The following is a 144179-nucleotide window of genomic DNA, read 5'->3' on the forward strand; positions in this document are numbered from 1 at the left end:
GTTTATAAAAAAAATTGAGTGTCAGCGCCTATTAGCTGAATCATCATAATTCGGAGTCTTTTTGTCACCTTGTTTCTCATACTTCACCTGCCTGCCTCAACGGTCGCCGCTATTTACTAAAGTAGAGCAGAAAATCGGATTTGAAATTCGAGCGTGCGCAGTTAAGTAATTTAATTATGCAGTTGTTATTAATTTTTGTTACAATCCTTCTTCTAGAGGCAAACTTTTGTTGCTAAGGGCCTGTTGAACTACTTTTCAGACATACCTCCTTAAGAATTTTGCGGAATAGAAATTACGGTCGACTCCATGTCATGTGTTCACGCAAGTGAGGAAAGTTATCTGATCGCCATTCACTTGGGGGTGGCCAGAAACGACTTTTTTTACACATGGCCTCCGGCCTTAAACCAAGTAAGAACATCCGTTCGAGGGCGAGCTAAAGTGAGAAGACGAAATATCCCCTACACAAGGTTGTGCGTTGGGTTTGGGACCCGCCACTTAAAAAACGCCCCCAATGAAAAGATACCAATTGCTCAAGTCGAGAATATCAGGCAGGTTCTGGAATCCACTTCCGAGTGAATATCAAACAAAATTCGTTTTCAATCCGGCATTTGGTGTTCTGTGTTTCACTTTCACAATTTCAATTCCACACTTTTTCTAAAATGAATTCCGAGTGAATACGCATGTTCTGGAAAACGAATTCACAAGAAAAAATTCGGTTAGCATTCACATCAGTTTCAATTTGCGGATTTGGTGTATAAAAGAAATGTAAGTAATTAAAAATTAAAAATATTGTAGTTTTAACACGTACTTTAACAACTTTTAAAGGGGCAAACACAAGAATGCAACCCAAGAAGCAATCCTTCTTCAATTTATGGAGAAGCACAGCAATATCGCCCGAGGATTTGTCAAAGGCGACAAAATAAAAGTAGACGCGCTATGGAGAGATTTAGTGGCAGATTTAAATAAAAATGGTCCCCCCCAAAAAGATGTATCTTGCTGGAAAAAGGTTAACAAACAAATAAAACTTATCAAAGTAATTTAAATTGTAAATATTTTTACAGGTTTGGATGGACTGGAAGGCCTTTATCAGAAAGAAAGTGGCGCATAATACTTCCGAGGCCAGAGCAACCGGGGGAGGACCGTTCAATAAGCATGTCCTTACTCCGACAGAAGACGCGATTGCCCAATTATACGGCATATATACAGTGGTAGAAGGCGTGCCCAATACGCAGAGCTTTGGTGTTCCATCAGAGCGGAATGACTCAGCTTCTGACACTCCCGATGATGAAGAGCCTCTTCACTCCACTAGCAATGTCGCCGCTGCGGGGCGGTCTCGCAGGCGGGAACCCGCTGTAGCTGACTGCATGACAAACATCAGCGAACAAACAAACGTCATGAAAGCTGTAGTGGATGGGTTGAAAGAAATTTTGGAGGAAACCAAAAACAAAAACACAAATTTATTTACACTTTGCGAGGCTGTTAAAGAACTTACTGTGACCTTAAAAGAAGGAAACATTGAAAGTATGCGTCATCATTACCAGATGGAAAAGTTACGGCAAGAGACAATGAGCTAAAGCTGAAAGAAATTGAAATTGCCGAGTTTAAAGTGTTTGCGGAACAAAATTACTGTAACAAACAGCCGTAGAAAGAATATACGAGTATAGATATGTACATAAACAAGCTTTTGTTTGCTTTGAATTCATTTTATTTTAGTTTTTGAATTTTTGGAATAAATAGACGCTTATTTTAACGCATAAATTTATATGCCTGTACATTTATTGTTTTGATTTATGTTTTTTTAACTTTGTGAGTGAAGGCGATTCGCGATTTCTTCTCTAATGATTGCAGCTTCACTGTCATGTATGGCATCGTTTACTATTTCAAAACCCGCAAGTTCATTTTCTTCGGGAACAAGATCTGCAACAACTAATTCTTGCACTTTGTAATGTTTGCAAACATTATGCAAAGCGCAGCAAACATTCGTTATTTGCGCCACCTTTTGTGGCTGGTATTGAAGACACCGAGCTAAGCACCTAAACCGGCTTTTTAAAACGCCAATTGTTCTCTCTACAACATTGCGTGCCGAAGAATGCCTTTGATTAAATATGTAGTGAGGTGTCCCAATTTCGGGATCTCTGAATGGAGTGAACAAATAAGGTTGAAGAGCATACCCAGCATCACCCAAAAGCCAAGAGCCACGTATGCCATTTTCGCAGCAGGATTGAAAATATGAACGAGCACTACTTACACTCCAAATAAGGGCATCATGACTCGAGCCAGGTCGGCGAGCATCAACTGCCTTTATTGTCATATTATAATCACATATCTATAAAAAAAATAACCAAAATATAAGAAATAATTAAATAATAAATATGTACACAGTGCGTACATAGAAATAATTAAGTATGTATGTTTTTACAATCATGGCATTGATGCTAAAAAATCCCTTTCTGTTGTAAAATAGGTTGGGGTCCTTATGCGGCTTTGTAATTCGTATGTGGGTACCGTCGATGCAACCAATAACACCGGGAATACCAAAGTTTTGATGGAAATGTATTTTTGATTGATTCTGCTCTTCTGTTGTCATAATTAAGTTGATCCACCTTGGGCAAATATATTTTTCCAAAATGTTCAACACACGTTTTATGACTTTTACAACTGTGCTCCGATTTATTGCTATGCAAACATCCTTTCCCACTGCCTTTTGGAAGCCACCTTCCGCCAAAAACCTCAGTGTAGCTGCCAGTTGTAGTTGCGCAGGAATTGATGAGCCCTCTATATATGTGGAGCAACAACGTTCACCAATTCAAGAAACGCATCCTTGTTGACGCGATAGTTCGACACGAAACTATTAAATTTTTTATTAACAAAACACTTTACAAATAGTAACTACATACTTACACTTGTTCAGGTACATCCAATGGGTTGCAATGGTCCCGTAGTATCCTCCTACTGTAAACTTCTTCTGTATTCCTTTCATTTTCACGTAAAATAACCGCCAATATTGCTAATGCACTCATTTTTCTTGAAAGATTGTTTTTTATTTTGGGTAAATTGACAGCTATCAGCTGTTAAGTTCATTTTTGCGGTGAATCAAAAACGAGTTCTCAAATGAACAAAAAGTTCGGATCTCAGAACACCAAATCCAAATTCACTCGGATTGAGGTTTATTTTCAAATTCACTTTCACCCGGATTCCAGAACCTGCCTGAGTATTGCCAGATATGAGCTCTGTAGCGCTTTATACTTCTACATAGCCGCGAAATTCAAAAGACAAAAAGGATATTAGATGCTGTGTCTTAAGAAAAATGATCTGACAATTTTGAGGACGTAATGGAAGCCATGGCTGTCTCACTGTCTCTATAAAACGTTCGCAGTTTCTAAGATATCGATCTGAAAATTTGGCACTTTCTCCCCAAGAAGCTGCTTATACATATGTCAGAGCCGCAGAAATCGGACAACTATAGCACATAGCTGTTTTTTCTTGTTTTTTTTTATTATTATCAAAAAATAAGCATTTTATGCAGTGGTTTGAATATGGTTTAGTAATAATCGTTAGTACTTAAATATACCACATATCTGCAGAACTAAAAATGCCTTAGTTTTGCTCATTACTGTATGTTCATTTGTTTATATTTACAGAGTCGCAATGAGCAAGCAAATAACAGCATCACTGTTGAATGAATAATTTTATTTGCCATTATATATGATTTTAATGACGCCGTTGGCGTTGTCAGCGCGTTAAGCCCATTTTGGTAAAGTAAAAAGGAAGCGAGCGGAAAAATTGCTCAAAGTCTAAGAAATAAGCAAACGCTGCGTCGCGCAACCAACGAATTCACGCTAACTTGTTGCCAAAAATACTGTGCGCACGCGCCACTCCACTGTCACTACAAAGCGAATATTTATTGAGTATGCACATACATATTTACATAATGTATTTTAGCCAGTGAGTGTGTGTGTGTTAAATGTTTGTAATTACTTGCTGACTGTTTGACTTGCCCGACGCTTGACAGACAGGGTCGTTACTTAGCGGCGCGCCTCATCGCGACTGCGCACTCAACGCCGACCGACCGCTTTGGTCCTCATCACGTCATTACAATTTGGTGAAAAATGAGTAAAAGAGTTATTTTGGTATTTTGTGGTGTTATTTTAGTTGATTTTCGGTACATTCCGCAATTATATGTGATTAACGTTTGCTCAAATCGACATACTCGCAAATATGTACTATATACATAGGTATGTATTTATGTCAATTAGGGGCATAACACTTAAGTGCGAATGTTTGAAATTGAGTGAGTGTGTCGATGTGTATGCACTCGTATGTTCAAGGTCAAATCGGCAGTATTATCAGTTAGCTTATTTTAGGTATGTATGTACATATGTAGTTTTAATTTTTATACTTTATTTTTTTTCAAACTTTATTAATTAGTAAGTCGTACCCCTAATGGCAAATCAGAAACTGTTTGCCGACTAAGAGTCTTATGCTATGTGAGGAGTGAGCGTGTGTGTGCTGAATTCGCGATTTGTGAGTACGCGCGTCGCGTTGAATTACCGCCAAAAAAGTGACTGATGTTGCGAGATGCAGCACTGTGGGACCATTCGGAAAAAATTGTGATTAATATTAAACTAATAAAACAAAAGTGAAGTTTAGAAATTTAACAAATTGAAGAAACTTTCTTTAGAGATAAGAAACTATTCATTTTCAATAAGCTAACAGTCTACTTATTTATTTATTTATTGACAAATTTATATACTATATATACCAAAGTGGTGGCGCCTAGTAATTAAAACAAAACAAGAAAACACGTTAACTTCGGCTGCACCGAAGCTAATATACCCTTCACAGGTGCATTTCTTTTAGTAACTATGTGTTCGGTTTGTATGGAAGCTATATGCTATAGTAATCCGATCTGAACAATTTTTTCGGAGATTACATTGTTGCCTTAGAAAATAATCTATACCAAATTTGGTGAAGATACATTGTCAAATGTGAAAGTTTTCCATACAAAAACTTGATTCCGATCGTTCAGTTTATATGGTAGCTATATGTTATAGTGGTCCGATATCGGGCGTTCCGACAAATGAGCAGCTTCTTGAAGAGAAAATGACGTCTGCAAAATTGCAAAAGGATATCTTAAAAACTGAGGGACTAGTTCGTATATATACAGACGGACGGACGGATGGACTTACAGACAAGACAGATGGACATGGTTGAATCGACTCAGCTCAACATACTGATCATTTATATATGTATATACTTTATAGGGTCTCCGACGCTTCTTTCTGGGTGTTACAAACATCGTGACAAACTTAATATACCCTGTTCAGGGTACAAATATAAATTATAACGAAATATTCCAAAATGCACGGGTATCTAAAAATAAATAATTATAATACTAATAATTGCAAAAAAGCGAAAGTGACACATCTGAAACGATTAACGAAGTCGTGAGCACCGTATATGCATATATGTATGTATGTATGTATGTATAAATAGTCACACTCGTATAAAAGTATTTTGCTTTAGATATAAAATAAATACATTAAGATAGTCACGATCAGGTCAATATTTTATTTTTCTTAACTTTTTTATTGCTTAAAGAAGCTTAAATATTTATTTTTCATATTCGACACAAGAACCCCATAAGTCGAAATACACACAATATAATATAAGTAAATGCGAAGTTTGAAATCGATTGCATACATTTGATGTCAAGTTAGCTTATACATACATACTTACATAAGTATCACCTACAGAAACATGTCGCGCGAAAATGTTTGTCTTGACTCTCCAGGTGCTCGGAGACAACTGACCAGCCGCTCGTTCGTTAGCTAGGAACATCCTCTACTGAATCCTGTCGATGCGCGCATGACGCGGCGGAAGAAAATCAGTCCTTTTGCTTTGCGGACAAACCCTGTATGTACCAAACTAAAAATATACATTCATATTTCACCGGATAAAAAAATTATTACTTCGAATGTGCGAATTGGGTCGAATCGACTTGAAATGGAGTCTCCTTAAGTTGAACTTAAATAAGATTTTCTATTGGGTATATCCATATTCGTGCGCTTATTTATGTACAATGTGTATTGTATTATTAACATGTTTGCCCATCTGAAGCCGTAACTATTCCATTCTTTCTGCCAATTAATCTAAAAAGAATTGCGTCAGCTTGGCCGCCAAGAATTAATCTTGTAGATTTTTGATACCCTGTTCTCATGTGAACCGTATTCGATCGAAATAAACGGCAGTCAGAAGAGTCAATGTCTCTAAGGCGGGTGTGGCAAAACTTCCCAGTCGCTATTTTCAAAATAGTTTTTAAGAGGTCTTGCAACTTGAGATCGAACGTTTTCATGATAGAAAATTATTACCTTGTGTCTAGTCGCAATTTCAAGGCGTTGTCTCTAGTGCTCAACATTAATAGATCACTTGGTTGAAGCTTATAATAAAGTATGCCTTTCTGATCGCATGAAATACAGAGCATTACTTGGTGGTCATGGATGTTCAGCTTAGCGGTTAATTTGGCTGGTTGTCCAGGTTGATTTGATTGATGACTTCTTTTTATAGCTTTCAGACAGCATTTCTGGCATGAAAATTAGTCGTTTAACGTTTCTTGTTTTCAATTCATATGGCATCCAATTTCCTTGTTTTCGAATGTACACGGCTGCTTTTAAACATTTTGAAATGATTGATTTAGTGACTCCCACAGGTTTTGCGAGCTCATGTTGTGTCTTCATTGAGTTGTGCTTCAAACTCTTCATCACGAAACTATTTTGGCCGTCTAGGACTCGCTACGACTTTCAAATTCACCACTCTCGTTCGCTTAGCTATGGCATTTTCAACATTAACTTTCACCAAAAGAGATGATTTTCGGCTTTTTGGAGGGCCGGTAAGTCTACCATGAATTTGTTCTTCCTGGACAAACCGACAACGCCAAGTTTTACGTGGAAGTCTCCAAGAGACTCAAATGAAGGGTCAATTGGGGATCCAAGCAGTATGCTCGGCTCTCAAGACTATTCCGGAGAATGTCTTCCCTGACGCCTTCAATGCTTGGCAGCACTATATCGGCGCTGAAGGAGCCAATTCTGAAAGTTTTTAAAGAATTGTAACGATTGGTTCAATAACTTTTTTTAAATCGACTCAGTTCTATTACTTTCCGGACAAACCCTGTATATTGTATCATTATGCTAAAATTTAATCGAGATACCATTTAAAGCCATTACAAGCAACAATTCATTTATTTAAACTATTGTCATTATAACCCTTATATTCTATCTGGCAGAATGAGCTCTATTGTTGCTATTTAGATTTAATCAAGATCCTCTATTTTTAATAAAGTTAAGACGGCCATGAACAATAAGCAATGAACGTAATGTAGTGAATTGTTTGAGAAAAAAGAATGAGAACTCCGGGCCCGGGAGTCCCCAAAATCCTCCGCTCTCTCTCCTTCACTGAGTATAAGTAACTCGAGCTTTAAATTGTTAGTAAAATTTTGAGCAAATAAGTCTATTCTTCCGAGTAAGTTTAGTCCAAATTGTGCTTTTATGTGTGATAATTTTCGACCCGCTGATTACTTTGTAACTCCACTTATTTCTATTATCGAAAAGTATTCCATATTTATACATATATATGTCAGAATACTGAAGTCCGTTTCCGTTTAATTGAAATTTAATCAAATTAAAGAAATATTCAACGTAAATTAATAATCACTAAGATTACTAAGAGCTTGATAACCGCAATTTAATTGAAAATAAAATTAAACAAGAAAGTATGGTTATACGAGTATATGTACATATGTACTTATATACTTGTATGCAATATACTATTGAATTTGGGCTGTGCATCAGTGAAATCAATCGAGTCAGCCTGGTGGACGGCATATTAAGAAACGGTTCTCAAGCGTGGAAAGACAAAAAATCGGCTGGCAAGGTTATGGCATCCGTCTTGCAATGCTTCGAAAAAATGTCTGTATATCTCAAGTTTTAATAGACCTTTTTATCAACAAATCAGTTATGCCGCAATTTTTTTATGCCAGATCTTTTGCAATTTTAAATTGCCTGTCAAGATACCCTCTCCAAAAGTTAGCAGGTATGAAAAAAATGTTATAGCTACCCATAGATGTATTGAATAACCCAATTTATTACTTAAGAACGAACAACTCTGTCCACGTTATGAAAACTTGTCTACAGATGTCGCCTTTTACTTTGGCATCGTTTTGTTTATTGCCGTTTACGCCAATTTAAGGTTTGAATACTGGATACTGCGATGGTAGCGCAATCTATCGGTCAAACATTCCAAAATTAGCAATTGATTACAAATGAAAAATTAATTTAAAAAAACATTTCCCAGTGGACCAAATTGTGATTCTAAACCATTCTTGAATCTCCTTGAACACACACAAAAAATTTCATCAAAATCGGTCAAGCCGTTTAGGAGCAGTTCAATTACAAACACACGGTCAGAGAGATATGAGAGAAAGAGATATACGGATAAAGTTTAACAATGGTATTTCAGCAAAAAAAAAGTAAAATAAGGTGTAACTGACCGGATCTTTATAATTTCAACTTTTACGGTGACAGAGATTTATATTTAAGTTTTTCACGCATACGATCCCCGTGATAAATAATAAGACTAATTAAATGTTAGTTGGAGTTAATCAATAATAGGGAATTTCTCGATATATTATGCTTAACCGATAACTGTTAATTAGTTACGGTATTTCATTAGGTCGATTAATACCAGTAGGAACTTTCCTTCCGGAATCTCACTTCTAAGATAGAAGAAAATAGTGCCTGCGGGCTATAAGAGTGTTATCCGGGCTCTAGACCAGCCAAAGCAATAATTTCTGAATTTCGCACAGGCCATATGAGAACCAACGAGGAGGAACCCTGCGACAGAGACATTTAGTGTGAAACGGTTTACATTTTACCACATCTATACTTCGACACAATTTTCAATAAATTTGTTTCCATTAAAAACTGGGTCTTCTATTATTAGTTAAGTTAATAAAAAAAATAAACAAGAAAAAAAAAGTTATCTTCGAAACTTGCAACAACCAGGAAAGGTCGGAGATCGTATAAAGTATGAATACTTTTTTATGTGAAAAGAATATTATCCAAAGCAAAGGTACAATCTCCGAACAAATACATACATATAATCTTATGATCAAAATTCAGAGAAAGATGTTTTTAATTAAAAATGCACCTTAAAGCGTATTATATCAATGTGAGTAATAATATCAATTTCTTTGTACATAATTCATTTTATTATCTTTAAATATTTATTTTTTGTGTGTTTAATTTGCCATGAGTAGCTGTTTAAAGTCCTTGTCTGCGAAGACGCTCAAATATGCCACACATGTATACTCAGTGATAAGATTAAAAGTGGCATTGCGGTGAGCGCGTAATTTCACCACAACCGTTTAGCTGTCCGACGACAAATTCAAACACACCGTCAATCGTCAACGTTCCCCGTCGACTGGCGTCTGAGCGCGCCAGCCACACTCGGCGAGTCACAAGCGAAGGTAAACTGCCGCGAGTGGCCGGCGTCGGCGTAGTGTCTTCTTCATGCAGTCGCTGGCGTCGCCGACGTCAATATTCGTGCGCGGCATATCGTTTTTAGGCGCTCATACGGCAGTATGATATGTATGCGAGTGTAAACAGGTGTGTTTGTGTACATATGTTTGCAGTGGTATACTCATACATTTATTAAAAAAAAACAGATTTTTATTTACACACGTATGTACATACATATGTATGTATGTATGCAGCTACTATATAAAAATAAATACGTTTGTATTGGTTTTGTTATTGTTATTGCCGGCTGTTTTTTGTCGTTTGCTGGCATGTTTGTTGTTTAGCCATAAGCATGCTTGGAATTTAAAAATCAACACCAATTTGAAAATAGCTAAAATCGTCGCTTTGAGAGACAAAACCACTGAATAAAACATCGATTCCTTACTGTGGTATTCCCGACATTTTTACGCTTACAAATACATGCATAACAAACTTACTAGCCTACATGCGGATATACATACATAAGTACATATGTACGTAAATATGTACATATATATTTTTATGCATATTTAAAACGCCTAAAAACATTTGAACATTTGATATACATTTTATCGGTTACGCTGAATTGAGTTACTAACTTTGCTGCGCTCGCATAAATTAATTAAATTTAATGACACTCATTAAATGTTTATGTTTTTCAGCAACATGCATATCCATATAAGTATGCATATAAATATATGTATGTACATACATATGTATATACTAACTAATAGGATTGTTATTTTAAACGCAGTAGTTCTTTTCGCATCTAAATCGCATTCTTGTGTGTTGTTTTGAGGTATATTATACTCTTATAATATGTATGTAGCTTTGTTCACCTAACGGTCGGATTATATATGCAGCCCCCTCCTTATTTGCGAAGAACTCGGACAGCCACTTTTCACAAGCCTCTTTTGAGTTCAACTTTACACCAACAAGGGCGTTCGCCATGGACAGGAACAGGTGGTAATCACTTGGCGCTATGTCCGGGCTATATGGTGGATGCGATAAAACCTCCCATCCGAGCTCCCGTAGCTTCTGACGAGTCATCAACGAAGTGTGTGGTCTGGCGTTGTCCTGGTGGAACACTACACCCTTCCTGTTGGCCAATTCTGGACGCTTCTGGTCGATCGCCTGCTTCAAGCGGTCCAGTTGTTCGCAGTAGATGGTAGAATTAAGCGTCTGGCCATATGGGAGCAGCTCATAGTGGATGATTCCCTTCCAATCCCACCAAACACACAGCAAAACTTTGCTGGCTGTCAATCCCGGCTTGGTCACTGTTTGGGACGATTCACCGGCCTTTAACCAAGACAGTTTTCGCTTAATATTGTCGTATGTGATCCATTTTTCGTCGCCAGTCACCATCCGCTTCAAAAATGGGTCGAGTTCGTTCCGTTTCAGCAGCATATCGCAGGCGTTGATTCGGTCCAGAAGGTTTTTTGCGTCAAATCATGCGGCACCCAAACATCAAGCTTTTTTTGTATATCCAGCCTTCTGCAAATGGTTTATAATGGTTTGCTGACTAACTTCCATCTTCTGGGGGATGTCACGAGATGCCACATGCCGGTCGAACTCAATGTTTTCCATGATTTGATCGGTATTCATCGTCACAGGTCTTCCGCCTGGCTTATCAATGGTGTTTTCACCCGCTCTGAATCGTCGAAAACATTCCTCCAAAGTTCGAAGTGATAGAGTATCATCCCCAATACACCATTAATTTCACGGAACGTTTTCTTAGCGGATTTTCCTTTAACGAAGGAAAACTTTAGAATATATCGAATTTCGGCGTGAGTGAACTCCATGTTTACACGTCTATAACTGTTGAACGCAATATCCAAACTTGTCATGCATAGCGTCGTTTTGTAGGTTATGTTAAGACCTTTCAGAGATGTATATTATTGCCAGATACGAGCTCTGTAGCGTTTAAATATAGCCTCGAAATTCAAAAGACAAAAATGCGGAAGGGTGATGAAAGGAGTTGAAATCCGAGTGAATGTGTGTTTGTCCGTCCGTCTGTACAAGCGATAACTTGAGTTAAAGTTAAGATATCTTGATAAAACATGGTACATGTGACAAAAAAAAACGTGGCCCGCCACATAATAGGCTTAATTTACATAACTCCTAAGCCACTAATGCTACAAGATTCAAATTCACCTACATCATATATTATATAGGGTTTTTCAATAGGGCTCTACAAAAGTAGACCAATAGGGTCAGTAAATGACACCATATTTTTTCCTGCTCTTTTGACATTTCTCTTTAGTAAGGTTTGGCATTTCATCATGGAAAGATATAATTCAATTTTGCGAAAAGATCTTGGTCTACATCTTTACAAGATCAAATTGACGCAATAACTGAAGGCGTCGTCCTATGTTCGTGAATGGGGCTGAACAAGAACTTGAAAATGTCTTCGTCTATAAGCGAAATCCCGAAAGAATTACGGTTTGGTGGGATTTATTGGCCGGCGGCGTCATTGGACTGTACTTCTTCCTTGCTGATCAAGACCGGCACGTTACTGTGAATGGGAATCACTGCCCCTCAATGATAACCGAATATTTGTGATCCAAATTGGATGATATCGACTTGGACGGTATGTGCTTCCAACAGAACGGCGTCACAAGCCACACAGCGAATGTCGCAATCGATTTATTGAAAACCAAGTTTGGTGAACGAAATGGTATCAGTCAATTGGCCGCCTCGGTCTTGCGATTTGACGACGTTAGACTATTTCCTGCGGGGCTGTGTCAAGCCAACGGCGATTGATGAACTTCATATGAATATATGAAAAAAAATCTCGAAAATTGGGTTCAGGGTCTGGACTTCTGCATGCGTGCCCGTGCAAAAGAAATCGAGTTCCATATATAATGGCATATATTGTATTTTCACAGGAATAAAGAATTTCTTCATATCCAAACAAACTTTGTACACTCTTGTGAAAAGAAACCCTATATTATAAGGCACAACTGCGAAGGTGTAAAAATGGAGTGAATGGGTGAAATGGATGATAACCCACTCACTCATCATGAAACGGTACGGTTAAAAACTAATAAATCTGGGATCTCAATACTAAAATACATAAAGACATTACCCTGAGTTGATATGGAAGGGCTTTAAAGGAGCCGGGGTCAAGACGGACAATAATAGTGCACCGCCGATATGTAGCATACCAATGACATTCCTATGTTACAGTGTGAAGAAAGGCAAAATCGAGGACCACAGCCACACCTACTTCCCATAAAACAAAATTTTAAATTCAATTTTGATTCTTTTACTTTCCTGTATACAAATCAGAAACGAATTAAAATAACGAGATAAAACTTGTGTATGAATAAGCCTTATGTACCTGAGGGTACATTTAACCGATGAAAGTTGCAAGAGTATGAAATATTCGGTCATACCCGAACTTAGCCCTTCCATATATTTTTTTTAATAACTTAATAAAAATAAGAAAAAAACATTAACTTTGTATATTGAGTTGCCAAGAGCAAACAGCAAACATGAGACCCTACAAAATAAGAGTTGAGTCGAGTTAGCCATGTCTGTATGTTTGTGTATAACCAAAGTAGTCCTCCAGTTTTTGAGATATCTTTCTGAAATGTTTCTCCTACAGAAGCTGCTAATATATCGGAATCAAAGATAACGAACCACTTTTGCATATACATAGCTGCTATACAAACTGAACGATCGCAAGTTCAAGTTCTTTTAAGAAACCTATTAAACTTTGGTGCAAGCGAAGTTAATGTTAACGATCTAAAAAACATGTTCGGAGATTGTAGTGATACTACGAATATTAATCTATGCAAAATTTCGTGAAAATAGCTTGCAAAATAAGAAAGTTTTCACACAGAAACTTGATTTTGTTCGATCCGTTTTTATAAGAATAGTGGCATAACGATTTGTGCGATCTGAATAATTTCTGCGGAGTTTGTAACATTGTCTCGAACAACAATCCACGCCATTTTTCGTGGAGATACTCGTATTTTGTGAAATAAAAAAAATTAAACAAGGACCTAGGTGATCGATCAGTTTGTATGGTAGTTATATCTTACAGTGGTCCGATATCCGAAATATTTCGTGTCATCAAACAAACAGTCGTCGCACTCGCGACTTGGCTCTCACGTCACTGTTGACAGTCATAACTTTGAAGTCGGAGATAATTTCGTCTATCTGGTAACCAGTAAAAACACCATCAACAATGTCAGCATGGAAATGCAGCGCAGAATAACTCTTGCCAACAGGTGCTACTTCGGACAGAGTAGGCAATTGAGAAGTAAAGTCCTCTCTCGGCGAACAAAAACCAAACTCTATAAGTCACTCATTATTCCCGTCCTGCTATATGGTGCGGAGGCATGGACGATGACAACAACTGATGAGTCGACGTTGTGAGTTTTCGAGAGAAAAGTTCTGCGAAAGATTTGTGGTCCTTTGGAAAGAAGAAGTCCCGATATCGGCGATATCGGCTTGTCAAATATATTATTGAAATTCGAAAAGAAATTTCTCCTGTATTGATCCTTGCAAGTTGCGAAAGTATAAAAAGTCTGGTTACTTCGACATGAAGATATTCCCCCGGCTAAAACTTGTTAATAAACGTGATATTGGTACCAACATATTATTAAAATAGATACATAAATGCAGGTAATAGACGAAGAAATTGTAAAAAATTTTAATTTTGACAAAATGGGGCTTCCCAAAAGATTTCGCGTATGCGAAACAAGAAATATATTTTATAGGACATTAAAAAATAATAATTAGTATCAAAAATCTTATTCATTTGAAAATTGCCTGACAAATATATTTTAGAAGATTAGTTCAAAATTCATGTTTCATGTTGATCGGCTCAGCTGTTTCCGAGAAATTTTCGTCAATGACGCTGAATATTTCGTTTTGAAACAAACGTGTTTTAAGTTTTGGGAGCCGATTACACCAAGGTTCACCAAAGTTCTTACAAATACAGACGAATATTTTCATCCAATGTTAACCAGTGAGCTTGAAGTTCTTCTAATGGTCATACAGGCAGATGCTCTCAGCAGTTTTGATTCCAAATTGTTTTATGCTTTGAAAAAGATTATCATCAAATTTGATATGAGTATAGTACAAAATTAACCAGGGAAACGAAGATCTCTATATTAGGGTTAATGAAGAAGTACTGATAAAATTTTCTTCGATTGTAGGATACGATCACGTTATTTGCAAGGAAATTTAGACCGAGTAACATCGCTTTCTGATGAGAGTATAATCAATGAGTGAAAAATCATCGCGCTACATTTCTAAGGGAGGTTTTAAGGGTATTTCAGAAAATATGTTTTTGCCGAAGTTACTTGCTATATGTCTATTATCATGTTTGCTTGAAATTTTAAGGTCTCTGTAACTTTCTTAATTATTTTATCTAAGTAATTTCGCATTTTGGCGAAATAGCATACATATAAGCAAGTCGTTCTTTCTCTGGTTTTAACTCTTATTTTATTATATCTAACTAGCCTGGTACTAGCCTTCGTATTTTCGATGTTTTGTTTCTCTGAATGTCTTGGCTGTTGCCTTATAGTTCGTACAGTTAATCATTTCATGTGATAATTTTTGGTGTCAATATTTATTCGCTTTACAATTTCCTCAGATAAATGTATAGCTATTTAGTGCTATAAATGATTGCACAATCAATTTTACTCTTCAGACACAACCGAAGTCTGTTAACCTTTTGTGAATGGGTCTAATAATGATAAATTAATTTGAAAAGAGGTTTCCTACTCACTTAACAACATGAAATATGGTAATGGTATATAACTGTCTTTTAAGCTCTCTCACCGAAGAGCCCATAGTATTCAGGTTAAAATCTTTATACTTATATATGATTATTGTATTTTCATTAGTCTATATGCTTTTAAAGTTTATGTACATATATATTTTGTTACTTCTAACTTTACTTTTATACTGGTGTACGTACCATATGTATGTAGTTGACATATTAACTTTTACCGGTTTTATGGGCCCTTCTGTTGATCAACAGTTTAGTCAGGTAAACTTTCATTTCTTCTGCAAAAGTGATAAGGATTGAATACAAATGAGTTTCATGTTTCCTTTTAATTTGGTAGGAAATACTTTATATTATTTATATGTGTCAAAATGGGCAGAATAATGGGGAGAATTAATTTCCTTTTCTTTTAACTTCATCTGTCCGTGGAAAGGATATCTTGTTGAAATTCAATATACGTTGTAGTTGTTATAACCTCTGAAGAGGTTGGCATTGCAAATGGGCAAGCTCGGACCACTGACATGCCCATTAAACGATGTTACTTTAATATATGACACGTGACGTTTTTAATGTTTCCATCATTTTTGGCATGCTATTTATGAGATTATTTGAATTATTTGGACTTATATTTTGCCATGCCAGGAGGGTTAGCTCTCACAATTCATTACAGTCTTTTGAGCTTCATTTTCGGCAAAATTTGCCTTTTTAAATGGCTCAAAAGTGCTCATTGTGGTACAAATGTTTGGACTCGGGCGACCACTTGACCAGTTTGATTTCTCTACCCCAAAACCACGATTTGGTTATTTTTGCAGTATGTTTCGGATCGTTATCCTATCTCCTTGCCCACGTTCGAGGCCTATTATATCCAGACTTGGTAGATATGAGTCTTCCAAAATATCAATATAATCTGTGGCACGCATTGTACCATAGATCTGCCAAAGTACACCCACCTCATTTAAGAGAAGACATTTCCAAGCCATCAGTGATCATCCACTTCTGAACCTCAATATTCGACATACAAGGTCTGTTGCAAAAGAAATAGGACTGTTAAAAAAACAACAAAAAATTAATATTTTTCAAAAGTTTTATTTTTTATTCAAAGTAGTTTCCTTGTGCTTCGATACAGCGTTTAGCCCGGTCAATTAGCATTTCAAATGAATGTTTAAGGTCATTTTTCGGAATGCTCTTGAGAATATCGGTCGTCCTTTCATGGGCTAATGAAGTTTTCCAAATGGGTAAAAATCACAGGGTACCAGATCAGGTGAGTAGGGTGAGTGATTTAATGGTTAATATGGAGTTTTTGTCAAAAAATCAGTGACAAGCGTCGACCGATGACTCGGCGCATTATCGTGCAACAGGCGCCAGGACCCTGCCTCACGATATTGTGGTCGAGCACGACGAATGCGTGGCAAAAGTCGCTTTATAATACCAAGGTAAAACACAGCATTAATCGTTTGGCCAAGTGGGACGAACTCTCGGTATATAATACCCTCGGAATCGTAAAAACAAATTAGCATTGTCTTTATTTTTGACTTCTGAAAACGACCGACTTCTGATCGCCACAGAGGTCCTCACTACCTTCTTGGAATCGCTTAAACCACTCATGCACATTACTACGGGATAGGCACTAATCACCATAAACTTTTTTCATCGTGTGAAATGTTTCAGTAAACGTTTTCCCAAGTTTAAAAAAAAATTAATATTTGCTCTTTGAATTTTACGACCGATGACCAAAAGCTGCTGTCACTTTTTGATCGATAACATCGATTGTAGTTATCCAATTGTCTTAAAATTTTTACGAAATGTCAACAAGAAAGAGATCAAACTTTTTATTTCATATACCCACCAATAGGTGGCACCATCAGAAACAGTTATATTTAAAAAAGTTCTGTTTCATTTGCGACAGACCTTGTACATATGTTCCGATCCTGCACACCAATCCGTTTGTCAGTCAATGTCCATGGGAGCCCATCTGATCTTATTCTATTAATTTTGGTTTTATCAGAACAAGTAACTTTGTTTCAATGATTATTTGAGTTATCCCAATGATTACAGTACATGCTTTGCTTGTAACAGTACATATTTGTGACATCCGGTTGACTTTGTTCCATATGATTGGTGATTGTATGTGAGGTACCTTAATAATAATAGTTAATGGATAATATCGGATCGATACTAACCCAACTCCCTTACACTACTTAAAGGTTTACAACGAAAAACATATTACTAAACTGTTGTCAAATTTATGAATTGACAAGCGAACATAAATTAGGCGTATTCGTGAATCGTTTTGATTTATCACCTTTATAAGACTTTTATTACTTTACCTGAGACTCCTGAGATATTAAAATTTTTCTTGTAATGAAGATAGGTTATACACAAAAATTTAACAGTAATAAGTGAGCCTAAAAATATGCTTTAAAATGTTGTGCAGCCGTAACGGTATAACTAAATATTGAGCTGCAATATAAAATTTACAAAAATAACTAATTATTTTTAGTAGTTCAAACGTTGGTATGTAAATAAAATTATGCCAAAAATATAAAATATGAAGGTTTTGGTACTTAAATCTATGTCCTTTGCTTGTTTTCTTGTCATGTCTAGACTTTTCAATAATATTTTTTTTATTTAATAAATTTTGTGTTTTGATACCCTAAACGGTTATATCAAGTGTCCCATGACCCTATAAAATAAATACATACATATGTATATATGTAAATGTTCAACATGAAAAGCTGAGTCGCTAAACCATGCCCGCCTCTCCGTGTATACGCAAACTATTCTAATAATTATTTACATATCGATCTGAAATTTCGCACAGGTCCTTTTCTCATAAAAAAGAAAACATAAGCTGCCATACAATTTGAACTATCAAAATCAACTATATCGTATAGCTACCAAACAAACCGATCAAACACAAATTCTTGTATGAAAGCTTTTTACATTCTTGCAACCTATTGCTACAGAGTATAATAGTTTTTTCATCTAATGCTTGCATGTATCACCTAAAACTAAGCGAGATAGATATAGAGTTATGTATATAAAAGATCAGGATGATGAGAAAAGTTGAAATCCGGTTTGAATAGATATACGCAAAGACTTTTTCGACTACCCATAACAATAAGGGGTAAAGTCAGCCGGACGTTTCAAAATCGTAAATACCAGTTATATGGAGGCTAAGGAAAGTTTTCACCCGATTTCATCAATTTTAAGGCCAAAGATCCATTATTCTCTCATTTTCATTGAGATAACTGACATATGGCCGATATAAGCGTTATAAAGTAAACCGATAATTCGAAAATCTTTATGTTAGGTATATGGAGGCTAAGGGAAATATTAATCCGATTCAATCCATTTTTGGCACAATATTAAATTATTATCTACGCGAATTTGTTTGTTACAACTTTAATGGCGTAGGAGATATATACATTAAACCAATTAGAGGGCGGGCCCACGCCAGTATTTTCAAAATTCTAAGCCCCATCCTAGCTATTGCTCTACCTTGTAAAAAATTACATTTTTCTACCTTAATTTAGTGCTTAGTTATGGCATTTTATAGGTTTTCGATTAATAGTGTTTTGTGGGAATAATCCGATTACACCCATTTTCAAACGCGGCTTTTTGGTCAAGGAACACGTGTACCAAGTTTCATTAAGATATCACAATTTTTACTAAAAATTCAATTTGTCTCTGTATCGATTAGATTTAGGTGATACAAAAAACCCAGGTGAACAAAACTATTACACTCTACAGCATCATGTTGCAAGAGTGTAAAAGTGTTGCGAAAGGATTCAACATTCATTGTTGGAGGGAATCGTGGATGGATTACAATCTTATTTGGTACTTTCTCTCATTTTTAATGATATTGCTATATTTTAGATAAGAAAAAATGCTTCTTCAGCCTAACACTTGTTAGAATGACGAAAATGGTTATAAGCAGCATAAGGGAGTTTTATATATTTTTTGCCAATATTATATACAATTAACATGCCACGGACTAATAAAATTCCCCCCGGGTTTCATTAAGCGACCTCGGATACAATCATATGGAGTAAAGTCAGCCGAATATCCAAAAATCCTGGTATTAGTTTTGATAATTGGGAGCTAAGTTAAGTTTTGAGATAATTTTGATATTGCTATATATATTACTGTGGATAAAAAATAATAAGACTTTTGAATTTAATTTTCGCGCGAAAACCCATTCGTCGAAATATCTGTGACAAATCTCACATCAAAATTATCAATAGTGCTTAGTATATAAGCTTGTCTTTCTGAAGTATATAAAGTGCATTCGGCGATTTTTATGATTAGTGAAATTATTCAACAAAGAAGTTTCATTAAATTTTGGGTGCGGAATCAAATATCTGGTGGCGAAACGTTAAGAATATTGGAAAAGGCCTTCGGTGATCATTGTTTTTCAGCAGCAAGTATTTTTGATTGGTACAAATTATTTAAAGAGGATCGAGAACGCGGTGACGACGTCCATGTCCAGGACGGCTATCTACATCAACTGATATAATTCGTAAGTTTTGCGGCAAACTTGCAGCCAGTATCGCACCGCAACCACCGCATTCGCCTGATTTAGCTCCGTGTAACTTCTGGCTATTCTGCAAACTCAAACGACCGCTCCGGTGAAATCGTTTTGAGTCAATTGAAGATATTAAAATGAATCTCTAATCGCATTGAAGACTATTCCGGAAATTGATTTTAACAACTGTTTCGAGGATTGGAAAAAACGTGTATGGTGTATAAAGTCAGCCGTTAGTTGGAAAATTGTTATATTAAGTAAAACAAGAAAAAACGTTAACTTCGGCGGCACCGAAGCTAATATTCCCTTCGCAGGTGCATTTCTTTTAGTAATTATGTGTTCACTTTATATGGAAGCTATTTGCTATAGTTAACCGATCTGACCAATTTCTTCGGAGATTACATTGTTGCTTTAGAAAATAATCTGTACCAAATTTGGTGAAGATACATTGTCAAATGTGAAAGTTTTCCATACAAGAACTTGATTCCGATCGTTCAGTTTGTATGGTAGCTATATGTTATAGTGGTCCGATATCGGCCGTTCCGACAAATGAGCAGCTTCTTGAAGAGAAAATGACGTTTGCAAAATTTCAAAAGGATATCTAAAAAACTGAGGGACTAGTTCGTATATATGTATACAGACGGACGGACGGACGGACGGACAGACAGACAGACAGACGGACATGGTTAAATCGACTCAGCTCAACATACTGATCATTTAAGTATACATATACTTTATAGGGTCTCCGACGCTTCCTTCTGGATGTTACAAACTTCGTGGCAAACTTAATATACCCTGTTCAGGGTATAATTAGGTAATGGAGGCTAAGGGAAGTATTGTAATAGTATTGGTCTGATTAACCCTTTTTGACATCTCTTCTTCTTCATTTATATATATATTTCACAGATTGACCGATATTTTCGGTAAAAAAGTCAAATATAGACACTGGTGTCCAATAACCTAGGGGTTTAAACAGTTTTGGTTCGTTTTAAACAATTTTTGGCCATAAGGTGGCACAAATTTAAAGGCACTATTCGTACAATGTTTTACTCCACTGTATTAACTGATGCTTTATTCATATACTGAAATCTGAAAGAATCAGGTGGAGTTTAAAACTGTGTTATATGGAAAGTAGGTCTGATTTTAATCCGATTTCCCCATATTAAAATAATGTTATGCACCGAAATTGATTGAAATCGTTGGAGGATGTCTGAGATATGTGATTTCACTTAAAAGTGGTCCATTGTCCGATTTGGACACCGGCTCTTATAAAATATTTTTGGATGTAAAATGTCCTGCATGTAAAATTTAATGTTTTAGTAGTTTGCCGTTATGTGGGAAGTGGGCGAGGTTATCAACCCGTTTCACTTATTTTCAGACTGTAGTTTTTTTTTAAGATTTTCTGTGGCAGGTTGTTAGGAAAACTTTTTTATTTGATTTATTAAGGTTTTTGTTCGCTATGATGGGCACAATAGACCAATGGTCGCAGTGTACGCAGTGTACTTCCTCTCACAACTATCTATCTACTCGTTATGAGAGGTTTCCATAAATCGTTCTCTTTTCTTAAGGGACAAATTCCTTTGTCAGAATTAAACCTATTTTGGACTCAAGTTCGGTGCACGTTTAACAACATGATATGTTCATAATTTGAGGTTAATTATCGGATATCAGTATTAAATATGGTTTGAAGGAAACAAAAGTTATTTTGGCTAACAAAACTTAAATTTAACTTGGTTTATTGAGTGTATAATAAAAAAATTCAATCGACTACAAAGAAATTAACAAGTATGTAACAGAGAATGAGCGCAAAAAGCAGCAAGCTCTTACGGGTAAGGCCCTTTACCGTCACGGGAATCGACTGGGGGCGCCAAGTAACTGTCATGTGGTTGTACTGGTAATTCAGTACCTACTGTATCAATTGCTTTCTGCTCTGCAGCCGAGGAGGATGATGCTGAAACTGCCGAAGATTCTGTTAGCGAAATGTCATTGCTAAGTGGCAACTCTGCTAGCTTAGAAACGGGTGCGACAGAGGAAGCTGGCGCGCTCAGGGTGATTGTACGCGCGGCTTTGATGGCATATGGCACACGATTAACGACGGCATTGAACCCACTAGGCCCATCCACCGTGTAAGTAACGGTGCGCTGGAAACCATCTGGATCGACCACACTGTACGAGCCTTGCACGAAGTAGCCATCACGGGCTTCAGCATGGGACTTAATGTCACCGGTCTCGTCATCATGCACATTGTAGCTGTAATCGTATTTGGCGGGTGGATTGTATTCCTCCACTGGTGCTGCGGTAGGTGCGGCGCGGTGGTGAGCTTGTGAGTTGAAGGATGTCTCAAGTTTGGTGAAAGTAGCATCAGATTCCGAGGCCGAAGCAGAAGCCGACGATGATGACGTGAGACCGGCAAAGTTTTGTGGGCTGTAGTCGTAGCCAGCCGGTGTGGGTACGGAGTTAGGGAGCTGCTTTTGGGCTGCGCCGTTGTTGAAATCATAGTTGCTCTGTCTCGCTGACTGCCCTTGTTGGTTCTCTGGTTGTTGTTGAGCTGCGTTGTTGTTATAATTATTCGGGTTGTAATTATAACCATTGGAATTTGGTTGTTGCTGCTGTTGTTGTTGTTGTGATGGCGCTGGCGCATTACCATTAAAGGCGTTGAGGGCTGCCAATGGCGCATTGTAACTGTTGGCCGGCTGCTTGACATTATCGTTGTAGCTATTTATATTATACACGCCGTTGTTTTGGTTGTTATTGCTATTGTTGCCATTATATAGATCGGGATTGTAGTTGAATTCAGCGGTAACGATTCCCTGCGTTGCTGCTGCTACGCAAATTAGGAGCACAAACTGTAACGGTAATGGAAAAGAGTTAGGAATCCTTATGAAATCGCTTGAAATTTGTGTTACCTTGAAAGCCATATTTGTTCAATATATCCACTGAATGAATTACGGTTATTACAAACTGAGCGCTGACAACTCGCTCTGATTGGATGCTGTGTGTAACTGTGATCTTCCAACGAAGCACGTGAAGTATTTATAATGCAAGGGTGGCCAATAATGAAGTGGGGAATTTTCGGTCGGTCAACCAAATAAAAATAACAACAATAATAACATTAACAATGAAAACAATAACAATATATCACCGGCTACTTACATTGAGCATTGTTCAACAGCAAAGAGCCTATGCGACAAAAAATTGGTTTAGTCATTGTATTACAACAATTTACTAATGTACTCCAAATATTGGTTGTTTGCTTGTAACATCAATACCAAAACTTTAGTAAAAAGAAAGAAATGCATAACCAAAATGTGTCGAAAAATCAAGTGTGCATGATAGTTACTTATGGCCCCTGCAGCTTACGTATCAATTATTTTAGGGCATTTCTTACACTTTCGGTTTCTAGTTAGTGTGAAGTTATTATGTATGAACATATGTATGTATGTACGTATGAGCTTTTGTCTATGTACCAACGTGTACTATAAATACACTAGTCAGCGTTACGCGTTTTCTTGCAGCCTATTATAAAAAAGGTGACATAGTAGAAAAAATGCTATTGAAATAATATGGGCCTTCAAATTTCCCATAAAAGAGTAAGCAAAATTCAAAGTTCGGATTTATCTATTATCAATATATATGTAAATACAACAAAGTTATTCTGAAGAGGAACCAAAATGCCACAGAAAGAGCGTCTAGTTAGTGAAGATTTTGACCTTGACTTTTCGAACACAGGAACAACTAGAGACTTAAACGGCTCAGTTGACGATAAAACATTTTCTAAAAGCAACGAGCTGAACTTCGACGCGCGGGAAGAACTGCTTCAAGATATGATTTGCATCCAACAGTTTTGGCATCTTCTTAACTGATATTATGTATCATAGACTCACTTACTTTCATGATTGGATTTTGATTCAAGTTCGCGATATTTATATTAAAAGCAACATATTTAACTCAACTAGATATTTGTAAATTATATAAATTCAACCAAAGATGTTAAACATATAATTTTTCTTTTTTATAACATCAAGACGTCCACTCAAGAAGCGGCAATCATCAGGTATGTAAGACTTAGAGCAAATATCTGGTTTAATTTCAATCGTGTTCAGCGCTAAACCACACAATCCACTTAACTTTATTAAAATATCACATCCTGATACCAATATAAATGGCTTAAATTCAGCTAGAAAGTCGGAAATAAATATTAAGGTCAATTGGGTGTTAGGGGAGGTCTAGACTGATTGTATTAATTTTGGCATTCTTCTTCTTCTTAATTGGCGTAGACACCGCTTACTCGATTATAGCCGAGTTAACAACAGCGCGCCAGTCGTGTCTTCTTTTCGCTACGTGGCGTCAATTGGATATTCCAAGCGTAGCCAGGTCCTTCTCCACCTGGTCCTTCCAACGGAGTGGAGGTCTTCCTATTCCTCTGCTTCCCCCGGCGGGTTCAGCGTCGAATACTTTCAGAGCTGGAGTGTTTTCGTCCATTCGGACAACATGACCTAGCCAGCGTAGCCGCTGTCTTTTAATTCGGGGAGGATGGGGTCATGTGTAGAAGTTCACGCAAGTGAGGAAAGTTCTCTGATCGCCATTCACTTGCGAGTGGCCAGAAACGATTCTTTTACATATGGCTCAAGCAGCTCACGACTTCCGGTCTACGCCAGTTGTTGAATGTAACTTTCACACTGACCGACATAGCGGGCATAAAGTCCGGTAGGCCAAGGTTCCGAAGTTATAGACTCACGTCTGATTTTATAAAAAGTACCAAATTTCGAAAATTGTAGAGCGATTTGAGGGCTATAAAATTTCTTAAGAAAGTGGCAATAGAGCCCTGAATATGTGATGGTTTTTTCTATAGTAATATTTTATCTATATCCCAAGTTTAATTGAACAAATGTTTTTTCGGCAAAATCAATTATTTTACTCAAAATAGTCTCCTTCTGCTTCAATGCAGCTTTTTGCATGGTCCAAAAGCATGTCGAACGAGTGTTTTAGCTCGTTGGCCGGTATGGCCGCCATATGCCGCTGCAAGCCTTTTGAATGGCCTCTACGTCTGCATAATTCTTTTCTTTCATGGGCAAATGCATTTTTCCGAAAAGGAAGAAGTCGCACGGTGCCATATCAGGTGAATACGAGGAGTTGTTAATGGTTAAAATGTGATTTTTGGCCAAATAATCGGTCACAAGCGTCGATCGATGAGACGGCGCATTACCGTGCAACAAACACCAACTTTCATTTTCGCGATATTTGGGCCGAACACCTCGAATACGGCGCACTAAATGCTTCAAAACTCCAAGGTAGAATACTGCATTAACGTTTTGGCCGGGTGGAACAAATTCTTCGTTGACAATATCCTTGGAATCATAAAAACAAATCAGCATTGTCTTCACTTTTGACTTCTCCATGCCAAATGTTCGGTCAAGATACGATTAATCAATGTTTTAGAGATGTTCAATTTCAATTCCATGAATTTTAATAATGATTTCGGCTGATTTTTGTTGAATTCACGCACAGTTTCGATTGAATTTCCGGAGATCACGGATTTTGATGCTAGATTTAACAAGTTCTGTTTTTTTGGAATGCACCTTGTATATAATATAGTTAGTACGCCGACGCATTTCCATTTGTTAGCTTCGTCTATACTCTGAGTAAATTCAAAAGTACAGTTTAAAATGTATATATATTTCAAAATAAATTTTTCCTATCACAATAGTTTTGGTTGGTTCATTTGCTTTAATTTAGATACTAATTTCGATACCATAGTCTGTTCCTCTCACTTTGAGTTTACGTTGACTTTTCAGATTTTCATTAATATTAAATATAGTTCAAGTTTTAAGTATAGAAGTTGAAGTAAAAAAGACTCCGCTTAAAACTAACTCAAAACTCTGACAAACGATTTGCTTTTAAGATTGTTCTATGTACTAACAATCAACGCCAACTACTTTTTTCTGCTCTGAAAAGGAAGTCCAAATTATAAATTTTTGACTTTCATATATCAAAATATTACCTAACTTATTCATTCCCAAATCAAAAAGGGGAAAAATGATGAACGTCAAAAAAAGAAATAGTTTATAAAAAAATTGAGTGTCAGCGCCTATTAGCTGAATCATCATAATTCGGAGTCTTTTTGTCACCTTGTTTCCCATACTTCACCTGCCTGCCGCAACGGTCGCCGCTATTTACTAAAGTAGAGCAGAAAATCGGATTTGAAATTCGAGCGTGCGCAGTTAAGTAATTTAATTATGCAGTTGTTATTAATTTTTGTTACAATCCTTCTTCTAGAGGCAAGCTTTTGATGCCAAGGGACTGTTGAACTACTTTTCAGACATACCTCCTTAAGAATTTTGCGGAATACAAAATTACGGTCATCCAAAAATATTTTATGGATTTTTTTGATGTTTTCGTCGGTAACAACGTCGTTTGGGCGCCCACTGCGTTCACCGTTTTCGGTGTTCATTTTACCACTTCTTAACTTAACTTACCAATCTTTTGATTGTTGATTTTCCTAGAGCAGTGTCCGCAAACTCCTCTTCAAGCCAAGTTTTTGTTTAAACAGTTTTTTTGCCCTCAAAAAGAGCGAAATTCCTGATTACATTTTTTCACAATAACAAAAGTTGTTTCACTCAAAATGGTATTACCCACAAAGTAATGATCCAAAATTTGAACACGCCTTTTGAAGGTTTAGGCAAACTGAAAATCGTATGGATTTAATACTAGTAGTGCCATCTATGAGTCAGACTTTTTACCTTTCTGCCTAAAATGGATAGATTTGGGAAAAAAATTGACCCGGCCCCCCTATAACTAATATCAGGGTTTTTGAACATCCAGCTGACTTTATTGCATTCATGATTGTATTTGAGGTGTTCTAGTGAAACCCTGGGACAATTTTATTAGTCTAAGGCATGTTAATTGTGTGGTGAATAAACATGTACTTTAAATATGAAGATTATTATATTAAATATACTAGTTTTATACAGTTTAATATCAAGGTGAAAAAATTTTAAATCAACTTTCTTATATCAAATCCTACTAAACTGAAGAAATTCATTATAAATCGTACACGTGCGCGTAACATTCTTTATTGCAATTTTTAATACAGTAGTCAATTCATGTATTGAATAGAAAATTTTCACGAAACAAAACGATATGGGCCAAGTTTTGGGAATCACTCGAGAACTTCTTTTGCAGTGACTTCAGTGTCATGATGCGTGTGCAGCAACGCCAGGCCGATCAATCTATCGTGAAGCATGTTCGTCCTCAGCCATGTTTTCATGCACCGCAGTGTCGAAAAAGAGCGTTCAGAGCTTGAATTCGTCACAGAAAGCGTGCAGAATATGCGAAGAAAACTATGAATTATGGGGCATAGTCTAGTCGGTAACTTTTTGCCCTTTGTTTCTGCCCCCAATGGCACTGCCAGTGATCAAGTTCACCTTTAAGTTTCAAACGTCACACGACGTTGTCATTATCCAAAAGGCCTTTGAATCTATCTATCAAACAGTCAGTAAGATATTCCATTCCTTTGGTTTTCAAAGCACATACTTTTTCTGGTAGCAGCAAATTCAGTTGAAATTCATCCAATACTTCTCTAGAAGTCGCACGTCTTCAAATCTTCGCCTTTTGTATCCAACAGAGGAATGTACACTGAGACCCTATAGTATTCATCGCAATTTTTCCCGCAGAAATTTTCGCGTTTTGTTTGTCGGCTGCAGATTCTTGGTTTTCTTTCGCCAAATTTCACTTCTGCCGTCATTTTTTCGTGGCTGAATAAATGAATCGAAAATGTTCCTCAGCTTTTTGTCTTCGATTTCGGAACGTTACAAGCAGTGTATCTATCTTATTTGATGCTTTTGCCAGATCGATCGATTCTTTCTGAAAAGTCACGACGAGCGAATGAGTTAGAGATAGAATATAACAAAAAATCCCAATTAAAAATTGAAATTTGTACATGGTTGGGATGACAATCGTTGCTTTTCCCACTGTTTCCTTACTTTGGAGTTACTAACTTTTGTCAGATATTAATGTCCTCCATTTCCCCCCTCTGAATCCGCCACTGGTGTTTTAATGAATACCTAACTCAAAAAATGTGCTTTTAAATTTGAGTCACTTGAATAGATACAGTAATCTCAATATAAGAATATTTTTAAATTAACCATCGAGATTAAAGGACGCAAAATGAAAGTCCTTCCGTTGGGCATTTAGAGGTAGTTTTGTTTCGAAGGTATTAGAGTGCCGATTGCTCATAACTTCTTCTCACAGTGGAAACACTGGCATTGGAACCACTTTTCTCTTTTTTTTTATTTTTTTGTTGCAGCGTCACTTTTGAAATATTTTCCAAATATCTTTCTGATTTTGTTGTCGCCTTTTTTGTCTTCCTTTCATATTTTTTCCATATGACGACGAATTCGATTAAAAATTGTAGACGACATTTGGATTTCTATTAATTTTGGAAACAATAGCTCGCGCAGAAAGGCCTTAATCTACAAAATCATCAATTTTGGGCTTTTCCCCTTGGAATGATTTCAATCTTTCTACCTGTATTTAAACCGTTCAGGTTGGTCGAAATGTGTGATATTTTATTGAAACTAAATGCATCACTTTTTCAATTTATGTTATTTAGCGCCGTGCTCGTTTGCATATACCCGAACTAGTCTCTTAACTTGAGAGATATTGGTCTGAAATTGTACAGACATCCTTTCCTCGCCAAAAAACAGCTCAGTTGTCAGAATTGCTGATATCGGACAACTATAGCATAAATTATGACAAAAATGTACCCGGGAATATTAAACAATTTATTATTTAATTATTTATCAATATTTATTTTGTCACTTTCAAATTAATCTACCCCAGTTGTAGTACACTTATGCCAATGATTTCTCAGTCCTCGAAACACTTTGCATAAGCACTTTTTGGGATGGCGTTCAGCTCCTTCAGCGAATTTTGTTTTATCTTTTCGATCGACAGAACACAGGTCCCAAGGAGCGACAATTTCAGTTTAGGGAAAAAGAAATATTCACATGGAACCAAATCTGGTGAATACGGTGGTTGATCGATATTCATTGTGTTTTTGGCTTTAAATTCGGTCACAATTGTAGTCGATTAAAATCCATGAATTGTTCTTCCACCCGGCCGTTTTCGACGAATGTTCTTACGTAAACACCTCGATACGGCTTTATCGAGACGAATCGAAAAAGAACGCGTTTCATACCCAAAATATACACTAAAATCATCTTGTGAGAAATGTCAAGCTCTCTTGGCATCTGTCTAACATTTGTCAAATAATTTTCAAGCGCTATATCCTTCACTTTTTTAATATTTTCGTAGGTCCTCAAGAACGAGGCATGTCTTTAACGTTATTTACCGCCTTTGAAGGCTTTGTACCACTCGTAGGATTGTGTTTTTGATTAAACTGAATCACCGTAGGTCTTTTTCATCATTCGCAATGATTTCGCACACGAAATTTGTTTAGTAATACACAATTTTAGACAAATTCTTTCTTCGATATTTTTAGTTAGAATTTTTACTTTGACGGTAATCGGATAAACTCTTTTTAGTCCTTAAAAATTCTCCCACGCTTCTCCGACCTCTGACGTAAATTATTGTTGCTTTAATGTTTGTTCTTATATCTTTCTTTTCTATATTTTTTTGGTTTTTACCACTGATCTACTAAAAGTAAAAGCTTGTATGAATACGTTTGCTAATTTTTTTTGTTCTGAGTACTTCATACTTTTGTGTAAGTTCGCTAAATTAAAGGTACGGATTACGTCAGTTGGAATTATATTTGCCTTGCTATAAAGCCATCATACTTTTTCTATTATTTTGTACTTTTTATTGCCTTTGAATCGTAAATATCGAGAGATTTTTGCAACAATAAAAAACTCCCTTGCCAGCATACCACAACAGTGGTGAGCAAAAATGTGGACCACATACTGAGTCTATGTTTACATTTACTCAAGCCCACGTAACATAGTCTTTAAAACAACACTACATACATCTATGCGGGAGATCTTTAAGAATTAGTAGCACAACGAACAAACGGTTTATTTTGCTTTGCCAAAAAAAAGACATGCAGATAAGTGGTCGTAAACCGGTCGTTTAAACACTTGACAATGCTACAGGCAAAACAGCCACCGACCGCTGGAGATGTACGAGTGCATGTGGAAGACTTAAACGCGGCGATTGAGTATAATGCTATATATTCGAAGCGCAAGCGATGAGTTGCTTTCAGCACAAAGAGCAGTTAAGACGCGTTAGCCCAAAGCGCGGCGCTTAGTTTAAGCGGTGGCAATCCAGTATACTCAGCGCTTGCATTTATTTTTTACTTTGCTTCCGTCACAAAGACGATGAATCGTTTGCTGGAACTGCAGCGCGTATGCGCGACCGCCAACAAGGACGCAAAGTCAACAGAAAGTGAGTACAATGAAGATACAAATCATAAATCATTTGAAACACGCGACGCAATTTAACTAGCTAAAAGCAAGTAAATAAATCATGCTATAAAAATATCTACAAGATCTAGAAATAATTATTGTGCGCTGTTATATTCCAAATAAATGCAAAATCGGCTTTCCTTCTTTACTTTTTCAGAGTCTTTACTGCCTTTCAGAAAACAGTTGCAATTTCTCTACGGCTACGTGCTCGGCTTCCTGATGGCGCTCACCACATTGCTCTGCTATGATCGCTTCCTGCTGCAGACGGCGCAGCTGCGACAACACAGCACGGCCACTGAGAATTGGCAGACGGGCTATCAAACCGCCTTGCAACAGCTGAAAAGCGATGCAAACACACTGCAGCAACAGCTAGCGGCGGAAGTGCGCGTGCTTTGCATGGTGTTGACCACACCGGCGCAGCACGAAACGCGCGCCGCACACGTGAAAGCTACTTGGGGCAAGCGCTGCACGCGCCTCATCTTCCTCAGCAGCGCCGCGGATGTTGAATTGGGCGCTGTGCCGGTGGTGGACAGTGCCTCCGATAAGTACGATCTGTTGTGGCATAAAGTGCATCAAGGATTTCGTTACGTATACGCCCGGCATTACGCGGATTACGATTGGTTTCTGAAGGCGGACGATGATACGTGAGTGAGTGTGCATAAATAAGAAAATAAGAAAGTGAAATGCAGTATTTTGTGAGAAGTTGTTTATTGTAAAAGAAGTGGTAAAAAATTGTTGTTATTATTTGCTGCGAAGCGTTGGAAAATGCCACGGCGTCGCATTTGAATTTTGGCATAATTTGCCCATTCTTCGAAAAGTTATGTAACCTTCAAACTTAAGGAACACACTTGGCGACAGCGGTGAATGACCGCTATCTAAACTAACTATGCAAATCGAAATTTGAATTGTAAAATGTGTAAAAGCGAAATGATTTTTGATTCTGCATAAACTTGTTCGAATGCTATTTTACCTCAGCAAGTATAATTAAAGAATGTGCTGCTATATGTGGCTAGCAAAATATTGATAACAAAACAAACAGAAAAACAATTTAAAATAAAAGTAGCATAATTAAAAAGAAAGAAGTCGAGAAATGTGAAACAAGTTTCTGGCTAAGCAAACAGCAAAACTGTACTAGTTCATTAGACAAAGCGTTCAAATGCGGTTTATTTTTATCTCTTTACCGCCAACGTTCAGTCAGATCATTTTATTTATGACAAAAATATTCAAAAGGAACAGAAAAATACAAATAAAAACAAGTTTTTTTAGAACAAAATTGTTGCTAAAAACAAAGTGAAGAATAAAATACTTTCTAACTGTTGTAATAGAACGTGAAATGAAGTGGAATATGAAAATGTCAACAGAAACTAAAATAATTGGCACAAAAATGGTATGAAGTGAGATGCTACTGAAACGATTAGGAGTAATGAAAAGCGTGGAATAAGTTATTTGTGATAGGATGCTCGAAGAAAGTGAAAAAGTATTTAGATGCGGTGCAGAATACAACTCTATCAGCGTTATTATTTAATAACACAACAACTATAAATTAATTCAAATTTCTTTTATTTTCATTATTCGGTTATTTTAAAGACCAAAATAAATGGACAATAATGAACGAATGACTATTAACTCTAAATCAATTGTACTATGCAACACTTTAGATTTTTTGATATACTCGCTTGTGGGATTGCAGTAATTCTATTACAACTAAATCGAAAAATAATTAATCCGGTTTTGTATAGCAAAGCCAGTATTAACTAGAAGAGAATTGTTGATTATTAAATTATATAATTTCTTTAATTTTACCCTCAACGGGGTATTTTAAGTTTGCCCCGATGCCTATCACATTCTAAACGAAACGCAGGTGACCTTAGAAAATATGTATTTAAATTATCAGCAGGACGAGCTGAGTTTCTTTAGCAATGTCCGTCTGTCTTTCTACCCGTCTGTCTGTATATACGCGAACTAGTCCTGCAGATTTTTTGATATGGACCAGAAACGTCGTACACGTTCTTTTCTCCCCAAGAAGCTGTTTACTGTAACATAAAACTGCCAATCTAACTCACCTACCCAAATCAAGTTCTTGTTAGAAATCTTTAGTATTTTCGTTGCAACCAAAGTTAAAGTTTTATCTTGTTTGCAAACTATTCTCTAGTGAATTTTCATTTTGGATATCATTCCACACTAGAATTCGATTAGAGAACTCACCTTTTCTCGATTGGAGAAAAATTTATTGGATCTATTACCATATACATACATTCGTTTTTTTGTCTTCAAAAATTGACTGTTTATTTAAGCAAAATATAAACAGAAGTATTATTCCAAGTATTCCTCGCCCGAAGCTATAACATTTTCTCATCTTTTTAGCAATTTGTGTATTCCATCCCAAAAGATTTGAGGCGGCTGACGGCTAAGAATAAATCGAACCAATTTTTGATACTCTCTTCTGGTCTGTGAACCGTGTTCCAGCGAGGGTGTTCTTCTTCGATCGGAACAAATAGTGGTTAAAATAGGAAAGACCCAAGCTATAAGGCGGTCTTCCCAGGTACTATTTTTTAAATAGCTTTTAATAGGATAGTATTGCAACATGAGTCTGGGTGTTATTATGATGGAAAGTAATTTGCTTGTTTTCAGTCGCAAATTTCGGGAGTTTTTCGGCAAACGTTCGTTTCCATCTGATGAGTTGCTGTCGGTAGCGTTCCTCACTGATGATTTAACCCGGTTTTAGAAGCTTATACAACACACTCTTCTGATCCCACCAAATACAGAGCATTTCCTTGGAGTTATGGATATGCGGCTGTGCTGTTTGTCTAGTTGATCACGTTTCAAATATGTTCTTTTGAGCTTTTTCATAACCAGTCACGATCCGCTGCAAAAACGTCTTATCTTTGTAGCATTGAAGCAGTATTTCTGACATAAAAAAAATCGTGTTTAATATAATAATATATGTATATAATTGCTTGGATTCTGATCCTCTGGTTGATGGTTTGCACCTTAAGGTATTTCCCAGGCTTTGATTCTTGAAGTTGCAAGAGTATAAACTGATAGCCCTTCCTTATTTGTTTGTATTAGAACCCTATCCCTCGCCTTGAATATCAAGTACGTTAATAAAAATTATTGCATCAGCTATATATCTAATTATTCTTCAGGTTCTAGGGAACTTAACTTCTGAGTTTAGCATGAGTTAATCATGACCTCACGAACCATTGTATGCCCTTAGCAAACGCACTCCAAAATGAGTAATTGGATGAAACCGTCGTAAACACTAACGCTATTATTCTTGGTTTGCTGCTAGCATTCAAATTTATAGTAAGTTCTATGTAATCGGTATATATATTTCTACTAAAGGCGAGCTTAATTTTAATTGCTTAGAAGTGTGTATTCCTTTTCTCTAACAATAAAACTGGATAATAATAATAATTGGAATTAGAGCACATACATATGTACGTTAAACTTTTGGACGCTTTTTACAGAGCGCAAATAGACCAAACGTGATTCGTAAAAAATTCAATCGGAATTCCTCACTGTTTTAATGAAAATATCGCTATATTTTTATGGTTTATAATATATTTGAGGTGTGTGATATTTTGAACGAAAAGAATACTAAACAAAACAAAGAAAGAAATTGAAATTGCTCCACTTTTTTCTGCTCTAGTTGTATCTCACTTCTTGCGGTATATTTGCTTATCTCTTGGCAATTTAATTTATGAAATTTCGTTCAAGATGCTGTGTTACGTGCTTTCTGTGATAAAGATTACGGATGAGTCCATTATGCCAGTGTTTAGCGTAGTTCCAGTTGAAAATATTATTTGTGTGTTTTGTTTGATAATCTCGCAGCGCGGAATAAATTAGAAATACACGAGGCCATAATGGATGTTGAATGATAATTTCTCTGAATAAATTAACTTCTTTTTATGTTTGGACAAAGATTTTGTAATTTTGTTTCTTAAATATTTCACTTAATTTTTACTTTTAAAGTTTTTCTTTTGTGCGATTAATTTGCGGAAAACTTGTGATCACTGACGCCTGAAATTCGGTCAGTTTTTTCGATCTTATACATCGAGTCATAAAATAAGAAAAATTAGTGCGCATTTAAGAAACGATTTGAACCAGCCTTTCTAACGAAGCAGTCTTAATGTTCCAAATAGACTAATAAAAAAACTGCAAAGTTTTTAAATCTTTATCTTCTTTGTTGGCGTAGACATCGCTTACGCGGTTATAGCCGAGTTTACAACAACGGCTTTTTCGTTGTTCGGCGCCAATTGGAGATCCCAAGTGTAGCCAGGTCCTTCTCCACCTGGTCTTTCCAACGGAGGGAAGGTCTGCCCCTTCCTTTGCTTCCTCGAATGCGCAAATCTCCATAAATCAATAAATCTTTCTCAGAACCTTTCTCTCGAAAACTCGACGTCATAGTAGCTGTTGGCAAGAGGTTTTCTGCGTTGGAATCCGAGGCGAAGATTGTTGTTAGTGTTAATGCTGGTTTCAAGATACTAAAAGAAATTATCTACAACCTCGAAGTTATGACTGTCAGCAGTGGCGTGGGAACCAAGTCGGGAATGCGACGACTGTTTGCTTCATGAAGGCTATACCTTCTCTATTCAGCTCTCGAATTGTTTTCTCGAGCAATAGATTGAAGAAGTCACACATTTGGGAGTCGCCTTGTCTGAAACCTTCCCGATCCTAACAGAGCTTTTGGTATTGTTCAACGTCGGTTTACACAACTGTATTAGTTTTGCGGGGATGATGTAGTCTTTAAATTGCATATTTGTGAAGAGGCGCTCAAACCATTTTGGAGAAACTGGAAACGTAGATGAAAAGCCATGAAGAAGAAGAAAGCACAGGTTAGTCTGATGGAAACTAAGCGAATGTTCATTAATGTAGAATTAGATACACCTCTAACGAGACTTCAGAGTTCTGGTATCAATAGTACTGTAATCAAACCTCTTCTTGAAAAAGGTTGTATTGGACTCACCCGTGAGTGTAGTAATGTAATACTAACAGATTGTCAACTTTTGTATTGTTCAACCCTCTGAGAAGTGTTTTGCTAAGGAAAGAACAAACATTTAATCAAGGGCAATGGATATTTCTCTGCTCATCCCTGAAAACCTGTTCACTGTTAGAATGATATATTTATAAAAATAGGATTTACTGAAGTTATCTGATATGCTTTACGTCAAGAATCACCATGATTGGATACTGAAAGAAGACAATGATCTGAAACACACAAGAAGACCCTGTACTCAATGGAAACTTGATAACTATGTAGTTACTTTGATTGGTCATCACAGTCACAAGACGTATATAGACGTATATGTAGAATATGTTTAGAGAATGTTCAGAGAATTCAATAAAAGCAAAATATAAAGAAAATATTTAGCGACAACAAAATATTTTATGCGGCTACTCCAACATACCTGGAAGTCGCTTTATTTGGACTATGGGGAAAATTTAATTGAACGTTGCCATCAAGCATGAGAGGCTATTATATTATTAAACAAGGATGATTGAAGGAAGTAATGAGCAAACGTCAGCTAAAACAAAACAATGTATTTTCTAAAATGACAATATTTTTCCAAATGTATCATAACCCCCCACTCCTTGTCAATCCGAATTAATTTCGTACCAAATTGAAAAATATTTTGAATATAATATTGCATCGCAAAATAGGAAAAACGGAATCATATAATTTGATATTTTAAAACCCAGCACTCTAAACAGGACTTTTTGAAACTGGCGCCCCGTGGTGCATTTTGGCCGAACATTTGGGCTTACGAAAGGTGTGCGCAGGGTTTGTTCCGTACAAATTGACTGACGACCAAAAATTGCTCAGATCCCAACATTCGAAGGATGCTTGTGACCGATTATTTGACCAGAAATCACATTTTAACCATTAACCACACCTCGTATTTACCTGATATGGCCATTAAAGGAAAGCGTTATGCAGACGTAGAGGCCATTCAAAAGGCTTGCACCGGCATATGGCGGCCATACCGGCCAACGAGCTAAAACACTCGTTCGACATGCTTTTGGACCATGCAAGAAGCTATATTGAAACAGAAGAAGACTATTTTGAATAAAATAAATTGATTTTACCGAAAAAGCCATTTGTTCTGTTTTTTGTTTTTAAGTTCTGTTCAATTTGGAATACACTTTGCACATACATATGTACTCTATTACAAGACTTCTATTGCTGCTTTTGAAATAATAGTACCTAGATTTTTTTGGAAGTACAACGTATTATACCAATTTTAACTTACAGAAAAAACCCTTAATTTATCAGTTTTTTAAGATTTTATAATTTTTTCTTTACAACAGCTACGTAATCATGGAAAACTTACGTTATTCCCTCTATGCTTATGACCCCGAAATGCCAGTTTTCTTTGGTTACGAGTTGGTGCAACTAAATGTGGTAAGTTTGTAAGCGCATAAATGTTAAAATATCATACTTAATTTTGAAAAAAACTGCCAACATTTGTATATAAACATATATATTTGGTAAGTCGTCGCATAAATTATCTTTATGGTACATAAAGTCATTAAGACGTCATTAAATTGGCTCGATTAACGGCGTGCAAAAAAGCTTGTCTGCTAATATTTTGCATGCAAATTTATGAAGTCGGCACTACAAACATATTAACTATAGATGTATATATATTTTTGCTCATATGCTACTAGGTTTTATAGACAAGCGTCAATCATTTGATGTTCCAATAAATTATTCATTCATGGTTTGAAAATTTGTCATTTATTTTGGCTTTTTTTGTATCATTAAGAGAATAAGTGGTTAGGAAGTGTTTCTTGTGCATATATATTTGTATACATCAGGTCGTATCTTGAAAGAAAATGTTTGCCTAAACTTTTAAAATAAGGAATCTTTTACTTGTTTATAAGATTTAATTTAAACATTCGGTTACACCGAAGATATAGTATAATACCTTTCATAAATGCAAAAATTTCATTACAAGAACTTGATTCCGATTGTTCAATTTGTATGGCAGCTACATACATATATCCCATAATTGTCCGAACTGAACACTTTCTTCAGAGACTATTTAATGCTTTTGTCAAATTTCGTGAAGATAAGTCGTCCACTGGAAGAGTTTTTCTTACAAGCACTTGATTCCAATCGATCAGTTTGAGCAGCAAGTCAGTGACATATTTCAAGGGCCTAAGCGAAGGCACATGAAATATGTAACATAAAAAGTGTTGATTAAAAGTATTGAAATAAGCATAACAACACTTCTGTACGCAAATTGGAGGATAAAAATCCGAGACTGTTCCAACCGCGTAGACCTGATTGTGTCTTCATCACACTTGTTTACTACTTCACCGTTCATTTCTCATAGCAGGATAATTCTGTGAGAAAGTGAATAGATTTTGTAGCAAAGATATCATTACCCAGTGTTCGAGAAGCTGTTGAAAACGCATTTTTAGCACAATAGAGATCTGGTGTGAGTTCTTTAAACAAAAAATTTAATGTATGCTCTCAAGCTATATGGTTTAGTTGTTATTTCCCAATAAATTATCATCGCTCTCAGTTGTATAACATAACTATGACACTGCCTCAGTGGTATTTATTGATCGTCTCGAATCGAAATCGCACTGATTTGCCACGACTATATTCGAATCGTTCATGGTATGTTTCCGTAATAAATTGATAATAGAAATCTGCAAAAAGAAAAAGGCATTCCTATAGAGCCAGTCCACAAAAACAATGAAATCTTATACAATGAAAAATGCCAAGATTTGCCTTTCTTTACAGACCTACATGTCCGGTGGCGCTGGCTATGTTCTCAGCAAAGAAGCGTTCTCCCGCGTAGTTACAACGGGTTTTAATAACGAAACGCTTTGCCCACCAACTAAATACGCGCTGCCCGAGGATTACTGTATGAGTATTTGTTTGCAAAATGTGGGCGCATTGCCCGTGGACGGACGCTTCATTCGGTCTAGCGAAAACAAACAAACATTTTTCCCACTGCAATTGACTGATTTTATGGATAGCAATGAAACCTTGTCCAGCGGAGACTGGATAGAGCGCATGACACCATATACAGTGGATTGGGTAAATCTTCCTTAGCTTTTAGATTTATCCGCACAATTAATTACTTTTTCTTTTTAATTTTTAGGGCCTTAACTGCTGTTCCAATTATTCCATTTCGTTTCACTACACAGATCCCGCTATAATGTATTTATATGAGTTTTTTATTTACCATCTGCGCGCAGTCGGGCTTCCACAGGCCCACGTCATATTGCCTGATAAAATCGATTACGCAGAACTTTTAAATCGATTTTCTAATGATCGAAATACAACGGACCCGTGGATGCCCCTTAAGTGGGTGAAGATGCCGTGAGAGGAATGCGTCTATATATGTAAATATTGTATATATTTATTTTAAGTGTTTGTATTTAACTCTATAAAAGTATTCCAAATATATTTCGTAAGTAGTTTATACATTGTTATATATCTCTGCATGTTCATTTCACCTTCTATAATAGAAAGTAAATAAATAGTACAATTCCTGGTATGGGAACTATTTCACTCGTAAAAAATAATTTCCCAAAATTATGAAAGAATAAAAATTAGCATAAAAGTACTTCAAAAAACGCCTTGATTTGAACACCTTTTCTACCATTTATAGAAGAATAGAATAAGATAACATTTTCCCTATAGAATCCTGATATTTATTTGCAGATAAGCAATTTAATAATAATTTGTTGAGGTGTTCATTCTAAATTTTTGAATAATATTGAAAAAATAGATGATATGTACAACGATTATGCCGGAGAGAATACTGATTGGGAATGTCTAGAATAGGACGAGGGTTCAGACAAGGCGACCCCTTATCGAGCAATTTCTTAAATATAATACCGCGCTGCAAACCTTAATCGTACTGTTACTTTCTTTTTCAAGACTCACTAGTTATTTGTCAATGCCGATGATATCGACATAGTCGGTATGGGAGACCACGCAATTGTGGAGAGTTATAACTTCGAGGTAATGTAAGATTGCGTATCTAGGATAAAGCACAAATTACAACAATGAATTCAGCCATGGAATCAATCGGAACGCTACCCTAGGCAACAGGTACTATCACGGGTTCAGTAAGCAATTGAAAAGCTGAGCCCGCTTTCGCAAAGCCAAACTAACCATTATATTATGTTGAATGGTGCGGAAGCAGGCACGTTGACGAACAGCAATGAATAATTTCAATTAGCCTTATACTTTGACGAAGGGAACCACTGGATCCGTTTGAATGGTAAGCTTTATGATTTCTTCGGTGATATAGATATAGTACGTCTCATAAAAATACAGCTGGCTTGGCTATGTTGCCCGAATGGAAAAAAAGAATCCAGCTTGCAAATATGATTTGATGCCTCTGGTGGCCGGCAAAGGGAAGGGTCAATTGAATGTAGATCTGGTGGCATTTGAGATTTCCAAACGCCCGTGCGTAATGCAGAGACGACTGACGAACTTCTAGTGTCAGCCTGAAAATTATTATCATTTAATTAATAATTTTTACTTTTCTAATTATAATACGAATAGGTTTTTACTAGTTTTTGGTTTAATTATGTACTAAGGGTGTTAAAAAGTATCTACAAATTTAGTTGAAAATAAACAGAAAAAATAAGACATTTTATTGAAACTTATGAACTTTTCAGAGTGAAGCCCAAACCTTTTACAAAAAATCTTATGTTATCACATGGAAATGCATATATCAAAAAAAAGGAGAACAATTAATGAGATAACGAGAAACTGACGATTATTTTAAACAGCTTTTCCCAGAAAACTAGTTTTCGACCGTTAGCTCCCTTTTCGTAGACCAGGTCACATATACATTTATTTTTTTACTTAATACATAAACTTACATACGTCTATTCGACAAATGTATAAAATGTTATGTCTATAAGTAAATACAAATCCCATTGTTTTTATAATCAATGCGATGGCTTCCCAATAGTTATGGCCGTTACTGTATGTTAAAAGTGGAGTATCATATTATTGTAGCATACTTTTAGATGCGCTTCATAATTAACATAATGCCATAAGGCAATGAAACTTATGAACACATACAAATATTTACGAAAGGGTGTTGAAATAATTGCTGAATACAAATTATGCAAATTAGGTAACACCACTGTGCATTTACTATAAAATTTAAATAGTTTTTGTTGATATTAAAATACTTATTAAAGTTTTATGCATCGATGTGAGATTGCGAATGGTGACAAATTCCGGTAATTGTATGGTATTTTATTGGTGACGGCGCAAATGGAGTAGATGTACACTGCAGGGTCTCCATTGCTTCCCCACTAAAAGAGCTTTTTAATAATAGCATTTCAGGATTTTATTAAACCCAATAGACATGATGCATCTGATAGGACTCAGGACTGATTATAACTATTTCCCAATAAATTCTGCATATCAGTGACGACGAAAGAAAAACTGATTCAAAGATTATTTCCCGGATTTTCAAAAGGAACTATTAGGATCGCGATTTGATATGTGAGTGCGTTATCTTTGCTAAGCGAAAAGTTCATCATTAAACATATTACATACATACCATGTTGAGGTACTTTCGCTTTACTTATGACACTTTTCGGCTCACGTTCAAATGCTTCTGTCTATTCTCTGAATATACATCAACTTAATTCTTAAGGAAAACGTGATTCTGATCTGAATTTGATGGCACCGTTATAAAGAACGAAAACTTGTTTAATGTTCAAAAAGAAAAATATACCTTAAAATACGAAAGGAAGGGCTAAGCTCGGGTGCAACCGAAAATTTTATTCACTTACAACTTGCCGGAATCAAAGCCAGGGAAATACCTTAAGGTGCAAAACGTCATCCAGAGGATCGAAATAGAAGCAATTTTATACATGGTGTCGAAAAAGTTAATAAAATGAAAAAAAAAAATTATTTATCAATATTTATTTTGTCGCCTTCAAAAAAGTCCCCACCAGATATTTATGCCAACGATTTTTCAAGTCCTTGAAACACTTTTCATAAGCACTTTTTGGGTTGGCCTTCAGCGCCTTTAGCGCCTTCAGCGAATTTTGTTTTGTCTCTTCTATCGACTGAAAACGGGTTCCACGAAGCGACAATTTCAGTTCGGGGAACAAGAAAAAATCACACTGAGCCAAATCTGGTGAATATGATGGTTGATTGATGGTATTTGTTGCGGTTTTGGCTTTAAATTCAGTAACAATCGTGACTCGATGCGATGGTGCATTATCATCGTGTAAATCCATGAATTGTTCTTCCACAAAATATCATGACTTTCGGCTGAGCTTTTCGTGCATATTAAAGAAATGAAGAGGAGCTCTACGTAGAAACTCCTTTTCATGCACAAAGTTTGACATATTTAAGGAAAAAAAATTTTGTTATTTACGCTTCAAGCGAATGCATGCGAGTATACGAAAATGGGCAGACAAGGACTGTAGCTTTCCAACTCATTACTCCAATGGAATAATAATCAAGTTGTGCAATCTCGTGTCAATTTGTAAGAATATAGTTGAGCAAATATATAAAGTTAGGCATATCTCTGTGAAAATTGTATTTGAAATAACAATCGAAGAGCTAATTTCGGATGCAGCCCAACATAAGCAATAAGAGACGTGGAAATGTTTGTATTAAAAACATTGAATTTAACATTTCTTATTAGATAATTGCGTCCATGTAACGAAAATGAACAATAAGAATAGAGATTACAGTATTCACCACTTAAGCATGTGGAATGGATGATCAATATGCATTTGCATGAAGACTTAAGGAAGCTTGGTATAAAAAAATGGAAAAATCGAGCAAATAATCTGCAGGCCAAAGCTCACAAGGAGCTGTAACACCAAAAGATGCGAATGATGGTGAGATAATATTGTTAATAGATCACAATCAACCAGAAGAGCAGAGGTGGAAACTATTTTGCTAGGTATATGAGGGTTAGACCAAAGTTATTATCGATTTCATCTTTATTCGACGGTAGGGAAAATAAGTATGTATATTTAGTTTGTTTAAAATATCTTACATCTTTCGCTAATTCTAAAGGCAAACATAATGTTGTCAATATATTGTTGATCACTAAATTTAGTTAAAATTTTCATTCCATAATAATTTGATGAAATAAAGGAATTACTACAACATGGGTATCAGAACTAGTATGTTTAATGATTTTTAAGAGTGAAACTCTTTTTTCTTAAAGGGTCAGTAGGGTAATCTGGCCTGTTTTTTGGCATTTTTTTAATAGAAATTTTTATTCTACAATAGAACTTTTTTCAGATATCATGAGGTATATTGTGGAGTATATAAACACATTTTTTCATAACTTTTTGATGACTTCTGTCGGAGAAATGGATGCGTTTTTTCACTGGCGGACACGATTTCTCATGTTTGGATCATCTGAAACACAAAACCCCAATTTATTCTTAAAAAGAACGTGAATGTCATGAAAAAATGTTCATAAATAAAAAAGTAATTAACGTTTTTTTTTTAATTTTTCCCTATGTTTTTTTTACATAAATTTTGTCATAACATTGACATTATAATAAATTATGAATCTAGTAGGGACGATAGCCATGCATTTTGTGAACATTTTAAAAAGAAATTAAGCAAATCGGTTGGGTAGTTCGACTGGAATCATGTCCGCCATTTTAAAAAAGTGTGTGTTTGAGAAAAACGCGTTTAAAGTTTGAGATGTGCACTCCTAGCGCTCCGAACGTCGAGCGGTGTTATTATTTTTGGGCCTTTTTTGAAGCCTTCCAATGGCAAAGTGGGTTTCTACATTAATTCTAAGGGTATAAGGGAACAAGCAAAGGCAAAAAAAAAAAATTTTTTGAAAGAAGATTACCCTACTGTCCCCTTAACCTATAAGTCTTCATCTGCTAAGCAAGATCAAATGTTTGTTTTTGTGTTATTAAACTAATAATATAATACTATACAGTGTTATTAGTGAACAACAGTCTAAACTACAAGTAGTTCTAGACAACTGTTTCTTTCAGGTTTCAGTTTTGATGACATCCGTCTGTCAGCACTTTTATGAAGGATTTCCAGTGTAAATATTTCGTCACCAGAAAATATTACTTGATTGGTGAATTACTATTTGGCGACTATAACAACTCGCTGACACACTTTTTGCCGGCAGTACATTGCTATGAATTCTATGCCACTAGATTGGTCAATCTTTGATATTTAGAAAACAAAACGAAACGCACGCTTGTAACTCTATCTACGTCTGTCAGCTAATGTCACTTTTCGCACATAACCAACAACAATGGATGACCGGCCGCCAACTAATTTGATGCAGCGGCAAACGTTTGACAACAGCATAAACATGAGCATAAAATCATTTGAAGCCTCCACCTTTTTGCAAATTTTTTGCGTTTTGCACCATTTACTTGCCTGGCCGACACACCTTGGAAGATTAAGTCGCGGACACACTTAACTGCCTACTGTAATTTACGTAAACAACGAAAATATTGAGTGACAAAAAATTAAAAGCGAAAACAATGGCAACAGCAATGAAGATATTGTAATCAGAAAACATAAAAAAACACACGTCTTCTGTTAAAACAACAAAAACCAATGGACACGAACGCACGACTTAAAGAATCTCAAATCAAAGTAAAATAAAAAAATTAAATTTTTTTTCAAAAACCAGTCAAACATAGGTCAGCGCTCAGTGGCAACATACAACAGCCGTAACCATCTCACCAACCGTTGCTGACACATCATTGCAAAAGCCCAGCTGACTCTGCGACGCACAGTAGTGTGTGTAGAGAAACTACGTGAAAATATTTTATAAAATGAATTCGGACAAGTGATCGCTTTCCAGCCGAAAGACCAAATTTCGACTTCTTTTTTACTATATTTCAGCAATATTTGCTTTCAAGGCGTCAATCATCTCGATCTTTTCACCGTTGACAAGCAATTTCACATAATCCCTCAAAAAATAGTCCAATGATGTAAAATCGCACGATCGTGAAGGCCACGCCAAAGGCTTACCAAAAGTTCTCCCTAAAAAAATGTATTGTATCGTTGGCTGTAAGGCATGTAGCGCCAGCTAGTTTGAACCAGAGGTCGTCAACATCCACGTCCCCTCTTTTAGACACATGACTCTCAACAATGGCTTGTGGATTATAACCCATTCAACAAAAAATGAATAAAATTTTCTTGCTAACATCGCGATCGGTTGGCATATCGTTTTGGGTCCATTCACCAAACATCCGACGCGCTCAATTTCAATTATTACACGATTTGGATTGCGTCAAACCGCAAATGAAAATTCTTCCGAAATATCATCCATAAAGTGGATAGGAACAGGTCCAATTATTGCACACGATGGCGTATGGACACATTCGCGTCTAATCCATGTCACCAAAGCGTCCTGGGTGCGCACTGTACGCCGACTCTGAAGATTCGCATTATTCACTAGAGTAAAAGTGAAAGCCATCAACTCTAAGAATAAGAAATAAAACCTATATAACTTAGTGCTTCAGCAGCATTTTTAACCAGGTTTTGACATATATACATATCTGCTCCAAAGAGGGCTGAGCCTAGTACAACCGAGACAGAATCGAGAATCACAAACAACCAGCTTTTTAGATTAGACTGTGGAAAAATATGCTACTAATTTTTCTTCTCGTTTTTACAAAATCTAGTCATAGTTCCTTGAACGGATAAGAGTCGAAATACTAAATACCTTGACAGAATTTGATTTACTCGATATTTGTGGATCTATTATAATGTGTGTAATATCTATGTAATATTTTTGGCTATATAAAACAGCGGAAAGGTATATCAAATTTTTATCTGTTTCCTCAACTGTGGAGCATGCATAATTCAATGGTATGTATATTGACAAAGTATTTCATATCTAAATGTAGATCCCATAATTTCAGGAACAGACTTTGAACCTTGTTGATAGTGATTGCGAACGATAGTCGACAGTAGCCACTATGAACTAACCACGATACCTATAGTTGTTTGGAATATCCATGAATTCTCTTAGGATTAATTCATGTTTCAATGTGACTAAATTTTAGAATTTTTGGGCAATGTAAATATATTTTTTACGGTTGAATATTATCGCGTGATTATTGTCACGGTCGCTCAATAGTAGTTGGTTTATAAGTAAGTTTATAAGTATAACATATCTCTAGGTTGAAAATATTCTCATCTATAACTTTATATCCGTACATGTTCGCGGTCTTGCGTTTTCTCGGAAGATATGTGTAATGGTACTACGCCAATGCTATTTTAAATAAACGCCCTAAAAAGGTTCTTTCATGAAAAATCCGTTGTAGTTCGAAATCAATACATAAGAAATGATTTTTTACAATTCTTAAAATTTTTATGTTATAAATATACTATATATATTAGGTTGTCAAATATCTCCCTTCCGCCTTTTTGTCTTTTGAATTTCGCGGCTATGTACAAGTATAAAGCGTTACAAAGCTCGTATGTGGCAATACTATTCATCTTTGAAAGGTCTTGACATAACCTACAAAACGACGCTATGCATGATTAGTTTGGATATTGCGTTCAACAGTTATAGCCGTGTAAACATGGAGTTATATTTTAAAGTTTTCCTTCGTTAAAGGCGAACTCGCTAGGGAAACCTTTCGTGCGATTAATGGTGTTTTGGGGGATGGTACTCTATCATTTCGAACTACGGAGGAATGGTTTCGACGATTCAGAGCGGGTGAAAACGACACCATGGATAAACCAGCCGACGGAAGAACTGTGACGATGAATACCGATCAAATCATGGAAAACATTGAGTTAGACCGGCATGTGACATCTCGTGACATCGCCTAGAAGATGGGAGTTAGTCACCAAACCATTTTAAACCATCTGCAGAAGGCTGGATACACAAAAAAGCTTGATGTTTGTGTGCCGCATGATTTGACGCAAAAAAAACCTCTGAACCGAATTAACGCCTGCGATATGCTGCTGAAACGGAAAGAAATAGACCCATTGTTGAAGCGGATAGTGACTGGCGACGAAAACTGGATCACATGCGACAATATCAAGCGAAAACGGTCGCTTGAGGCAGGCGATAGACCAGAAACGTCCAGAATTGGCCAATAGGAAGGGTGTAGTGTTCCACGAGGACAACGCCAGGCCACACACTTCGTTGATCACTCGTCATAAGCGACGGGAGCTCGGATGTGAGGTTTTATCGTATTCACTATATAGCTCGGACATAGCGCCAAGTGATTACTACTTGTTCCTATCCATGGGAAATGCCCTTGTTGGTGTAAAGTTGAATTCAAAAGAGGCTTGTGAATAGTGGCTGCCCGAGTTCTTCGCAAATAAAGAGGGGGGCTTCTACGGGGGGGTATTATGAAGCTGCCGTCTAGATGAAAGCAGATTTTCGAACGAAACGGCGCATATTTGAACTAAATGCGATCACTGTAACATTTTTTATAAAGCATTGAATAAAGAGCAAACAAGAAAAACCGGTAACTTCGGCTGCACCGAAGCTAATATACATTTTCACAGGTGCATTTCTTTTAGTAACTATGTGTTCACTTTGTTTGTATGGAAGCTATATGCTTTAGTAATCCGATCTGAAAATTTTTTTGGGAGATTATATTATTATCTCAAGCAGTAATCCATGCAAAATGGCGTGAAGATACCACGACAAATGTGAAAGTTTTCCATACAAGAACTTGATTCCGATCGTTCAGTTTGTATGGCAGCTATATGTTATGGTGAGCCGATCTGAACAATTTCTCCTGATATTACATTATTTCTATGAACAATAACTTATACCAAATTTCGTGTAGATATATCGTCAAATGAGGAAGTTTCCCATGCATGCATTTGATTCCGATCATTCAGTTTGTATGGTAGCTATATGTTATATTGGGCCGATATCGGCAGTTCCGACGAATGAGCAGCTTCTTGAAGAGAAAATGACGTTTGCATATTTCAAAACGGTATCTTAAAAACTGAGGGACTAGTTCGTATATATACAGACGGACAGACAGACAGACGGTCATGGCTAAATCGACTCAGCTCAACATACTGATCATTTATTTATAAACTTTATAGGGTCTCCGACGCTTCCTTCTGGGTGTTACAAACTTCGTGGCAAACTTAATATACCCTGTTCAGGGTATAAAATCGGAGGAGAGATATTTGCCAACTTTATATATAACTGATCAAGATGACGTGTTGAATTCCGAGTGACTGTCTGTCTGTCCGATCTTAATGAAACTTGTTACACGTGTTGTTCGGCCAAAAAGTGAGGACGAGTTCGTGTATGGACATTATTGGACTACTGCCACACCCACAAAACGCAATAAATTTCCACCCTTTTAAAGGTTTAATGTTCATATCCAATAAATAGGTAAAGCTGAATTAACCAAATTCGCGTATGACAATTCCCTTTAGTAGCCCTACCGACAGTGCAAAGTGAATTCAGTTGGATAATGACCCCGCTTACTCCCCATATAATGGGTTTGTTAAAAACTACCAAATGCGCGATAAATCAAATAATGCGTCAGAGACATTAAATTTTACACTCAAGATTACACGAGAGTGTTTTATAGGAGTCGGTGTCAAAAATGGGCGAGGGGCGTGGCAGCGCCTATATTTAGGAGAAGAGCCATAACTCAGGACCTGTTCTACCGATAATGCCTTTGGTGTGTGCCAGTTACATATAGCTAATAAAAAATTTTTCTAACTTCCGACTGGCTTTATACCGGAAATATCGGATTATCTTAAGGTCAGTAGAGATACATTGCGTGGACAATTTTTCAATAACATTTTTGCTTATAAGATAGTCATCCAAATGAGTTTTTCAAAACTACACATTGCACCGTCAAATGCCCTGAATAATTATTCTTAAATATTTGTCGTTTTTTGTAGCAATAAACCATTGAATTGAAACACTGTACAATAGTTGCGTTGCTTACAATAAAGCCGAATGAAACGTTCTGCACCGAGCAGTGTGAAGCTCATCATTTAGTCGGTCATCGGCGATACGCGTGCGTAGTAAGACTATTTAGCAATTAGCGCGCAGCATGAGTAGCTCCGCGTATTATAACGGAGGACGATCATTAGTGCTTGAGTAAAGTCGCGTAATATGAATTCGTATGCCAATTAGAAGGCGTATTAGCGCATGCGCGTTGTGAAATAATGTGAATATCGGTAAAAAAAGAAGGTGAAAAGGTTGAAAGTAATAATTATTATATAATACAGCATAAGAAAAGGTGTTTATGTTCTGACAGCATAATATTTTAGTGCTTAAACTTTATTACCGCTATAACTACGTACATCGAGAACAAGTTTTATAAAATAATGAGTTTTACGTTACTACCGACTAACGCCTACCATGTACGCCCCATGTGCTCGCCGTTTCGTGTGCAGTTGTACATACTATTTGGCTTTGTGTTGGGCTTTCTGATGGCGCTAGGCACACTACTATTGTATAATCATTATCAAATGGAGAGCGTGCAACAGCGGCAACACACTACTGCCACCGAGTACTGGCAAACGGGTTATATGACGGCCTTGCAGGAGGTGGCCACCGAGGCCGATACGTTGCAACAACAGCTCAACGAGCGGGTGCGTGTGCTATGCATGGTGTTGACATCGCCCAACCAGCATGCGAGTCATGCGCAGCATGTGAAAGCCACTTGGGGCAAACGTTGCACGCGTTTGATATTTTTAAGCAGCGAGGAAGATGAGGAGCTGGGCGCTGTGGCGGTGGTGGAAGCTGAGGCGGACACCTATGATGATTTGTGGAATAAGACACGCGAGGGATTTCGCTATGTGTACGAACATTATTTTGACGACTATGACTGGTTCGTCAAGGCGGACGATGATACGTGAGTGAGTTTAAATTTGGAGTTATAGTATAGTATGTCAAAACCGAGCTTTGCATTACTCTGCCCTTAAGAATACTAGCGGTTGAAGTAATATTTTCAATTTTAATCACAAAAAATACGTTTACTCATTTGTTTTTAAGCAAAAAGGAAGAATTATTTTTTGGTGGGTGCATATTTTTAATAATATTGAGAGAACACTTTAAAATTTATACTTCAAATAATCCAAAATCTTAATTTCATCGACCAGAGTTTTACAGAGAACAAGCCCTCTAAGTATTGGCAAAAGTAACAAGAGAGGTAATTGACAGGATATACAAAATATCAAGGACTTGAGAAAAGTGATATTAAGATTTAAAAAAACAATTAGTTTAAAAAGAGTCCGCAGATGTTGAATTAAAAATTTCACCGAAATCCGTTTTTTCAAAACACCTAATAAGGTTGCAACATTTAAATAAAATTCCGAAGTTTGTTTACGAAGCGACATATTTAATGACAATTGTAGTCAAATCGTTGAACGCAGTTAGCTTAACACATAGGCTGCAGATAGTTAAATTTGTGCTTCTTAGTCAAGTTGTAATAAAGTCTCACCACAGTTGAAATTGAGAGTTGGTTGCCATTTAAGTATTTTCCTCGTTATAGTGGAGAGTCATGGTATGATTGTCAATTTAGCTGAAATTTTTTTCATAGAGTCTAAGTTGGAGTGACTATAATAGAAAACAACTAAGGAAGAACTAAGTTCGCGTGTAACCAAACTCTTGCAACTTGGAAGGAAAAAAGCCGGGGCAATACTTACATATATAAAAGTTGGCTAAACTTTACATTAAATTAGCAAACTTGCCGATATTCTTATGTTATGAGATATAAAGTTAACTGGATGTTCGAAAAATGTGCATTAAGTATATGGGGGCTAAAGGAAGTATTGATCCGATTAAGCCCATTCTTTAAACAAGGGTATATTTATATCAAAAAAACATTTTCCCAAATTTTAGTTGTATGAAAATCTCACTTATTGACCGATATTTTCGAGAAAAAGTCAGCTATAGGCACTGACCACAGTTCTGGCGTCCGGGTCCCTAAAAATTTATAGTATGATTTCGACAGTTTTTGGGTGTCGGGTGTTATAACTTGAGGTTAGGTTAGGTCGTAGGATTGAAGCGCTATAAATACATAGATATGCCTTTGACGTATATTAGTCCTTTGTGCTACCCATACACTCTTTAAAAGTTTGGGTTTTGGGCTCGTCACAAAATTATAAGACGATTAATGTCAATAAATGGAACTTCGCTAAGTTCGCCTAAGATGTTTCTACCGAAATATTTCAATTTAAATCTGGCAAACTGCACAATAGAAAGGAAAGTGACAAAGTGATTGCCTTCTTCTATACAGCTCTGGCAAAGAGCATCCGACAAAATATTTATTGATTGGCTTAGTTAAGAGCCAGCAATTCGACATCTTGCTTCTGTGCCGTAAGGACCTATCAGTCTCACAATTTCAGGTTGACGACCAGACCTTGCTAAGCTCCCTCGACGTCTAAGGTTCCAGTCCCAGAATGCAAGAATACATCGAAAAGCCGACTCGCTTCCAATCAGTTGAAATTGGGGAAAGGATACCAACTAGCAAGCTCATATGCTTTGCAGTTTTCGGTGATTTTCTGAGACCGGGCACCATACAAGTATAATATGGAATAAGCTTGATGCTATTTCTAATGAGGTCGTGCACTCTTTGCTTAGTTTTGTGCTTACAGTCAGTGAGCTCAAAGGCAGTATAGCCGCTCGACAATCGGAGTGAAAGCACATCTTTCTAAAGAAAGTACAGCTACCGCTACCTTGATAGCAGCCATCTCCGCTTAAAAGACGCTACAGTGGTCTGGTAGTCTTACACTAGACTTCATGGAGAGCTCTCGTCAAAAGCCTCCGTCATCTACTTTCCCTCTGAACCCCGCTTGATTTAACCATGTCCGTTTGTCTGTATATGTGTACAAGAACTAGTTCCTCAGTTTTTGAGATATCGATCTGAAATTTGTCCTTTTCCCCCCAAAAGTTGCTTGTTTGTCGGAACCGCCGATATCGCACGACTATAGCTGTAGAATACATGCCGACCGATAAAAATTCAGTTATTGTATGGAAAACTTTGTTATTTGATCAGAGCAGTTTAGCATATTGCTGCCATTTCAACCGACCGATCGAAATTAACATACAAATTTTTATAAAATAGCTATAGCAAGCGGTTTATATCAAACTGCGTTGTTGGAAAGCACTAGCAAATGGTTCTATCTTCACCAAATTTAGCATGAAATATTTTGCAAAAACTATACATAGACAAATATTCGAAGAAATTTTCGAGATCGGATAGTTTTATCGAAACTTCTTTATTTGTAAAGTGTATTTTCGCTCCGGTGCAACCGAAGCTAACTTGTTTCTTGTTTAAATGATATTTAGTAGATTTACCTGTGTCGAACACAAATTACTGTAAATATTATATAATATTTGATATACGATAACTGCTATCACTTTTTGATAAGAAAATTAAGTAACTTTCTTCACAATCCAATTTTATTACAGTTATATGGTCATGGAAAACTTGCGTTACATGCTATACGCATATTCGCCGGACATTCCAATCTATTTCGGCTATCAGCTGGTGCGCTATGGTGTGGTAAGTATATATCAATGTCTGTAGTAAACACCAATTAGTAAAAAAATGTGCATTTCCACGAAATGTATGAAAATGCATTATTACTACCATTTAAGTGTCTTTAATTAACTCATTCGACGTGCAAACTGCTGCTATGCATTGAATTTGGTTACACATGCGCATATTAACGAGACAATTATGTCCAAACAGAGCTGGCTAAACATTTGTATGCCTTAGGCAGATGCTTATCAAGTGTTCAAAATAGAATTTCAATAATAAATTTATGCAAACAAGCAATAAAATTGAATGCTTAATTGTCACACATGATTGATAGATAGTGAGCGCCCCAAAGATTTGGCGGCAAAAATGCAAAATGCTTTAAAGTTGAATTTCACAAACAATGTTGAAAACATGCGTAACATCAGCAATTCAGAACTTATCATATTTTTGGAAACAACTTCAGTGATTAACAGCAGCTTAAGTCATCACTGGATGTTTCTAAGTGTCGATATTACAAATATTTACAGACGCATTTGCTAAACTAGTTAGCAATAACAACAAAAAATTGTTAGTTTAAATATTTTTTAATCAAAACTACACATGTATATGTCTGTGTTAACGTTGTTATTTATGCTTATCTTAAATTGTTGCTACTAATCGTTTTTTATTCACACCACCTACTGCGAGAAGCTTAAACAAAATCCACTAAAACTTTGAATAGTTAGACATATGCATATGTGTAAGTGTATGCTTGTATCTGTGCTGAAAAAATTTAATAATTAATTTTAATCAGAAAAACCACGTTGAACTTGTCGACGAGTGTTTGGCAGCTGTCTTCATTTGTGAAGCCTCACTTCCTTCAGCGGTTGATAGGTATGTTCGCATGTAATTAATAATTCTTAGTGGGTTTTATTAATTTTTGCAGCTCTAAACAAATACAAATATTTAAAAGTTTTGTCATCGATTTAATAAGCAGTCTATATACCGTTGATTTTTATGGCAATTAATAAGTGACTTGTTAACACTGAGAAGTTGGCGAAAAGAATTAGCGGAATTAACGGTAATAGCAACAGGATTAACAAGTTCTTGAGATAAGTATACGCATCACTGTTTATTCAAGAGAAATTCAAAGAATGTATGACTATACAACAAAAATGTACAGGTATATTTCTTTCATTTTGTGAAGAGTCAGACCTTACCAGAACTCGTACCTTACTCGTGACTGTATTTTTGTACATTGTTCTTCAATTCTTTGTAAAATGAGCATCTTATATATGTACAGCTCGAGCTAAGCATTAGATATAATCTAATATCTGTACTGGTTGCCCCAGTTGAAATCAACCAGTTAAAATTCGTGCAGCAATTTGCAATTAATGCAAATTATTTGTTGCAATTAACGAACCTACTAGAAAAGCTCAACTTTTAAGAGCAGGAGCTGTAAGACAAACGAAAGTGTGAATTCAATTCACCTTAAAATCTATTTACACCCGTGGCCACGCAAACCTTACCATTCAAAATTTTCAAGTATTGTGCATATTTGACTACACTTTATAGCGGTGCTTTTTGCGGCATAGGCATTTGTTTATTTAGAAATAAGTTAATGACATGTTATTAATGAAAAATATTAAAAATTAAAAACAAAACACTTTCAGCTGTAGACAAAACAATTGAGAGATAGTGAGCTTTACAAAATGAGCTCGGAAGGTAAGACTCTGACATGCGATGAAAAAATTATATTTTTTAATTTAATTTCATAAACACTTTTTTTAATTGAAACACGAAGTTTAGTCGGTTTAAAAACAATAAAATCGGCCGCTTTTGTATAAGCAAAGAAAAGTTAATTTGTGTTTTACTCATTAAACGTGATAAATTAAAAACTATAATTATAATTAGATAATATAATTTAATTTGCTTCTGCCTACTAAAAATTTAACAAAAACCAAAATTGAAGAAAATCCTGAACAAAAAGGCCTAAACAAATTTGAGAAAGTATTGTGGTAAGGTTTGCGTGGCCACGAGTGTATAAATGTAAGTGTGTATGGTTTAAGGCCTATTTTCTTTAAATAATGGATGAAAGTTTTCGCCTGTTTTTTCTGTCTGGATAATTTTTGTCGCTGGTCTGTTATCTCAGCTTTTGTATAGCGAAAGTTTTTTTCTATTAAACCGATTTTTTCTGTTCAGTTCTTAAAAAGAATATTGTAGGTGAGCAGGTGTGTCCAAAAATGAATAAAACTTTTTGGAATAAAATAAAATGTAAATTATATTATCTTAAAGAGTTATTATTTATTTAATGCAACGTTTGGAATGGTCAGCCAGCGCATTCAAAGATTTTTTGTAAATTATTTTTTGTAATTATAGGAATGTTCCTTAGCACCTCGGTTGCGGCTGCTTGGATGGCTGGGATAACCTCACAAAATGATTCTGTTTTCATTGTTTTCAGTTTCGAAAATAGAAAATAGTCATATAGTGATAGATGATAGCATACATAGGGTCGTTGATGAACGAAATCCAAAAGTCTTTGGTCTTCATTTACCTTTCGTTTATCCAAATCTTCAGTTAAAATTCTCCGAATAGTGTTTACTATGAGTGATTGACTCTTCTCTAAATTGTCGAAGTAAAATTTCCAAAATTTCCATAGATACCAATAATTTCCAAAACTCAGCTCGATTACTTGATTGTGGTATACCTGGCCTTTCATCGTTATATAAATTCAAACGACCAACAGGTATAATTATCATCATAAACTTTTTCACGAATTCGATTGCCTCAACGAACTTTTTTATGTTTAATAGAAGAGTTTATATTTGTTCTTTATACAAATGCAGCAATTGGACACTTTTTCTTTTATTGAAATGGCTTAATTTAACCGCTGCCATCCGATTTTCTAAAGTTAGATGGATTTAAAAGAGGATGATGGTATTATTTTTAAACTGCAATACTTTTCAATAGAATCACTGTACATATATGTACATATAACATATTAATCTCACCTTTCCAACACTATATGGTACGACACAATATGATTGGTAGCATTGGCTATATACGACTGTAACGACATCTATTGACAAAATACGAAAAGACTTTTTCGACTTCCCAATATAATTTACACAATATTATTCAATCGTTACTTAAGCATATGTACAAACTGCTCTGTATTCTTTAGAGTAATTGCATAGCTAAATGGTGTGTTTTAACGCTGTGAGATTGGCACATTTGGCAGCTTTAATACAATCAAGATAACTTACTATCATTATTCTACCTTGGTTTTATTCCCTTAGATATAAGATCGCTTTTGGATATATTTGACCTCACAACTCTTAACACGAAAGTGATTTTTAAATCTTTACTTTAATTTTACATTAAAAAGCAGAAAACATGACACAAAATAACATATACATATATTTATTATGTCAGTTTCTTTTTGAAAAATAAAGATGCATCGAAGTAAACAAAGAGACATAAGTTGAAAACATACGTTATATCTCAATAAAATGCATATTCCAGGTTTTTCCTTAATAGTTTTCCAGCGGACAATCTCTCTTTTTAATGATCATCAATAATCTGCAATAATCGAACGGTTCTATCAATCTTAACACATTTCTTCCATCACTTTTAGATCATAGTAGAAATGCTCTCTCTGTTTCTCACTCTTATAATTAATCGAAAATGTTTTCAAATAATTGCGGATATAGCTTAACTTGATACTCATATATTCCCCTTGAATCTTTAAGTTTGTCAGCTTATTTTACAAAATTACTTCTTAATTTGGTGCCTTATAGTTATCTAAAAAATGTATATTTTATATAATTTTCCAAGCTTTACTTTTCGGAATAGTCATAACTGGATTTTTGATGAATTGCCTTATTTGAAGACCAACAAATAGTCCATCTTTTAATAATTTCATACCAAGCTTCGGAAATTTTCAATAAATGTAATTAAAACAATATTTTTCCACATAAAATACTTTGACAAATAGCTTTATCATTCCGAAATTAATCACTAAATTAAATTCGGTAGAGATCTTGAAAGTTGAAATTACGTGAAGCTTGTATGCATGAAAAAGAATGACTGAAAAATAAAATTTTATTACTAGTAAATCTACAAGAAACGCAAATATCATAAAAACAGGAGCACATTCAATGTTTTCATGAATGAAATTGTAATATGGACACTTAAAACCATCTAAATTTGCTAACTACACGTGTCCAGAGCAACAAAAAATTATAGTTTTTTGTAGAGCTGTATAATACAGTAAGTGTAATTCCAGAAATTTCAAACATAAAGAGGAAATTTCAGAAGCTTGTCTAATCATTATTTAAATAATCGAACAAATTAAACATTAATCAATCATTGTTTGAAAATTTTTTTGCCTTATCTATAAAAATGTTGAATGGAGACTGCTTTGTACAAATTTGCATTTTCTATCTTAACAATTTAAGCATAAGTTATATACAGTAGCGAGCAGAGTAACAGGTTTTCCTCTTGAACTTTTCTGTCACAAAATTGCCTCTGTCGAACTACATATTACCAATACTAACTTGTTTTTGCTTGTTAGTAATAAAAAAACATTAACCAAACATAATTTATACTGTCAGTTCACCGTTAGCTCCAATCACTATAGTGGTTCATTTACCTATTGCCTCATTCTAGCTTTTCGCTATAATATTTCCTAAGTGATAATCGTTACTTCTTGAGTGTACTGTTGTACTACATAATGGTATGGTAAGCAAACCAAGTTAGTAACACTTTAAAGGAAATGTCAGACACCCTATAAAGTGAATAAATTAGGTTATCAAAAATCCGCCTTTTTGTCTTTTGGATTTCGCGGCTATGTAAAAAGCGCCACAGAGCTCGTATATGGCAATACTATATAGTACATCTTTGAAAAGTCGTCACATAACCTACAAAATGACGCTATGCATAATTAGTTTGCATATTGCGTTAAAGTTAAAGACGTGTAAACATGGACTTCACTAACGCCGAAATTCGCGCTATTTTAGAGATTTCCTTCGTTAAAGGCAAATCCGCTAGGGAAACGTTCCATGAGATTAATGGTGTTTTGGGGGATGGTACTCTATCATTTCGAACTGCGGAGGAATAGTTTCGACGATTCAGAGCGGGTGAAAACGACATCATGGATAAGCCAGCCGGCGGAGACCTGTGACGACGATACCGAAGAAATCATGGAAAATATCGAGTTAGACCGGCATGTGGCATCTCGTGACATCGTCCAGAAAATGGAAGTTAGTCATCAAATCATTTTAAACCATCTGCAGAAGGCTGGATACACAACAAAGCTTGATGTTTGTGTGCCGCATGTTTTTGATATGCTACTGAAACGGAACGAACTCGACCCATTTTTGAAGCGGATGGTGATTAGCGATGAAAAATGGATCACATGCGACAATATCAAGCGAAAACGGTCTTGGTCGAAGGCCGGTGAATCGTCACAAACAGTGGCCAAGCCGGGATTGACGGCCGAGAAGGTTTTGCTGTGTGTTTGGTGGGACTGGAAGGGAATCATCCACTATGAGCTGCTCCCATATGGTCAGACGCTTAATTCTACCATCTGCTGCGAACAACCGGACCGCTTAAGGCAGGCGATCGACCAGAAACGTCTAGAATTGGCCAACAGGTAGGGTGTAGTGTTCCACGAGGACAACGCCAGACCACACACTTCTGACTCGTCAGAAGTTACGGGAGCTCGGATGAGAGGTTTTATCGTATCCACTATATAGCCCGGACATAGCGCCAAGTAATTACCACCTATGCCTGTCCATGGCGAACGCCCTTGTTGGTGTAAAGTTGAATTCAAAAGAGGCTTGTGAAAAGTGGCTGCCCGAGTTCTTCCCAAATAAGGAGGGGGTCTTCTACGAGGGTGGTATTATGAAATTGCCGTCTAGATGAAAACAGATTCTCGAACGAAACGGCGCATATTTGAGTTAAATCCGATCAGTGTAACACTTTTTATAAAGCATTGAAATAGTGCTTAATAAATGATTAGCGTGATGAACTGAGTCGATTTAGCCACGTCCGTCTGTCCGTACGTTTGTCAGAATATATGCGAACTTGTCCTTCAGCGTTTGATATATCGATCTGAAATTTTGAGCATGTCCTTTTCTCACAAAGAAGTTGCTCATTTGACGGAACGATATCAATACTGGACTGCTTGTTTATTCATAAAAATTGCAAAATTATTTCAAATATACTTGTATACTGTCGCCCAGTATAGATGCATCAAAAAATTGTTGCGTGTATTATTTGAGCAACATCGCCGTCACTTTTTAAGCAACAGTAAAAGCAATACTTGTTAAGCAAACAAAACGCTTGTAATTTAAGAAATCAACCGGCTTTTGTTTAGGAATAAGTAATGTCAGTTTCGGTCATTTAAAAAATAATAATCTAGGCAAAAATCACAAGAGGTAGTGCTACTAGAGCACTGTGGTGTTTAGAGTTAGTTACTTTTGCGATGTTATTAGAACTTTCGCACACCACTGTACATAACCACCTACTCGACTTGTTTTAGTCTTCGTCAATGTCTGACAATATTTAATTTATTGCTGTCTAGTACAAAAGATAACATAAAATATATATGTATGTAAGTATTAATCTCATGCTAATTACTTTGAAATTAAACGTTGGTATTTACTTACAAAAAAAGCAGAGGATAGTAAAGCATTGTAATGGTTGCCATGCAGTGCATTGTGATGATGTAAGAAATTTGCATATTCATAAAAAATTATGCAGCATATTGGAAGTAATTAGATATACATAGATACAAAATATAAATTCTTAAAAAAAATAACCGGAAAAATATTAAATTAACATATTTTCAGTTAAAGCTACAACAATCGTTACACCTCCAAATCCATTGTAGTACTACATAGTGTTCATGAAACTTGCAGTAAATCCATAAAATCGGTTTCATTTGTTTTAATAAAATTTCGAGAAACATATCATAGTTTCAAGAATACACGGCACATATTTTTTATCCGTTGATTACAACCGGAGTTGTGCTCAAACGTGATCAAAAGCTTGACAACCAAAAATTGTAATATTTTGTGGACTTGTTCCGCTTATTAACTGAGTTCATATTCGGCCCAAAAATCTTCCATCTAAAGGGCACAATCGAAATATTTTTTAAAGTTAATTTTCCTTTCGACTTAATTAGAATAATGTATTTTCAATTGTTCACCATAACTGTCATTAAACTTGGCGTAATGAAACCCGAACATAATACAGGCGCTTCACCAATAGATCTAATACACCAAATCAACAATTTTTACAGTCCTCGAAACACTTTTTGGGATGGCCTTCAGCTCATTTTGTGAATTTTGTTTTATCCCTTCGATGGACTGCAAACGGGTTCTTCGGGCGGCAATTTTAGATTGGGGAAGGAGAAAAAATCACGAATCAGTTGAATACAGTGGTTGATCGATGGTATTCATTGCGTTTTTGGTTTTAAATTCATAATCGTGGCTCGATGCGACGGTGTATTATCATTGCGTAAAACCCATCACTTGTTCTTCCACAATTTCTGCCATTTTCCACAAATTTTCTCACACATACGCCTCAATATGGCCGAATAGAACTTCTTTTTGACCATCTTTCCCTCCGGAACAATTCACGATCCACCAAACCACGAATACCGAAAAAAACAATGACCATCATCTTGATTTTTGAGCGGCTTTGGCGTGGTTTTTTTGGTTTCGGTTCATTTTTCCTTCCATTCCGATGATTGCTGGCTCGTTTGCATGTCAAACTCATAAACCCATGTTTCATCGGCAGTTATATTGCTCTCCATTAATGTGGGATCGGAATTCGCACGATCAAGCATTTCCAAAGAGACTTGTTTACGGTACTCTTTTTTAAGAAAATTCTGCTTTATCGGGGCGAGTCGAGCAAGAACGCTTTTCACACCCAAAATACCCATCAAAATTATTCGAGCGTACTCGCGAGAGACACTTGCCTGATGATTTTCGGGCATCATAAGCTTCACTTTTTTAATATTTTCATCAGTTGAAGAGGTCGAAGTTCGTCCAGAACGTGGCATGTCTTCAGCGATTTGCTATTTCTATGAGAACTGGTAATTATGGGCGTTTACTTTTTGCGTTTTTGAAATTTATTGCATTTATCATCCAATGTTGTATGCAATTAATAATGATTATAGCCATTATGCAGAAAAAAAGCCGCGGCTTTTAGAAATCACAAATCTTTTTAAATTGCATTATTTTTTCATCACTTGCGGTAACTAGTCAACAATATCAGAGAAGCTATTTAAAATTATGCATGGGTAAGCTGTAGCGCTATTTTTGTGCTCAAACGTAATTCTAGGTTCAATAGCGAAATAGCGGTATGTCGGTATGTCGATACCTTCACCGTTAGCGATGAGGTAAATATTTATTTACAATTTTGTTTGTGTATAATTTTTGCTATCGCGTTTGCCCACAATAATCTAAACCGCTAATTGAAACAAGAATAAATTTCGTTGAATAAAAGTAATTCAGAAAAGAAAACCAAACCGCATTTGGGACATTTTGCGGTTAGATGGAAGCATCACGTAAGTGGTTATCTTCAATTAATATGCATATTAAATGAATTAATAAATTTGGAGAAATTCACATATTGCATAATATCATTCATAATGAAGTAATAATTGAGAATTTTGGGAAATTTGGTACAACCTGTTGATGTGCCGTTTTTATTATGCCAAATTTGGTGACAGTAGTAGTCAAGATAATAAGAACACAAATTAGCAAATTCGGTTAAAATGACAGCTCTCTCTCATTTGATTTTTCTCGATGCAATGTAAATTTTTTTTGAAGATGGCGCTTAACTAAAGTAACTTAAGACCACAATTCGTTTAAAATATCCATTATAAAACTGAATGTACAGAAATCAGTTTGCTCGCGGTTTACTTCTTAGTATTTATAAACTTACTTGATAACTCAATCAATTGCATTGTCGTACGAACAGCCTGAACTAATGTAGTATACACTAAAGATCAAATTTGACCCGGACTGGTCCATTTAAACGACGCGCAAACCGAATCGTTACAATATATTAGGTACTAAATTAGTGAACGACACGCTGGCGATTTTTACCATGCAAAAATATGTATTAACAAATTTGCTTGACAACGGCTAAAGAACCCCTGACAATGTTGCGGAAGTACTTCGAGGAGCCTAGTTTATCGCGAGCACAAGCATTTGAATGGCACGAAGTGTTGAATAGAGATCGCAAAGTCACCGAAAACTTGCCGCATGCGAGTCGTCAATCCTCCTCTGTTGAAGACACTAACATCTTTAAAGGAAGGTGGATCTCGACAATTCTTATTGTTTGATTCTACATAGTTTGATTACTGTTTTTGGTATGAAGCGTATCTCAAACAAATAACTACCAAAAACACTCTAATTGACATATGGACAACAAACTTTATATAAACATTAAAAAGAGTTGTACCGATCGATTTTCATTGATAATCTCGCGATTAAGGTTGAAGTTGAATTTTATTTATCGGCTACATGAATGAAAAGTGCTTTTAGAAAGAGCAACATTTGCTTATCCAAATGAGGGCGAGTCGACGAAGTCATCAACGAAGTGTGTGGTCTGGCGTTGTCCTGGTGGAACACTACACCCTTCCTGTTGGCCAATTCTGGACGCTTCTGGTCGATCGCTTGCTTCAAGTGGTCCAGTTGTTCGCTGTAGATGATAGAATTAAGCGTCTAGCCATATGTGAGCAGCTCATAGTGGATGATTCCTTTTCAATTCCACCAAACACACAGCAAAACCTTCCTGGTCAATCCCGGCTTGGCCACTGCTTTAAAAATGGGTCGAGTTCGTTACGTTTCAGCAGATTGCAGGCGTTAGATAGATAGATAGATAAATATTATGAGGTAATGCACCGCGACCTAGGGTCTATTGTGCCCTCTACGATATCACATGTCTTCCCAGAGTCCCAGCAGCCTGAATAGCTCTAGGAGTTTGCCGGGCGCTACTGAGGTGATGTGATCCCTGCATATATAGATGGAATCCAGGGCCTTAAGCCTTTTTCCACAGATTGCTGTGCAATCCAGGATTAGGTGTGCTGGTGTTTCCTGTTCCAGGTCGCAGAACCGGCAGGTAGCACAGGAGACTATGCCCATGTTGGACAGGTGCTTCCTGAGCCTGCAGTGCCCTGTGTAAATTGCGACGAGGAGACGGAATTTGTCACGGGGGAGGTGAATGAGTTCCTTGAACCTGGAGAGACTGTAACCCCCTAGTAGCAGTTTGGCGTGGCGCATGCCTGATGACTGTTGCCAATGCCACTCTTTCTCCGTTCTTTCCTCCGTGCGGAGCAGCTCCTTAAAAGTGTGGGATCCTACCGCTAGGTATGGTTCTGGTCCCATCACCTTGGACGCTGCCGCAGCGCGGGCCAGTTCGTCGGCCTTCTCGTTTCCTTCTATTCCTTTGTGCCCTGGCACCCAAATTAGGTGCACCCGGTTGCACTATGCATTCCTCAACTAAAAGCGATTTGATCTCATACGATGAAATCGCTTTTAATGCCGCCTGGCTATCACTGAGAATAGCTATACGCTGGTTGCGATAGTTGCGGCTGAGGTTGACTTCAGCGCACTGACCTATGGCAAAAACTTCAGCCTGGAAGATACTAGGAAAGCAGCCCATTGGTATGGACAGCTTCGTACGCGGTCCCGCAATGCCTGCCCCAATACCCTCCGGTGTTTTTGAGCCATCCGTGTACCACTGAATGGTACGGTCTTCCAGCAGTCTTTCCAGCGTGGAATCGCTCCACTCCGTTTTGCTGATGAGAGTAACTTTGAAATTTCTTTTGAAGTTTATTTTCTTCGTTGTGCCGTCCTTTGGGAGGAGGACTAGCGGTGTGCTTTCCGCCAGTGCGTCCATCTGTCTGGAGGACATTAACTTTCCTCTACCGCAGCCTCCTGCTGACATTAGCAGCATGGTGTGGTTTGCTGCTTGTTTTATCACCTGATGCAGCGGTGTGAGCTCCAATATGACTTCCAGTGCCACAGTGGGGCATGTGCGCATTGCCCCCGAAGCACAGACACAGGCGAGTCTTTGCAGCTTTGATAGTCTCCGGATCACCGAAGGCTGAGCTGCTTTGGTGGCCCAAGCCACCGCCCCATAGGTGACAGTAGGTCTTACTATCATGGTATACAGCCATCTAATGATTCCTGGCTTACAGCCCCATGATCTGCCGGCCAGGCGTCTGCATACCATAAGTGCTCTGGTTGCTTTGGACAGCGTTAAGTCCAAATGCCTACTCCACCGTAGTGATGAGTCTAAAGTGAGGCCAAGGAATTTGACCTCTTTCGACATTTCCACCTCTGTGCCTCCTAATGTTAGGGACCTCAGGCCCGGAAGAGATCTCCGCCTAGTGAATGGGACTACGGTAGTTTTTGCTGGGTTGATGTTTAGCCCTACCGTGTTACACCATCCTTTCGCCAGGTTTAAGCCCCTTTGGACAATGTCACAGAGAGTGTTTTCAAATCTGCCTCTCGCCATTATGACGATGTCATCCGCGTACCCTTGACAGCGGATTCCATTGCTGGCGAGCAACTCGAGGAGTTCGTCTACTACCAAGCTCCATAGCAGAGGGGATAGTACTCCCCTCTGTGGGCAGCCCCTTGTGGTGCCAAGACGAATCTTGCTTTCCCCCACCGTTGTTTCCGCTACCCTAGTACGCAGAAGGGCTTCTATCCATCTGCATATTGGAGTGGTAACGTTCCTTCTCTCAAGTGCCTTGATCACGCTAGCGTGAGACGCATTGTCAAAGGCACCCTCAATGTCTAGGAAGGCGCAGATCGCAACCTCGCTGTTATCCAGCGAGTCCTGCAGCTCAGACATGAGTTGGTACAGAGCAGTGTTTGTGGATCTGCCCGCTCTGTACGCATGTTGCCCGGCATGTAGGGGTGCGTTCTTCAGCGCTTCCGATCGATTGTGGTTATCTATTACTTTCTCCATCCCCTTTAGCATGAAGGATGTGAGACTTATAGGCCGGAATGATTTGGCTAGCGAATAGTCTCTCCTTCCTACTTTGGGGATGAAGATTACTTTTGCAATTCTCCATGGTTCAGGGATATACGACATAGTCAGGCTGTCTCTCATCAGCCCCAGCAGGTGCGGCAGGAGAGTATCCATACCTTGCTGCAGGAGGGCCGGGAAGACGCCGTCCACTCCCGGTGACTATAGATTGAGAAGGAGGCCAGTGCCCATCGGACTGAGTCCGCAGTGAACAATATCTTTGCAGTCATCCAGTCTGAGCGGTTCGGCCTGCGTATGTCCGATGCTGGAGTTAGGTCGGCTTGAACCGTCTCCGGGAAGTGCGCCTGTAAGAGTGTTTCTGCCCTCTCCTCCGCGCTAGTCGTATAGGTCCCGTCCTGTCTCTTTAGGGATAATACTGTGTCCGTCTTACCTCTCGACAACGCCTTATGCAGTCGAGCTGCCTCCGGGGTCGAGGAGACGCTGTCACAGAATTTCCTGAAACTGTTTGTCTTGGCAAGCCTGATCTCCTTATTGTAAATTGTTAGGTGCCGTTTGTATTCTTCCCAGCTGCCTGTGCGCTTGGCTTTATTAAACAGCCTTCGCACCTTTTGTCTGAGAGCTGAGAGTTTACTAGACCACCAGGGGCACGTTTGTTTACTGGTGGTCGCTTTCAGTGGACAAGCACAATGATAGGCGTCCATAATGGACTGGTTTATTGCACTTAGTCTGCTCTCCAGTCCAATTGCGGAGAATCTACCATCTGCCTGCCTCACTCTGCTTATGCTTGAATATAGGGTTTCTTTGTAGACCCCCCAATTCGTGTTTCTAGGGTTGCGTGTCGGAGGTTTGTCCTCGACTTCTACCCTCAGAGCAAACCGAATGATCCTGTGATCTGACAATGAGGGCTCTTTTGACACCCGCCACTGTGAGATCAAGCCGTTCATGCCATCGTTGCTCAGGGTAATGTCCAGGACCTCCTTGCGAACCCTAGTTACAAAAGTGGGCTCGTAGCCTACATTCTCTATGTTTATATTATGACTAAATAAATCTATAAATTCTAGAAGTGACTCACCCCTCACGTTGCAGTCCGTACTACCCCATTCCGTGTGATGCGCATTGGCATCGCAACCCAGGGTCAGGGGAAGTTTGTTGATCCTGCAGTACTCCACGAGATTAAGTATCGTCTCCCCCGGGAAGTATGCGGATGAGAGGACGAAGTCCAAGCCTTCCTTGTCCTTCACCTGTACCGCCACCAGATCTTGCGTTAGAAATTCTGAAATACAGAAAAAGTCTATATCGGCTCTAACGACTACACAAGAGCGGGGTCTCTCGCTAGAGAGATCCCAGATTACCTTGCTTCCTTTCGTGTTGAGGCCTCTTACCTCTCCTTTGACCACCCAAGGCTCTTGAATCAAGAGGATGCCCAGGTTATCCGAAATGAACCTATTCACGATGACAGCCGAGGCTGCCGATGCGTGATGTAGGTTCACCTGAGCAACTTCTATGCCGTCGCTGGGGCTTATAATATGGGTTCGATGAGAGACAGGTCCTCGTCCCCGATCTCCTCATCAACCTGCATATCCAGCCCCTCCAGGAGCTCTTGGGTGGACGGCAGCTTGCCTTCTTGCTCCTTAGGGAGCTCATTGGTCATGTTTATATCCACGGCGGTGGTCACATCCATCTCGGCCGGGATGAGGTCGTTGGGGGACTCGTGCCGCTCCCCCGCAACCACCGCGGCAGTCGCCTCCTGCCCTGCTGAGCTGGCTGCGGATGAAGTCGGAGCTTTGGTCATCCCCGTCGCTGGTTCTTTCTCCGTCGTTGGCATTGCTTTGGGCCTCCATGGCCTCATTATCACCCTGCCGAAGCGGAAGTTTAGCTGGAATCCCTTCTGCCTAATATATTTATAGAATTCGTCATCTACCGTTATGTTGAGGTTCCACCCTGAACCTACAACACTGCTTGATACGACCTTCCACGCCGTGGTTCTCAAGCCCACGTTTTGGTTTTTGACTAAACCAAGCGCGAAGTCGTAATTTTCGTCCGCACTTCTAGGGAAGAATACCGCCATACTGTGCAGTTGTGGTATATCCTCGCCTCTCTTAACACACAGGGCCGGGCCGTTCCAACCCACTAGCCTTGGCGTGGTCTCCGTGAGCCAGGTGGCAGACTTCTCATCCTGGCAGTCTACCAGCAGCATACCGCCCTTGAAAAAGATGCCATTAAAGGCACCGGTGTACTCGTCACCCACGGACAATGCTTTCACCAAGCAGTTCTGGAGGGACGTCTGTTGTTCCGATCCTAGGGCCTCCGCCGGGTAGTTGCGGGGCAACACTGCCATCCGGATGCTCTTCACGGCTTCTGAGTACTTCCGGCTTACTACTCTCGTCGGCTGCTGGTTGGGGTTGGAGCCTTTTGCCCTGGCCTCCTGCGGTTTGTCCTCTCTAATTTTCTTGGACCTAGGTGGCTCCTGAGGAGTTATTTGGCCGCTTTTTCTTTTCTCCGTACGGTTAGGTGCCTCTTGGGGTGCCGGCCTAATTTCGCTTCGTCCCTCTGACAAAGCTGCTTTGGCTCGGCGCCACCTTTGATTCCTACGTCTTGTTGCAGACGAACCGCTGGCACCTGCGCGCTGTGCATTTTTAGGAGAGGGGTTGCTCCCCCTGCTCCTACTCAGAGCCTGCTTTTCAGCTGACTTCGGTGTCATGCCGTCCTGAAGGAATCTAAGGTACCACTTGAGAGTGGCCCCACTCATTCCCGCTCTTCGTGGGTCATCGTGACCTCCTGGGCGTCCTGGAGAAACTTCCGTTTAGCCCCCGGGCCACTTTTGCTAGCGGCGCTTGAGCAGCCGTGCGTTGTTGTTGTTGATGCTGCTGTTTCAGTTGTTGTCTTTGTTGCTGTTGTTAGGTTTTGTTTGTTTTTGTTGTTGTTTTCCATCTTTTTCTTACGACCGTTTGGCCCGTGGTGTGGGCCTCCCGGTCTATTCCTTTTGAAGGGGAAACTAAAAGGTCCGCCGCGCCAGAGCCCCTTGACGCGGTGAGCCACCGTTACTTCCCAAGGCGGCCCGGTGTTGGGAAGGCTCCGTTCGAATACAGCCAATTTACCTCCTGGCTGCAAATCATCCAATGGGCACGGGAGTCGCATAACACCCTGGATTAGGAGGTGGTAGCTCTTGGTCGCTGCACACATGCAGCCTCTGCCAGCCGCCAGGAGAGATGCTGTGTAGCATCGCCTCTGATGGCTGGGAGAAGCCATACTGTGTTGCAGTTTAAGCCCCTGCACCGCGACAAGGTGCCTACCATTCGCAGAGGTCGCAGGCGTTGATTCGAAAAAGGTTTTTTTGCACCCAAACATCAAGCTTTTTTGTGTATTCAGCCTTCTGCAGATGGTTTAAAATGGTTTGGTGACTAACACCCATCTTCTGGGCAATGTCACGAGATGCCACATGCAGGTCTAACTCGATGTTTTCCATGATTTGATCGGTATTCGTTTTTACAGGTCTTCCGCCGGCTGGCTTATCCATGGTGTCGTTTTCACTCGCTCTGAATCGTCGAAACCATTCCTATGTAGTTCGAAGTGATATAGTATCATCCCCCAAAACACCATTAATCTCACGGAACGTTTCTCTAGCGGATTTGCCTTTAACAAAGGAAAACTTTAAAATATAACTCCATGTTTACACGTCTATAACTTTAACGTAATATGCAAGCTAATCATTATTTTTTAGGTTGTGTCAAGACCTTTAAAAGATGTATAGTATTGCCAGATACGAGCTCTGTAGGACTTTATACATTGCCGCAAAATTCAAAAGACAAAAAGGCGGAAAGGACAACGTAATAATTCAAAGTGAACCCCAAAAAATACTGGCTTAAATTATCCTAGACGAGAGTTGTGTTTTGTGGACGAGTTTTAGCAAGCATCACCATTAACGACTTGTAAAAAAGACGTAAGAAGATTTTAGAAAAATACGTAAAGCGATTTATACAATAACGTACAACAATCGAAATATAATATTTGATATGTACTAGCCACAATTCGATTTGAATTTCTCAATTTAATAGAGGGAAAGGCGTTCATTTAAAAAATCCTTCTAGTTATTTTGCAGAGAGTAGGTCTGTTCAATCAGTTCGTAAAGTTCATGTCAGTTCAAATATATATCGTCACCTGAAATGCAAAATAACGTAACAACATTTTCTGTAATTTACAATGGCATGAATGAAACACGAAATAAAATGGAACATGAGTGAAAAAAAATTTTAATGTGGGTTAATATTGGTTTATATCTGAGTGCAGAATCTGAAAATGTTGAACATATGTAATATTATGTATGTAATTTGAAGTAGTGAAGCGTAATCAATAGGACACTCAATTTAGAATTTTTTGATGATACGTTATTTTGCATTTCAGGTGATGATATGTACATACTAAAAAAAGAGCCTATGCGATTACTGGCAATCCGATAAGTAGGTTGTAATTACTAATCTGACGCAAATTCAGAAATATACAAATATTTTGCGACCACAAAGTCAAGACTGGTATTGCACCGAATAAATTTGAAAAAATTAAAAAATATATTTTTCTTTGTGTTCACTCTTTATTATAGCATATCAGCCAGTACCAAATCGCATCTCTGATCTCACTAACAAATCTGTTTATAAACTTCACTGGTGTTTTTTGCATCAAGACATTAATCACATTCAATTATTAGTCGCGAGAAGTCAAGGCGTAAAAATGTAATTAAATTCAGCGCTGAAGCTGCGATATGCTTAAACTCGTATGTTGAGGTGTTTAAAAGTATCCATAGATATAAATATGTATGATATTGCTATTAAGTCGCTGAAATTTTTTTTAGTATTTTTCATCGAAAAGTTGCTTCAATATTAACTCTGCGGTTATTTGAAACCCACGCACCAATTAGCTAAACATAACCTCTGATAGCTGGGTTGGGCATTGAATGGTGTATGAAAATTAAGTCCTCAAAGAAAATCATACAAAATGATTATGCTTAATATTCATAAATATGATGTTAATTTATTTTCAAAATTTTAATAATTTATTTTTCTGGCTATCAAACTTAGCCTCACATATTTGAATCTGTGACCATAAGATATACATTAGGGTGTTTTTTTATTAATTTATTTATTTTTTTCAGTCCCGTCACGAAATTTCCTTGGAAATACCCATAGAAAATACACTACAATTCTGATTTTTTATTTCGATTTTGACCTCGATACTTTTTAGTAGCAAATAAAATTTTCTACAAGTTTGGGATGTACATTTTTTCTATAGCTCTTGTCATTTACGAGATACTTGTATATACAAAAAAATGCGAATTTCATGAAAAAATCAAGTTTAAAGCCCCGTACTACCTCGCCGGTGTGAGATACGACTTTGTTGCAATGGGCACTTTTGTAGAGTGAACAATTCTGAGAAATATGCGTCTAAAGTCAAAGCGATGCCATAAAATACCTCTGATCTGTAGGAATTTAAAGATAAAAAATCACGATTGTAGTGTATTTTCTGTGGAAAATTTGTACATGCCTTGGTCCAGTTCTTAATCTTAATATTAAGGGCTAAAATTTTCAGGGAATTTTTTTTAGGGTATATCCAAGGAAATTTCGTGACGGGACTGAAAAAAATTAAATAGTTCAAAAAACACCCTACTACCCTAATATACACATATGTATTTTAGTTGATCAAGCTCAACACGGAAAGTGTCATTGATTTGAAATTTACATCTGTTCAAAAAACGTGTTTACTTTTTTAGTTTTTGCCAAAGGTTCTAATAGGCGTAACCAAACGCAGGTGATGTTTTTTTCATTAACGTTTTCGTTTAATTAAATCACACATATTAACATATTAAAACATAAGCACTTACGACGAAGCGACTGATATTTTGTTGCTTAGGTTTGAAATATGAATTAATTATGAAATTGACTAATGGAAATTTTGAAGATTATACTTCAAGAATTTAATTTTATTTTATTTTGGAATAAATATATATACATCATCGTTGTCTTAGTCGATATTTTTGCCTGATTAGGGAGATAAAACTTTTTGTAAATTATTTGAATTTGCTTTTCTTTCGGCTAATTACTTATAAATTGAATATATCAATATTTATGAACTTTCAAGTTTTTGTTTCATTAAAATTTTATTTTGAATCATTTATGTGTTTAAATAATAGTATCTCCGAGTGCTACAAATTTAATTTCTAAACTACATACTATAACACCTTCGACCTTCTCAAGCGCCATCGGCTCGCTCTACGGGCTCTTGAAAAGTTCCAAGAAGATCTGACGTTTTCGAGCCAAATTTTGTTCAGCGATGAGACCTATTTCTAGCTCAATGGGTTTGTAAACAAGCAAAATTGCCACATTTGGGACAAACTCCGGTTTGGTGTGGTTTGTGGGCCAGTGTAATCATCGGTACATATTTCTTCAAAAATGATGCCAATGAGAATGTAACCATCTATTTGATATCTGAAATTGGAGCTGGTGATCTCGGTGACATTTGCTTTCAATAAGACGGCACCACTTCCCACTCATCCCATCGATTAATGGGTTTATTGAGAGAACAGTTCGAAGAGCCGGTAATTTCACGTTTTGGTCCGGTTGATTGAAGGGTAAAATCTAAAGTCTATCCGGACAATCACGCTTCGATTCAGGCCGAAATGCTCGAACGACTCATCGAAAATGGGATTCAATGGATGGACCATCTGGAAAACAAGATTGACTGTGGCATTCAATGAAATTGTCGTAATATTATATATGAGTACTGATATTAAAAAAAAGGAGGATGGAGTCATGTGTAGAAGTTCACGCAAGTGAGGAAAGTGCTCTGATCGCCGTTCACTTGGGAGTGGCCAGAAACGATTCTTTTACACATGGCTCAAGCAGCTCACTACTTCCGGTCTTTGACCAAGTATCCTCTGGGTAGCTTAAGAACATCCGTTTGAAGGCGAGCTAAAGTGAGAAGGCGAAACATCCCCTGCATAGGGTTGTGCGCTGGGTTTGGGACCCGCCACGTAAAAAAAAACTCCAATAAAAAACCAACAACAGCCTCGGATAAGAGACCCCCCTTTTGATGACAAAAAGGAATATCCAATTGGCGCCACGTAGCAAAAAAAAGAAACGTTTGGCGCTCTGTTGTTAACTCGGCTATAATCGCGTAAGCGGTGTCTACGCCAATTAAGAAGAAGAAGATATTTAAAATCCAACGAAGGATTGCTCTTGCCAACATGTGCTACTTCGGACTGTGTAGGCAATTGAAAAGTAAAGTCCTCTCTCGACGAACAAAAGTCAAACTCTATAAGTCGCTCATAATTCCCGTCCTGCTATATGGAGCAGAGGCCTGGACGATGACAACAACTGATGAGTCGACGTTGCGAGTTTTCGAGAGAAAAGTTCTGCGACAGATTTATGGTCCTTTGCGCGTTGGCCACGGCGAATATCGTATTCGGTGGAACGATGAGCTGTATGAGATATATGACGACATTGACATAGTTCAACGAATTAAAAGACAGCGGCTACGCTGGCTAGGTCATGTTGTTCGAATGGACGAAAGCACTCCAGCTCTGAAAGTATTCGACGCTGTACCCGCCGGGGGAAGCAGAGGAAGAGGAAGACCTCCACTCCGTTGGAAGGACCAAGTGGAGAAAGACCTGGCTTCGCTTGGAATATCCAATTGGCGCCACGTAGCGAAAAGAAGAAAGGACTGGCGAGCTGTTGTTAACTCGGCTATAATCGTGTAAGCGGTGTCTACGCCAATAAGGAAGAAGAAGATATTTAAAATGCATTAGAGGAAAAAGTAATCACACGGTTTATACATCTTCATGTCTACATATATAATGTGATGGTTAATGAATGTCGTTACTATTTCTGGCTTAAGGTTCCCTTTTTTTATATAGACTGAACTTCAATCATAGTGAAATATAACCCTAAAACCAGGGGAATGTATTGAGAGTTTATCCCAATTACAGTAAGTAATATTTATCGTTCCACAAATAACTGGCAAATCAGTGGCACAGTCACAAAGTTTGTGGGAACACATTTTTATTTATCTCATATCATGTTATTCACTAATACAACTGAAAGACTCTTAACAGAGGCCGTCGGTGAGCGAAAGAGAGCGCAATGAGAACTTCTCAGTTCATATTGATCAATGAATTCCAGCGTTAAAGTAGTAGTACGACGTAAATCGTCCGAAAATGTTGAATGAAAATTTTTGTTGGTATGCTTATACTGGTGTAGATATGTATATATATAGCTAACATTTTCCAAGCCTAAAAACTAAGTAAATAACAACAATTTATTATTATTTCCCATTTCATTTCCAGCCCTATATGTCCGGTGGCGCCGCCTATGTGCTCAGCAAAGAAGCACTGCGACGCTTCACGACTATGGCTTATCACAACTCCACGCTCTGCCCGCGTGCACAGAAATTTGGCATTGAGGACTTTTATATGGGTGTTTGCTTGCAAAATATAGGCGTACATCTCGCCGATGCACGATTCGCATTGAGCGTCGACGATAAACCGAAATTCATTCCGCTTGATTTGCAAACCTACATGGCCACAGACAACACAACGGAGATCTCCGAATGGCTGCTTACCATGACGCCGCACCCAGTTGAGCGTGTAAGTTACTCATGAAGTTACGCAATGCAATAATACAATAAAAGCGGCTTCAAATAATTAATTGCATTTTAGGGCTTGCATTGTTGTTCGAACTACTCGATTGCCTTCCACTATACCAGTCCCTGGGCCATGTATATGTATGAGTACTTCATTTATCATTTTCGTGCCTTTGGTTTACAACAACATCAGGTGAGCATGCTACCGGTCAATTTGTCGCTGGAGGAAGTGAAGCGCTTGTTTCCCAGCAATTACACCGCCGAGGAGGGACCGTTAGTAGACTTAGCCACACAAGGTCTACCAGATAATTTTTAGTTGTATCTCCTAAATTGTGATATTATTCAAAGTGTGTATGAGGTTGATGCTGAGCTCCTATCAATTATTTATTAAGTGAATATATGTATTTATTAAGATTTAAAGTTGTTATAAACATATATACAAAGCGCCTAAACATATGTATATGTATGTATATATTGCATATGGTTCTTTGTTTATAGGTATGTAGGAAATTAAATAAATATGAAGAGATCAGTTTGTTAACAAAAAATTTCATTTATGTTGATATCACTGGCTAGTCTTCCCCTTTAGATTCAAGTAATGTACATAATTTAATTTAATTTAATTTATTGAATATATAGTATGCTAGTCCCACAAATGACAATAGTTGTCACAGTCGCACTGTACTTGACGTCATGTTGACGATCTTGCAATACTAGCTTGCGCGCAGCTTCGATGCTTTCCGGAACAACAACTGATTTTGAACGACCTTCCCGAAATTCGTGTTGGAGTGATCTACGACCTTGATTGAATTCACTATGCCATCGTTAATTACGGGTCCTTGATCAAGCTTAATCGTCAAAAATTTAATTGAGTCGAGCTATTCAAACACGGCGGCGGAGAACTAATGAAGAGCATGCTTCAGCTTCTGTGTAAAATATGGTCGGACGAAAGCATGCCCAACGATTGAAATTTAAGTGCGCTATGCCCAATCCATATAAAGGGAGACCCCACAATCTGCGCCAACTACCGTGGGATAAGCCTCCTCTACATCGCGTATAAGGTTCTATCGAGCGTATTATGTGAAAGATTAAAAACCGTCAACAAACTGATTGGACCTTATCAGTGTGGCTTTAGACCTGGCAAATCAACAACCAACCGGATATTCACCATACGCCAAATCTTGGAAAATACACGTGAAACGAGAATCGACACAAACCACATCTTCGTCGATTTCAAAGCTGCTTTCGACAGCACGAAAAGGAGCTGTCTTTATGCAGCGATGTGTGAATTTGATATCCCACAAAACTAATACGGCTGTGTAAACTGACGTTGGGCAACACCAAAAGCTTGGTTAGGATCGGGAAGGACCTCTCCGAGCCGTTCGATACCAAACGAGGTTTCAGACAAGGCGACTCCCTATCGTGCGACTTCTTCAACCTGCTTCTGGAGAAAATAGTTCGAGCTGCAGAACTAAGAAGAGAGGTACCATCTTCTATAAGAGTGTATAGCTGCTGGCGTATGTTGATGATATTGATATCATTGGCCTTAACAATCGCGACGTTGGTTCTGCCTTCTCCAGAATGGATAAGGCAGCGAAGCAAATGGATCTGGAGGTGAACGAGGGCGATACGAAATATCTCCTGTCATCAAACAAACAGTCGTTGTACTCGCGACTTGGGTCTCACGTCATTGTTGACAGTCATAACTTTGAGATCGTAGATAATTTCGTCTATCTTGGAACCAGCGTAAACACCACCAACAAAGTCAGCCTAGAAGTCCAACGCAGGATAACTCTTGCCAACAGGTGCTACTTCGGACTGAGTAGGCAATTGAGAAGCAAAGTCCTCTCTCGACGAACAAAAACAAAAGGTTTACAGCAAAACTACCGTATTGGTCTTATCTGTTCTCTATCTCAGAAATGGGAAAACGTCTTTGTGGGCAACATTCAAACACAACAGAACTGACGCTAATTTAATTGAATATAAAAAGGCTAATGCTAACTTTAGAAAGGAGTTAAGGTTGGCTAAAAGGCAATCATTGGAAAAATTAACAGCCAATATAAGCCCAACTACGAAGCCGAAACAAATATGGTCCGATACAAAGATGCTAACAGGATCCACACACAGTTTTAATATACCCTATATAAATAATATTACACTTAACGAATTTGATACAACACTTTCGACCCTAAAAGGAAAAACACCCGGTGTAGACAAAATGTATTATCCCATCTTAAAAAATCTCCCATACTCCCTTAAAGAGAGACTTGTGAACCTCTATAATAAAATACTAATTTCTGGTATACTAAATCCTCAACAAGGGAAAGTTTCCTTAGTCATTCCCATCCCTAAACCTAATAAACCTTCTTCCTACTTTGAGAATTACAGATCCATTTCCCTTTAACCCTGTATGTCCAAGATATTCGGTTTCCAAAAAGGATTAAGAGTAATAGACCCCCTGTTACAATTTGAACACTTCGTTCCCACTAACTTGGCATCCCGTATTCATCTTTCAGTTCTAAGCCTGCATTTAGAAAAAGCTTTCGACAGGGTTGGAGCTCACATGGTACTCCGTGAACTTAAGCAATGGAAAATTTTAAACAAAATGTTTAACATTATAAAGTCTTTCTTATATCAAACGAATATTTATCTTATGTGCCAATAAATGCCAATCACAGGTTTTCAAGTTGAACGATGGTATACCCTAAGCTTCACTACCCTCGGCAACTCTCTTCATCATTGCGTTTAATAAAGTCAGCTCCATAATTAGTACCAACCCACAAATTAAACACTTTTCTACGCAGATGACGTCATGATTTTTACAAAAATTAAAATCGTAAGACAAGTTAAAAATGCATTTTTCAAAATTTTAAATGATGTCAGCAGATGGTCCGAAATTTCAGGGGTAAAAATTTCATTAAAAAAAAGCTCCACATTTCCTATTTGTAGAAAACATAATTGCTCATTTCCCACCTTATCCTTTTTAAATACACAAATTCTCCATACTAGAAGCTTAGCTTAAAATTTGGCAAAACTCTATTTTATAAAGAACTTTGTAAATATATTCGTTTAAACTTATTTCTAAGACTAAACGTTATAAAGTACTTATCATCAAAAAGTTGTTTGTGTCACACAAACACTCTTATTAATGTGACAAGAGCATTTTTGTTATCAAAAATTGACTACGGTCTTGTAATATGCGGGCACTGTCAAATGAAAACCCATATCAAACTCTCAAATGAACCCTACCATGTGGCAGCGAGAAGGAGTATTCGTGCCTACCCAACATCACCAATCAAAGCTATTTTAAAAGAATTCGCGTTACCAAATATTCTGCAAAGAGCCACTCACACTGCTACTCATTCCAAAGCTGCTTCTATGCAGAAACGAGTTAACATTCATCAATGTAACTAGCACTTTCCAATGTCCACGCAGATTCAACAAACCCACAACCATAATGCGTTGCCTAACCATTTCCAAGCACCTCGGGATAATGACGAGCCCTACAGAGGTTGAACTTTCAACAATTCCGCCTTCCATGACATCATCTACAAGTTGTATCAGCGTTGCCCAACAATATCGCCAGCAACATGGAATATGTTCAACTTTATATAGAAACTATTCAACTTTATACAGATTATTGGGAGTTTATATTTACAGACGGATCTAAAAGTGATACCTCCACCTCATTTGCGTTGACAAACAACAACGGTGTCACCATAGCTGCTTTGGTTTTGCCTTCGTACTGCTCGGCTGAAACAGCTGCAATATTGGAAGCGGTTCATTTTGCCGCTAAGAGTGGAAGGAAAACTATTATTTGCAGCGACAGTAAATCCGCCATAGATGCCATTTTTAACCAATCAAACTACTCCCGGCTGATTACAAAAATAAAAAACCTTATTTCTCAACACAACAACATAATCACAATTATGTGGATACTTTTACACGCAGGGATTCAAGGAAACGAAATGGCTGACAAACGAGTGAAAGAAGCAACTTCAGCATACTTTATTACAAAGGATATTAAGAAATACGTTAAAGAACATATCTCGAGCATATAAACTTTCTAATCCATTAGGCCAAAAACCACATTATTCCAATATCATCACTTGTAAAAATAGAAAAACATTCACACGCATCAGGATTGGACATACACTTGCGACACATGGACACCTTTTGTATGGTAGAAGCTAACCCATATGCACTTTATGTGGTTCGGAAGATCTTACAATACCTCATATCCTCGATGATTGCGCACACGTACAACAACGAAAGGTCTTGATTTTTGCTAACAACAAACCATCTGATTTACTCGTTCTTACAGATGACAATAACATTAACCTTTTTGTAAAATATATGCAAATATGCAAATCAAATATATAAGTAACTGGAGCACAAACTAATCTTTAATTTGCTTTAGACTTAAGTAATAAAAATGTAATAACTTAAATTGTAAATATTAATCAAGCGGAGGCCCTTGCAGCCAGTGCTTTACATATATATAAATTAACTTTATTTATTTATTAACTATCAAACTTGATACCTCCTCCGTTCAATAACCAGGTACCCGGGTACCCGCTGAGATTAATATATATAAATGACGGGTTTACACACGCTTAAGAGATTATTTATCAAAGTATTCACATAATAATTTTTTTTAATTAATAATAGACAATATAGTTTACAATTTCTTTTATTTTAACAATAATTCTTATTATAAGCAATAACAAAACTAGTTAGTAAGAACAACTTCGTTTTTATTTATTTTATTAATATTATTTTTTTACTATTTGTTTATTTATATTGTTTTATTTATTATGATACAGTGCTATATAAGAATTAAAGTATATTAAATTATTCTGTACATCTTCACATGTCGTGGTTGTAATACAGTGTTCATCACAAATAGGTTTCTCACATACTGAAACTTTTCTAGTTTTGCGACGTTTTTTGAATTCACTTTGGAGACATTCATAGCATTCACCAATAATCTTTTTCCTTCCAGTTGAATCGTGCTGCTTCTGAGGTCTCAAGATACAGATGATGTTGGCTGCGTATTTGGATTGACAGCTCGACCAAGAAGAGATTCAATCGCCTCTTTCGTTGAGAAATGCCTCATAATTTGTGCTTTATTCGCACGATTTTCAACGAATGGAGTACACAGCTTGGGCACGGCTCTGCCCAATTGCCGATAAAATAAGCGTCGTTCATACGATTTTTTAACAAGCATTTTATTATTCTCATAATACAGAATATATGCTGCAAGGCAGGCAATATCGAGAATATTATAAAAAAATGCTAGAGGCCATCGTTGAGTTGATCTTTTTGTAGTATATTCTAATTTTTGCTTCGTGATGCATTGATGATGGCATAATTACTACCTTATTTTTTGTTTGGCACATAACTACATAGGGTTACTTTCTCATGAAAGCCAAATACAGTGGATAATTCTCCTCGAGTTTTTGAAACAGCCATTGCTGGTGGAATGTATGCTTTATTTTTCTCCAGAGTGCCAACAATCGTCAAGTTCCAAGATAGTAAAAATTTTGCTAGTGGAAGAGTTGTGAAGAAATTATCCATTGTAATATTTCTACCGGATCCTTTGTATGGTACTATTATATATTATATTATTATACTATTATATAATATAATATAAAGTATGTTATTATACTAATTACTATTTTTTTAACATGAAAACATAAAATAAATAATTTACTTGTAAATAAAATAAATAAATCTCGCCTTACCGTCGAAAGCTCGTTGAATCAGCCATTGTATTTAGATTAAATACAATTTGTTTATTGATAATAGGTATTTATTTTGTATATTTTTTTCACTTATCTCTGTATAATTTCTACGCTGTTCACTACGCTTGTAGAATTCCAACTGAACACGTTTCTTTCTTTTCGTCCGAAATGGAAAGGGGAGAGGGACGGCTTAGGTATCAAAATATCCATTGACCTTGGCACTCCGCTTTCGTTATTTCTAGGAGAACTATAGACTATGTCCCCATATATAGTTATTTTTTATGCCATGTAGCCAACTTACAGAGAAAAACAAATTTTTATTCAGTATACTAACGACTTCTACATCTGCTCCACCTGGTTACCCGGGTGCCCGGTCATTGAACGAATGGTGAAAGTTTGGTCATTGACCGGACGGTTAAAACCTTCTGTGTGCATTGTGAGTTTCCACATTAGTGTTGCCTAACCCTAAAATTTAAAAGACATTATTCTATTACTTATGTAATAATATGAAAGTACACAACTAGACTTAACATAATTGAACTGACTTTAAATTGCTGATTCTATTCAGAAGATTTTTCAAAAATATTTGTTGAATGTGTTTATTAATTCAGGTGAATTAAACTGTTCAAGCAGGTGGCAACAATTTTCAAAAATACTCTTCACTGTATTCATTTTTCACCTCAAGTAGCAAGTCTTTGTTTGTTAATTTTTAAAATTTTCTACCTTTGAATAGTTTTTTCATATTAATCTAAAGTTACTTAGCTTAGGCTCAAAAAGCATTTATATAACATGCGTCTATCTTATTGTGAAAATCGTCGGTTCTGCGACATGAAGTTTGAAACTCCAGAACACCTGCTAATTGACTGCACAGCAGTCCGCAGATGCAGGATAAGGCGCTTGGATCAATGTTTCCATCTAGCATTGGAATTTATCGATATGTTGGGGTTAAGGGAGTCGTTGCGGAAACTTTAGGTCGCGGTGCAAATTTCATTTATTTATCAATCTAAAGGTACTTAATAAATACTGAATTCATTATGCTGCTCCTCTCTGACCTATGCGTACGCATGGTTTAGATGTTATTACTTAAACTTTATATTAGAAGCTATTGAAACGTTTTAAAAGCCTTTATTCGTATTTAATATGAACATTACAATGTCTGGGGTTAATATTTATTACATTGCCTTACAAACTGTTGAGCGAAACAGTTGGAAATTTCACATTCTTAGCCAAATAAATACAGAGCCTATAAGTAGGCAACTTATATTGCTAGAGCTCCGTTAGTTGAAGCCGAGTCGAGTTTGTTGCTTAAGTCTTTTGCTTTAATCGATAAGTTTTATTGAAAGGTACATACTAATTAATACGATCAAGCGTGAGTGAGTTGTACAATTTATTCACTGATGTAGAGATCTACACGAAATTTGCAACTCGAATAGGAAGAAAACGCAATTTTTATTATAATAAATAATGGATAAAAGCTAGTTTTCACTTTTGAGAAAATATTGTAAAAATCTTATAAACTTTATTTTTTAATATGACGACTATATTTTTCTTAAAATAATATCAGGTATATATAAAGGCATTATGGGGGTAATCAGTTTAATAAAATCTATTTATTTTTGTAATTTTTTGAATTGATTTGTATATTGTTGCGAAAATACTCCTTTAACCATCTTTTTCTCTCTATTTCTCGGAAAAATACATAATACCTGTCTATTTTTGAAATAATCCATGCATTCAGTTAAATAAAATTTTACTTTACAAGCAATACGACACGATAACCGTTTTTAACGAAACTTTTGGCATGCACATGCATATCTGACTTCACATATAGGTTAGTATGTAGAAAAGTGTACGTTTTATATTATGTGCAAACAAATTAACAAACAGTTACGCTCGCTATCTGATGCCTGATTTGGTGTTAAGCATTAGCTTTAGAATGTCGCAACTATAAATAAAGCGCTAAACGAGTTCATTAAAAAAAATGAACCACAACGTGCCAGCAAATTGGTGCATCTATATAAGAGCTATGCTTCAATTGTATATAATTGTATGTGTCTGCGTGCGTTTTGCAATCGCAAACAGCTGTGCAAGTCGAAACTGCACATATGCGCTTAGCGAGTGTGCCTGCAAAAGTGCTTCTTCTTCGGGTTATCTGTGCATCTGGCTGTCAATCGACTGTGTTGCCATTGTCGCCTTTAAATAGTTTGTCATGTTTCCCTTCACTTTAGAGATATTGTCGCAGAACGAGCGCTGATATGTGCCAAATGTCATCTTTAAAAGTGAAAAATTATAAATCTTATATAATTGCCTGACCAAAAAAAAATGTTTAGTTTGCATAAAAAATGTAATTAAATAATGCATTTATGAATTATCTTAAGGAAGAATAATATTGTCATTAAAAGTTAGCTGAAAAAGAATTCTAGAGATTTTTTAAAGCTAATTCATAAGAAATTAATTACATTAATTACATTGTAATTAAAATTCATCAAATATACTAAAAATTTAATTAAGCGAAATATAATGATATTTATATTAAACTTTACTTAACTTTAATTAAGATCCAATTAAAATTGAACTAGAAAAAGTGTATAGTTTTATTTCTTTATATGTATTACTAAACATTAATATATTTTTATTCATTTCAGTATTAATTAAATATTTAAAATTTTAAAATTAAAGTACGAATTTTTTGGCTGAAAAACTTCACATTTGAAAAAACACAAAATATTTCTATTAAATTATTTAAAATTATGTAACTAATTAATTAAATTAATTAATTTATATAAAAATCAATAGAATTTTTAAAAAAGAAACTGATTTTTGTTTATAACAGGGTATATTAAGTTTGTAACGAAGTTTGTAACATCCAGAAGGAAGCGTCGGGGACCCTATAAAGTATATACATATATAAATGATCAGTATGTTCAGCTGAGCCGATATAGCCCTGTCCGTCCGTCTGTCTGTATATATACGAACTAGTCCCTCAGTTTTTAAGACATCGTTTAGAATTTTTGCAAACGTCATTTTCTCTTCAAGAAACTACTCATTTGTCGGAACTGCCGATATCGGACCACTATAACATATAGCTGCCATACAAAATGAACGATCGGAATCTAGTGCTGGTATGGAAAACTTTTGCATTTGATGTGGTATCTTCACGAAATTTGACATGGATTACTGCATAAGGTAATAATATAATCTCCGAAAAAATTGCTCGGATCGGATTACTATAGCATATAGCTTCCATAAAAACAAATTGAACACATAGTTACTAAAAGAAATGCACCTGTGAAGGGTATATTAGCTTCGGTGCAGCCGAAGTTACCGTTTTTTCTTGTTTTCAAACAAAAAACATACAAATTGTTACTTTTGTATAAAAAAAAATAATTCAAATAAAATAAAATCCATTAATTTGCAATTCAATTTAAGAAAAGGTAATATTTTTTATTAACCGCTAAATGAAAAACACAATTTTTTTAATTAATTTATATAAAATTCTAGTTTTTTCAATTTTAAAAATGTATATATTTTTTTTCAAACTAATTATTTATTTCAAAGTATAAAAGAAAATTTGGTTTTCCTTATTTAAAAGTAAATAGTTTTATTGTAAAAGTTAACACTAATTAATGTATTTTAAATGCATATTTCAAATTTATTTAAGGTTTTAACGTAACATTTAATACGAAATTAATATTATTTTAAATCATATATTTAACAAAATTGATGATTTTTTTTTTATTATTTTATTAAAACTAAAAAAATGAGAGTATTGTGAATTTGTATATTATTATAATTACAAATTCATAAAATTGTCAGCAAAAATTAATAATTTTCAATGTAAAAAATTATCTAAATTAAATTAAATTTTTCGTATGTACATTCGACTAAAAAAATTCAACTTTATAAATTTTGAAGGATGTAAATTCTTATCTAATTAACTAATTAATGTGTATTTCAGTTATTGGCATTCATGCGGTATTTACCAATTCGCTTGCATAGTCCAATTAATTTTTTTTGTTAATTTAATTTGTGAGCTTGCTCGAATAGTATTTTGATTAACAATATGGTATACTTAATAACGACAACGACATAACAAGCCTGAATAATCCTATTATAGAAATTCTGCACTAATGAGGGAGGAAATTTTATTATTTTCTATCAATGCCCATTGTTTATTAGAACATTAATTCAATTTTTGAAATATTTGATTTCCATAGCACCGCACTCAAAAGCCAGTTTACAATAAACTCAGTGCATAAATGGAGGTTATTGGTTGAGTGAATAACACCAAACACGTTTGCAAAACATAAAGAGAAAGAAAATAATATATACAATATGAATGTATGTTTTTAACAAAATACAATAAAATGTAATCCATACAAATAAGCAACTTATTGGGGAGGACCTATCCTGTGGTGTCTCGCTATCACAAAAAATGAGAACTAGTTCACGTACAGACCAACTTGACTTAATCTAGTAAGCTGATCAGGCCAATCATCTACATATATGTCTATACATATGCTAATAGGGCTTTCGAAGTTTCCTTCTGTTCAGAAAATAACATTAATAACATTAGAGTTGTAGATGTACAAGCCTTCTACAAACGTATTGTTTAATAGCATTATCATCTAACTTTAATATGAAGAAGAATTTGTACTATAGTCAAGATTTAATTTCCTAAGAAGTAAGCTTTTTAGTCATATTATTTATTTAGAGAGCTTTGTGATAGACACAGCCTTTATGGTAAATTCCTTATTATTGTTTAATTAAATTAAAGGCTTTATTCAGCATAGTTATAGAATTATATTTTAGGCGAAATATGCGATTGACAAAAAACTGGGACATTCAGGTGAATTTTTCACCAGAAAAATTGTTCAAACTATAAGTTGAATGCATAGCATTCTTCCAACTAAGCTCCTGATAAATCCTTACCGGTGTTTTTGGCCTAATGTTGTGCTGATAGAACACAATTCTTCGTCCCTTGACCAAAGCTGGCAACTTCTGAGCAATTTCTTCGATTTAAGACCTTGGGTCCTGTCAATCCCACCAACCATACCAAAATCTTCCTGTTCGTTATTCCTGGGTTAGCCACCATTTCACCGCTATTTGACCACGACCATTTTCCCTTGAAGTTATCATAAGGGACTCAGTTCTATCACCGGTAACCATCCGCTTAAGAAATGGTTTGATTCGGTTACGATTCAGCAGGTATTCGCAGATCGAAATTGTGTGCACCCGTCATTCGAGCTTCTTTTTATACCAAAATTACGCATGATTGACACATTTGAATCATACATGATAGTATTCACATTTTCAGCTATTTTTCTTTGTTTTCGCCTTTATTGAAGAAAATATGGGATGTTTTCTCTTCAAATCGTTCCTGCATATCTCACAAATCGACAAACGATATTGAGCATTTCACAATTTTGTTAAGACGGCAGTAAGAACTCTGACGATTGCCATAGGATAAACTTTGCTAAAAGTAAGTATCGGGTGATTTTTTTGAGGTTAGGATTTTCATGCATTAGTATTTGACACATCACGTGGGATTTCAGACATGGTGTCAAAGAGAAAGATGCTCAGTATGCTTTGACATTTCATCATGAATAGACTTACTAACGAGCAACGCTTGCAAATCATTGAATTTTATTACCAAAATCAGTGTTCGGTTCGAAATGTGTTTCGCGCTTTACGTCCGATTTATTTTGTTCAGCGATGAGGCTCATTTCTGGTTGAATGGCTACGTAAATAAGCAAAATTGCCGCATTTGGGGTGAAGAGCAACCAGAAGCCGTTCAAGAACTGCCCATGCATCCCGAAAATGCACTGTTTGGTGTGGTTTGTACGCTGGTGGAATCATTGGACCGTATTTTTTCAAAGATGCTGTTGGACGCAACGTTACGGTGAATGGCGATCGCTATCGCTCGATGCTAACAAACTTTTTGTTGCCAAAAATGGAAGAACTGAACTTGGTTGACATGTGGTTTCAACAAGATGGCGCTACATGCCACACAGCTCGCGATTCTATGGCCATTTTGAGGGAAAACTTCGGAGAACAATTCATCTCAAGAAATGGACCCGTAAGTTGGCCACCAAGATCATGCGATTTAACGCCTTTAGACTATTTTTTGTGGGGCTACGTCAAGTCTAAAGTCTACAGAAATAAGCCAGCAACTATTCCAGCTTTGGAAGACAACATTTCCGAAGAAATTCGGGCTATTCCGGCCGAAATGCTCGAAAAAGTTGCCCAAAATTGGACTTTCCGAATGGACCACCTAAGACGCAGCCGCGGTCAACATTTAAATGAAATTATCTTCAAAAAGTAAATGTCATGAACCAATCTAACGTTTCAAATAAAGAACCGATGAGATTTTGCAAATTTTATGCGTTTTTTTTTTTTAAAAAGTTATCAAGCTCTTAAAAAATCACCCGATAGTTCAATAGAACTTCTACATTCTAGTGTAGGCCAAAAGTATCTTGAAAATGCACAGGGTCGTCTACCGGCGCCTGCTTAGAGCATAAGAGGTCCATTGGTACAGTGCCAGCATGAAAGATGACAATGTAGATCAAACTTGTTCCCACTCCGAAGACAAGAGTGTCCCCTCTTACTAGCTGAAAGTTTAGCAGTTGCCAGCGATTCCGCTATGACCGCACATCAAAACGAGTCTGATAATGAGGTAGCTTGGTGATATTTCTAGTGAGGAAAGACACTTCTTGATTAACTTTGAGCACACAGTTAGCGAACTTAGCGCTAGTATTGCTGTTCTGCTGTTAGAGTGAATACTCAGTTTCTATGACGGAGAGCTTACAGAAAACTTCCCATCCAAACTTTCCATCTACAGAGCTTAGATGTACATATCTGTGCGACTTTTCTCCAGCGACTATTGCCCATGTACATATCCCTAGCCGTTATGTTAGCAGAGTAAAAGCCACCACGAATAGCCTTTGCGACGCAGTTATCCATGTTTTCAGGGTTACAGTTGAGGGAGGAAAGAATTTCATTTTGTCTTTGTGTGGGCCCCTTCCTATATCCATCCTCTCAGAGCCCCAGAGTGCAGAAAGAAGAAAAACTATAAAAATTTACATACATATGTATGTATGTATCTACAACTGAAAAATGTATTAAAAAGTACCTGAGCTAAAAGTAAGTTTTCCCTTTCAAAGCAAAAATGTAATATTTTTTTTTACTTTTAATTATAAGGCATTTCCTTTACTGCGACTGAGCTTTTTATATTTATTTTCAAAAAATTTTGAGATTGAACTTTCTGTTTTTATTCTTTATTGTGGTATTTGGGATTAAAAATCATATTTTATTAAGATTTCTGAAATTACAAAAAAAATGCTTGAATCAAATGTTAATTAATTTTTTAATGTATTATTTGCAACGCTGGTTAGGTTAGTACCAAAAGGTAGCAAACTTTACCAATACCTCCTGTAGCGAATGAGTTTTTTGTCCTATAAAAATTTACTCTATAAGAATGTGGCCTGAATCCATTTTTTAAGCAAAGAGCAATTGAAAAGCTAAGCCCGAAAAAATCGTTGCTTAAACGATTTCGAGGTAAATAAGAACTAGTATGCCCACAATATACACACTAGTAATTGATTGGAATGTTTAGCTTACACTTTAGCTAATGGCTTGTGCAGTGAATTGCGTGGCACGCATGCGCGCCGACAAAGCGAAAAAAGTGCCACACACACTTATCCAGTCATTAGAACATTGCTACAAGTATTAATCTAATTCTCGCGCCAACATCGACGGTGGCAGTTGTGCTTAATGTCTGCTTAGCGGGTGCAAATGTGCAAAAAGCTTTGATGGAATACCAGCGATATCTGTAAATACTCAAATCAATAATATTGGACATAAAGTGGATTTTCGAATGTTAACCGTGTAGACGTTTGAGTATTTTGCATTGGAAACTTTCAAGTTAAAATTTTTTAAAATTTTTTACAAATACTTCTTTTGTAATTTATTTCAAATTTATTTTATGTTGCGTTTTACTGCGTCGGGTCATATATACGTGTGGAAAATTTCGGTTTTTTTAGCTCTCGAGATCTTGTTCTGATATTGAGCTGCCAAGTAACAAAGCCTGTTTCTTTCAGCATTTACTAATTTAATGCGCGAAAATAGTGTAATAAATATATTTGTTTAAAATTGTTTATGATAAAAAATTCGTGGGCGCGTTAGCCGATTTTAGCAGTCTTATTACTTTTTTTTTGCAATAAAACTTTTTCACAGAAACCTGGTTATGCATGCAGCTACTTTAAGACAGTTAAATGTTGGTAGTGTCTTTTCGATTGGCATTTGAAAATTAATTTACGAAAAGCCATGTCGGCCACCGATTGAGGCGTGAATGTTCAAAACGCACGATTGCCTCATACAACTACAACAACAATTAAGTAGGCAGTTCACTTCGTTTAGTTGGTTGACTGACTGGCAGGGTGTCTGCGCATGCATTTGGCGCAGCAGTTTTTGCCCAAAGTTTCGGTTACGCGTGCGGCTCTTACTTCTTTCTTTGCGCTCGCCTCGCGAACCAACTAGTTGCCGCTTGTTAACTGTCACTTGCTGGGCGATTTTACTGTTTATATTGTGAATTAATGGGCCGCCTAAATATGTATGAATGTGTGTAATTGACCTTGTCAATTACAAAGCAAAAGTCGAACAGAGTCTCAAGTGGACAGACACACACATTTATCCAATGTGCATGTGAAAAAAGACGAAAAACTCCGTTTGGATATTAAAAAACGCACAAAGTAATTCATACGATGACAAGTGCCATTCGCTGTCACTTCGTTTGCTCCAGATTTGCAAGTCAATTTACACATAGTTTTTGTAAGAGAAAACAAAGTGAAAAGCAAGTTTATGGAAACCTCTTATATGTAGTTTTATATAATCGAGCGTTGTACAGCGCTATTGCCACTATTTATTATACTTAGAATTACGTTTAAGATTTACTTACGTCCATAATGGATATTTAAAGGCGATATTTAGTAAAAGTTGCTTATGTGCTACAAAAATGTACTCATGAATGCATTGGCTCAATGTATTCAATGACCCTGTAGGAAAAATTGTGAGTTCAGAGTTTTGTTTCATTAAATTTACAGAACTAACATTGCTGAGAACAATAATATGGGAACCATTAATCTTACATAACAGGTCAATTGAAAAGTCCCCGGTCTACCGTAGTAAAACACATTTTTTGGCGGAATTCGTTTTTTTATTCAACATAGTTCCCTTCAAGTGTGATACACAGATTATAGTGACCAACACCAACTTTTCCATATCATTTTATTTGTAGTACGATTTGTCCTTTGCTCCAAAATGAGCCTCAGTTTCGGCGTTCACCTCTTCATTCGACGAAAATCTCTTCCCATTGAGCATTAATTTGAGATAATGAGAACAGGAAATGGTTGCTGGGCGCCAGATCTGGATGCGGATGCGGAAGCAATTCGAAGCCCAATGGATTTATGCCATCGTTTTTACTGACTTGTTACACGGTGCATTGTCTTGGTGTAACTGCAATTTCTTTTTCTTCAATTGTTGCCATTTTTCGATGATTTCGTCCATCAAACGATACAATAACGCTATGTAGCAGTCGCTGTTGATAGTCCTTCCTTTTTCAAGGTAATATATAAAAATTATCCACGCGCATGCCAAAATAGAGCTTACTGTTGCGATTCATCGTCAATGCAGTACAGTCAGATGATTGTCGATTGGACTTCGGAGTGAAATAATGGAGCTACGTTTCGTCTATTGTCACATAACGACGCAAAGACTCGAGTTTATTACGCTTTAACAGCTGTGTATACCACTTCGAATCATCAACTCGTCTTTGTGTTTTGTCAAAAGTAAGCTAGCTGGGTGTCCCAACTTTGCTCAGAGCTTTCTCATACCCAAATATTCATCGGTATCCGGAAACTTATCATCAAGCCAAATTTTAGCTTCAACTGTATTTTTTCCCTTGAAAAAGCAATATTTTATCAACACGCGAAATTCCTTCTTATCCATTTTTTTAACAATAACAAAAGTTGCTTCACTCAAAATTATATAGTTCACAAACTAATGAATGACCCGTCAGTTGTCAATTGTATATCAAAGCCTTTTTAGGGTTAGGGCTAACCAGAAATCATATGGATTTCATTTTAATAGCGCCATCTTTGTTTCAAGCCAGTGACTTTTGAATTGAACTATGTATTTATTCAAAATGTATTTAGTACACCGAAAGCTTTTCAAGTGATTCAACCAATCGAATTGTTTTTTTTGTCATTGCAAAACCCGTAGTGTTCAAAGCAAAAAACATGCAAAAACGTTATTCGTTTGCACTGAAGCTATAATACTCCTAAAAAAGCTTCCATATAAGAACTTGATTTTGATTAGTTTGTAAGGCAACTATATGCTTAGTGGTTCAGGGATTGTAGCCTTGTCCTGGTTAATAATCCATGCCACATTTTTTAAGATTCCTTGTCGAATAAAAAAGTACGAAAGGACTTGCTTTTGATCGATCGTTTGTATAACAGCTACATGCTATAGTAGTGCAATGCCGGCGATTCCGATAAATGAACAGTATCTTAGAGAGAAAAATACATGTATAAAATTTTAGATCAATATCTCAAAAACTAAGGGGCTACTTCATTTATATATAAACAAACAGACGAACAAGGCTAAATCGACTCAGCTCATACTGCTGTTCATTTATATATATATACCAGGGTTTTTTTTTTTTTGAACTATTCATTTTTTTCAGTCCCATTATAAAATTTCCTTGGAAATACCCTAAAATAAATTCCCTGTAAATTTGAGCCAATAATATTAACATTAAGGACTGGACCAAGGCATGTAAAAATTTTCCATTGAAAATTCACGACAATCGTGATTTTTTATCTTTAGATCTCTATAGCTCAGAGGCATTTTATGGCATCGCTTTGACTTTAGACGCATATTTCTCAGAATTGAACACTCCGCAAAAGTGCCCATTGCAACAAAGTCGAAACTCACACCGGTGAGGTAGTACGGGGCTCTAAACCTGATTTTTTCATGAAATTCGCATTTTTTTGTATACATCTCGTAAATGACAAAAGCTATAGAGAAAATGTAAATGACAAACATGTAGGAAATTTTATTTGCTACAGAAAAGGTTCGAGGTCAAAATCGCTATCATTAATACTTCTCAAGATATTCGACTTTTTAAGTAAGGCTTTATAGAATTTTCATAGATGGTGAGTAATAAAAAGCTATGACAATTCCAAAAAATGAATGGTTCAAAAAGGAAACACCCTAATATGTACATAAATAGTATTTTATTGAGTCTGCAACCCTGCTCAGGTTATACAAAGGATGTAACCTGCTTTATAATGTTCAGTGAAGAATTTCTAATATGAGAGAGCAATACAATATCGGATAAAGATAAGAAGTTCAGGAGGCTTAGAGTTGAAAATGTTTTTAAGAAAAGGTGTATCCTGTTATTTTTTTTTCGGTGATTAAAATGTCGACGTGTTCGAAAATTATTGGTAAAGAAAGATTATAAAGATAGCTTACATTAAGATATAAGCCTACATTAGATATACATTATTAGATTAGATATAGATCAATAGACACTTCTTACATATATAATTTAATAAAATTTATGGTATTTATGAACGAATCATTATAATAAACATTAAACGCTTAGCTTAAAAAAACATCCAGTGGCATATACAAGTACATACATATGTTTGATAAGGGTTGCCACCAGTTTCCCCTTTTTATTGAATTAAATTTATAATAATTAAAAAAAAAAATAAAATATGAATATTATCGAACAGAAATCAATTCTCTTGAAGCAGTTTCATAACAAATTCTTTCAATATTTATCATCGAGTTGAGCATTTTAGATAATTTCCTGTTTAGTGAGGAATAATTTACAACTCGTATGGATCCTCAGATACGAAGAGTGGTTGGATGCCTGACCAACTGGTTAGGCATAGCCTCTCAACCGACCAGTCACTTGTGTCTTCTGAGGATTTGCAGAAACCGGCTTTATGTCTACAGAACACAGCTAACCCCAAAATTCGAAAAAATCCTAAATTGCGGGGTTCTCGAAGTAGGTAATATGCAATCTTCAAAAAATTAAATAAATTCATTTAACTTCTGTTCCTTGCATCGAATTTCTTACAAGCAAATGCGAATCGCGATCACTTAAATTCTAAGCATAAAAACTCGCCAAATAACACACAACATTTCACAGATATTTCTGACTTAATTAGTCAGCCAATTATCAAAGTCCACAAGCAATCCATCGACATTGACGAATTGCAGACAATTGATATTTTATTGGCATTTTTCGAACGCATTTATAAAGTGCTTAATTTTAGTTTAGTTCTGAAATTGTTATTTATATAATGATATGCATTGCTTCTAGGTTGTCGCAGTTTATTGAGCTTGCAGTCGCGAGAGTTTCAATGGAGAGTCGATTCGTATCTTATAAATACACGAGAAAAATATGTTGTTCAAGGTGCATTAAGGTTTTATTCACTTAATGTTTATATAATCTATACGCACATAATCAATATATTTTTTTTACTTTCGAACGACGATTGAGATATCTAAATGCTACTATAAATATTGATGATATTCTTGTCTCAAATGTTGATTAATACATGTTATGGAAACAAAAATCAATGATTTACATACATGCAATTCTAAAGCATATACGCAAAGTATTTAAGTTTAGGTTGTGTCTAAACTTTTTCTGATACAGCTGATACAATTTTTTTTTCTCACTTTGCGATGACCATGATAATTAGGCGATGAATCACCTGCTATTAAATAAAAAACAATTTTCTTTAACTTAAATTATAGCGCCGCATTTGTACGAAGAATATTGCGAAGTCAACATTTTTACACAAGTAAAGGATGATCCATTTAGAGATTCTGTTCTTTTTTTAAAGAAAAAACACAGAAACTTCAATTTTTAATGGGGAATGTTTATTATCATTCGAAAGGACATTCCGTGGCGTTTATTTATCTCTTTCAAATGTTGTCCGTGGCTACGTCTCAGATGGTCCGTTGAGTCCAATTTTTTATGACATGTTCAAGCATTTCGACTGCTAACAGACAAATGACATGCGTGATGTTTTGCATCAAGGCCTGTTTCGAAGCGGGATTATCCGCATAAACTTTAGACCTTATCTCAGGAAAAAGTCCAACGGTGTAATTTTGGATGATCCATTGATGCGATGTGTGGGCAGTGGCGCCGTCTTGTTGAAACCAAATATCGACGAAATCAAGAGCTTTAATTTCAGGCATCAAAAAGTCGGTTATCATGGTGCAATAATGGTCGCCATTGTCGGTTACGTTCTCATCAGCTTCATTTTTAAAGAAATGTATGAATATGAAAACCGTTGTTCTTTTGGATGAAATTGCAGCTCTTGAATCTTTTTAGGTTTTCTCTTCGTTCCAAATGCGGCATTTCTGCTTGTTTACATACCCATTGAGCCAGAAATAGGTATCATCGCTGAACAAAATTGGGCTCGAAAACGTCGGATCTTCTTGGAACTTTTCAAGAGCCCATAGAGCGAAGCGATTTCGCTTGGGAAGGTTGTATGGTTTCAGTTCTTACACAAGCTGTATTTTGTACACTTTCAAATTAATATCTCGACGTAAAATGCACCAAGTAGTTCCATACGTCAGTCCGAGCTGCTGCGAACAGCGCCGAATCGACTCTCCGTGGCCTTCGTGCACATCCTCAGCTACGGCTGCTATATTTTCTTCACTGCGTGCTGCACGTGGTATATACGGTAGAATATAATAATAGTCCAGTCATTATAGCAAGTTCACCTCGGAATTCGATATATCCATTTATATGTCTGTAAATACTTGTACATATATTGACACAGTAAAGTTGTCCCAAAACCTACATATGGTAGGGTATACCTGTCAATATACAAGTATTTACAGACATATAAGTGGGTATATCGAATTGTGAGATTCTTACCTAATTTAAGCTTAAATGACTGGACTATAATATAATGAATGCTGGGTCTCAAGATGGGTGATGGTGTATCGAATAGTCAAATGTAAATTCTTTCGTTCAAGTATGAGGTATTGGACCCAAGGAAATGAAAATAGGATACAACATTATTTATGAGTTAAATTTTAGAGCACGATAAAACTGTAAAATTATTATCTCAAAATATCAATTTGTTAAAATAGCAATATCTTAAATATAATACATTTTTGTTAAAAACTTTAAAAACTTTAAAATTTTCATGTCTTCGTCAACTTTGAAAGATTTTTTAAAATGTTTACCTTTCTACCCAAATCTATATATTTTTAGTCAACTAAGGAATTTTCTTCAAAGCCTAGATCAGTCCTAGACAATCAAATTGAAACAATAAGGAATTTTATTCTGGAGATAAAATTGAAGATAATTTTTTTACGGCTATAGCCTTAGCAATTGATGTCAACTCTACAGACAAGTAACAGTTTAGCGGCTATTTGGGTTGAATGCTAAAGAAAATAATTTGCAAAAATTAGTTATATGTATATTAAAGTCATCGAAACATAATTTGGATTATATCAACAAAATGGCTTTTAATTCCGACCCCAGGACTGTCTGCCGATAACTTATTTTTACTTCTGTATCCTAAATATGTAATATTCAGTTAGTTATAAGTTTCGCCTTGTTGGCAAGATATAAAGTTTCCTAATCCAATTTCGCCAGCTTATAGTATATCTTCCAACACCAAAAATGTTAATTAGTAAAAATTCCAATTAACGCTTTGGCAGTCAACGTGTTAAAAACTCGTGAAAAAAATGTTTAATTATCAAACTATTTTTTAATTAAATTTTGAAATTTTTTCCTTCAATAAAACGGCGCATCACCTTCATTGAATTAACGTTACTCTTCCACACGTTTGTTGCGAACGCAGCATTAATCGGCCAAAAAGTCAAGCTTAATTATGGCTTTCATCGTTTCATCAGAGAAATCAACTTCGCATTATTATATTTATTACATTAAAATTCCATTCAACGATAATTTGAACATTAGCGAGAATATTATAATGAAAAGACAGCTTAATTTGGTTAATGCAAAGACTTTTTCTAAATTTTTTTCAAATATAACCTTGTGTTTAGGCTTTTTATATCTATGAAGTAAATGTTAGAAATACGAAAAATTTGCCTACTCTTCGGCCCCGTATCTTCCATCTTCTGAATTGCCTTGCTAATGCCCTCATCAGCTATTGCTTAGCCGCTTCACTTGATTGACAGCTCAACTGACAGAGAAGAGGATAGTCGATAATCAAATTCGGTTGAACGAAACTGTCGCATGTCGCTCTCAATTTGGTTGATATACGCTTTTAAAGATGTTGGTTCCAAATTGGGACGAGACATGAGTTTAGAGCTGTTTAAATGTCAAAATGACAAACACTTACTGTGTGCCGAAAAGATTGATATGGCGATATTTTGATGTAGATATGTATGTGTACAAGTGCTCAGATACACATGTTTTCATTAAGCACAAGCCAAAATGGCGCTAAATACTTAATTAAGATAAGTCACTCAGTTTTGAATTGTAGGACCGTCTTTAATTACTGCGGCAACTATGAGTTCGATCAGTTAACCAGTTTGTTTACAGGAGCGGCGAGTTTTACAATGGATAAAATATCGAACAAATAGTTTGTTTAAAATTTTGCCTAGTTTTGGAAGACTTTCGACCTCTTCAACTGATGAAAATACTAATAAGAAAGTGAGGGATATGGGCTTGAAAATCGTTATGCAAGTGAGATGGCAAGAGAGCTTCAGCCTGTTATTGCCCGGCTCGCCCCGATAAAGCTGAATTCATTTCAAATAGAGTACCGTAAACAGATCTCTTTGTACTTGCAAGATCGTGCGAATTCCGATATCACATTAATATAACTTATTGTTAGGCTTTAAGAAAAAGCAGATCCAATAAATAAAAAAAAATAATTTTGAAACATTAATGGAGAACAATATAACTGCCGATGAGGCATCATCGGAATGCAACCCGTCTTCAGTCGATGAAAGAGATAAAAGCAAAATTCGCTGAAGGAGCTGAACACCAAAAAATGATTATGAAAAGTGTTTCGGGTACTAGAAAAATCGTTGGCATAATTGTATAACAAGGAGCGTTCCAAAGTAAAAAGGACTTAAAAAAACAGAACAAATGGTTTTTTCGGCAAAATCAATTTATTTTATTCAAAATAGTCTCCTTCTCTTTCAATACAGTTTTTTGCACGGTCCAAAAGCATGTCGAACGAGTGTTTTAGCTTGTTGGTCTTTTGAATGCCCTCTACGTCTGCATAACGCTTTGCTTTCATTGGCAAATGCATTTTTTCGAAAAGGAATAAGTCGCACGGTGCCATATCAGGTGAATACGGAGAGTGGTCAATGGTTAAAATGTGATTTTTGGTCAAATAATCGTCCTTCGAATGTGTAATTCTGATCAATTTTTGGTCGTCAGTGAATTTTTGTGGAACAAACCGTGCACACACCTAACCGTAAGCCCAAATTTTCGGTCGAAAGGCGATGAATCGATGTTTTGGAGATGTTCAATTCCATTTTCATGAATTTCAATGATTATTTCGGCTGATTTTTGATGAATTCGCGCACAGTTTCGATGGAATTTCCGGTGCTCACGGATTTTGATTGGCCCACATTTTGATCATCATTTATGTCCTCACGACCACTTTGAAAACGTTGAAACCACTTGCAACTATATGCTATAGTGTTCCGATATCCGCGATTCCGAGAAATTACCTGCTTCTTGGAAAAAGCATGGCATTTGCGATATTCAGGTCGATATTCCATAAACCAAAAGGATATATTGGCATATTCGTTTCGTATGTGCTAAAATTCCAGCTATAGAGATTTCGACCAATTATGAATATTGAACTAGTTCCCATTGGTATAATCAATATTTGAAAAGTTAAACGGTCTTTGATAGTCCCAGGGACTGATAAAAGGGAGGAACATATGTTGTAGCATTTCTATTCACACTATTTAATATAGTTTTGAAAAAAAAAATCGTATGCATTATTTCATATCGATTCATAATTCGATATTGATGTTATAGGTATTTCTTGCTTTTCAATTTAACAACATATTTGAGGTATTTACAACCGCCATGGCGTATGAGCAACATTGACTTTGGTAATGAACTAGCTGCGCATGCACTCTAGGCGCCAACAAAAGTACATATGTAAAACATGCAAATGCGTGACTACACATCCTTCATGCAACAGAAACTGCACTTGCACACGGCAACTGTCCGGTGCTTATAAGCGTCTAAGCACCTAAACTTGATGTATTAATAATGCTTAGTCGATATTCGCATGTTTGTATTATTAGTAGTTACCTATATATACACGTACATATATGCAGCTTGTTTAAAATGCACAAATGTATGCGGAAGCCTTGAGTTTTAATTACCCTCCAATGACTAGTGATTGCTTGTGCTTCTGCAATTTGACGCTACACTTTACTTTAGCCATGTTGCGGTGATTTAATGCACTCGCCAATAAACTATAAAACATCGTTCGGGCATAAAACTGGCTCTTAAAAATAAAAAAAGGCAATGCAATGCATTTCTGTGCGGTTGTAAATATGCTTAGCGCTTCAGCGGTTAACGTGGCGTGAACGTGTTGGCATCACATTTTGGTGTAAATTGACAATCGCATGACAACTAAGCACTAGCGGTTTATATGTACATACCTATACGAGTATGTATATGCTACTCTTTAAATATAGAAATTTGCCGCCAACACGCTTCTTACAATTCCAATTCATTTATGCTATAAAGCTTCGTTTAATGTCTGTCTAATGTGAATAGCTGTAGCTGTCAGCTGTCAGCAGTCAGAGACAGGTGTTGTTCACCACTTTGCGCGTAAAACCAAAGTGAATGATGTAAGAAGCGGAACAATTTGAGTTAAAAATGGAGTGACGAATTTAAAAATGATTTTGTGAATTTGTGCGAACGTGAACTTTATTTTATGAATATAAAAGCGATTGAAATTAATACTCTTATTATGAATGGATATTGTCACATTGGCGGAAAAGACTTTAGCTTTGCAATAAAAGAAGGTTTACTTCACATGTTTCGACACTGGTTCGATACAGTGAAGATTCGTTTCATGAAAACCACCCCTTGATAAAAATACTAGAGGCATCTCCCCCAATAATTCGAAAACAATTTTAAAAATTGGCATGGAATTTAGAAAGTATTATAATATACTTTTGTATGTATAAACATAGAACTCTAAGATAAGGATAGCTATTTTTAAGAGAAAATACTTTTCAGCAAATAGAAGTGTATAGTTTTTGGTCTATAAGGCATAACCATTATGGTATAACCAAATTTTGGATTACATAAGGCTACTGATCTCAATAAACATCATCTCTGAATAGAATATTCGCAATCATAGCAATTAAAGAACGTTATGAATGGGAAAGTTGTAATAATCATAGTCAAATACGCAGTGTGCTTTAAATCAATCAATCAATATCACTAATGCTGGTAAATTTAAATAATCGGAAATTTCATGTAATATTAATATTATATTATAAATGCAATGTGCTTCATCAAAAAACCAATTTTGGGCAATGAAATGTTATTTTGAGAATTAGCTTTCCCCAAAGTATTTAAAAAAACAAACAATTTTGGAGTTCATTACTCAATTGGAAATCTCTATAGTTACAGTCATAATACAGAGATTTGGCACTTATGATCAGAATTTAAAATAAGTCGATACTTCTAAATTCTTTAAATATATATTTTTTGCTCAAGAACCATATAGACTGCAGGAAAACTGAAAGTCTGGTGAACGTGCTCGTGGTGTCTGGTGAGTTTTCTGGTGATGATGGGCAGGGGCGGATACAGAAACAGTTTTTTTGGGGAGCTGTGGGTGAAATAAACATTTACTTGAAACATTGAAGATTATTTTATTAAATGTATGACATAATTTATTGCAACGTATAATACTGTAGTCAGTTCGTGAAATAAATATAATATTTTCACAAAACAAAACGACATGGCAAAGTTTTGAGAATCTCTCGAGAACTTTTTCTACAGTGACTTCAATCAATCTATCTTGAAGCATGTTCGTCCTCAGCCAGGTTTTCATTTGTCGAAGTGTCGAAAAAGAGAGTTCAGAGCTCGCATTCGTCATAGGAAGTGTGCAGAATATGCGAAGAAAACTATGAATTATGGTATATAGGTCTACAATGGAGTTCTTCAACGTCTCCAATGCAGTAGTCAGGGTTGTCTTTTGACTTTTGTTTCTGCCGCCAGTGGCACAGCCAGTGATCAATTTCATCTTTGAGCTTTAATTGTGTCGTCATTGTCCAAAAGACCTTTGAATCTATCTATCAAGCAGTCATTAATATTTTCCATTTCTTAGGGTTTTAAAGTCCCCCATTTCTCCCCCTCTGAATCCGGCACTGTGATGTGGGACCCATTTTGAGGTTCCCTATTTGTTAAAGAAAAAGTACAGAATCTCTAAATTTTATGGGGAATGTTTATTATTACTTAAAACAACATTCTAAGATTAATTTATTTTTTGAAGATTATTTCTTTCAAATGTTGGCCGCGGCTCCGTTGAGTCAATTTTGCAATGACTCATTCGAGCATTTCGAATGACACACGTGATATTTTGCTCCAAAACCTGAATCAAAACGGGATTGTCCGCATAGTCTTTAGATTTTACACATGCCCATAGGAAAAAGTCTAACGGTGTGATATCATACGATCTTAGTGGGCAATCGACCTGCCCAAAACGTGAAATTATCTGCTCACCGAAGTGTTCTCTCAATAAATTTATTGCTTGATGCGATGTGTAGGAAGTGGCGGTCTTACCGGCATCATTTTTGAAGAAATATTTGAAAAAATATGGCTCAACCACACCAAATCGTTGTTTATTCTTGAATCTCTTCAGATTGCTCTCCTCCCAAAAGCGATAGTTGTTTACATACCTATTGAGTAAACGTCGAATCTTCTTGGAATTTTTCACAATCTTAAACTTTGACAGTTGATCGAGTTCAGGAGGTTTTGACGTTTGGCAATTGGAAACGAGCGATGGCCAGATTGAAATCTTACCAAAAAAATATGTAAACGGAGGGATTTGTTGCATCGTTCAAGACCACTTATAAAAAGTGTAAAGCAATGAAAATTAAATAAATTTGTGAAATTTAAAGACATTTGATGAAACGTGTTGTAATTTGAAGCATCATAATATTATTTTCAATGGAAAGTGATTAAAAACATTTAATGATTGAGAGCTAACAAGTTTAAATCCTTTTATTGGGTATTGAGAGGTCAAAAGTCAGTTGTTCTAATATACTTTAATAAGATTTCAATAGTTTCTCCATATAATAAATAACCACTATTTAGTATCTTTTATTCATACTAAATGTTGGGTGTTTTAATTTAAATACCCAAAAATTGTTATTTGGTTCAATCTGTCTATAATGGAAAATGTTAAAAATATGCTAATTTTGAAGCGCTTTCCCACTGGAATAAGTTGGACATCCCTTTATTCGTGTTTTGTACGCTTTCAATTTAACGCACCAAGACGTTCACTACGGCAGACCGGATTGCTGCGAACGGCGTCGAATCTCCCCGGTCTTCGTGTGCACTCTCAGCTGCGGCTGCTATATTTTCTTCACTTTGTGTTTGACGAGGTATATTCGGTCGAATACTATGCAATAATGTATGCTGGGTATCGAAATGGGTAATGGTGTTGCGAATAGTATGCTCAGTAGGCCGATTATGTTGACTATAAGTTGAGCGAAACACACTTTTACAAAACTTTCGTAATAAATTTGAGCGGTTTCTAAATGCTGTTCAGGTGTAAGTCTGTCTATCATGAAATGCCAAACAAAGCTGAAAAATAACATGACAGCTTGACACGATTCATGCGCGATCTGTCAACAAAGGCTATTGAAAAGTACGTCTACTTGGGTCACCCGTTATATAAGATGCGGAATGGCTACCGATTACTATTGATTGATTGATTTCTGCTACTTTTGCAAAAGAATTTAGACATATCAGTGACCCTATAAATATCAAAATTCTAATTCTATTAATGCTATGAATTAGGCTTGCATGAGTTTCGATTTTGACCATGCTCGATATTGTAAATCTCCAAACTGTGTTATGACCGGACATTTTTATCTTAGGACATATGTATATTCGGGTGAGTAAAACTAGCTCCTTAGGCATCCCTAGGGAAGTGTCTCCAAGTATGAGCTTTTAATTAACGGGAAGATGCTTCTGTTTCCCGAAGATCGATCCATGTGTAGAATTGGAGGATGGAGCCATTTGTAGAAATTCACGCAAGTGAGCGCCATATGACACAAGCAGCTCACGACTTCCGGTCTTAGACCAAGTATCCTCTGGGAGGCCAAAAAACTTCATAACTCAATAAAACAAATTCATAAATCGTTTTGTTGGAAATTATTTGCTCTAAAAAAATGACCCCTGGTATTATAAAATGGTAACTCCTTAATTGGTTCTAATGCAAACTTTAGATATACAAGAAACTATGTGCTATAATATGAGCCACAGCTTGAAAGTTTATGCTAAGTGATCAGCTGATGACCAGATGACTGAACATCGACTATCTATAAAGATATTAATAAAAGACGATAAAACGGATAAAAAAAGTGTTCTTGACAGCTATACAATATTTTTATCTACTTTGTTCATTTTGGTTTTGCACATAACATCAATTAAACTAATCAATTTTCGAAAATTACGAGACTCAAACACGGCAACACCTGATATTCAGCATGTGCACACATCTGTATGTGTATGTGTGTGTATTTATGAGCGCATGCATTTATGCATGAATGTAGGTCTCAAGAAAAAATTCTATGCGCTCTACGCAGGTTTAGTGGATTCGTGCATGGATCGCGCATTCGATGTGTACATTCACTTCCACTCATTTTAAAATGCCAGCAAATGCCCCGCCGCCGTTCAGCCTTTATCTCGCAATCATTTATCGTCGCATTATTTTATGTTATTGCATAGCATTTGTCAATATTGTCTATCAAATAAAAATGAATGTTCTTATAAGAGCGATCAGCATTATTGACAGAGTTTTCGCGAAGCAAGATTGAAACAAATGCCAGTTTATGCGCTGATTGACGATGCGTTAAACTGAATCGTTGTCGTTTTGTTTTAAAATACGAGTTTAGTTAACAAAATAAAAGTAAGGACTTTAAGTAATAGCTTTTTTATTTTCGAAAGCTTTTAATTGCAATAGATAAAATCAATATTTATTTTATCGTCTAACTATTTAACTTAAAAATGTTGAGTATTTTGGTTGTAATATATGCTATGGAAACCAGCTTAACAAACAATTGCTTCGTGAGTTACAGCATTTGAGCGATGCATGATTTGGTATTTTGAAAGTATGGATAAAAGCTTTTTTATAAAAAAAAACGTATAGCCTCTTCGCACAGGTGTTAATTGATCACCAAGATCGGTTACTTGGTTCGTTTACGTATAAAGCAAAAGTAAAGTTTAAATCGATTTACTATACAAAATAAAAATCTTAATTTACTACATTAATTCTTAATAGAGTTAAAACCGTGTTTGAACTGGGATAAAACTTTTTTTTATTTAAAATTTAGCTGTATTTAGCTTTAATGGTTGTTGTCCAAGCTGTAATTTTGGTTGTGAGCATTGAAAAAATAGCAATCAGCTGATGAATTTTAATCACCAGAAAAATACAAAATGAAACACAAGTAAGTACATATAACAGCTGATCTTTAATCGATCCTAACTTTGATCGAGTAGCCGGCTGTGCGAAAGAAAAAATTTGGCTTCTCAATTATAATATTAATGTATTAAATTATTTTGGCTGTGCGCAAAGGCTATTATAAACTTCATGTCTGGTATGTTATGGATGAGAACAAAATGATTTGTGCTTACAATAAAAAAAACCGAAAACTCAGAATGACCGATTCTCGGCGACTCAAATCAATGAAATTGAACAACATTAAATTTGTTTGTTTGGGTTTTGCCTTTCTTCCGATTTTTCTGTTTTTGAATCTCAGGAGAATATTCACCATAAAGAAATTGACAATGGAAAGGTAATCGTATAAAATAAGAATACTTAAAAGAAACAACAAGAAATTGCTTAGACAATAACCTGTGCCAAATTTTATGGAGATATCTCGTAAAATGAAAAGGTTTTCGATACAAACATTAACAGCAATTTGTTCATTAAAATAGTAGTGCTTGTCGTTAGGGATCAATAAATGAAAAAAAGATTAGATAATTGTGATAAGCAAATGTATTTAAGTAATTTACAAATTTTTTAATGCAATTTTGTTGAAAAGTCTTTCATTTTTAGTAGGTAGAGGAAGAAATTGTTCAATTGAAAATAAAGTTAAAGAAACAAGACAGAACCTAGAAGGAATCCAAGCTATAGTAAAATACAGCTCCATAATGATATACCATGCTGTAAAATACAACGATGAAGCAGAAAACCATGAACGAAAATGGTCAAAAATCAATATTATAGTATAGAGAGATTACACGATTTTTAAAACCAAATTATAAAAGAAAATGTAAATAGTCGTGTACTACTCTTAGAAAACGTTTGGAGATTATTTGAAAACAATTTGAAAATAAAAAGTTTCCCGAAAGTAACAAAGAAACATGTGTCTGCAAGAATAATGCTCGCAAAAGAACATGTCAATTGGCCATCTACAAAATGGCGTAATCTTATGTGGACCAATGAAAACAAAATTGCTTAGTTTCGGTGGAGTTGGGTCCAGAAAGTATGTCCGTCCACTACCAAACACATAAGATCATTCCAGGCACACTACCAAATTTGATGAAATTTGAAACATGGTGGTCTGAGCATTATGGTATGGACTTGATTTTCGTACTATGGTGTTAGTGCTACATATTTGATATATACGAGTAGCATCATAAACTAAACTTGGTATGTAAAACTGTTGAAGGAGTTTGTGTTATCATTTGTCAACTAGAAAATGTCTATAAAAAAAACGTTTGAACAGGATAATGACCCAAAACATACCACCAAACTACGTAAAGAGCGGTTTGCATCATAAAGGATCGACGTAATGTCCCGGCCAGAATAAACACTGGACCTGAATTCAAACAAAAAATTTTTGGGAACTCTTAAACGAATTGTAGCAACAGCAAATCCATCAAGTAGAACACAACTTTGGCTAACGTCAATGAGGCATATGGACAAAGCCTAATGAGACGAGCACAGGATCTAATATTCCGTATGCAACGTAGGTGTATGGATTTTATAAAAAATAAAGGGTTTAGTATCAAATATTAGTGAATCGAAAATATTTACTATATAAAATAAAAATTTTTAACTAGATATTTTTCTATTTTTCCTTTAACAAAATGGGCACTACTATTTTCATGAACAGGAACATTTCTTAATTTTCTTATTGAATAACTCTTGTTAGTAAAATATACAAATATGTTAAAAAAATAAAAAAACAAATAAGGGAGGCTTAAGTTCGGGTGCAACCGAAAACTTTATGCTACGTGTTTTTTTATACACTATTCAAGTCCCCAGTTTCCGAATATGTGGAGCTCAGTGGCTGTAATTGACTTTTTGCCAAAAATATCAATGTTTGAGATATAACTATAATTGAAATTTAGAGATAATTCTTTGCTGATAACAATATGTCCGTGTGTGTTAAAAATGGGTTGAATCGGATCAATACTTCCCTTAGCCCCCATATACCTAATATAGGTATATATATATACTCGTATGTATACATATGTATAATTAGGGTGTTAAGGGCTTAAATTTTCAGGGATTTTTTTTAGGGTATTTCCAATGAAATTTCATGATGGCACTGAAAAAAATGAATAGTCCAAAAAAAAAACACCCTAATATATTGAAAGAGCGAGTTTTCCTAATAAAGTTGCATCTTTGTGCAAGCCTCATGTACATGAAAGTATTACCCCGACATTAATACTTGTAAAATACAAAAATAAGGAATGTTTGGTTATAGCCGAACTTAGCCATTCCTTAATTGTTAAAAATTATAATACTAATAATAAAAGTAATGAAGCTGACAGTATTACGGCAACAAAACAAATATACTCATTCAAATAACCAAATGTCGATGTATGGAGTATAGATACGCACACATGTATACAACAGGCACACACACTATACGAATTCTCAGTCATCGGTTTTACCACAATTTGACAAATGTTGCAATTAGACCTGAAAGAGCAACCAATCAATCAAGCGGATTGAAGGCATAAGCAAGAAGATAAACTCATAGTGAAACTGTAGTTGATCACCAATAAGCTCGCCAATAATATATGCTTGTATGTTTGTTAAAGTGAACTCAACCAATTTCCATATGAGTATTTCGTACTTAATTCAGCTGACTCCACGTTACTTTAAATTCACTCAATTGAGGCTCACTTTACTCATTAGAGTGGATCGTTTAATATAATCTGCAATTTTAATGTAAAAAAAAATCTTAAACTGATCTTTAGAAGTTGATTTGAGTATACTACATATGAAAGGGTTATATATATGGTAATCCCCGATCAATACCAACATTTTTCCAATTCTTTTGACCTATACTGGTAAGTACCGATTAATCTGTCAAACTCTAGTTGCAAGTTGTGTTTATGAACGCAGTACGCTTTCTACGGAACTTGTAAAAACTTATTTTTTAACTGTCGGGATTTCATTATGAAACTGAAATCGTTGAAGGAACTGCTGTAAGAGAATGCAGTATAAGCTAAGAAGAGCAGACCATACGCATACTTTTCTTTTTCTTTGTTGACCGTCAAAAGTATGTTAAATCGATCTCGTGTTGACAGTTTGCCGACCGAACTTGCATTGTCACATTGTCACTGCCACATATCCACCGCATTCTCAGTATTTTGCTAGCACAACTTATTTTTCAAGGGCAATGATACACTCTGCTATCACAATGAATTTGAAAAATGCTTACAAACGTCAGTTCGATGACCTTAAGTTCTTGTACTCAATAATTAGAATGTTCCATTGTATCGGGTGATTTTTTAAGAGCTTGATAACTTTTTTTAAAAAAAAAACGCAAAAAATTTGCAAAATCTCATCGGTTCTTTATTTGAAACGTTAGATTGGTTCATGACATTTACTTTTTGAAGATAATTTCATTTAAATGTTGACCGCGGCTGCGTCTTAGGTGGTCCATTCCGATTTTGCCCATCTTCGAACTTAACCTTCTTATTTCGCCAAGGAATACGTGTAAAGTTTCATCATGTTATCTCAATTTTGGAATCAAGTTGCTGGCTTATTTCGGACGGACTTAGACGGATCCGGACAGACAGAAGACATCCAGATTTTTTGACTCTACTGGTCGCCCTGATCACTTTGGTATATATGACCCTATATCTGACTCTTTTTCCTTTAGGACTTACAAACAACCGTTATGTGAACAAAACTATAATACTCCTCGTTAGCAACATTGTTGCGAGAGGATAAAAACCAAACTTATCTTTAGAAGTTGATTTGAGTATAAATATGAAAGGGTTATATACATATATGGTAATCCCCGATCAATACCAACATTTTTCCAATTCTTTCGACCTATACTGGTAAGTACCGATTAATCTGTCAAACTCTAGTTGCAAGTTGTGTTTATGAACGCAGTACGCTTCCTACGGAACTTCTAAAAAACTTATTTTTTAACTATCAGGATTTCATTATGAAACTGAAATCGTTGAAGGAACTGCTCGAAGAGAATACAGTATAAGCGAAGAAGAGCAGACCATAAGCATACTTTTCTTTTTCTTTGCTGACCGTCAAAAGTTTGTTAAATCGATCTCGTGTTGACAGATTGCCGACTGAACTTGCATTGTCACATTGTCACTGCCACATATCCACCGCATTCTCAGGATTTTGCTAGCACAACTTATTTTTCAAGGGCAATGATACACTCTTCTATCACAATGAATTTGAAAAATGCTTACAAACGTCAATTCATAGACCTTAAGTTCTTGTACTCAATAATTAGAATGTTCCATTGTAGTAACCTTTGTCAGATATTCCGACGATATTGGATTGGTTGATAAGTATCTAAGCCTGCTGTATGTAAGATAAGTGACAAGACGTTTCAGCAAGGCCGCAACGTAATTCAAAGCGAGAACAGGAAAAGTCATAAAATTTCCGAGTATGAAATATTTTCACAAAAGTAAATATCTTCGGGTTCTGTTTGAGAGAAAACCCTGTCTTAAACAGTCACTACAAACTCTACTAAGAATCCTCTAAACTTTGAGAAACGCTCAAGGTATAAGTAAACATATGTTCTCATCGAATGAAACTTCATTGCGGGCAGGAGAGAAATAATGCCAGAAGTAGCGACATAGGTATGCAGACAGAATGCTTTAATGGTATATAATTCATATCGAAAAGGTTTTACCAGAACCGATTAAATTTTTCGTATAACTGAAGAATTTTTTGCGTGGGCGAGAAATACTCAGTTTTGTTGTTTTCCTTATATTTTGAACACACTTCTAATATTTCTATTATATTTACCGCCAAAGTTGCTCCAACTGTTTCATTTCTTTACCTCTTAGTACATGTCGTCATGAACAAAAAGAATGAAAAGACTCTGTTTATATTTTTTATCAAAATTTGACAGTTAATTTAGTTTACGATTAACCACGATTGGATTATTCTATCTCCTTCCAAACAGGAGGTTTCAACATGATTCAGTTAAATAGGTGGTTAGGTAGGGATGATGTCTGACGCACATCGGTTCATTGGGATTAAAATCTTGCTGAAAAGACACCACCTCCTCTCAATTCTAAAGGATCACGTAAGTTCGTGGTATTGGACAGCAATGAAAACTAGCGAACTATCTTATAGAAGAATAATAAGAAGTGTCATCTCAGTCTAAGAGTTGACTTTGCTGCCATCTGCTTTTAAAATTTTAGTGCCTGTCAGCAACACCAAAGCTCTAAGAGCTCCACTTTTGCATGTACAGCTGCTCTTTGTATGCTTTCCAATCATCTTACTGCGTATTTCCAAATCAATAAACCGTATGTCATAATCGACCTTACAACTGTTGAAAATTAGTTACACGGGGTGTTAATCCCCATTTGGGCTACACCATCGTTTCATACAGCGTTTGTCCGCACAGGATTCGGTAGAGGTCGTTCCTCGCTAACAAACGAGCGCCTGGCCCGTTGTCTCCGAGCACCTGGAGAGTCAGGATAAACAGTTTTACGCGACGTCTTTCTGTGAGTGGTGCAAGCCAAAAATGCAGCCATTAAATTCTGTGTGAAACTCGGTAAATCTGCTACAGAAACGTTTGATATGATCAAGCAGGCTTACCCAGATGTTGCTTTAGCAACAAGTGGTCTGTTTCGGTGACACCAGTCCTTTTTGGAGAGCCGGGAAGAGGTCACGAATGAAGACCGGAAGAATGAGCAAATCCAAAGTGAAAACGATGCTCATTGTCTTTCTTACATCAAAGGCATTGTCCACCATGAATTAGTTCCTCCTGGATAAACCGTTAACGCCAAGCTTTACGTGGAAGTCCTCAAGAGACTCAAACGAAGGGGCAATCGGGTCCGACAAGGTATCGCAGCCGATTGGAAGTTGCATCACGACAACGCCCTGACTCACACCGCCTTTCTTGTGAACAGCTGCCTAACCAAGGTCGGCATCTCAACTCTTCAACAGCGGCCCTACAGCCCAAATGTGGTCACCCGGACTTTTTGTTTCCTTGCCTGAAAAGACTGATGAAAGGGGATCCAAGCAGTATGCACCTCGGCTCTCACGGAGAATGCCTTCCGTGACGCCTTCAATGCTTGAAAATCGCGTTGGCAGCGCTGCATCGACGCAGAGGGAGCCTATTTTGAAATTATTTTAAATAAACTCAGTCCTATTACTTACCGAACAAATCTTGCATGACCTTAGAATGGATGTTATCGACAGCGCCTTCAAGTCAAGGAAGGGTAAGAGGGCGTATTTGTTTATCTCCAGAGATTTTTCAATCTCTGCCACCACCGAGTTTAATGCAATTTCTATGGATCTTCCTTTTGAATATGTATCTTGCAAAACTGCAAGTTTTCTGGGGTTAATTTTTTTCTTATGTATATTTGCGTTATTGCGTTTTAAGTGTCAGTACGTTTGTGTTATCGGTGCGAAAATGAGCTTCGAACAAAGAGCCAACATTACATTTTTTTTAAATTGGTAAAACTTTTACCGAAACGTTTCAATTGATGAAACAAGTTTATGGTTTAAACGTTTTCAAAGTGGCCGTGGGCCAATCAAAATCCGTGATCACCGGAAATTCCATCGAAACTATGCGTGAATTCATCAAAAATCAGCCGGAATTATCATTGAAATTCATGGAAATGGAATTGAACATCTCCAAAACATCGATTTATCGCATTTTGACTGAATATTTGCTCAGAATCCAACATTCGAAGGAGGATTATTTGACCAAAAACCACATTTTAACCATTAACCGCTCCGTATATTCAGCTGATGTGGCACTGTGCGACTTCTTCCTTCTCGGAAAAATGCATTTGTCCATGAGAGAAAAGAATTATGCAGACGTAGAGGCCATTCAAAAGGTTTGCACCGGCATATAGCGGCTATACCGGCCAACGAGCTAAAACACTCGTTCGACATTCTTTTGGACCATGCAAAAAGCTGCATTGAAGCAGAAGGAGACTATATTGAATAAAATAAATCGATTTTGCCGAAAAAACCATTTGTTCTGTTTTTTTTTTAAGTCCTGTTTACTATGGAACGCACCTTGTATTTTACTTTGTATTCGCCGAAACATCAAATACTATGGATAAGAATATATTTGAAGGGATCTCCCATTAGCATTCGAACTATTAAGTACTAAAGTGCTAATGATCGATGACTGTGCTAATTCCATAAGATTCTTCGAATTTCAGTCTTTCCCTGTTTTCTTTATTTGAAATGACGGAGAGTTTTCCACTAACATTTAGAAAATCACAAGCAATATACTAATTACTTTCATGTCATCATTATGGTTGCCATATTAATAACTGTTGTTAAATTATTAATTACCGCGATTTATTATTTTTCTAATGTTTTATTTACTTATTCATTATTGTTTTCTCTTAATATTTTCTATGATTGCTTTTAACTTCGTTATTTGAGGAAGCTACTCAGCATTGGTTATACGGAGAATGACAAAAAGCACTTTGTATGAGAACTTAAGGAGTTCCGGGAAAGCGTTATATTAGCGTACAAAAGTTATATTAAACAATATTAGCGACTCAACTTTTCTCCAAATTCTAAGTAACATTAAATAAACTAATGTAATGGTGAAGTCATTTTAAAGTGCTTGAATTAGTGTTAATTACTTATGAAATACTTCTCAGAATTTAACAATAATGCGTCAAGTAAATATTATAACTAAATATAACGAGTATAAATCATTAAGATTTTAAGATAATACTTGCATTAAGCGGTCTGTAATAATGACCGAAGTATAAGTGTATTTAGATAGAAAAGGCACTCGAAAATTATTTTAATAACAATGTTTTTTCTACTTGATGGAGAGTTGAAGTTTGATAGATGTACCTTTGGTAAAATTACTTTTTACTTGAAGTTTGTAACACCCAGAAGGAAATGTTGGAGACCCTACAGAATGTGTATATATATAAATTATCAGCATGGCCAGCTGAGTCGATATACCCATGTAAGCCTGTCTGTATATACGTGGCATAGACCTACGTTTATGAGATTTCGATCTGAAAATTGTCGATCCTTTTTTTCCAAGAAGGAAGGAGGTGTAAAAGAACTTCTCAGAAAGTTTGATTGATTTAGCTTTAGCTGGTTGGAAGATATGTGCGTTAAACCATTTAGTGCTTAAACACTTTACAGGTCGTGGTCGTGCGTGGCAGTAATCTAAGTTCGGCCATCTGCAATACCGATCTCTCGTGGATGTCAAGGAATATATGTATGTATGTAGCAAGTTTCATGAAGAAAACTAAATTTTTTCGGACGGACAAACACTCATCGGGATTTCAACTCGTCTCGTCATATATAACTCGATTATTTTTAGGTGATAATGGGTGGAGTCGTGTCAAGTTATCGTGTCATTTTTATTAAGTATTTTTGGCCATTTCACCGTGGAAAGATTTACGCCTGAACAATGTTTATTGAGTGTATTATTTGCTACAGTGTCACACTATTTAGACCCAGCTTTCATTATTTTATAATATTCGAACGAATTCACCATGTCCAGCACACAGCGAAGAAAATATAGCAGCCGTAGCTGAGAGTGTATAAGCAGACCGAGGAGAGTCGATTCGGCGCCGTTCGCAGTAACTCAAACTGACGTATGGAACGACTGACTTATGGAACGATTTGCCGTATATGTGAAGAATTTAATTGAAAGTGTACAAAATACAGTTTATGCAAGAACCGAAGCCGCTCATCCCAAGCAATATCGCTTCGCTCTCTGGGCTCTTGAAAGTTCAAAGAAGATCCGAAGTTTTCGAGCCAAATCAGTTTCGAGTTGTTCAGTCATGTGTTTCATTTCTGGCTCAAGGGGTATGTACACTTGAAAAATTGCTGCATTTGGGGCGAAGAGCGCACTGAAGACTCAAGAGCTGCTATTTCATCCAGAAAAACCACGGTTTGATTCGGTTTTTGAGGCGGTCGAAGAAACGATCCATATTTATTCAAAACGACTGCCGGTGAGAATGTAACCGTCAAAGGTGACCGTTATCGCGCAATGATATCCGACTATTTGATCCCTGAAATTAAAGCTCGTGATCTCGGCGACATTTGGTTTCAACAAGACGGCGCCACACATCGCAACAATCATACATAGTATTTATTGAGAGAACACTTCGGTGAGTAGATAATTTCGCGTTTTGAGCCGGTCGATTGGTCACCAATATAGTGTTATATCACACCGTTAGACTTTTTCTATATAAAGTATATATAAAGCTTAAAGTCTATGCGAACAATCCCGGTTCGATTCAGGCCTAGGAGCAAAATATTACGCGAGCCATTTGTTACCAGTCGAAAAGCTCGAGTGAATCATTGGACTCAACGGATGAACTAACCGAGATGTAGCCATAGCCAATATTTGAAAAAGGTAATCTTCAAAAAATTAATGCCAAGGAATTTTGTTTCCAATGATAATAAACATTCCCCATTAAAATTGAAGTTGAAAATATATTACCCTTTAACAGTAGTATATGATTTTCTCAGCGTAAATATGTACTACGCTTAGTTTTAAAAAATAATAATATTATAAATCAACACATGTGAAACAGATAAGTAAGATTATGTATTACATATGAATAAAACAGCAGATTTAACGTTATGGATGAATTCACACATACCCTTGAGCTTCGAAACATGATTTAACTTAAATACCATACGCTACTTATAGATATTCAATCATATATACATATGAAGACATATTGTATATATATATTATTGGTGTTAATAACATAATTAATTTACATTTATAATGTAATCTGCAACTAAATAATCGACAGCTTAGCTATAGAAGGGGATTTTAGACTTCACCATATATTAATAGGTTCGTGATTTTTTAATGCCTGACATGTAAATAATTGAAAACATACTTACAAATAACTCATACGTGCATTTATGCAACGATCACTTTCATTTATAATTCAACTTGGCATCCAAATTTATTATGTTTGCACTTACAAGGCCTTCCAATGCCAGTTACGCATGCACCTGAGCACATATGTACATATGTACGTACCTACAACATATGCGCACTTACATATGGATATGTAGTGGCCGTGGTGCTGTGCTTGTCTGTGCTGCGTGGCTGTAAAATCAAACTTGCCGGAATGCCACATGTGGTCACCAGATTAAGCATCAATATACAATACGTACATATATTTACAAATATATAGGCACTTACATACTTGATCTAACAAGGTACATGCAACTTCTTGCTTGCAACTTCACCTTAAGATAATCACTTTTGGGTGGCTAATTAATAATTATACACAAACACCTCAAGGATACTTAGAAGTTTCTACCACTGGTAATTATAATTATTTGGCTTGTAATGCGAGAATTTTCGGCTGTCACTCAAGCGCTCATGCAGCCATTCGTTTACCGAATCAAATATGTAAACGAAATTACCAAAACAAATTGTTATGTGTGTCATTTCATCATTTTATAGCAGACGAACAGCTGGATGCCACTTGGCATGCAAACACATATACATACATATGTATGTATGTTTGAGAGCAACACAAGTACCTACAACAGTTGAGACAAGCAAAAAATGTAAATAAAGTTAAATGAATATTAAAAAGAGGTGAGAAAAGTCAGTCACGCGGACATGCAATAGCGCATAAAATGGTGGGGGAGTGCAAAACCACCAACCGTAAGCGGAGATTGCATGTTACTTTTTGCATTACTTTAACTAGCATGTGCACTTTATATACATATTTATATATTCGCATGCTTATATATGCAGATACTTATGAAAATACTTAAGAGATTGTAGCTGCGCAACAGCAATTTAACAAGAGAACTTAAATCTAGTACTAATGGTTAGTAAAACCTTAGTACAAGCTTCATTGTTGTCACAAATTTGGTTTGAGGGTTCTAGGTTAATCAAATTGTGTATTGAAATTATCAACAGTTCAGCCAGGTTGAAGGAGCTGTATCCAATGTTCTCAGCACCTGCCCGAAATTCACATTCCTACATTGCCTTATTATGGTTATGAATGAATATATTTTACTAAGTTGTTTATCAGTGGATTTGGTTGTATGATATAGTTTCAGATCTCGAGCTGTAGTTAGAATTTTTTTGCTGCAAAATCTTAGAAAATACTTTTTGTAATAACTCAAGTCCGGCAACTTCTTGCCTTATCAACACACGATTCAAACAGCAGCCCTAAAATATGTTGTCACCACTCAATGGACTGAAATCTTACATCTATATCTCTCATTTCCGATAAAGCTAATTCGGTAACAACGCTTTCTAATATTATTTCACAATGGTAAAAAGAACGATAACTCCGTAAAAATTAAGACAGGAGCGTAAACTCCATTAGTAATAATGATATGAAAGAAAAATTTTCCTTTTGAGCTTCGATCCTTCCATGAAAAAGCTGATTGCGTCTCTTCTCCAGTCTCTTCTCCACCCTACCCACATATTCCTCGGATGTATTTGAAAGGAAAAGATACTATCAGCTGTAGAATCAGTAACGCAATGCTCCAGATTATTCAGGATATTGTGGAAATGACCGATGATGTGTACGTACTTATTTGGGGCGATTTATGGGCCGGCGGCGTCATTGGGCCGTATTTCTTCCGTAATGATCAAGACCGACACGTTACTGTGATTGGGAATCGCTACCACTCAATGATAAGCGAATATGTTTGACCCGAATTGGATGATATGGATTTGGACAGTAAGTAGTTCCGAAAGGACTTCGCCACAAGCTGTACAGCGAATGTCAGAATCGATTTATTGAAAACCAAGTTTGATGAACGTGTTATTTCATGAAATGGCCCAGGCAAAGGCTTGAAAACTGTCGAAATTGGACTCAGCGTCTGGACTTCTGCAATTGTGCCCGTGGTTATAATAGCATCGAATCTACTTTCACAAAAATATAGAATTTCATTGATGCCCCAAACGCTTTTAGTTTCATTAAAAAAAAAACTTTTGTAGTGCTCTTATTGAAACCCATTTAGTAAATTTTTTAACCTTCTCATAGTTATTTAATAGAGTCAAGATACTATTCCACTTCGCCACTACTCCGCAGCCCATCGGCAAAGATTGAGATAGTATCCTCCCACTCTATTAAATCTCTTCTCCATTCATGTCTAGGGGTAGCCCCACCTCGAAGTAACCATAGAAATCCCAACTTGGGACGATATATTCTGGCTTGTTTAAGTTTGTTATTAGTTGATTGAGGATATAGCTTTGTTAATAGCTAAAAACTTTTTGTACATTCCTTAAAAATCCTCAGAAATTACGTGAAAGATTTTACCCAAATATAGTACAAAGCTTTGGGATTGATGACTCTTAGCACCAATTTCTTAAAAAACAGGATTATATAAGATAAGTTTAATCATCAAAGAAATTGTCTAATATGAGAATATCCGCTCTTGATTTTGGCTTAATAAATACTAATAGGAATTAATTGGATAATGTATTTGTTTTTTTCTTCAAAAGCCTTCTAGCCCCATATCTTTCAGCATGCAGAATATCACAATAAAATTAAGGGATACTATTTCGCTAAGCCAAGTTATAATGATGACTCTATTTTATTTAAATATTTAAATTATTATTATTATATATACAGCTGTTGACAGGTAATTAGAAAGTATTATAAATGTTGTTATTTTCCAATAAATCACGTATTTGTACTGTATTTTCCCTTATTTTACTGAAACCTATGTTTAACTCAAACTCTGATAGTAAAAATCTTGTTTAAAATTTGTTTCTGTTTTGAAGATTTTAACAAAAAAATGAAGAATCAACGTTTTGAGTGCGACAACTAATTAGAAACGAAAATATTTTATCAACAAAAAATAATGATATTACAAAAACATGCTTACTTTGAGTTAGTATTTTGTTGATTGTCTCTTTTACTTTAATTTTGCTTCACATCGATTCCGAATTTACGTTTTAAGACTCTGACAGCACATCAATGGTGTGCATCCATATTTGGGATATTTTTGGTGCATATGGCTTTTTTAACATCACCCAGAGATGTTCTATAGGGTTTAAGTCTGGGCTAGACGATTGCCACTCCAAAACATTGATAAAATTTTCATTAAACAAGTAAGGAAGGGCTAAGTTCGTGTGTCACCGAACATTTTATACTCTCGCATGGTAAAGTGATAATCGAATAATAATTTTTCAAATACCGTATTTTTGTAAAGTTTTATTCCGCTATCATCATTGGTTCCTAATGTTTATACTCGTATTATACAGAGAAGTCATCAGATGGAATTCAAAATAGCGTTATATTGGAAGAAGGCGTGGTTGTGAACCGATTTCACCTATATTTCGTACATGTCATCAGGGTGTTAAGAAAATATTATATACTGAATTTCATTGAAATCGGTCTAGTAGCTCCTGAGATATGGTTCTTGGTCCATAAGTGGGCTGCGCCACGCCCATTTTCAATTTTTACAAAAAGCCTGGGTGCAGCTTCCTTCTGCCACTTCTTCCGTAAAATTTAGTGTTTCTGACGTTTTTTGTTAGTCGGTTAACGCACTTTTAGTGATTTTCAACATAACCTTTGTATGGGAGGTGGGCGTGGTTATTATCCGATTTCTTCCATTTTTGAACTGTATATGGAAATACCTGAAAGAAACGACTCCATAGAGTTTGGTTGACATAGCTATAGTAGTTTCCGAGATATGTACAAAAAACTTAGTAGGGGGCGGGGCCACGCCCACTTTTCCAAAAAAATTACGTCCAAATATGCCCCTCCCTAATACGATCCTTTGTGTCAAATTTCATTTTAATATCTATTATATTTATGACTTAGTTATGACACTTTATAGGTTTTCGGTTTCCGCCATTTTGTGGGCGTGGCAGTGGGCCGATTTTGCGCATCTTCGAACTTAACCATCTTATGGAGCCAAGAAATACGTGTGCCAACTTTCATCATGATATCTCACTTTTTACTCAAGTTACAGCTTGCACGGACGGACGGACGGACGGATTTCAACTCTACTCGTCACCCTGATCACTTTGGTATATATAACCCTATATCTGACTCTTTTAGTTTTAGGACTTACAAACAACCGTTATGTGAACAAAACTATAATACTCTCTTTGGCAGCTTTGTTGCGAGAGTATAAAAACGTTTGTGTCAACTTAGGCGTACACTTTGAATTGTTATCTTCCTTATAACAAGCAAATTCTCCTCAGCCTATGGCAATATGACATTTTTTAGGATATCGACGTATTGCTCTTAATTTAAAATTACTTCAATCTTATGGAGTGTACCAATACCATTCCAGATAAAACATCCCCACACCATGATTGATCCTCACCCATGCTCAACTACGCGTGGAACCTAGCGAGGATCAAATACTTCGACCATCAGGATCTAAGCGATTAATTTTTGTTACATCGTTCCAAACGACATACCTCCATTGGTTTGTTGTCTGAGACCAAGGAGAGTTGACAAGGCCTGCACGTCGTTTCTTCGAATTTTAGTCAGAATTGGGGTCCTGCGTGCTGCCCTGCCGTAAAGTCCAAATTTGACCAAACGATGGGCAAATGTTCTCTTGGATATTTTTACATTGTATTCGCCTTGAAATTCATGTAGAATATCAGTGGAACTCTGTTTTTGGGTCTCTTTGGGAGATAGTATTAATTCCGCGGTTAATTTCTGTTGCAGTTTTTCGTGTTTGTTCTTTGCGTGCAACATTGGAAATAGTTTCAAAATTCTGCATATGTTAAAAGGCATTGAAAATAATTTTTGTTGAGCATTTAATCTTATTCATATTTTAATTGTACGTTTTTCCAGACTGACGAAGGTCAAAAATATAACTACGTAGGGCAGATGTACAACTCCAGCTTTTTCTAATTAAAAAACTTGAATAATACATTTGAATATATTTTAAACCACAACTTTGAAACACACGCTTACTATAAATCAGTAATACTATTAATAAAAATTAACACCTTGAGGAATTTCAATTCTTTAAACAACTGTTTCTAATTAGCTGTCGCACTTAATTCACATTCTAAGTATACTGTAAAGCATTTACTATTTGGGAAAAAATTAAAATAACTTAAAGTTCACAACTACAAAACAAAGTGAATTTTATAGTATATAGAGTAATACGAACAATGCACGACTTTTAGGAATATACATAAATAATAACGGTATATCAAAAATTTTTATCATTGTACTAATTAGCCACCTACAAAAAGGGAACGTTTCTAATTAGCTGTCAACAGCTGTATATATTAATACAGTTCTTGACAGTATGATTTCACTGCATTAAGTATCTTCAGCCAAAATGAACGAGACTCGTAGTACAAGTAGACAGTCTGAAAGTGATATCGGTGCTGTGTGAGTAGATGAAGTGAGTAGAAATGAAAATCACAAAGTAACGCTGCGCATGACAACAAAGCGAAGTGCAAGAAAATAAAAGCACAGCCAAGATGGTACTTACTTTATCAACTACAACAATTGCATAAGATGCATTTAAGACAGCGACAAGGCAAACGAAATTAAGCGCATCCGAGAGCACAAAAGCCCATCAAAATGTGGACCACTTCTATAATATCAGTAACCACAACAAAAGAGGCGGCAGTCACCAAGCAGCAGAAATAACAATAACAACAATACAGCCGAAAAAACAGTAAATGACAACAAGCGTAGAAATAAGAAAAAAAGAAGAAGGAGAAGTCAGATGACCGAGTTGACTAGCAGCTGACAGCCAGCTCCAACACCGGTTACACCAGCCGCAATGCACAAGCTTATGTACCTACACAGCTGTTAACAACCAAGCCAAAACAACAGCAACAACAATACGACAACAACACGAGTCAGCAACAACAGCATAAACAGCAAAATAGTCGACACAGACGGAGGCGGCGGTGGCAGAGCAAGTTGGCTCAACATACAGGTTGGAGACGGCAACGACGAAGACTTTAACTTCGCGTCAGCTCACCCTCGCCTTTGGAGCTTTTTTTATTGTGCTGTGCTGTGCTGTGTTGTGTTGTCGTGGCTTGGCCTGGCCGACTGTTTGCTTGGCACTTGCTTGCCGGATTATTCGTCGATGTTCGTCGTGTTTGTGGCTTGTGGCTTGTGGCTCAAAACCTAACCGTGGCTCAAATCGATCTTCAGTGCTCGACGGACTCTTAGCGGATGCGGACGGTCTCGGAATTCTCGATACAAACGAGTGTACGTGCGTTGTGAGTAGCAATACAGTGGGCAAAATAGCAACAAAGCAACGAGTGTAGCTGCCTTGCCTTTTGTTATTGCTTTCGTTGCCAAGTGTGAGTGAGTGTGCATATACGATTATTGGTGTTGTACTGTGTAAGAAATTGTGGAGCACATTTAATACTGTGAAATACAAAAACAGAAAAATGTCTTAAATCAATGTTGCTGCTCAAACAACAGATATTTTCAATAAGTTATTGCTGTGAAACCAAAGTTTTGGCTCAAAGTGTGAAGAAGTCTCGCCGAATTTGAAGAGCATAACTTGTCCGCCAACTCAATGAGCCGTTGCCAAACTTTCCTACGCTACGTGCTTTCAAAATTTGTCAAAAAACGCTAGGAAATTGTTTTTGTTTTGAAGAGCAATGATTTTATTGTGTTGGCGCTGACTTCTACGATTTGCCCATGAATCAAATATGCATACATATCTACATATGAGCGGCGTTTATATGGAACACGGAATTTCCTGAACGAATGCGCCGCGAGAAACTTGTTGGTTTCGCTCTTTCGGACTTGAGCTGCACGAAATTTTGACTTATGTAAATGAAAAAATTTAAATATTAAAAAAAATTATGTTTTTTTTAAATAAGTTGTGATGAAGTAACAGTTATAATAACAGATACACTAAAATAAAATTTGAATTAAAGTGAAAGTGTTCAAAAAAAAATTGTCATATTCAAAACTTTTATAGATAATCGAACTAAAATGTAATATAACTATTTATATAATAATAAAAACTAAGAAAAAATTCCGAAATATTTATATTTATTCAAAAAATAATTACATCGCCTTGCACTTTCAAAATTCGATGAAGCTTCAAGTGGGCACCGCCAACAAAATGAGTGAGAGCCGGTTTCGATTTGCACGTTTGTCAAGCTTATGTTCACAAAAAAGCGAACCCAAAAAAAGGGGAGACAACGCGTATACTCCCGCTACTACAACAAAAACGCGTTGGAAGCTCTCCAAACTCGCAAAGCGCTTGCGTCTTCTCCATTTCATTTTTCTTTTAACAAAAGAAAACAATCGTTTTTTCTTCACGCGTTTTTCGCTGTTTGCTCGCCGTGAGTGCGATATTTTTTTTCATTATGCGTACTTTGCGGGTCGTTGGTCCCTCACGCTGCGCTTGCGCGGCTGGCAACACCACATAAATAGCTCAGCTGTACACTCCGCTTGCGTGTTTGCTAACTTCTTTTTTTAATGGTCGTCATTATGCTTGCATAACTTTTTACGCTTTTTTGTTGTTTATTTTTGGTTTTCTGCTTTTGTGTGGTTTTTTGTTTTTTCCTTGAACACTTTGCGCTGCAAAGACTTGCCTTGCCACCGCCAAACCACTCGCTCCAACCATCGGCAAGTGCTTAAAAATATAATAAAAATCTTAAAAATGTTGTTACGAATATTTATTACATGCACAAACATACATATGTGTGTGTGTGTGTGTGTTTAAAGGCTACGCTAACGAAAAACGCCAACAAACAATCAACGTGCATTGCGTAAAAAATCGTGTCGGAAGTGGCTGTGAGACAAGAAATGGAAAATATTAATGCATATGAGCAGCAAGACCAAAAAGAGCAGACAAAACGAAATGCGCGAAAAATAGTTAGCGGCAAGTAAAAAGAAAAAGCAAATGAGCAATTGTCTACGTACGAAAAAAAATTAACAAAAACAAAAAATACTTATGAAAATATCTCTGATTATTTTTGAGTTTAAAAATCAAAAACAACTCTTTGAAATGCGATTTTTTTGATAACTACGGATATCAGGCGCTAGTTGGCTTTTTGGTTCGGCAACTAAATAGTTGAATACACCAAACGTATAATTAGTAAATATTTCGCGGTGTTACAAAAACTGGAGACAGCAAAATTTCCGCTTCGAAATAAAAAACTGTAAACGCAAAACTAAAAGTTTTCTTCCAAAAGCGAATTATTTGCGATTTGTCCCAGTTCTGACCAGTTTCAGAGCACAGATTTGTTAATTTTCAGATGAAACAATTTCATCGTAGAAAAGGTTGATAGAAAATAACTTTAAATTTTAATTTAATAACTTTTAAATTCTTCTCATTCTCACTACTATTCAGACTTTTGTACTCCGAGTTATGATTTCCATGAAATTTTTTTAGTTGAATTGTTTTAGTGCTTTTGAGTTCGGTTTTTATATCGGGCAAATAATTTAGTTAGAAATTGTTACCAAAATTGTATATGATTTGTCAGAAAATAACAACAATTTTAAATAAATTGGGAAGATATCCATAAAACTGCAATGTTTCAAGGCCAATCGAATTAAATCAAATAGAGTTCAGCTCCTTGACAATATTTGTTTGTAAAATATTTAAAATTTAGATCAATAAGTAAATAATAGTAAATAATACTTTTTAAATTGTTTCATATGATGTCTTTGGATTCGACTTAATTTTTCTAAATTGAGTTCATTGACTACCACTTTAGATCAGTTTCGTATTTAAATTTGTTCTGAAAAGTATAATAATGGATTTGTTTGATGCTCAAAGGAATAAAGCTTTCCAACTTTGAAAAATCTGAACAAACGCTTAACATTTGTTTATTTCAAAAAACTGCCGATGTAATTTCTATAACGGATTTCTGATACTACTAAGCAATAAAAAATTATATACTCCACTCTCCATGTCGTCATTAACGAAAAGTTGGTATATTAGTTTATAGAAAATTAGTAAAAATCAACAATATTCCAAAGCGTGATATTTTGTCAAAACCAGAAAATGTTCAAGTTTTTGGTTTCAAGTTTCGGTGATCAAAAAATTACGGTTTCTTTTGAAAGGTGTAGGTGTCTCCAATAAGTGGAAAAATGGGCGATCCGGATTGTTTACAATTATTACGAATTATTTTCGAATAAATTTGATTTATTGTAATTTTTGAAAAATACTGATGCTATGCTTAATTGGCACAGCTTATATAATATGTTGACGCTAGTTGTAAGGACTAAATTAATAAAAACAAGAAAAATGTTAACTTCGATTGCACCGAAACTATAATACTCTTTACAAACAAATTCCATACAAGAGCTTGAATGGTCAATTTGTATGGCAGCTATAAGCTATAGAAATCTGATCCGACCAATTTCTTCTTAAATCTAACTTTTCAAATAAACAAGTTTTCCATTAAAGAGCTGGATTTTGCTCGATCAGTTTGTATCGCTTCTAGTATATGATTCAGTGATCCGATTTTTGTTGGAGATTGTAGCGTTACCTGAGGCACTGATTTATGTAAAATCTCATGAACAATTTTTTCGAAAGCTTTGGAAAACAATGTATGTCGAAATTCGTGAAGATATCTCGTCAACTAAAAAAATATATGCGTACTTTTCTCCGCAAGAGCTGCTCATTTTTCAGAACCGCCGGTATCCGACAACTATAGTATAAAGCTGCCTTACTAACTGATTGACCAAAGCCACGAAAAAGATCTCCATAAAAAATAAAGATTGCTGGCATTTTGTGCAATTATATTTTTAGAGTCATTGAATTACTTTATGGTCAATATAACTATGAAATTTTCGGAGAAAAATGATGAAGAAGTTTATCGTTGCTATAAATTTGGGTTGAGTTAACTGCCTTCAAATAATAATTTCAAAAAACAAGAAATATTTTCTGCCACTTCATTGCGTTTAATCAGCTTCCATTCATTATATAAAGAAAAATTTCAATCGGAATTGAAAGAGGCTGTTAACACACCAAAATCTTTCAGAGTTAAACTTGCCGCTTTTCAATGGTATACTCATATAATATATACTTTTATATATAAAAATTACGTATCACGTTGTTTGTCCGCGATGGAGTGCTAAGCTACTGAACCGATTTTAGCAAAATTTATCACACTGTGTTCAGTTTGAAGCAATTTTGAAGATAGGATAGTCAAAACAATTCATAAATAAGAAATAATTATAGTGAAAGCTGTATTAAATGGACGTTCTATTAAGCGGACATCTTTATTAACATACATAATGGCCGGTCCCACAATTTGTTGATATTTATTAAGTACAATCTATTGAGGGGACAACTCTAATAACTGGACAGAAAGGCTGGTTCGTCAGTGCTTATTTATGGGAGATTTCATGCATTCACAATCCCCCAAAAAATATAATACAGTTGAACTTCCATAACTCAAACTACTATAATCCGAAGTTCTCCATAACTTGAACTCTTGATTTGGCAATAGAAGTCAAATTGCATATAAATTCCCTGCCATAACTCGAAGCTTTTTGTGGATTATGGTGATTCGAGTTAGGAAAGTTCAACTGTAATTATAATTTTCAGTAAAAACACATTTTTTTAAATGAACTGACAAATGCTGTGAACTGATAAAATAGCCTTAAATTTGTTATTTTTTCCACTGACATTTATTTGTATGAATATTGTGTATTCAAAATTAAACCTCGAGTACAACCTCCTGGATTCTTATGCCGTCAAAAACGGTTCCGCCTTTGTTCGTAAATGAACTATCACTGTATTTGAATAGTTTATTATATGAATACAAGTATAAAATGTATGCCACAGCAACGCGTGGCCGGATCCACTAGTGTACATGGTGATAGATTATGGAATATCTCATCCATTTCTTGATATAATTTCATCATTCTTACTGACCTCCAAATATGCATTTCACCGCACTGTAGATACATATATCGATATGCATGTATATATGTACAATGCCATGCCGTTCACCGCCGTAGTACTTGTGTGTATGTTTGCCCAAGTTGAGGTATGCACCTTTACCTTATTTATGTTTTTTTTTTTCAAATTAATTCCGTTTAATTTTGCTTAAATACTCGTAAATTTTTTTAGCATTTGTCATTGTTTTTGTGTGTCATTTATCAAATGTACCTATACAAACATATGTACAAGTTCTACGTATACACGAGTCTATGTTGCCGCTGCATTCCAGCATTAAAAATGTGCATATTTTCCGAGTTTTTGTGACTCAAACGTGTTGTGAATTTCGAACGTCAACAAATGTTTCACGCATATGCTCAGTTATTACTCATTTGACGGTAAAAAACACAAAAATATTTAGAGGTCTTCTTTGAAGTGCTGAAACGAAAATGCAAAAAATCACTTTAATTGTAGGTATTTTTATTCGAGAGAACAAAAAATGCAATAAACTAACAGCTAGTCATAGTTTAAATACTACAATATTTGAGGTCGAGTGGAGTGGATATAAGGACACATTTGTTTTTAATATTAATTTTTCAACTTTTATCGCGAAGTTATAGAAAATAATGAAGTGGTTAAGCTGGATTTTTCAATTAACGTCAGTTTATATATAGTGTTATGTAATTAATTTTTGTACGATAGCAGATTTACAGCAGCCACGGAAAATACCTTCTTGGATACACTCTTTACGAGGGCTATGATAGTGTCATACCGTGTGTATGCATGGCAACAAAGTGCATTCTTCATTGTGATTGCTTTACACTACTCTGCAAGGCAACTATCGGTTAAGTTACTAGTTATTTTACTAGTTATTTACATTTACATATTTTACTAGTTATTTACGCAAGGGCGCTGCCAGAGACAAGTTTCTAGGATTAAGATTCAACTGAGAAGACTAACCGAAATTCTCTTGTAAGTGTTATCATCCCCGCATAAGGCTTATGAGCAGCAAGGTGTTAATACTTTCAATGTTTGAAGTTTCGATAGTCCTCATTGGCTTTTATTATATTTTGGTAAAAATAATTTTCGTTAAATAATGTAACGATATAAGAATCCCTCTTAGGTTTACTACCGAGTGCAAAAATAAAGAAAAACACCAAAAATGATTATAAACCAATAAAAACGTTAACATTGGTTGCACTATAATACTCTTCACGAATAAAAAAGATTATTTACAAGAGTTTGATTTTGATCGGCTAGTTTTTGTGACAGCTGTATACTATATTGGTTTGATATCGGCGGTTCGGACAAATGAGCAGATTCTTGAGGAGAAGAGATCATGGGTAATCGACAGCTTAGAAACTGAAAGACCAATTCATATATTGATAGATATGACGAAATCGATTCAGCTTATTATTATTTATATGCACATATAAGTATTATATAAGGATGATTTTACATTCATTAAACGAGACGAATCAATGTTTATATACTTTACTAACTTTGATTATGAAGGATTGAAGCTATCACTACCCAGCTCATTCAATCATTCAATAACCTTTCTATCGCTTAAGTTGCACTGAAGAGATGCTCTCGCAACACATACATATGTTTTATGGTAATTTTTTTTGCACTGACCTTAGACTCCGTTAGGATAACCTTTTTGGACTTGAATGAAATATTGGTAAATATCAAATTATGGTTAGATCTTGATCGAAATAGTAGCCTGAGTCTGTTAAACTTTACAGAAAATATTTACTAATTTTCAATTACAAAGTCATATGGTCTTAACTTTGATTTATTCATTTTTCTTCTTCTTTATTGGCGTAGACACCGCTTACGCGAATACTTTCTGAGCTAGAGCATGTTCGTCCATTCGGCCGCTATCTTTTAATTCGCTGAACTATGTCAATGGCGTCGTATATCTCATACAGCTCATACTCAGTCCAACGTAGCACCTGTTGGCAAGAGTTATTCTATGTTGCATTTCCAGGCTGACATTGTTGCTGCTGTTAATGCTGGTTCCAAGATAGACAAAATTATCCAAAATTTCGAAGTCATGACTGTCAACAGTGACGTGGAAGTCTAGTCACGGGTGTCACGACTGTTTGTTTGATGACAGGCGCGGATGTTGAGGCCAATGATATCAATATCATCGGCATACGCCAGAAGCTGTACACTCTTATAAAAGATTGTAACTGTTCGATTAAGCTCTGCAGCTCAAATTATTTTCTTTAGCAGCAGATTGAAGAGCTCGCACTATAGGAAGTCGCCTTGTCTGAAACCTCGTTTGGTATCGAACGGCTCGGAGAGGTCCTTCCCGTTCCTGACGGAGCTTTTCGTGTTGCTCAACGTCAGTTTACACAGCCGTATTAGTTTTGCGGGAATATCAAATTTAGACATCGCGGCATAAGGCAGCAGAAGAGGTGGTGAGTGTCGATTCTCTTTTCACGGGTCTTTTCCAAGGTTTGGCGAATGGTGAATTTTTGGTCAGTTGTTGATTTTCCAGATATAAAGCCACATTGATGAGACCCAATCAGTTTGTTGACGGTGGGCTTTAATGTTTTACACAAAACTCTCGATAAAACCTAACATGCGATGTTTAGGAGGCTTATCCGACGGTAGTTGGCGCAGATTGTGGGGTCTCCCTTTTTGTGCGATTGGGCAGAGCACACTTAAATTCCAATCGTTGGGCATGTGTTTTCATCCGACCATATTGTATAAAGAAGCTGAAGCATGCTCCTTATCAGTTCTTCGCCGCCGTATTTGAGTAGCTCGTCCGGTAATGCATCCACCTCCGCCGCCTTGTTGTTCTTCAGACGGGCGATTGCGATTCGAACTTCTTCATGGACGGGCAATGGAACGTATACAGCAGACTGGAGAAATGTTCCCTTCATATTTTTAGTATGCTCTGAGCATCGTTTACTAGACCACCTCTGGGGGTTATAGAAGAGTATGACTTACTTTGACATTTTAATATTTCAGACAAATAAGTTAAATGTTCTGAGAAAACTTTATTATTATTATTATTATTTAAATAATCAGAAATCTCAACCCAATCATAAGAAAAACAAACCTAACAAGCCGTATTATTATCAGAATTGCAAACAAAATAATAAGTGAATTAACATAAGAATTTAAATTTTTATTTTCTAATCCCGAATTAATTAATAATAATTTTTAAAATTTTAATCAATAATATCGAATTAAAAGTTTTAATCTCAAATATCCGAAAGAAAAATGAAAACAATTTTAATACCGAAAATCATCAAATTAAGGGGGGAGCCTGCTGTAGAAGCTTCAAAAAATCCCTTTTTTTGTTTTTGCTTAAATCTCTTTAGAAATCATCTAAGAATATGTCCCCAAAGGTAAAGATGGGAATTCGAAATATTGGCGAAAGAAGAAAGGAAATAGTGAACGATCATCTCGCAGATATACATATAAGTGCTTGAGCAGAAAGCGAAAACTTTGACGCGCGATTTCTCGGTTTTTCATTTTTACGATTTTTCTTAATTGGCGGTCAGGATAGAAAAAAAACTATGCATGGTATGGAATTGGGGCAAAGCTTATTATCTTTGGCATTAACAAATATTCTATTTAAACTTAAAAAAGAAGTCAAGTTTGAACATATTTTTAAACAACTTAAGTAAAATTTTTTTGGTCAAAAACCAATTTTTTAAATTTTTAAGAAATTGTAAAATTTAAAATTCCTTTCTTTGGAATTTCTTAATATAACTAGAAGATTAGTTATTAAAAAATATGAATCTCTTTGAATTTTTTGTTTCCGATAGAAATTGCGACCCGCATCCTGCTCGCCGTCCGATAAATGCACATTCGAGATGCGACGGGCAATTGCTTCCCAAAGGCAGAATATCAAATATTTCGTATCCAAAAAATTTTCGGATGATGTTTAAATATATAAATTTCGCTTTAATCAATAATTTTTTTTCCCTCCCAAAAAAATCCACAAAAAAATCGATTTTTGAAGCCTCTGAAGTTTTAAACCCAGAAATGGAAATAAAATTTTTGAAAAAGAAAATAGAATTTAATATATTATGAACCGTAATTGCTCCAAACAAAACAAAAAAATATGTAAACAAATATGTTTTATTCAAATTAAATTTTAAGTGCGATACGCCCATTAAAAATTTCACACGCTAAATTCGAAAGAGTACTGCAAGACAAATAAGTAAATTGAATTACATTTTATGTATATTGTAACAAAAGCATTACGAATATATGTATAAAAAATTAAATAAAGGAAAAATTTAATTCAATTCGCCATATAACATCATTTACCTAATTTGTTCTGCGTACTTGCACGACTTGGTACTTGGCTAGTATTCTAATTTATACAGACGCCTAGACCATTCATTATACATACATACGTGTTTGCTCATATTCAAACTCTAAATATTATGATCGCAGTACATACATACAAATATAGCTTACACGAGTTGCCTGTGAACGCTAATGAAATGAAAATCGCGCACGTAGCCATGACTGAGGAGCGGATGGCGGATCAAGCCCGACAATTATATGGTCTTATGTATGCATGTACACGGCTGCTTTGCGTAAAACCCATTTAGATAACGGAAGACGGCCTTAACAGTGGCGGTACTATACATACGTACAGCTGTGCTATTAAATCATAGACAAAGCGACCGGAGTCAACTGACCAACAAATATTAAGAATGAATGAGTGTGCGCATAACTGTTTAAATTGCGCACAGGTGGCCTTCTTTTGGTGTGATTTTCGGCTTTAATATGAGAAAAAATCAACTTGAAATTAGCTTTTAATGTAATTTGTTTTGGGTGAACTGATATAAAGTTTGTTTTTTACATATACACGTATAAATATGTGAGCGGTAACTTTGAATATAGAAAAATTTTCAATTAGTACCAAAACACTACACATGACAACTACGTTTTTGGTTTGCTCTACGGAATCGACCAAAGCTATGTCACTGAAGCTCAAATATTTTTTAGAATCAATTTGCTTGTTGAAAGTCACCTCATTGCAAAAAAATAACATTGCTATGTTTTGATAATATTGCCAAGGGAGACTGAATATGAAAGGTTCATACATAGCTATAATACCCTTCATAGAAAATATTCAATAAAAGAACTTGAATTTGATCGCCCAGGATGTATGGTAACTATATGCTTTAGTGGTCTGATCAAAAAATTTGTTCGAAAATTGTATCACGGCTTTGAATAATAGGTTATGCCAAATTTTGTGAAGATCGTTTGTCAAAAAAAACCCTAACTATTGCTTGTTTCATTTAAATCTAATCGAGATAGAAATAGGATTATGTATATATGTATGAATGATCACATGAAGAGATTATTTAAAATTCGACCGTCCGTAGATTCGTCGGTCCGTGCAAGATCGTGATGAAACTTGGTAAACGTGTTCCTTATCGCCATAAGAAATTCGGTAATTCAGGTACCGAATATTGGGACCCCAGTATATGTTGCTAAATTTTTAAAGCAAATAACGGTAAATCAATGAAATAATACATTATGTATGTCAAAAATGGATTCAATAGGATGACTACTACCATTAGCCCACATACCTAATAGAAACAATTTCGAACTGCCAGTTTACTTTCTTATCTTAAAGAGAGGTCGTGTTGTATGAAATCGGGTGAAATTTTTGAAAATAATTTTCGAACATCCGGGTGACTTTACTTCATATATATTGGTGATCAATACTACCCTTATCTCCTATACGCCTAATATAAGATTTTTAAACATACATTATACCATATGTGTCAATCAAAAGGTTAGATATCTTCGCAAAATTAACCGAACCTATGTCGTTAGATGTTTCTATAGTTCAATACAGAAAATATGTGAGTTTAGTCTGCGAATTGGCGTAGACACCGCTTACGCGATTATAGCCGAGTTAACAAAAGCGCGCCAGTAGTTTCTTCTTTTCGCTACGTGGCGCCAATTGGATATTCCAAGCGAAGCCAGGTCCTTCTCCACTTGGTCCTTCCAACGGAGTGGAGGTCTTCCTCTTCCTCTGCTTCCCCCGGTGGTTACTGCGAGGAATACTTTCAGAGCTGGAGTGTTTCCATCCATCCGGACAACATGACCTAGCCAGCGTAGCCGCTGTCTTTTAATTCGTTGAACTATGTCAATGTCGTCGTATATCTCGTACAGCTCATCATTCCATCGAATGCGATATTCGCCGTGGCCAATACGCAAAGGACAATAAATCTTTTGCAGAACTTTTCTCTCGAAAACTCGTAACGTCGACCCATCGGTTGCTGTCATCGTCCAAGTCTCTGCATCATATAGCAGGACGGGAATTATGAGCGACTTATAGAGTTTGGCTTTTGTTCGTCGAGAGGGGACTTTAGTTTTCAATTACCTACTCAGTCCGAAGTAGCACCTGTTGGCACGAGCAATCCTGAGGTGGATTTCCAGGCTGACATTGTTGGTGGTGTTAATACTGGTTCCTAAATAGACGAAATTATCTACAACTTCAAAGTTATGACTGTCAACAGTGACGTGAAAGCCAAATCGCGAGTGCGACGACTGTTTGTTTGATGACACGAGATAATTCGTCTTGCCCTCGTTCACTGCCAGACCCATTTTCTGTGCTTCCTTTTCCAGCCTGGAGATGATATCATCGGCATATGCCAGCAGCTGTACACTCTTACAGAAGATGGTACCTTCTCTATTTAGTTCTGCAGCTCGAATAATTTTCTCCAGAAGCAGGTTGAAGAAGTCCCACGATAGGGAGTCGCCTTGTCTGAAACCTTGTTTGGTATAAACGGCTCGGAGAGGTCCTTCCCGAACCTGACGGAGCTTTTCGTGTTGCTCTACGTCAGTTTACACAGCCGTATTAGTTTTGCGGGGATACCAAATTCAGACATCGCGGCATAAAGGCAGCTCCTTTTCGTTCTGTCGAAAGCAGCTTTGAAATCGACGAAGAGGTGGTGTGTGTCGATTCTCCTTTCACGGGTCTTTACCAAGATTGGTGAATGGTGAATATCTGGTCGGTTGTTGATTTGCCAGGTCTAAGGCCACACTGAAAGGTCCAATTAGTTTGTTGACGGTGGGCTTTAATCTTTCACACAATATGCACGAAAAAACCTTATATGCGATGTTGAGGAGGCTTATCCTACGGTAGTTGGCGTAGATTGTGGGGTCTCCCTTTTTATGGACTGGGAGTTGATGTTGGGCCTATCAACTCAATATTCCAAATTTTTTAACATCAATATATTTTATATGATATATATCTCATTTGAATATGATTGTCATATGAATTTAGCTGAAGCAAATTAAAATATTATATGTAGTGATAAAACAAATTGAGCCAATAACCTATAATGTAGGTTAATAAGTTACAAAGTCGATTGTAATTCCAGAATGTTTAATTCTTTCGATTTTTTTAACTTTTTTAACATAAGGCTTTGCCAACACCTGAAGTAATATAGCCGGATTTCATTCTTCTTGGTTGCAAGAGTATAAAATGTTCAGCTAGAACTTAAATCTTTCTTACTTGTTATACTACAATTTGTGTGGTATCTATGTATATGATATAGTGTTCCGCCATCGACGGATCCGATATATGAGCAACTTCTTACTTTCTTAGGGCGGAAGGGATGAATGAAAATGGTATTTCGCAAAAACTGAGGGATATAGCTGAATTGGATCAGCTCGTCACGCTGGTCATCTATTTATTTATTTTATAGAATCTACGAAGTTTCCTTTTGGGAGTTACAAACTTGGTGGCGAATATAATATAGGAAACAATTAACTTTTTTCAAGTCATTTGTAACGACTTTTCGTAAAAAAATGCCTACCGTTTTAATTTAATAATAGAATAATCGGGTATTATAAAATACTTCTCATCAATATGAGCTCCATCAAATTTAGACTAACATTTTAAGTCCAATTTGATTCAAGAAATATAATTTATATATGTATGTACATATATAAAATATATGAAAATATATACATATAAAAATAAATTTAGTAAAAATTTAACCTAAGTATAATTATATACAACATTGTTTAAATAAATATGTAATGCAAAAAACTTTAAAACTACAAATAAAAGTTATTATAGCAGCAATTTGCTGTTTTTGGTTTTGTAGTGCTAAATATTGCAAATCACCAAATTGACAGAATCATTAAGGTGTTAATTCTGCAAATTCAGAATTACTTTAGATTTTGACATCGGTTAAGTTCATTCATTAATTAATAATTACAAATCTCCCGTAGTTTTCCATGAGTAAAGTTGAATGTGAAATTGCAATCAGGAAGTGTTGGCTTTAGAGTAAAGCGTCATCATTGCCATCAGTGAGTAGCATCGGCAGTTAACAAAACAATAACAACAACTACGAACAAAAGTGTAAAAAAATCGCGCAACAAAGCAACGACCACAACAACTAATAACGACGATCATCAACAAGCAACAACAACAACAGTGCATCAGCAACAATTCATCTTCGCGATGCGATGACAAACAAGGAAACTTGCTAAATATTTTCTTGCTCACTGCATTCCATCTCTTCGGCTCTCTTCCGACCCTCTTCGTGTGTTTCATTTGAATAAAAATACCCGAGTAAAAAATAAGTGAATAAAGAGCGCGGCCAAGTCGAAATAAAAAAGTGATAGTAATTTTAAGTTGTGCAAAATCGCAAAGAAGAGGAAAATATTTTAATTGTATTTAGCGCAAATATTTCTACCTGCTGTTTAAAATGAGTGTTAAAAGGTTAGCCCCAGCGTGGGGTCATCAGAGGCAGTCGGGACGGTTGCAATATTTTAATGTTGCCAACAGCATTGTGTTTAGCAACAGAATATGGCTTACATTGGCCATCATATTTATCATCTGTTTAGATGTGCATTGTCAAGGTGAGTCAAAATTAGAAAAAAATGTTACTATTAATTATGAGTTTCATTAGCAAATTAGAAAAAAATTTTACTATTAATTTTGAGTTGCATTAAAAAATGTGTTCACAGTTTTTTAGATTTTTTAACGTCGAGTAAGTATTGTATAGATATACTATATTTATTAAGCGTTTTTAATTCTTTAACAAAATTTAATTTAAATATATATTAAGAAATTAGAAGTTACACCAGTTACAACATAAGAAGTGACTGGGACACATTTAAAATTAGTAAATTTATACTATTTAAAAAATAGTTTTTTCTATTTATCATCTATTGTTTTCTATCCCTTGAAAAGAATGTTTAATTAGTTCACATTTTCAATACGAAAATAGCTTGAGCTTTAAGTTCTTGAAAATTTATCTTCAAATCTCTTCAAAAAAGTTTACCATATTAAATCCATATTTCAAAACAAAACTTAAAACCTTAGGAAAATTTTTTAATATGTTGTGAGATAATTAATCATACTGACATTGAATAATACTATGTCTTTTTCATAAAGAGTATACAAGTAGTACATATCTTTCTCTTCATATTATTTATTTTTATTGATGTAATAAATTAAGGTTCTCATATAATATTTAAGGGTAAAACTTATTTGTTATATGGGATCAAAGTCGGATCTTCAAAACAAAAATATATTTTCTTAGCCAAAAATACTTTGAAATCTTGTAGTAAAAGTGAATACATTTTTTCACTTTTTTAGGAATTTGAATGGTAACATCCAAAAACAGAAATTCCGTTTTTACTGTTACTCAATCTGTCTCTAAGTCTCTTGAAAAAAAATTGGCTTGGTCAAATACCCTGCGGAGAGCCGCTTAATGTAAAAATGTGATCAATAGTTTTCAAATTCAAATAATAAGTACGCGTTAGGCTCCCTCCGTATTTCCAAAATAAGTAGAGCTCCTTTACATAATAATTAGAATCAGGATTTTCGAACATCCAGTTGATTTTACTCTATATGATCGGTTTTACATTTTAAAGTATTTTCCTGGCTTTGATTCTTGAAAGTTGCACCCGAACTTAGCCCTTCCTTACTTGTTTTTTTTTTAGATTCGGTATGATACATAGTAAAAAATAATAAGCAAATATAATAAACGGTTAATGTACGCATAATCTGCATCGCAACTTATTTTTTACCAAAAAAGGCCACCAATGCACAATTCTCTGCTAAATTCCATATCATTACATTTTTCAAAGCGACGAATGGCTTTAATGCACAAAATATTTAATTTACAAAAAACGAGTAAAAACTTGGCTGTGACTCCCAAAAAACTGGCAGCATGACTGGCAGTTCGACTCTCTCGCTCCTTCTTCTTCTTAATTGGCGTAGACACCGCTTACGCGATTATAGCCGAGTTAACAACAGCGCCAGTCGTTTCTTCTTTTCGCTACGTAGCGACAATTGGATATTTCAAGCGAAGCCAGGTCCTTCTCCACTTGGTCCTTCCAAGGAGTGGAGGTCTTCCTCTTCCTCTGCTTCCCCCGGCGGGTACTGCGTCGAATACTTTCAGAGCTGGAGTGTTTTCGTCCATCCGGACAACATGACCTTGCCAGCGTAGCCGCTGTCTTTTAATTCGCTGAGCTATGTCAATGTCGTCATATATCTCATACAGCTCATCGTTCCATCGAATGCGATATTCGCCGTGGCCAACGCGCAAAGGACAATAAATCTTTCGCAGAACTTTTCTCTCGAAAACTCGCAACGTCGACTCATCAGTTGTTGACATCGTCCAAGCCTCTGCACCATATAGCAGGACGGGAATTATGAGTGACCTTTAGAGTTTGGTTTTTGTTTGTCGAGAGAGGACTTTGCTTCTCAATTGCCTACTCAGTCTGAAGTAACACCTGTTGGCAAGAGTTATTCTGCGTTGGATTTCTAGGCTGACATTGTTGGTGGTGTTTACGCTGGTTCTAAGATAGACGAAATTATCTACAACTTCAAAGTTATGACTGTCAACAGTGACGTGAAAGCCAAATCGCGAGTGCGACGAATGTTTGTTTGATGACAGGAGATATTTCGTCTTGCCCTCGTTCTCTACCAGACCCAGTTGCTTTGCTTCCTTTTCCAGTCTGGAGAAAGCAGAACTAACGGCGCGGGTGTTGAGGCCGATGATATCAATATCATCGGCATACGCCAGCAGCTGTACACTCTTATAAAAGACCTGCTCGATTAAGTTCTGCAGCTCGAATAATTTTCTCCAGCAGCAGATTGAAGAAGTCGCACGATAGGGAGTCGCCTTGTCTGAAACATCGTTTGGTATCGAACGGCTCGGAGAGATCCTTCCCGATCCTGACGGAGCTTTTCGTGTTGCTCAACGTCAGTTTACACAGCCGTATTCGTTTTGCGGGGAAACCAAACTCAGACATCGTGGCATAAAGGCAGCTCCTTTTCGTGCAGTCAAAAGCAGCTTTGAAATAGGCACAGAGATGGTGTGTGTCGATTCTCCTTTCACGGGTCTTCTCCAAGATTTGGCGCATGGTGAATATCTGGTCGGTTGTTGATTTTCCAGGTCTAAAGCCACACTGATAAGGTCCAATCAGTTTGTTGACGGTGGGCTTTAATCTTTCACACAATACGCTCGATTGAACCTTATACGCGATGTTGAGGAGGCTTATCCCACGGTAGTTGGCGCAGATTGTGGGGTCTCCCTTTTCATGGATTGGGCATAACACACTTAAATTCCAATGGTTGGGCATGCTTTCGTCCGACCATATTTTGCAAAGAAGCTGATGCATTCTCCTTATTAGTTCTTCGCCGGCGTGTTTGAATAGCTCGGCCGGTAATCCATCGGCTCCCGCCGCTTGTGCTTTTTGCTGCACAGAGGCGGGTGCGAATCTTGGCTGCAACAAGATAGTGATCCGAGTCGCTGTTAGGACGTCGGAGCGTACGCACGTCTAGAACACTGGAGACGTGTCTTCCGTCTATCTCAAACATGATCGATCTGGTTTTTGGCTTTTCGATCCGGAGACAGCCAGGTACATAGCTTGATGTATTTTCTTGTGCTGGAATCTAGTACTACAGATAACCATATTTCGGGCCCCGGCGAAGTCAATCAGCCTCAACCCATTTGGGGATGTTTCGTCATGGAGGCTGAATTTACCGACCGTAGTGCCAAAGATACCTTCTTTGCCCACCCTGGCGTTAAAGTCGCCAAGCACGATTTTAACATCGTGGCGGGGGCAGCTCTCATAGGCGCGCTCCAAGCGCTCATAGAAGGCATCTTTGGTCACATCGTCCTTCTCTCCCGTCCGGGCAGGGGCACAAATCAGCGATATGTTGAAGAACCTCGCTTTGATGCGGATTGTGGCTAGACGTTCATTCACCTGAGTGAATGATAGTACTAGGCGACGGAGTCTCTCTCCCACCACGAATCCCACACCAAACTTGCGCTCCTTTATATGACCACTGTAGTAAATGCCACAAGGACTTACTCGTCTCTGTCCTTGTCCCGTCCATCGCATTTCTTGGACGCCGGTGATGTCAGCCTTCACTCTAACGAGGACATCAACCAGCTGGGCAGCGGCACCTTCCCAATTAAGGGACCGGACATTCCAGGTGCTTGCCCTCAATTCGTAGTTCGTTTGACATGGTCGTCATAAAAAGGGGGATCTCTCATCCGAGGCATGTTTTTGGGCTTCTTTTTCATGAGGGACAATAACTAAGATATCATAGGTTAATTAAGTTACCGTATAATATTTGATATATGTACATACTATTGCTCATTGGGGGTGTTTTTTTACGTGGCGGGTCCCAAACCCAGCGCTCAACCCTATGTAGGGGATATTTCGCCTTCTCACTTTAGCTCGCTTTCGAACGGATGTTCTTAGGCTACCCAGAGGATACTTGGTCAAAGACTGGAAGTCGTGAGCTGCTTGAGCCATGTGCCAAATGCATAAAATAATATGGAACAAGATATTTATTATTTATCTTGACTTAGAAATAGACTTTAGTCGCGCCGATTACTTGATCTTTATTATTACTTAAATAAAGATGATAAAAGATACTATTTATAACATACAATTTTTAATATTTTCAAGTTGCCAGCTATCTCTGCCAATTTCCGTTAAAGGTCATCTATAATTATTTTGCAGAGTTTTTGTCTTTGTTTACCACTGTCTCTTTTGGACATTAGCCCTTTACATCTTACATAAAAGCACTAACGAATGTGTGCTGTGCCCAAAAGTGAAAATTTTAACGAGGATTTGAAAGTTAAGTCCAACTACAAAACACGAATTCTGAACTGAGTCAATTTAGCCATGGTCCCTCTCTCTGACCTTCTGTATATACGAGAACTAGTCCCTAAGTTTTTCCGATATCGTTCTGAAATTATGCACACATCCTTATTTTCCCAAGAAGCTGATTTCTTTTTGGAACCGCCGAATATTGGACCACTATAGTTTATAGCTGCCATACAAAGAGACCGATCAAAATCGACTCTTTTTATAGAAAACTGTTTTGTTTCCTTATTAAGTGAGATTGAATGTTTTTTTTTATATAAAACAAACCTTTGACTGAGTGTGTTTTTAGATTTAATTCTGCATAGAAGTATAGTGAAAGAAATGCACTAGCAAAGAGCTTTATGTTAGCCATAGTTAACTACACTCGTGGACATGCAAACCTTACCACTATACTTTCTTACAATTTTTTTTTGCGTTCGTTCGGGATTTTCTTCAATTTTGTTTTTTTATGTTTCTTGTAAGCATAAGTGAACTAACTTATATTGTCTAATTATAATTATGGTTTTTAGTTTATTACGTTTAATGAGTAAAACACAAATTAGCTTTTTTATGCTTATTCAAAAGCGGCCGATTTTATTGTTTTGTTTTTGTTTGTGCAGTTCGCGTTTCAATTAAAAAAAAAAAAAACAAAACAAAATATTAGTTTCAAATATTGTGGAAATGAAAATAAAAGTAAAAAAATAAAAAATATAATTTTTTCATCGCATGTCAGTCTCTTACATTTCGAGCTCATTTTGTAAAGCGCACTATCTTTCAATTGCTTTATCTAATAGCTGAATGTGTTTTGTTTTTTATTTTTTAATTTTTAATATTTTTGATATTTTTGTATTCAAATATGCACAATACTTGAAAGTTTTGAGTGGTAAGGTTTATGTGGCCACGAGTGTATAAATTTTAACTACTAATGCAAAATAATAATTTTTATATTTTTTACTTTCATGAGCCTCTGCTAAAACAAAGTTCTCTTATGTTCAATCCCTTCTCCGGCACTTCAAACAGTTCACGAAATACAGACTGTTAAATCGTCGAAAATATTCTATTATGTAAAACACACATTTTTCCATTAAAAATACATAAACGTTTGCATTTTCTACGAGTTCATAAATTACAATAATAATATAAAAAAATTTTGAAATTTGCATATGTAATTGTGCTTCCTCAAAAGCTTTCATATCACTTTTCAACAAACGAAAATTTTATTACAACTAAAAAATGCTTTTTTTGAAAACTGACTAACATAATTTTCATAATTAGTGCTGAATACAGCCTTTCAGCAAATCATTCTCAGAAATGCGCAATTCGGAGAATACGAACTTACTCCCAAAAGGGGCAATTCGAGGCTAATTCATTAAGCTTTCTAATAACTGTGCACTTAAGTACAAATATATAAATATATGTACTTATGCAAAGCAAAAACAAATACAAAAACAAATGAAAAAAAAAATATTTAAGACATTTGGTAGTAATGCTAAATTACCAGTGTTGCAGCAAATGCTATTAATTACATTACTCAGCAATGCATTGTAAATATTTTACTATTGTATCCGCTTCCTTGGAATTTCGTTTTCACCGCTGAATTCCAAACTCATTATTTTGTGTTTATATTCATATGTGCCAATGTGTTTGTTGCTATGATCATAAATGTTTTTAATCTTTTTATAATAACATTAATACGCGGTTCATAAGCGCGAATAAAAACGAAAAAAATTAGCTATTAAAAGAAGCATGGAGATGCCCTCATAATTGATGTACCAGCTAAAAATGAGTTTGATGAAAAGCACGCTTAACCCTCCTCTTCGAACTAAAAACTTTAAGTTTTACACCTCAGCAAAATTTAATGTGATTTTTCTATAAACAATAATATGCTAAGCAGGAATTGAAATTAACTGCCACTGACGTCGGTGCTTAAGACCCCCTTTTCGAAACACTTTTACCAAAAAAAGCTCGCTACCGTTATGCAAAGGTAAGCTAACCCAGTGCTGAAAGGGTTAAAGCTTTCAACTTTATCTCAAACGAGCTTCGTTGGAATTCCACAATCAATCTAAAATATCAAATTGTTATTGCAAATTTACCACAACAGTGGAAGCGATACAAAAAAAATATATTCCAACCTATTTTGGAACTTCGGGAAAATACGCCAATTTCAAGTAACCACAGAATTAATTTGTAGCTAATTTTAGAAATCAAAATAAATTACTTGCTATCTCCAGATTTTTGGCCGAAAAGATTTGGGGAATGGAAGAGTGCTCTTGACCGTGGGCTACTAATTTTTCAGAAATCTACAAATAATATATAAAAGCATATTCGCTTATATTTATTGGCGGCTTTCTTTGATGCTGCTCTTTCTATTTTTCTTCGTTTTGTGTTGGTGTGGCGCATTAAGCAAATTTTAAATTGCAAAGGGAAATTCCACAATATTTTGATTGACTAAAGGCTAAAGAGAAGCGTGAAATATACTTGAATTATAACAAACATTAAAAGTAATTGTACATTAATCGATAAGTTGGTCTTCCATTATAACGTTTGCCATCAATTTCTTTTCTGGAACTTGACCTATAAAAATGAGCTCCAACCGCACTCTAACATTTGTCTGTTTTTGTTAAGATAATATTTATTGCCAGGATTACATAATTGCATCTAATATCCTATTTTTTCGCTCAATATCTTATTTGAAATGCCCACAAGTACAAATATGGTATATCAAAATTCATTGGTGTGGTAATATATAAATATCTCCCTTCCGCTTTTTTTCTCTCTATTAAATGCTTTATAAAAAGTATTACAGTGATCGGATTTAGTTCAAATATGCGCCGTTTCGTTCGATAATCTGTTTCCATTTAGACGGCAACTTAACTTTATAATACCCCCTCGTAGAAGGGGAAAAGGAAATTTTGAAATCAATACTGATGAATGTTGAAGCATCCAGCAAATTTGGTAGAACGAAATGCTTGGAAAATATGTTTGAAAAAGAGAAAACATTCAACCCTATGTACCCTGTACGAATGTCACCACAAACTCATGCATTTGCTGTCAGAGCGCTCCAAAAATGATAACGAAAGGAAACTACATAACTATTTTTATTCTTTGCTATTTATTTCTACCATTCTTGTTATCAATCTCTCCGTTCAACTGTTACGATTTTTCCTACAGGGTGCATACGCACACATGCAATCCACTTCATTAATCGGCAATCGAGAAGGAGCCAATTTATGTGCAAGCTGCGTGCGTGACAGACATTTGTCATTGTCCAACAAAATATTCGCACTGCATACTCGTACTATAACCAAATTCGTGACGCCTGTACTTGTACGGCTTAAGTTTTAATTAACAACTCGTAGCCGAAATGTAGGTAGATACCTACCCAAGCGCGCAACTACCGACACGAATACCAATTCTTGGCGACTCGTTGTAAAGTACGATTTTGTGTAATGCTTGCACGAATTCTGGGGATTGCGTAGCAATTTAAAAATACCACATGTTTTCTTATTTGTAGCTGTTAATTGCTCCCATTTAAGCTTAACGAAAGTATGCACTTCATTAAAGACACAAAAGCTCACATAGAAAAAATGTGTGCATTAGCAAAAAGTGGTCAAAAGGTGAGCTTTGAAAGCCGAAATTACCGAAAAAGAGAACTCCAGCCGGTGTTCGTGCATTGGTTGTGGCTCGCGAGCAGTTTGCTGGCCTCCAAGTCTGCTAAAAGCGTTCGAATTTTTTAACGCGAAGTGGAAAGTAATTGAAGGTCTTGACTGATTTTGGCAAGTGCTGCACTGCCATTGTCGCCGTTGTTGATTGCAATTGGTCGTAAATTACCTGCAATTCATTTGATTTGAATGTTAAAAGATATTTAAAAGCAGCAATTAAGATACTGCCTTGTTGCATAAAATACTTTAGTGATCTTGTCAATAATATTATAATTATGTGACTAATTGATTGAATGTAATTCTGTCATTATTTTAAATAAAAATAAAACACTGAAAGGGGTTTTTATATCGGATATAATGTTTTGAATTCTAAAGCATCTAATGCTTGTTTTATTTCTTATTATATACATTAGATACAAGTTTTGAAAACTTTTTCACACTCAAACTAAAGCTTGTTTTAGACCTCAAATTGATTGCAAATTGCTAATAATTTATTGACCTCAATGATACAAACAATTATCAAGAGAACCAAAATAGTGTACTTTATATAACATGGATAACTAAAATAACGTTAAGTAAATATTAAATTCAGATTTTTACTATACCTCTTCTACAGATAACAGTCGTCGTTCGTTAAAGATTGGAGCATTAACAAAGTAAGGACCTAAATAAATTATTAACAGTCAACTGCAAAGTCGAAGGTTGAGCTGACTATAACCTTTGTTGACACAAGGACAGACGCTTAACTTAGACGTAACCACTCCAAATTTACTCATTATAAATCACATATTAATCGATATATAGTATACGGTATAAAGTCACTCGGAAGTTTGAAAATTTGTATATAAGATATATGGGTGCTAGAAGAACCTCGAACTGTCCTGTAAGTATACGGAAATTATATTGAATATTTGAAGCGATGCGCATGGCACTTTTTAAGGCCACTTTCCGGGATGGCCTTCAGCTCTCGCGTCGAATTTGTGTTCAATTGAGTCGAAGAGCGTTCTCCGAAGTGTATATTTCTGTGTGGAGAATAAGAAAAAGTCACAGGGCTCCATATCAGTTGAATACGATGCTTGCTCAATGATATTTGTTGAGTATTTGGCCAAAAACTCATTCACAATGATGGCCTTGTGCGATGGTGTGTTATCATGATGAAGAATCCATGAATTGTTGGCCCACAAACTCGGACATTTACGACTCTCGTAAGCGTCTCGTAAGCGCCTCATAACACCAAGATAATACTCTTTGTTGACGGTTTGACCAGTTGGAACGTATTCATAGTGAACGGCACCACGAATATCGAAGAAAGCAGTGAGCATTACGTTCACTTTCGATCGGCTTTGGCGTGGTTTTTTCGGCTTTGGTGCACCTTTAGGCCGCAATTAGGATGATTGCTGGTTCGTAAGTGTGTCATATTTGTAGACCCATGTCTCGTCACCAGTAATTCCATGAAGGTGAAATCCGAATTGGCTCGATCCAGCATGTCTGCAGCTACCTGTTCTCGATACCTTTTTTGAAGGAAAATCAGCTCTATCGCAACAAGTCGTACGTACGCTATAATGCGACATCTCCAATATATGGGCAATCTCTCTCAAGTTCACATGGCTATTTCCAGCAACAATTTCCTTCACTTTTTCATCATAATCATCGGTCACACAGGCCATCCACAACGAGGCATGTCTTCGACGGTCTCCCGCCCTCCTTGAATGCTCTGTACCACCCGTAAGTGCGCGTTTTTGATAGAGCAGATTCACCAAAAGCCTTCTGCAACATTTTCAATGTATCGGCACACGAAAATGCGTTCACAACACAAAATTTAACACAAATACGTTGATCAATATTTTCGTTCATTGCAAAATTCGACAAACAAGGTCGACTAATATCAACAGCTGCTATGAACACAATGGTTGTTGACAGTTCGTGCTAACTTTTGGCATCATAATTAAGGACAGTTGTACCAACCTAAGAAACAAAATTTTCCTGTCTTTCATATAAGCGGGAGATTTAAATGAAGAATTCCCGATACTCTCTTGACAGGGTGTATATCAAAGGTTCGCTGATACTTTCGGTTTAAAGCCAAATGTACGCACGGAGCTCCACTTATTCGATATCTGATGGCTTGAACTTATGAATTTATGAAGAAATTTCTGATAAGCTTTATTGATTTGGAACGCAGTAAATTTGTTGAATGGGAGGCTGCCAGCGATCCAATTTGCAGAGTTTTATAGAAGCTTCATTACTATTCGCTCTCTTCTCTCTTTGTGCCTTATATTCACGTGATAATTTTTAACTAATAAATATGTGTATTAACACAACTCAGTAATATTTGGTAAGGTTAGGTTAGGTTAAATGACTGATCCCTCAGCATGGCGGCAAAAGCGGTACATTCAGGAGGAATCCCGTGGACAAGGTCAAGTTAGGACTCCCACAACCTCTTGTTGAGAGCGAAGAGGTCCCTAGACCTCTTACGATTTAATCTTGGTGTGAAAGTTCTTTAGACTGCACAGCTTTTGGTAGTTGATCAACTCTTGCTGAGCTGGTCTGAAGCCCAACAGTCCAGCAGTGAACCACAAGAAGCCAACGGAGACTTTACCCGTTCACATTCTGAAGTTATGCCCTAGAAAGTTCATCAGGTTAATATCGCTGTCCTACTATCAAAGTGCATAGTACCCGAAGCATTAGATCTTCTGCTATCTTTATACCAGCCACCTCCATTTGAAAGACGCTGGAATGGTTAGGAAGCCTTAAACTGCATAAAATGAAAATTTTCCGATAATGTACTCCTCCACCGACGCTCCCCGCAAGCCTTGATCCATCCATAAAGAAGCTTACCCCCCCTCTCCTCTAGCGGGTCCTTCCCTTCCATACCTCGGGGCTATATGAGCAGAGAAGAGGCAACCAATTGTAGGATCTGTGACCTGCTAAACCAAGTACTTTGGAATGAAGTCAAGATGTATGATAATTTTAAAGTGTCCAGACTTGCCAGTACCCACCCTCTCTGAGTAAAGGGGAGCCTTCGCACCCATGCACCTTGCGGCTATATCTACCAGTGCTATGTATATGTAGCAATGCACTCAGCGCCATAGTTGGTGTGGTTCGTGGTGCCCACATATACAGACGAGCGCAGCCCGAATTCAGTGGAACATTATTGTCTTAACTATGGCTTCATAGAGCCAAGAAACTACTTTGGTGAGAGTCCCCACGCTTTGCCAATATCTCTTCTGCAGCAGTACAGGGCATATTTGGTTGCTCAGGAAGCTTTTCGGGCTTATGCTTTTCTAGCCTTTGCAAAAGGAAACATTCTCTTAAAGCATTTAATGAAACTTAAATTTATATATGAATTTCAGATTGAACTAAACCTACTATATATAAAATTCGTGGAAGATTCCGTCTTTCAAGTAAGCAGTTATATACCATATTGGCAATATTTTGAAGAATTTTATTCATACCTCGATAACATCAAGATATATCAAGTTATTAAGAAGTGCAAAATTGATTTTTCTTAGATACTGAGTACTCTAAGTTAATAACTACAGAAATCATCGCATCGCCATTGAACAAAATAAATGTTCCAAACGTTCAAAAATTCTCGCTTTTACGTTTTGAAAAGGAGAGAAAATGTTTCACACTTTCTGTGAAAATAACAAACTTACTTGCGAAATTGGTGAGAAAAGATCGCGCAACCAAGGCGGCTTGGGCATAGCGCAGAATAAATGCAAAATTTTTGTGGTTAAAGAGAACGCTATTTGTGTTCAGCGGTTTGAATGCAAATACATCTCTAACAAAAGACTTAAGGCACGAACTTGCTGAGTATAACTTTAAAAGGCCAGTAGGTTAATCTTTTATCATATTTTTTTTTTTGTTTTTTTGCATTATCTGTTCCCTTATACCCTTAGAATTAATGTAGAAACCCACTTTACCATTGGAAGGTTTCGAAAAAGGCCCAAAAATAATAATAACGATCGACGTTCGGAGCGCTCGGAGTGCACATCTCAAACTTTAAATGCGTTTTTCTCAAAACACACTTTTTTAAACTGTCGAGCATGATTGTGGTCGAACTACTTAATCAATTTGCTTAATTTTGTTTTTAAATGTTCACAAAATCGTCCATACTAAATTCATAATTTTTTATAAATTATTGACAATGTTATGAAAAAATTTATGTAAAAAACATGGGAAAAAATTAAAAAAAAACGTTAATTACTTTCTTATTTATCAACATTTTTCATGATTCCAGTAGGGACGATAACCATTCACGTACTTTTTAAGAATAAATTGGGGTTTTGTGTTTCAGATGATCCAAACATGAGAAATCGTGTCCACCAGTGAAAAAACGCATCACATTCACCCAGCCTTTTCTCCGACAGATGTCATCAAAAAAATCTGAAAAAAATGTGTTTATACACTCCACGATATACCTCATGATGTGTGAAGAAAGTTCTATAGTAAATTAAAAATTTCTATGAAAAAAATATCAAAAAAACAGGCCAGATTACCCTACTGACCCCTTAACTGTGCTGATGTATAGTATAACTTCAAAAGTAACGTTTTAAAAAAAAAAGTTATACACTTCTTACTTGTAGGGCAAAGAAATTCTTATTAGAATATCAGTTTTCTAGTTTACAATTGTAGGTTTACTTATCCAAACGACTCGCAAAATATGAAATAATACCATATTATATACATGGGAAAAGAAACTTGATTTAGGTACAATTTAAATAGAATCCGGGGTTTTACGTTAAATATTTTTTAGAACAACAATTTCAGGATCTGTCTGCAAAAACTAAACTCAACAAAATCTAAACTAAACTAAAATCAAAGTGGGTAATAACAAAGACCCTTATATACATACATATATATACTACTATAAGGTGACATTGTATTTATTTTGAAAATTCTTTATTTATTCTTCCAAATCAATTTCATCCTCTTCAAAGTAATCCCCTCCCGGTGCAATGCATTTATGCCAACGGATTTTCCAATCTTCGAAACACTGGTCGTAGTCACTTTCCGGGATGGCCTTCAGTCCCGTCTTCGCTGCGGCTTGAATCTCCTCTATCGCATAAAAACAGTGTCCCCGGAGCGGCGCCAGATCAGTTGAATACGGTGGTTGCGGAACGATACGGGTTGAGTTTTTGGCAAAATGATCACGAATTACGAGGGCAGTATGGGATGTTGCATTATCGTGGTGTAAAAACCAAGAATTGTCTTTCCACAATTCCGGCCTTTTTAGGCGGATAGCGTTCCGCAAACGACGCATAACGTTCAAATAATATTCCTTGTTGACTATTTGACCGGTTGGAAGGAATTCATAATGCACAACAGCACGATAATCGAAGAAAACCGTCAACATGACCTTGATTTTTGAGCGACTTTGGCGCGATTTTTTTAGTCTCGGCTCTCATTTGGCACGATATTCGCTCGATAGATCGGTTGTTTCGGGGTCGTAAACATAGATCCAAGTCTCATCGCCAGTAATAATGCGTTTCATGACACCCTGGTAGTCAGAAAGCATCGTTTCACACACTTCAACGCGACGCCTTTTTCCCAAAAAATTCCATGTTTTCGGTACCAGTCGAGATTTGACGCGCTTGAGGCCCAAACCATCCTTCAAAATGGTATTTCGATATGCCAACTTCATCAGCAAGGTCTCTAATTGTTAATCGACGATTTTCAACACTAAATCTTTGATTTGTTGAACGTGAGCTTCGTCGGTTGAGGTTGAT

The 144179-nt window shown here is 36.3% G+C and overlaps 3 protein-coding genes across 3 annotated transcripts; 2 read left to right on the plus strand and 1 right to left on the minus strand.

Annotated features, from left to right (window-relative positions):
• Window positions 1-21651: 21651 nt before the first annotated feature.
• Window positions 21652-22746, minus strand: LOC120767298 (cuticle protein-like). Its single transcript, XM_040093183.1, has 2 exons — window positions 22735-22746; window positions 21652-22674 (listed from the first exon to the last, which is right to left on the minus strand). Exons 1-2 carry the CDS (start codon window positions 22744-22746, stop codon window positions 21652-21654), a joined length of 1035 nt encoding a protein of 344 aa, XP_039949117.1.
• A 7416-nt stretch (window positions 22747-30162) lies between these two features.
• On the plus strand, window positions 30163-38603 carry LOC120769650 (glycoprotein-N-acetylgalactosamine 3-beta-galactosyltransferase 1-like). Its single transcript, XM_040096755.1, has 5 exons — window positions 30163-30229; window positions 30407-30893; window positions 36562-36655; window positions 38009-38308; window positions 38373-38603. Exons 1-5 carry the CDS (start codon window positions 30163-30165, stop codon window positions 38595-38597), a joined length of 1173 nt encoding a protein of 390 aa, XP_039952689.1. The 3' UTR covers window positions 38598-38603.
• A 9629-nt stretch (window positions 38604-48232) lies between these two features.
• Window positions 48233-72791, plus strand: LOC120768393 (glycoprotein-N-acetylgalactosamine 3-beta-galactosyltransferase 1-like). Its single transcript, XM_040095065.1, has 4 exons — window positions 48233-49080; window positions 51642-51735; window positions 72050-72349; window positions 72422-72791. The coding sequence occupies exons 1-4, from the start codon at window positions 48551-48553 to the stop codon at window positions 72659-72661; spliced, it is 1164 nt and encodes a 387-aa protein (XP_039950999.1). The 5' UTR covers window positions 48233-48550; the 3' UTR covers window positions 72662-72791.
• The last annotated feature ends 71388 nt before the right edge of the window (window positions 72792-144179 follow it).

The sequence above is a fragment of the Bactrocera tryoni genome, chromosome 2 (assembly GCF_016617805.1).
Source record: "Bactrocera tryoni isolate S06 chromosome 2, CSIRO_BtryS06_freeze2, whole genome shotgun sequence".
In the NCBI taxonomy this organism is placed as follows: domain Eukaryota; kingdom Metazoa; phylum Arthropoda; class Insecta; order Diptera; family Tephritidae; genus Bactrocera; species Bactrocera tryoni.

What these genes read in the sequence shown, in the direction of transcription:
- LOC120769650 (XM_040096755.1), top strand. Translation starts at nt 30,163, where the DNA reads ATGAATCGTTTGCTGGAACTGCAGCGCGTATGCGCGACCGCCAACAAG. An exon ending in CTGAAGGCGGACGATGATAC is followed by an intron (nt 30,894 to 36,561) that starts GTGAGTGAGTGT and finishes TCTTTACAACAG; the next exon opens with CTACGTAATCATGGAAAACT. An exon ending in AGTTGGTGCAACTAAATGTG is followed by an intron (nt 36,656 to 38,008) that starts GTAAGTTTGTAA and finishes CTTTCTTTACAG; the next exon opens with ACCTACATGTCCGGTGGCGC.
- LOC120768393 (XM_040095065.1), top strand. Translation starts at nt 48,551, where the DNA reads ATGAGTTTTACGTTACTACCGACTAACGCCTACCATGTACGCCCCATG. An exon ending in GTCAAGGCGGACGATGATAC is followed by an intron (nt 49,081 to 51,641) that starts GTGAGTGAGTTT and finishes ATTTTATTACAG; the next exon opens with TTATATGGTCATGGAAAACT. An exon ending in AGCTGGTGCGCTATGGTGTG is followed by an intron (nt 51,736 to 72,049) that starts GTAAGTATATAT and finishes TTTCATTTCCAG; the next exon opens with CCCTATATGTCCGGTGGCGC.